This window comes from Cimex lectularius, unplaced genomic scaffold (assembly GCF_000648675.2).
Source record: "Cimex lectularius strain Harlan isolate CLEC.00 unplaced genomic scaffold, Clec_2.1 scaffold33, whole genome shotgun sequence".
NCBI lineage: Eukaryota > Metazoa > Arthropoda > Insecta > Hemiptera > Cimicidae > Cimex > Cimex lectularius.
The window spans coordinates 1,811,201-1,955,379 of NW_019392683.1; the positions used below are offsets into that span (position 1 = coordinate 1,811,201).

The 144,179-nt window shown below is 34.3% G+C and overlaps 4 protein-coding genes and 1 non-coding gene across 24 annotated transcripts in view; 1 reads left to right on the plus strand and 4 right to left on the minus strand.

Annotated features, from left to right (window-relative positions):
* The first annotated feature begins 2,551 nt into the window (after window positions 1–2,551).
* On the plus strand, window positions 2,552–7,135 carry LOC106662602 (uncharacterized F-box/LRR-repeat protein C02F5.7). Its single transcript, XM_014386800.2, has 10 exons — window positions 2,552–2,654; window positions 3,306–3,389; window positions 3,446–3,645; window positions 3,711–3,867; window positions 3,920–4,198; window positions 5,440–5,545; window positions 5,603–5,769; window positions 5,829–6,031; window positions 6,083–6,286; window positions 6,352–7,135. The coding sequence occupies exons 1-10, from the start codon at window positions 2,643–2,645 to the stop codon at window positions 6,485–6,487; spliced, it is 1,548 nt and encodes a 515-aa protein (XP_014242286.1). The 5' UTR covers window positions 2,552–2,642; the 3' UTR covers window positions 6,488–7,135.
* LOC106662603 (dual oxidase maturation factor 2) lies at window positions 6,651–110,118 on the minus strand. Of its 3 annotated transcripts, XM_024225695.1 has the most exons (11): window positions 110,017–110,118; window positions 109,882–109,955; window positions 78,746–78,849; window positions 14,684–14,850; window positions 13,002–13,059; window positions 12,797–12,931; window positions 12,536–12,740; window positions 11,101–11,312; window positions 10,851–11,043; window positions 10,603–10,797; window positions 6,651–7,233 (listed from the first exon to the last, which is right to left on the minus strand). In XM_024225695.1, exons 4-11 carry the CDS (start codon window positions 14,840–14,842, stop codon window positions 7,182–7,184), a joined length of 1,209 nt encoding a protein of 402 aa, XP_024081463.1. In that variant the 5' UTR covers window positions 14,843–14,850; window positions 78,746–78,849; window positions 109,882–109,955; window positions 110,017–110,118; the 3' UTR covers window positions 6,651–7,181. The 3 variants fall into 3 exon arrangements, with proteins under 3 accessions (XP_024081463.1, XP_014242288.1, XP_014242290.1); XM_014386802.2 differs by having other exon boundaries at window positions 109,882–110,045; XM_014386804.2 differs by lacking the exons at window positions 78,746–78,849; window positions 109,882–109,955; window positions 110,017–110,118 and adding an exon at window positions 59,632–59,833.
* On the minus strand, window positions 19,633–19,705 carry Trnan-guu. The gene has a single exon. It is a non-coding gene; the product is annotated as a tRNA-Asn (tRNA).
* A 12,956-nt stretch (window positions 110,119–123,074) lies between the features above and the next one.
* Window positions 123,075–131,761, minus strand: LOC106662623 (deoxynucleoside triphosphate triphosphohydrolase SAMHD1). Of its 14 annotated transcripts, XM_014386836.2 has the most exons (10): window positions 131,081–131,212; window positions 127,970–128,173; window positions 127,728–127,914; window positions 127,490–127,654; window positions 125,046–125,305; window positions 124,916–124,993; window positions 124,689–124,860; window positions 124,353–124,582; window positions 124,130–124,205; window positions 123,285–123,420 (listed from the first exon to the last, which is right to left on the minus strand). In XM_014386836.2, exons 1-10 carry the CDS (start codon window positions 131,122–131,124, stop codon window positions 123,379–123,381), a joined length of 1,458 nt encoding a protein of 485 aa, XP_014242322.1. In that variant the 5' UTR covers window positions 131,125–131,212; the 3' UTR covers window positions 123,285–123,378. The 14 variants fall into 14 exon arrangements, with proteins under 14 accessions (XP_014242324.1, XP_014242323.1, XP_024081468.1 ...); XM_014386838.2 differs by lacking the exons at window positions 124,130–124,205; window positions 131,081–131,212 and adding an exon at window positions 131,671–131,761 and having other exon boundaries at window positions 123,075–123,420; window positions 127,970–128,152; XM_014386837.2 differs by lacking the exons at window positions 124,130–124,205; window positions 131,081–131,212 and adding an exon at window positions 131,671–131,756 and having other exon boundaries at window positions 123,075–123,420.
* Window positions 131,762–139,141: 7,380 nt separating this feature from the next.
* LOC106662434 (prisilkin-39-like) overlaps window positions 139,142–144,179 on the minus strand; it is a 12,824-nt gene continuing 7,786 nt past the window's right edge. Inside the window, exons 2-6 of one of the 5 annotated variants that reach the window (XM_014386526.2) lie at window positions 143,935–144,034; window positions 139,832–140,006; window positions 139,542–139,757; window positions 139,435–139,485; window positions 139,142–139,267 (exon numbers count right to left, since the gene is read on the minus strand). In XM_014386526.2, the coding sequence (XP_014242012.1) occupies window positions 139,231–139,267; window positions 139,435–139,485; window positions 139,542–139,757; window positions 139,832–140,006; window positions 143,935–144,034 (579 nt within the window). In that variant the 3' untranslated portion in view covers window positions 139,142–139,230. Of the gene's footprint in view, window positions 139,292–139,434; window positions 139,496–139,541; window positions 139,767–139,831; window positions 140,007–143,934; window positions 144,035–144,179 lie in introns of all 5 variants that reach the window. The other 4 variants (XM_014386524.2, XM_014386525.2, XM_014386523.2 and 1 more) reach the window with 4 other exon arrangements.

A 144,179-nucleotide genomic window follows, 5' to 3' on the forward strand; every position in this document is an offset into this window, starting at 1 on the left:
GGTCATATAAACCCTCAGGGTGCCGGTGTTTTTGAAAAAAAAAAGAAGTCTATTTGTAAGTATGTCGGGTTCGAATGCAGGGCTGCTAGATTCGAACCCGGGACCTTCACCTTACAGTGATGAGCACCGTGTCAACGTCAACGCCTAAAACTTTGTGGCAAAAAAAAAAAATTAAACGGCGCATTTCCAAATGGTATTTTTTTAATGTGCCTACATAGTTTTTAAGCCTTTTTATGATAAATACCGCAACTGCATAAAAAATCATATTCGTCACTTGACAACAAAGTTCTAATTTGTGATTTTTTTAGGTTTTCCACTTAAAAAGAGCGATTGTGGCATATCTGACATTATGCACTTTATTAATTAATGATATTTACAATGCCTTAATGATATTTATAAAACCTTACTAACGAATATGCATATTAGTTACTATGTCATCCAAGGATTTTGTAGTCTTTATGTCATCTACAAAGTCTTTTGTGTGTGCTTGCCATTTTCCACAGGGAACAATCCAAAAATTTAACCTAGGCGATTTTTTTTTTAAATGAAAACCTAAAAAAAAATCACAAATTAGAACTTTTTTTTAAAGTGACAAATATAGTTTATTTATTTATCATAAAGAGGGTTAAAAACTGCATAGGAAAAATATTTTTTAAAAAGTTTTGGAAATGCGCTGAGTTTGAAAAGTACTTTTGTTCATATTTGATTGTTGGACATTGTAAGGAAGATATCAGATGACTTGCTTCAACCTCACACAAAATCACAAATTTTTTATTATTTCATTTCAATAAACTCCGAAATGGTTTTTGACCAAATACAATATAGTTTTCTTTTTTTCTTGTTGTCAAGTGATGAATATGGTTTTTTACTTATAATAAAAAGGATTAAAAAAAACCTTTAATTCTGATTCCAAACAGTGCATTTCCAAAACGTTTTTTTAAATTTTTCTGTCGTTTTTTTTTAATCCTTTTTATTATAAGTAAAAAACCATATTCATCACTTGACAACAAGAAAAAAAGAAAACTATATTGTATTTGGTCAAAAACCATTTCGGAGTTTATTGAAATGAAATAATAAAAAAATTGTGAGTTTGTGTGAGGTGGAAACAAGCCATCTGATATCTTCCTTATAATGTCCAACAATCAAATATGAACAAAAGTACTTTTCAAACTGAGCGCATTTCCAAAACTTTTGAAAAAATATTTTTCCTAAACAGTTTTTAACCCTTTTTATGATAAATAAATAAACTATATTTGTCACTTTACAAAAAAGTTCTAATTTGTGATTTTTTTAGGTTTTCCATTTAAAAAGAGCGAATGTGGCATATTTGACATTATGCATTGTATTAATTGTAAGCTTTAATGATATTTACAAAACCTAACTAATAAATATGTATAGTGGTTGTTATCTACTTTATGTTATCTTTTTTTTTGTGTGTAAATTGCTTAAAATTAAAAAAATTGTCCATGTTCGGGACAAAAAACCGAATGTGAATATTAGATACTTTGGCAGAGTAAAACATAGGAAAATGTTTATATTTGATACTTTAACAAAGCCATTTCCAGTGTTTTCTAAAGAGGCTAGAGATTCGTTGATTAGCCACAAGATGTATTGTGCCTAATACAATGCCAACGTATCGAATCTCAAAAAAACAAAAAAATTTTTTTCACATTCGATTGTTGGACATTGTAGGGACAATGTGTCTTTATAAGCACAGAGACTTTTGTAATTTGACCCTAGATCATCTTGGCCGGATTAGTCTGACGCGTTTCAGCATTTTGTCATCATCAGTGAGTCTGTGTGATTCTGTCAGATCTAGTCTCTTGTATAAGTTCATGGGGGTTGGGGTGCATTCATAAGTAACTGGTGACATCTGTAAATAATCAGTATTCCAAGTGTTATCTTTTTTTGCCGGTTTAACTTGTCTGGTTTTCAGGATTCCTTATCTAACTAGTCTTGCGTTCTTTTACTTTAATCTTAACCTGCAATTTTCTGTTCTAAATTTGTTGGTTTGATGATAGTTTACGAATATAACTACAATTTAATTAAATTCATTTCTTTCATTTTGGATTTTATTAAACTAAAAACAACTTGAAAGGATAGTCTGGCGCATCTTGAACATAATCGTATCCCACACATAAATGATCAAAAACTTTGAGTGCGCAAACAGCCAAACGAAAAAGCATGCCCATGGATGTTTGAGGAATAAAAAAAAAAAATTAAGCACTGTTAAATTTATGTAGTATAAGAAAAAAAGTCTGTGAAATATCATAATATTAATTATTATAATGAGAAAATTAGAAAATTTGGGCTAAATTGGTTTTAATAAATTGGTTTAAATTTTTTTTTAAAAGGTCTTTCTGTTAATCTACACATGTGGATGGTGCTAATTTGAACCCCTGGATGCTCTTCTGTGCATTAATAACAAATTTAAAAAAACATAATCATTAATTTATTTAATTATTAATGAGTACATTTGATGTTGGACGAGGGAACATGTTCTATTTAAAAATGTTCGGGCCTCTCAAACTCAATTCTATTTATAAATCCCAGTCGGGGCTTTGAATCAACCCCTGAACCTTCTTTTCTATAACAGCTTTTGAAATTTTTGGTTTAAATAATTAAAAAGCCGAGTGTCGATCATGTGTGATGATGTTAGTATTTATTGTATCGTTCTCATTTTTATTATCCGCTTCGTATTAAAAGTGCTCGAACGTTAAGCAAGTATAAGGGTTTTATTAGTTTATTTCTTGTACAACAAAACAGGAGTTTGTGTTTATTAAATATAAATTAATTTTAATTAATTAAAGTCAATTTCCAATTTTAATTAATTTTTAAGTGGTAAAAAATTTGTTTCAAAAATAATTAAACTGCTATAAAAAGAGATATCTGGAAGCAATGATCGTTTAAGTTTATTGTTAGAAAATTGAATTTGTTTCAATTATTTCCTCATTGATTTTATTTTTTTCAATCCTTTAATTACAATACGAGTTCAATTAAATACTACTATATAATAAAATACAAATTTAAAAAATTACTCCTTAGATGATAAGCTCTAAGATAAGATCTTTCATCAAATTTGACCCCTTAAATCATTACACAACTCCATTATAAAGATAACTTTAAATTTATTAATTAAAATATCATAAAGTAAAATGATATATTAAGAAAAAGACAAAAAAACCTTTAAATTGTAAGATATAAATGACAAATATACTGTTTTATCTGTCAAATATTTAAAAAAAATCTCTCTTACTTTTTTAAAATTTCTTTTACGAACATTTACAATTTTTTGGATGAAATAGGTTTGGGGACAGTTGGCAGTTGAGAGGTCTCAGGTCTACATCGATGATGGAACCGGAGTTCTCAGAAGCCCTTTCGCTGGGACGGTAAGTTTACAAATGATTCACACACAAACTCTATATTAATTTCTTCAAAATTTTAGACAGTGGAAAAGCTCCCAGATAAAGTTTTGCTTCACATATTCAGCTACTTGAGCCACAGGGAGGTCTGCTTGCTTGCAAGAGTTTGCAAAAAATGGAGAATAATCGCTTACGATACTCGCCTCTGGAAATGCGTTTCGCTCAGACCTGAGATATCTGGTCTTCATGTCGGTTCCCTAGAGTCTCTTCTTGCATTAATAAGGTAAAGCTACAATATAAATAAGGTTAATATTTTTCATTCAATTTTTTTGTAAATTTATTTTTTAGTATAAGGTTTGGACCAAGCTTGCGCTATATAGAGCTCCCGATTGAACTGATTACGCACACAGTGCTCCACGAGCTGGCTAACAAATGCCCAAATCTGACCCACATGCTTCTTGACTTCTCGACAGCCATGCAGCTTCACGATTTCAGTGAATTGCAGGTAAGATGAAGGTGTTTATTTGGTCTGGCTAACTGCAATAAATTGTTTACAGACGTTTCCAGCGAAGCTGCGTTACCTTTGCATCTGCCTTTCTGAAGTCATCTTCATGGAGGGCTTTATGAGAAAAATCTACAACTTCATCAACGGGCTTGAAATATTACACCTCATCGGCACGTATGAGAAGGTTGAGGAAGAGGAGGAAGAAATTTACGAAGTCATCAACGTGCACAAGATGAAATCAGCGACCCCTAATCTCCGAGTTATCAACCTTTACGGCATTAATTTTATTGATGACAGTCACATTGATGCTTTCAGTTCCAACTGCATCCAGGTAAAAAATTTAATTAAATTGGTAGAGAAAGTATTTCAAAGAGAAAGTCTATTTCCTTCATATAATCTTCTTATCTGTATGTATATTATTCAAACATCTCTAAAGCTAGTTTCATCCTTTTATTATGCATTCTGTGACCCATTTTTCCTAAATCCTTAGTTTCTCTAATTGTATATACCACCTTTTTATCTTTTGAAAAAGTTTAGTAAACATTTGATTGGTGAAACGCTTTTGTTTCATCATAATTGGGTTCTAGGTCCAAAAATAATACCTCTTATGGAAGATAATACCTTGTAGTCTGTTGGTGTGTGTTTTGTCAGCAACTTTTCAGAATCTGCACATAATGTTTTCATTGAAATGATAATTTTGTTTAGATGTCTATTTAATCTGCCTAGTCATACCTATAAAATATAATGATTCTACATATCTTCCTTGATTTTAGCTTATAAGGCCTGGATTTTCTAATGTTGGTATGTAAAGACTTATTGAATTCAAAATGTGCACATGTGGGTTCCTAATCTGCAGAAGAATTCAGGACATGGTGAACTTGTGGTAGATCCTTTGTTAAGGCGATCAAACCAGCAGAATCGAAATGGCTACTCTCTATCTCAAGGAAGGGAATTAGGAGGCTGATAAGTATTCTGACGGGCCACTGCCCACTGAGAAGACACCTCTTCATAATGGGTATCCTACCAGATCCCTTTTGCCGTTTCTGCGAAATAAAAGAAGAAACGTCAAGGCACTACCTCGCAGATAGGTATGCTAAGTCTAGATTTGAAATCTTTGAAGGAGCGGACATCACCAAATCACTCCTCGAGATAAAATGATCCAAAATCTTGGGGTTTGTGAACAAGTCCAAGAGATTTATGCAGGACACCTGAGACGACCAAGTCCTGGACCTTTTAGGGATGGGGTACGAGTCTACCCAGGCATTTAACCCCTCGAGTCTTGGTCGCCCACCCTACATAATATATAGGTGTGGTAGATCCTTTAATTTTGTCCATTAATAGCAATTTTTACAAAAATGTCTTGAGTCTGTAGTGCCCTGCTCAAAAGACATGCTAAAAATCTGTGTTTTTATTCTTTTGGATCCTCTGAAATTTACTTTTAAGAATTTGCAATATTTTTGACTTACCTGTTCCCAGTAGGGTAGTCTGTTGCACAGCAGAACTCAACCATTCTTATTTTCTGAAATGTTTGCTAGTTGTATGCTTTATAAGTAACATTTTTTTTGCTTATAGCTGGAATGCCTTGCAGTTAACTTCTGCAACAAAGTTACTGGTTCAACGATGAAAACTCTTTTTCAAAGAAGCAGACGCTTGACTTGTCTTTTGATGAATCAGACAAGTATGCATTTATTTTATAACTTTTTGTTTACAATAATTAGGTTTTTTTATTATTAAGGTCTGCAGAGTGAACATGTTATGGCAGTCGAATGGGAAAAATCGTCTGTCCAAGAACTGGACATAACTGCAACTGACCTGTCGACTGAATGTTTAATTGACATGCTGACAAGAATACCAAATTTGAGATTTCTCAGAGCCGGACAAATCAACGGTTTCAATGATTCAGTAAGGAAGTAATTCGTTTTTAAACTGCGGTCGAAAATTAATTAAAAATGGTGTGTAAGGTGTTGAAGGCATTTATGGAACAAGGCAACACTAGAAACTTGATCGCTCTGGACTTAGACAGCTCGGATAATTTAAGCGATGAAGGCTTACATAAATTTTTGAGCCGCCATGGCAACCAGCTCCTTGGGCTTAGCTTATCTGGAATGCCTCATATCACAGATCAACTATGGATGTCAATCCTGCCTATTCTTACAAACGCGAGGTAATTGATTGTGTATACTTTATATTTCAAATTTAATTTCTGGCTGTTAAGGATCTTGATAATGGGCACTCGAGAGAGGCTAGGGGTCAACATACACGTCGACCAGCTCATGGACGGCATCGCAAACAACTGCTCGATCCTGGAAAGGCTCGAGTTAAGGTGGGACCCGGATAATCTCAGATTCAGTGACAAATCTCAAAAAGCTATCGACATTCTCCGTGTCAAGTGTCTCAAATTAAGAAGCTTGGTGCTGAGGTAATTGGAACCTTGGTAAAAAAAAAAAAAAAAGAGTCATGATTCTAAAGGTCAAATTTTTTCAGCGATGGAAGGTATTATGAGATTGTGAAGGCAAATTTTGAAAGGGCGGACAGAATGACAGTGGTCAGGACTTCGACAGGATGCCGGACCTCTCTCTACTATCTGTTGCAAAATTATCGTGAACTCATTTTTAACTAATCCAGCAGATATTAAATTTACTTTTTATTGATATTAATAATGTAAGCTGGAAGAAAATGAACGGACTCAATTGAATGTTTATAAAGTTGAACCAATTTTAATTTATTAAAATTAACATAAGCTCAGAATAATGAAAAGGTCATTTTGGAAAGAAAATCAAATATATAGTAAGTCAGTATAATATAATTGTAATATCACATTTGGCATATCAAATGCAATGTTAATTCAGTTGACTCAATAACTATTTACAAAAAATTAATGTTATAAATTAAATAATCAAGTAAATTAATTATTTATTACACCACAAAAGGACAATTACATACCTTACATAATATATAAATACAGCCTATCTGAGGAATAAATCACTTTTTAAATGTTTAACAATAATTGTCTTCATATTGAGCAACATACGTATCGTAAAGTGAGACACTTTTGATTAAAAATTTCAGTTATCATGATTTTTTTGTAAATCATATTGGGTTGCTCAGTATATATTTTTTTATCGCTTGACCTATTCACAATTTGTTTTATAAATCAGGTACACATCCCAACATCACACTTAGCATATTTATGCAATAATATGAACAATTTAAAACACCCCTAAGACACACAAATGGCTTGAAGATATTTACAATATGTACCAGTTTTTTTAGATAGAAAATGGCACTGTTTCATCCTTCCCCTTTTGAGTCAATCACCACATGACTACTTCCTTTGGCTTTTCAGAGCTACTCGGTTGTCGAAAACTAAAAAAATAACAAAAAAAAATATTATTTTACATACGTACGCAAATTTTACAAGTTTTCAAAAAAAATTTTGTATAAATTGTTCTTCACGATGGCTTTATTAAAGACAAAAGGCAATACAAAAACACCCTAAAATGTTATCAAATATTTCTTAATACACATTAAAAAAAGCTTAATAATTGGATTCGATATATTCCAAATCCACTTATGTATATTACGTGTTTCTTATCTTCTTTTTTTATTATTATGACATGCTATTGATAATACTAAAAAGTACTCTTCACTTTACGCTTTATGTTTTGTTATTTCAATGAAATCCATCAGAAGAAAAGCAAAGACAAACTCTGCCGTTGCTTCATTTCTGACAAATACTCATTTCTGGCAATTTGGATTTTTCAAAACTCAATAGAAAATGTTGTGGTTATTGAGTAAGTAATGTCATATTTAAAAAAAACCTTAATGTTTTTATACATATAATATTTTATTCTTATATTGATATATTCGATAATATTACAAGCTTAGGATTTTTTTTTTTTTTTTTTTTTTTTTTTTTTTTTCCCGACCTTACTTTATGCATTGGCCAAAGAAATAATTATATGAAGCCCGATAGCTTAGGATTTTAATTTGCCATGGTCAATGTTTTATTTGGAAATCTTTGAAAGTTATAAAATTTGGAAGCTGATAACGATGATTATGCATCATTGTAAGCTGATACAGCAAAACGTGTATCTTGTTTCCGAATATTATTCAATCCAATCGAATAAAACCTGAATGAATCAATACTAGTCAAAAATACAAAATTTCCCAAGAAAAGGTACAATGACCTCAAAATTACATAAATCAAAAGATAAAAGAGTATTTGACTGAAGTACACTCGAGGAAAGTACCACTTTTAACACTGCAGTAAAAATTAAGAAAATTATTTATGCACAATTTAGTAGTTCAGATAAAATAAGCCTGCTTTGTTGTTTGAACAAAAATAGAAAATTAAAACTAAGAAATGCTTACTATTACATAAGACATTGATTTTATTCCCAAAGCTAGATTCCAAAGATATCTATAACTCGATCATCTCAAGACATATAAGTCATAAACCTTGATTTAATTATAATTAAAGCTATAACTAATTATTTTACAGCTTAATTCTGTTATAAATATATAATTGATCATTACCAATCATCAGCGTGACTAACCTAAGATGGTCAGTACACTGAAATTACAGGTTACAGGTTAATCCCACAGACAGGACAACAAAATTTTTAACAATTCTTAAATATATTCTTTTTTATGTATTTACTGTTTATTTCAATACAGCGATAGACTATTCAACATTACTCCATCATTTTATACAAATTAAATAACTAACCTACGTAAGCGTCATATTTCTGAATATTCTTCCATAAATACTCGCACTGTACATTCACGCTAATAAATACAGTTATTCGCACTAGGGTTTACCATGACAATATTGACTAACAAGTAAAACTTATACTTATGTGAGACATCAGATGTGGTACTCGAGTGAAGTATTCGGCCTGGAGTAGTAATTTATGATAATTTTTTGTATAGAAATAAAATATTTCTGGCTGAAATTTTCGAATTACCATTGTTAAATAACTCTAGGTAAGTGCTGATATGTTTACTCTTTCATCAAACCACTCACACTATACATTTACGCTAATAAATACAATCACTCTTATCAGGATTCATTATGATAATGTTGACTTAGGTAACACTATATGCAAGGAAGTTTTATTATGAAAATGGAAACAAGATACTCAGAAGCTCGCTGACGTGCCTAAAAACATAGGGTGACACTCCTACTTGCTCTTTATATGGCACCAAAACACGTTGTTCTTACATGATGGAAATATATATATAATAATATATAAATATTGGGTTGTCCGGAAAATAATGCAGGATTTTAAGTTTTCATTAAAAAAAATCTATATAAAATATTCTGTTTACGTTTACACACTTATTAATCCTCTTCCAAATGATATTGTTTGTTTACCTCTGTAGCATTCCGCTACTTGGAAATAATTCAGTCATCCTTATAATGTCAAAGCGAGAATTTCGTACGATTTTCTTTTACGAGTTTAAACTCGGCCGAAGCGGAGCCCAAACGGCTAGAAACATTAACCAAGTCTGGGGCGAGGGTTGTGTTAATGAGTGCACTGTGCAAAGGTGGTTTAAAAAATTTCGGGAGGGAGATTTCAGCCTTGAAGATGAAGAAGGTCGTGGAAGGCCTTCCTCTCTTAATGATGATGTTCTGCGATCAGTGGTGGAAGAAAACCCCAAAACAACTGTTCGAGAACTTGCAGAGCAACTCAAAGTCAGTAAAACGACCGTCGCTGACCACCTCAAGGCGATTGGAAAAGTGAAAAAACTCGAAAATTGGGTTCCACACTCATTAAACGATCGCCAAAAAATCAGCGCTTTGATGTTTGTGCATCACTTCTTTGTCGAAACAAAAATGACCCATTTCTGGCCAGAATTGTTACATGTGACGAAAAGTGGATTCTCTACGATAACACTAGACGTTCTGGACAGTGGCTCGACAAAGGAGAAGCTCCAAAGCCCCCAACTCATCAAAAAAAGGTAATGGTTACGGTATGGTGGGCTTCATTTGGTTTAATACACTACAGCTTCTTAAATCCTGGCGAAACCATCAATGCTGAATCATACTGTAACCAAATTAATACCATGCATCAGAAATTGGCAGTAATGAAGCCCTCTTTGGTCAATCGGAAAGGGCCCATTTTGTTGCATGACAACGCTCGACCACATGTGTCACGTGTAACGTCACAAAAATTATTGGAGCTTGGCTATGAAACTTTGCCTCACCCACCCTACTCTCCGGACCTCTCGCCTACTGACTACCATTTTTTTAGACACCTGGACCACTACTTACAACACATAATATTCAAAAATCAAACGGAACTGGAAAATGCATTTATTGACTTTATCAATTCTAAAAATTCTGAATTCTACTCAGACGGAATTAATAAGTTACCAACACGTTGGGAGAAATGTATTGAGAGTATGGGAAATTATTTTGATTAAAGAACATTGCTTTAAAGTAACTAGTTTCTTTTTTTTTGTTTAATACCAAAATCCTGCATTATTTTCCGGACAACCCGATAAATATATGAGCTGTGAATCGTAAAACGAACTTCTAAAAATAGTCGTGGTGCTTGTGTAAAGTAATATGCCTGGACTAGTGATTTATGATAATTTTTTCTCGCACTAACATATTTCTGGCTGAAATTTTTGAATGATCATTGATATTGAGTGGGTTCTGGATTTGGCATGATCTGCTAAATTGGTTTTATCGTTAATTATTAAACCAAACATTATCGTGATTACCTTTGAAATGGATATCCTACAGGGGGAGAATTAATGCTTGATGCGGCGCTTGATGCTGAGTCTTGCCGTCTGAAGGCGGCGTGCAGCGCCGGCCGATGAAGCGGATAGTTCCATGGCGATTTCGGTACGTCCATCTCGAAACCGGCATTGTTCTGACCTTCTAGATTCCTTTCCTCCTTCTTCGATGACAATCGCCTGAAACAGATTCGGTGACAGTTTGGCTCATGACGTTTCATTAAGAGTTTTACCTGAGAATCCTTCTTCCGAGGCCCGGCGGCTCTTCAAGACCTTTGCCGGTCCTCCTCTTATAATGGGATTCTTCTATGATCACATGCCTATCGTACGGCGTGTCGTAGTCTACTTCGAGTATCGTACTAAATCTGTTAGGGTATATGAGATCAATGATTATGATCACCGCACCGGCGAAGAAACAGAGCGCTCCTGCGAACAGATATCAAGTTGACTAATGCCTATTAGGAACCTGGCGGTTACGAATACCTGCGACGACGACGAGCCAGAAGCACCAGCCGAATTTGAACGAAAGCATCGAATGTTCGAATCGGACTTTAAGCGGGTTGACAGGCAGGAGACAGTGGTACGCGAATGCCGAGCCGAGCATCAAGGTACCAGTCAGCGACATGGCACAAGCACCGTATCGTGGTACCACGACGAGGAGGAGGTTCATCAAAAGCCAACATGCGAACGCCGCCCTTCAAAACGCAAATTTAGACAAAACAAGCCCTCCAAACCGGAGGATCAACTCAAAAATTGGTCAGTCATAGTGATCATGTTCCAGCTGCTTGGAAAAAGAACGTGAATTTTGTATATTTTAAAATTAAACTGTGTAGCAAGATTGTTAAACATGAAGTAACAAGAACAAAGCAACAAAATAAAGAAACTTCGAGAATACTACAAAGAAGAAAAAGGTTGAGAATCCTTCGATGAGAGAATAATATGAGAAGAGAGTTTACTAGAGATAGAGTTAGCGGTTTGTTCTTCAGTAGTTAAATTCTGTAAATAGTACTATTAATTAAGGTTTTTAGTTGAGATAAAAAAGTCAATGGCAGGAGCGGGATTCGAACCCACGATCTTCGGCTTGATACGCAGCTGCTCTACCACTTAAACGATCGTGACCTCGATCCACTCGGACACCAACTTCCTATCTCAACCGCACCTTTTGAGTTTTCCCTCCTTTTTGCCATTTTTCATCCCGCTCGTGCCAATGACTTTTTATCTCAACTAAAAACCTTAATTAATTGTAATATATTAATTGGTCAAGCGGACCACGAAATTAGTGAATTTAATGATTTAAAATGAAGTATACTTCACTAAAGCTCTCCGTGGCCATTTCATGTGTCGTCGAGAATCCAATCCGATTACACGACATTTGAAAAATGGCAAAAAGGAGGGATAATTCAAAAGGTGCGGTTGAGATGGGAAGTTGGTGTCCGAGTGGGTCGAGGTCACGATAGCTCAAGTGGTAGAGCAGCGGCGTATCAAGCGGAAGGTCGTGGGTTCGAATCCCGCTCCTGCCATTGACTTTTTTATCTCAACTAAAAACCTTAATTAATTGTAATATATTAATTGGTCAAGCGGACCACGAATTTAGTGAATTTGTGAATATTTTTTCTGTTTTGTATTGTGAAATGTATAGAAAAAGGGAGATAAGGCCAGTTTGTCAACAGTTTGTTCAACATTTAATCTCTGGTCCAATTATTCTCGCTATTAGGCGATGACTGGCTGAGATCTGGAGGAGATGAAATTTCTCTTGTTTTCATTCAAACGGCCAAACAACTTTAAAGTCATGAGGTCCACCACCACCATAATTAAAGGAATAGGAGCAGAGTTTTTTGTTTAAAACGTTGTGTCTTTTCAATGAGACATTCCCAACTTTCCGATTGTGATCCTCAGTCCTGAACAAACTACACATTACCAGAGGAAAATGGAGGCGTAGTATCCCGCGTGCCTGTAGTTTCCACCCCAGGTGAAACCCTCCTGGCCTAGGGTTAGATATTCTGCGACTGTCAGGATCGGGAAAGGAAGCCCCCTTTCCAGCCCTGCTTTGTAGCTCTCGCCCATCTCTCCGGAGCCCCTCCATGTAAATCTTTCGTTGAAGTCTATATCCGTGTTGTTGTCCCCTTGAAGAAAATATAATTTAACAATATATTTATCAATTTAAAAAAAATTGACATACCGAGTAACGTTATGTTAATATGAGCAAGGCCTATGTAAGCACCGAGCTCGGCTGCGAGCAACTCCTTGGAAAAGGCCCGATACGGACTTAAGATCTTCGTGTTAGCCACATGCCAACTCGATCCCATCCGACAGACTGAAAAAAAGAACCGAAATTTTTTCTCGACGTATAAACATACAATATACAGCTGGACGGATATTCTCACCCATTATGACATTTCCAACAAAAAGGCTTAGAGTCACTGTAGTAAAAGTCGTTAATCTCTGGAACAATGGAACGATAAGATCTTTAGCATAAGAATAATTTATGTCAATGTCAATTAATTGCAAAAATTGATTTTATGGCATTTTGTATTTCGAAAGCCCAACAACTCCGAAATAAGGACAGCACGTACCCCAAGTCTGCAAATCGTCCAGATTCGGCAATTTGTGCAAATTTCACTCGTTCGTGCAAATCGTCCTGGCCCGATTTCGATCCAATTTACAATTGGGGAATATTCGCTTTGTATTTGAAAACCGCAAAACCACCGGGCGACATTTCATATTATATTTTAACGAAGGAATGAAGAAAAAAAGAGCAAAATCAGACTTAAGCTTTCTATTCGGTTCCCATAAAAGTTCCACTTTCAAATTAAATATCCTTCCTTCAAGGCAGTTATGCTCTTGAGATCGGGCAAACTCTTTCTAGTTCATTGCACACGATTGTTCCTTAAGGACAATTAAATGTCCTAAATATGGTTGGATTTGTACCACATGGTCGCAAATGGACTAAGATTTTATAAATGGCATATAAAGCCATAAAACATCATAAACTACAAATTTCTACATCATGTCCAGTCTTTTTTTATGCCCAGTTATATACTCAATTTTTCAATTAGCCGAGGATAATAAGCACGAGTGAAAAGCAAGGCTGTTATACTATGTTACTAGTTATAATAAATTGATTATATACTTCATTTCTATAAATCTTAGTTGGTAGTTGGTTAATTAATAGTTAATTGAAAAAGAAAAGTTTGAGGACGTTAAGAGGCCTCGGGCCTGCGAAAATTCCTCAGGGGGTAAGGCCATCATCTTTGAGATGATGATGGTTCCAGGCGTTCAATTCCCACCCAGTCCTCCTTATTAAAAAAAAGTCTGGAAAACGACACTGGATTTCTGGTAAAAGTCACAGTTTCTTTTCTGCGGGCCTTGACATTTTCTCACCATCATTGTTTACCTTCTCTCCGCGTGAATTATATTATAAGGAGTGGGGTTTATGCGAAATTAACTCCCAAGGAATAGAATCCAATTTTACCTGTGGAATTGTTTTCTAATTTTGATGACGGCAAGTTTTTGTCGTTTTGTTTGCACAAATGGGGGAAAATAAAAAGGCAAAATAATTTGTATCATTTATCCAATGATGGAAAACAACTGGAAAGGTCGAACACGGATGTATCATAACAACAAAAGTAAACGAATATTTCAACTTTTACATTTTAATGTGTTTTTTTCTCTTCAAATCAAACAGTTATTGTTTATTTATGAGAGAATGTCATTCAAACAATTACATGAGAATTTTGTACATTCCAGCAATTTTGAAACGTTGAAAATCAAAGCAAATATGGTTCTTATTTTCTTCTAAGCTAAAGCTAATAAAGCTTAAAAAAATGTAGCTATTTTACTAGATTACTTTATATCAAACATTTAAGCAGAACTAAAACGATAATGCTCATAAATTGCTTAAATAGTTTGAATTAGGATTATTAGTAGTCAAGTACACGGAAACAGATAAGCTTATCTTCTTAATTTGCTGTCATTAAATGGGATTTTTCTCTGAGAAGAGCGGACTCGAAGTTGGCTCATGATTTTTCAACTTGATAATGCACGATGATAAGTGATGATGCGTTACCTCCTTCCTCACGCCGGGAAATATGATGAGGAATGCTATATAAAGGGTGACGAATGTGAGACAGGCCGCGATGCAGGAGACATCTCCAGTGACAGCTGTTCTGTTCGGGACTGTGTACAAAGTGGGGCCTCCGTTGTCGTCGTTCGACCACCAGCCCATCTCAGGATCTGGAAAAATTAAAAAAAAAAAATTATATAACTAATTTTTTCCCCAATTACATAAGACCGAATAACAAGCTATAAAACGTGTTTGGTAAAAATCGACGTTTTTTTTTAAAGGTGTAAAAGCGGTAAATTAACGCCGTGGTTAGCGATTCATGAATTTTAATGACAGTATATGTTGTAAAACGGCATGCCTCATTTTCATTTCTAAAATCGAATTTTGACCTTTACAGAACCGACTCAAAGGTATTCATTAACTGAATAACCGTGAAAATATATTGCGCATCACCAAAGAAGTACATTATGTCTTGTAGTATAGAAATGTTTAGATTTATTGACCGGCGGACAGAATGATAAGTAGACAGAAAGAGATACCTAGACAGACACGTTGATTGATTGGACTGCTGGCTGAATGATAGATAGAAAAAGAGGCAGGACTAGCATTAACATAAAAAACATTTACGAATACACGCATACATACATAAAAAAAGCTTACACATGTTCTACATTACTTATACGTATTATATTGTATTAAAAAGCTCATTACATACCAATATTAAATAAATACAAATTATGAATTGATTTAAGCAGACAAGAGTTATTTTAAATAAAACAAATGAAAATATCCACAGATCAAAGGCTAGTCATTCTAGTAAAGCTCAATGTTTGGTCAGAGTGACTAAATTACTAACAAGATACGTCAAATAAACAAAATAATCCAAACTGACCGAGGAAATTTGGTTATTATTAATAATGGTAAGTGTTCAATAGTTATTCATTTGTGTGGTCATTGTAAACAATCAGTCATTTACTTACTGGGTCGATCATTGTTCGAAGTAACTACATGTTTGACTTATTTGTGAAATGAAACGTAATTATCATATAAACTAAGGAAATTTTTTTTTTCGAAGGGCTGCTGGATTCGAACCCGGGACCTTTACCTTACAGTGATGAGCGCCGTGTCAAAGACTAAACCTTGCGGCCACCGACGCCCCCCGAAATTTGGTAATTGTTGGTAATGATCATCGTTCATCAGACATTATGACTCGGTAGGTCGGTGATTATAAAATACCATTCATTTTGAGTTCACTTGGGGGTCGATCATTGTTTAAAACATCTAAGTTTGATTAATTTTTGACATGAAATTATTATGTAAAGCAAGAAAAGTAGGTAATTATTCAAAATGATCATCGTTCATAAGTCATTATGAATAATGGCAACTCGGTAGGTCAGTGATTATAGAATGTCAGTCATTATCAGTTTACTTGGGGATCGATGATTGTTTAAAGCATCTAAGTTTGATTAATTTCTTATAATTATATTATTCTTTAATAATATAAGACAAAATAACCTAAGGCTTTTATAAAATGATACAAAATTTTCTATATAGACCTAGGACAGTATTGGAGAGTATGCAGATCATTATATGAAATGACCTACTAAAAATAAATCTTAATTTGATTATACGTAACCTAACGTTAATTTGTCTACCAATCGTCATTTAGCAAAATTTTCAGTTCTTGATCCTTCATTAAATGAAAAAAAACTAAGCTCTATGTAAAATGAATCAAAATTATCAGAAGAAATTTGGTTATTATTCATAATGGATATCGCTCCTCAGACATTATACATGCTTTCAACAATACAAAAGACCAATTAACCAAGTCCCATATGGCAAATGAATCAAAATTATCAATATAGGCCAAGCTCATTCCATCATTGTACATAATCCATTAGAGTTAATGGTCCGATTACCAAATAACTTCTTTCAATTAATTAAACTTTATGTAAGGTCTTGGTTGGGATGAAAAAGTTTGTGTCACGAGCGGGATTCGAACTCACGACCTTCGGCTAAATACGCCGCTGCTCTACCACTTGAGATATCATAACTTCCATCCACGGACACCAACCTTCCCATCTCAACCTCGAATTTTCCCTCTTTTTTGCCATTTTCCACTAAAGCTCTCCGTGGCCATTTCATTAGTCGCCGAGAATGGAATAGATTACACGACTTTTGAAAAACGGCAAAAAGGATGGAAAATTCGAAAGGTGGGTTGAGCTGAGAAGTTGGTGTCCGAGTAGATCGAAGTCACGATAGCTCAAGTGGTAGAGTAGGGGCGTATTTAGCCGAAGGTCGTGGGTTCGAATCCCGCTCGTGACGCTGACTTTTTTATCTCTCAATCAATACCTTACATAAATTTTAATTAATTGTACATAATGTTCACGTCTAATCAGTTAAGTACAATGTCTGTGGTGGGTCGATTTTGTTCGTACTATTTTACGTACAACCATATTGGAACTAAGTGAAAGTTATATATGTTATATGTTCTAAGGAAATTTGGTCATTGTACAAAATGACTAAAAATATGGCGATTTGTTATGAATCAAAGATGAATACGGACTAGTGAAATCTGGCTGATATTATGTTGCTCACCGCATAAGTTTCACCCGGTGGTTCGATCGTTTTACAAACCATCTTACGTTCAACGATAAGGGCATTAAACCAGAGATATCTATATATTCTTAGGAAATTTGGTCATTTTTCAAAATGACCATAAATCAGGTATTTTTAATGAATCAATCGTGTATACATACCAATGAAATTTGGCTTATATTACGTTGCTCAGCATAATGTCATCGTAATTATTTTACAAAATGACTATAATGTTTGACCTATATGTGAAATAAATCAAACATCAGTTTAGATCATGGAAATTTGGTTATTTTATGTTTATGCTTGTTGTTATTTTATACATTTTGTCTATCTATTACTTAAATTGTTTATGACCTCGTGATTTATATTCTTTGTAAAGGATCTTTGATCCGTTTGTATATATTAATAAAATGTGCATTGTATGATGTTTAGTGACCGTTAGTCAATGATTATTTGTAGATCGTGAGATGCTGTCAGGTGTGACGTAGGTTTTAGAAAAACATTTGCATTATCGTGCCGACGTTTCGATCTTTATTGAGATCACCTTCAGGGTTCAAAGTGTTTGTTTTCCGTGTAGATGTGTCATTTTTGTGTGTCGGCACTCTCAACACGACGGACAAGAATGACACATCTGCACAAAACAAACACTTTGAGCCCTGAAGATGATCTCAATAAAGATCGAAACGTTGGCATGATAAAGAAAACGTTTTTCTAAAACCTACGTCACACCAGACCGCATCTCACGATCTCGAAATAAAATGTTTATTGTTGATTAGTGACATCGTCCACACGAGGGGTGGCCAGTGTGAAATGTTCAATGGTTAGCAGGTTAACATAAAAATTTACTAACAAGCTCCACTTCATGAAAGATGAATAAAAATTTAAAAAAGCTCACTGCATCTGGCATTATGCACGTAAAATTAATTTGTTAAAATAAATGACCATATGTACTTTTACGTTGTTTAATAATTAATTTGCACAACGGTCGGTATAATTATAGTGACGGATGTTACCAAACGCCAATGTTCAAAATCTGGGACTTAGTAATTATTTACAAGTAGCTGGTAAAATTTAAAACTTCGTTATGTAAAGCCTGATAGGTTGATCGTAGACACACCCATAAATTGATAAGGAGTAGACTTTTTTAAAGGCATTTCCTAGTTTTTAGATTGTTTTAATTAAATAGATATTAGGTAATTGTTGTAAGCCTATTTTATACTGTGTGGTTATAAAGGTTTGTTTTTGTTTTTGATTGCAGATTAGAGGGTGCCAAGTGCAAAGGAAATTGTGAAAACAGAATAAAAATAGTCTAACGTGGAAGGAAGACGTTAATAAGGAGCATTTGGTGCTTCGGCCGGGTGAAAGCCGGAGGTTTAAAAGTGCTTAAAAGCTTTGAAAGTAAACTTTTCTCTTATTGTTAACCGTTTGTCCCCGTCCCTCCCTTTCTGAATATTAAACGAATTAGTGAAAGTCGTATTTCGGGCCGGGGGCCACTTCTATCAACCGGGTGATGGCTTATTATTGGAATATAAGCCGCCGTTTCTTTATTTGGACCGGTATTGTATCAGGACGTCCTTGCTGAGCGGATAGCATCCGTTTCTCGATGTCCACTCACGCCTATAAATAGAAACGGTTGTTCACCCGGATTAAGATCACCCACGCTACAAAAACGGAATACACTTTCGAATAGTCGAGTTTAAACGTTCATGGGATTTTATAAAGAAGAGATTTCTAAGACGGCTTTACGGACAGATGAAAACGGTCAATCAGATGATGACAATAAGACAGCCAGAAAGCCGTGGCTATGAGTTTGGAGGTTTTCGACGTTTTTCTCAGCCTTCACTTGACACAGAAATGCCTTTGAGTGAGACTTAAAAATCCTCTCCATTCGTTCCAATCATTTCGTCCCAATAAACAGAATTATCCCCGCGGGGCAGAAGGTCGCCGATGCTCAGGCGGAACTAATATTTAATTCACGAGGATATTTTAACTAGCTATTATCGGCTATAACAGGTTTGTGAAATGTTAATAAAAAAATTTATATAAAAAAATGCGTGAAACCTTTCGCTCGATATTATTTGAATGCAACCCGGATCGTAAATCGAAGATCAGAAAGTGTATATAAAGCTCCAAAGATTTTTTTATTTATTTACAGGAGAGATTCCCATAGAGTAATACATTTTTGTGACTATGACTAGCATAAAGCTTTATTTTCTCAATTATTTTGGTGTTTTTAATTTGATGTAAGATAGAAAAAAAAACAGTCAGTATTAAGTTCATTCCCTTCCAGCATTAGTCTGTTTGTCGCCATGTATTTCATATAATTATGGTTTTAGTTGAGGTAAAAAAGACAGAGTCACGAGCGGGATTCGAACCCACGACCTTCGGCTAAACACGCCGCTGCTCTACCACTTGAGCTATCATGACTTCGATCCACTCGGATCACCTCCCATCCCACCTTTCGAATTTTCCCTCCTTTTTGCCATTTTTCATTTGTCGATTTTTGGCGCTGAGAATCAAATAGATTTCACGACATTTGAAAAATGGCAAAAAGGAGGGAAAATTCGAAAGGTGGGGTTGAGATGGGTGTGTTGGTGTCCGAGTGGATCGAAGTCACGATAGCTCAAGTAGCGGCGTATTTAGCCTAAAGTCGTGGGTTCGAATCCCGCTCGTGGCACTGATTTTTTAATCTCAACCAAAACCTTAATTAAAGATTAATTAATTGAAAAGAGTTAATTTGGTCAATCGGACCACGAAACCTAAACCCTAATAGATGTAATTCATATATTCACTAGTTTTCGTGGTCCGCTTGATCAATTAATACTTTACAATTAATTAAGGTTTTTAGTTGAGATGAAAAAAAATAAAAATGGCAAAAGGAGGGAAAACTCATAAGGTGGGGTTGAGATGGGGAGTTGATGTCCGAGTGGATCGAGACACGATAGCTCAAGTGGTAGAGCAGCGGCGTATCTAGCCGAAGGTCGTGGGTTCGAATCCCTCTCGTGCCATTGGCTTATTTTCATCTCAACTAAAAACCTTAATTAATTGTAACATATTAAAGTTTTGGGCCTAACAATTCGTCAAAGTAGTACTCCCATACTATGTTAGTGTTGTTGTAGTGACACTTACGGCACAAAGCTTTGCGGTTTAAGCACACTTAACACGATTAGCATTCGTTGTAACGAAATAAATTATGTATTTTTACACAGTTTTGTGCCTATGAATTAGTATTAGTGGATTAGTGACACTTACGGCACAAAGCTTGTCAATTAATTGAAAAGAGTTAATTTGGTCAATCGGACCACGAAACCTAAAACCTAATAGATGTAATTCATATATTCAGTAGTTTTCGTGGTCCGCTTGACCAATTAATACTTTACAATTAATTAAGGTTTTTAGTTGAGATGAAAAAAAGTTAATGGCACGAGCGGGATTCGAACCCACGACCTTCGGCTAAATACGCCGTTGCTCTACCAATTGAGCTATCGTGACTTCGATCCAGTCGGACACTAACATCCCATCTCAACCACACCTTTTAAACCTTTGTAATTCATATAGTTGGTTTGACTACGAGTAGGACAAAAAGTCTTAATTATCCTCGAATTAAACTGAGGTACATGAATTCTTACACATTTAAGCAGCCTTGGACTATCCTCTTTAGAAGTAATGGAGGAAGAGCAAGTCGATGAGAAATTTTCTCTTTCAGAGAGAGGATACCCATTTTAAGACAAAAACGCTCAATACTTTAAAATAATTCTATCCTGGCATGTTAAATCGGAACATGTAACTGAAGCGATTTGGCAAAATATATATTTTATCGAAAAGAGAAATGAGGAAACGGAAAACACACCGACCAATTCTTGAGATCACAATGGGCTTCAATAATCTGGCATTACCTTGTAAAGCAAAGCCAAATCGATTTTTCCGCCATGATTAACCTTATAAAATCACCATCGCTTGTCCTTTGAATGGTGGAAAATTGTGGCCACGAAGCACCTATTAACATGTAAGTTATACCCATTCAACTAAGTGTTTTTACTTTACGATTCGCTAAACGGTCATAAATTATTAGTGGTTGTGGGCAATAAAATGTTGTTTTTCACTTATCTAATTTTCACATCGGCAAAACTAGTCGGAGTAAAGAGTTTTCTCCATCGTCATAATTACAGGATTGATGATTCAATAGCGATTTCACATTCTTTTAGTATGATTAGTTTCCACCTAGCATTTAAGGAATGAAAGAAACTATAACTTTTAGTTCTGTATAAAGGATTAACCAAAAAAGCTGATCCACAAACAACCAAGTTTAATAACAATTAATGAATCTTTTTACGTTAGGTCTTGAATGAAATGAAAAAGTGTCACGAGCGGGATTCGAACCCACGACCTTCGGCTAAATACGCCGATGCTCTACCACTTGAGCTATCGTGACCTACAACCTTTCGAATTTTCCCTCTTTTTTGCCATTTTTCAAATATCGTTTAATCAGGATTCGATTCTCGGCGATACATGAAGTGGCGCCATGGAGAGCTTTTAGTACGAATTCTTAGCCATAGTACGAATTATATATACGATATTATTATATTATATATACGAATATAATTATATAACGATATATATATGTATATATATAACGAATATAATTATATAATTATATTATATTATATATACGAATACGAAGCCACAATAATTAGCCATAGTACGAATTCTTGTGTGTTCAAATTGGGGGTTATCGGGAAAGAAGGGCCCAGAGGCGACGGTGGGAATCGAACCCACGACCGCGGCGTGAGAGTCTCTCATGCTAACCACTCGGCTACCGCGGTCCCCGGTTATACTTCGTTTTACTTATTAAATCCGTTATATTTAGTGGTCTGATTGACCAAATTACTTCTTTCAATTAATTAATCTTCTTAAATATACCGCTGCTCTATCACGTTGAAAAATGGCAAAAAGGAGGGAAAATTCGAAAGGTTGTAAGTTGAGATGGGGATTGGAATCCGAGTGGATCGAAGTCACGATAGTTCAAGTGGTTAAAGCAGCGGCGTATTGAGCCGAAGGTCGTGGGTTCGAATCCCGCTCGTGACACAACTTTTTCATCCCAACCAAGACCTTACAAGATTAATTAATTGAAAAAAGTAATTTGGTCAATCAGACCACTGAATAAAATGGATTTAATCACAATATTAACATGGATCAAATGAACTTTACCCAGATGTAATTCGTCTATTCAGAACTGACAGATCCACATACAATTTAACCCGGACGTCAGGACGTTCTTGTTGCTGTGATGAAACTATGTCGTCAGTTTTTATCACTTGCCCGCATGGTGATGTCAAATCTTGTCGGCTGCCTATTAAGATCGATAATTGCGACAAATTTGTGTTCGGAATATTTTATATCACCTGGCTCTTCGGGCAGATCTTTTCCAATTTTGAATTTTGCCCGAAGAGTTCTAAATTCCTTGCATGTTGCTGGTTATTTTAATCTTCCTTTTGCGAAAGACGCCACGGCTACGACTTTCTTGAGGAATACTCCTAGCTTCTTGGCTTCCAACATACCAATACAGTTAAAAACTTCGAACATAGGGTACTTGATGTTATTTTGGCCCCTTTATCATATCCGGAAATTCCATGACATAACACAGCTTTGTTTTAATTTACTGTTAATAATCAATAAAACTTTTATTTCAATAATTAATTTGATATTTTATATCAATTATTAGCCCTGACTCTAGGATGAAAGAACATTTGGGTCATAAATAATCTTACTAAAACCTAGTACATAGATTCACTAATTTCGTGGTCCGCTTGACCAATTAAACATTACAATTAATTAAGGTTTTTAGTTGAGATGAGATTGAAAAATGGCAAAAGGAGGGAAAACTCATAAGGTGGGGTTGAGATGGGGAGTTGATGCCCGAGTGGATCGAGGTCACGATAGCTCAGGTGGTAGAGCAGCGGCGTATCTAGCCGAAGGTCGTGGGTTCGAATCCCTCTCGTGCCATTAGCTTTTTTTCATCTCAACTAAAAACCTTAATTAATTCTAGTACATAGATATTTCTGCTCGTTTGTTAGGTTTGCTGTTACTATCACAAAAAAATTAATACCCTTACAGTCATTCATTGACCACCATTATCGCTCGAGCAAACTTAAAATACTCAATATATGCAAGAAAAATGTCACAACACAAAAAGGAGTGGTAGTACAGCTGGATTTTTAAAATTTTTTGCTTTCGCCACGAAAGACAATATAGATGGATCGTGACAGTTTTTATTGCCAACAACCGTAATGGCGTGTACTTAATATATAAGTAAAAAGATAAATAAACTTCCATTTGACTCTCCTGTGAAATTTTCTTTTGTTGAGTTGAGTCACTTTTCTTGTGGATGTGCGATACAGACAGATGACAAAGTTGGCATACCAATCGATGCCACTACCCCCAAATACAACTTAACCAATAAAAAGTTACTTTAGCAGAAAGGGATCAATGGGTCAAAGAAATACCTTTGAAGACCAATCCCTACTCAAAAACAGAGCTCGGGAGGAATCCGAATACTGAACTGACTTTAAATTTAGGTAGATACGCTACACAACCTAGCAATTGTGCCAGTTAAATAAAGAAACTAGGAATCATTCCAAGAAGATTTTCTCTGGCAGTCGGGTGGCACTTATGGCCTTAGTGTCAGCGAGGTAAAGACAAAAAGCGGAATTATATGGAACCTCTGGCTGAAGTCAGGCACGCCAATGACTTGACCGTGGCATGAGTCCTGAGCATTCGGGACATGGAGGTAATGAGAAAGAGGACATGGCCAAAAAAAGGAGTCAATATGTTTGCCGCCTAAGAAGGCATATACCGGATAGTACAGACAGAAGAAACACTGTGCAGATACTGCCAGGAAGAATACTGCAGAACACGTTTTGTGTTTTTGTGACGCTCTATGTAGGTATAGATTCTGGCAACAGGAGAGGAAAAGCCGCAATCAAGATCGTACACTAAAGAGCTGCTGGCAAGGCTATGGAGATTGACTAACAACCTAAAGCTGGCCAAATAGAGAAGCACAATGAGGTGCACCTACTCTCGTGAGGTGCGGAGGCTTTGTGGACACCTCATTTATCCCTATCCCTTCAGTTTTAATTATTATTATCAAATTCATTTCGGTGGTTTGTCTTTGTGTTATTTTGTCAAACGAGTCTTACAAGTTTATAACAAGGGCCACAATTAATCCCTCTTTCTCTCACACACTCTCTCTCTTTTCGCCGTCACTCTAACCTCTACCCTTCCATTTTATTCTCGTGTTTTGTTAATTTTCATGAATTTTTTGCTATTTATGCTTATTCGGATATCGTGAGATGCGGTCTGGTGTGACGTAGGTTTTAGAAAAACTTTTTTCTTTATAGTGCCAACGTTTCAATCTTTATTGAAATCATTTTCAGGGCCAAAAGTGTTTATTTTTTTGGGTAGATGTGTCATTCTTGTGTGTCGGATCTCTCAACACGACAGATCTCTCATTGAATTTATGATTTTAAAATTTATTTTTTCTAAAAAACCACGATTATTGAATAGTTGTTTTTCAACATGGAGTTCAAATATTTTTTCTTTAGAAGGTTTTCATTCGTTTAATTTTATTTACAATTATTTAATCGAGATTGTCGTTTCTGTTACTTAGGAAGTCAATAGCTCACGAATCCGATTATATTCGCCGTCGGTTTCGAAACCGAATGGCGAGCTGCAAAGGCCAAAGGAATTTCCTATTTCTCCGTCTACAGGTTCACGGCGACCGTCCACGCAATAGAGTCTCAAAAGGACAACAAAGCCGGTTGTTTGAGGTACGCGTACTTGGCCTTTGGCATCTTCATCCGCGATGGTATTAGGCGCAATTTGGTAGCAGGGCCCTCCTCGGTCCGTTGCATCACTCTCCGGAACCCTGACATCCTTGTCGGGGTGACAACGAGTCCCGATAAAGCACTTTTATCCCCCTCTCGGCCGGTTGTGAAAAGCCGCGTAGTGACGATGCAGTTTTGTGATAATTTAAAGAGGGATTAACCCCTTGGGCAATAGTCTCCGTTAAAAAAAGCGTCGGAATTTTTTCGTCTTATCTTCAAAATTGGGTCCTAGGTGACGATTACGTAAAGAAAGAAGTAAGTTCCCTTTTTATCGTATTGGGGTTCATGAAATCTCGAAGATTCTATCTTTATTTATTTACGCTAGTTAGAACATTAAGAAATTGTCCATGGTTACCGAGAATAATAGAAGACTGTCTTATGCAATGTCCTGCAGACGTGCTAATTTTTTTTCTCGCTCTGATCATCGATAAAAATTTACGAAACGTTAAGCAAACGCATGAATAGATTTTGATTTACGCCTCTTACGATTCATTAAATGTGATGACAAATTTATTAACTCTTGATATTATCAATGGCTGAGGGGGTTCTTTACAGACTTTCACTGCAAGCAGCCCATCCAAACTGTAGGCACACTCCATCATTTTGAAGGCCAGGGCTATCTGTTTAAAAAAAGTGATAATTCAAAACAAATCACGTACTTATTTGTTTAGAGAAGACTTTAAAGTTCAAACACTTTCTGAAAGAAAAAAAAATAAAAGACTACAAAACGCTACTACATACAAATTTGACATGTAGCCTTGAAAAAGAAAACCGTAGGAGGGATGTTTTACATTTCGTGTATCCTGCTCTGTAATCTGCTGCATAATCATTATGGATGGAATAGTGAACCGCATCAATTTTCACGAAATTTGACAAGGTTTTTATTTATAATGTTTGTTTTGCGCTTCTTTAAACTTTTTGCCTTCCTAGATTTCTTTTTCTTTTAACTTGAGATATTTTTCTTCTTACACTGTACATTTGTAGTTTGTACTGGCCGCTCTAGTAAGTTTAACCGTGGAAATAATTCTTTTTCTCACAAAGTTTGGTCCATAAAAAACTTAGCTAAATTCTCTTAACGCTAAGCTTACTTGAATTTAAAAAATAATAATTTGCAGTATATTACAACTTCCTTTAAATAGGTAACGTGTAACACGAGAAAGGAAATTTTTTTAATGGTGAGCATAAGAATCTTTGACCATATTGGAACTATTTCTTTTCTTATTTTTTCGTTCTTATTTTCATGTAAATCACACTGTACATTAGTAGTTTGTACTGGTCACTCTAGTAAGTTTAACCTTGGAAATAACTCTTTTTCTCACAAAGTTTTGTCCATAAAAAAAACTTAACCAAATTCTCTTAACGCTAAGTATGCCTCAATTTAGAAAAAAAATGTAGTATATTACAACTACCTTTATAAGTAACATGTAACATGAGAACGGAAATATATACAAAATTTAAAAAAATGGGTGGAGAAAATACACATTTGTAGTACTCATGATAGTAAAGTGTATATTAAAAATAACGTTGTATGATATCACGTTCGGTTCGTACAAAGAATCTGTTTATTTTTTTTTATTGCTCCTACGATGGGATATAATTTTGGTGGGCGGTATGTTCGCGCCAAAAATCGCGAATTATAATTGTTTATTTTGTTTCCGAAATGCCGCTAATCTAGAATTTATCCTAGCTCTGTTCCCTCCCCACAATCCTGTCCTGTTGCTGCCTAGTCCTGCTCTAGTCCTGTTCGCTTCCGTCTCGCTTCCATACAGACCACTATTAATTAGCCTCCAAGAGTGATTTTCTTTTAGTTTTCTTTCAGTTTTTCTCTTATTTTTAAGAAGCTTTTTTTCGTTTTGTTAATTATCGCGTTCAAAATAACGCGAGTGTCTCCTCCCGCATTCTTAATCCGACACATACAGGGTTCGGACGGAGCCCCGAAGGTAATTAATAGGCTAGGATTCTGTTTTACCTTTGGCCAGAGTTATTGCAGGTTCTGGCTATTAAACGGCTCTCCTCCCTGGTTGTCGAGAAAATCAAGCCACATTTGACAAGTTAGTATTTTATTTTATTTTTATTGCGACCGATCAGCGCGTGCACATAAAATTTGGTCCTCCGGGCCGAAGACAGCACTGTTCTATTTTTTTGTAAATGTATCTGAGTATATTTTTTGTCTTTCAGTCTTGCCCTCTACCTTTTGTAGGAAATCGATGTATCAAACTCAAGGTGTACTTGGATGTTGGAGGTTGCCCCAAGCAATCGACAATTCGGGTTAGAAGACAAAATTGGTCCTATGATCGTAGACGTTACAAACCACTACACGACAGATGATCCAAACTTCCACTAAACTTCCAAAGATTGATTACACCAAGGTTCTCAAACCTATCCTATCGAACTCGGGGGGGTCAACCAAGAATTCCAACTCCCAAAGCATCCAATCGAAAGTCCTAAGAAAAATTACATTACACTCCTTTTTATGCATCAAACCTCATCCTTCGCGGATACCTTAATATTATTAATATACAGGAGTAGAGAAAACCTATTAAACAAATTCCATCAATCTCTTTCCACACATCCCAATGCCTCGGTCCAACAGCTAAATTCTACTACTATCCCAGATAATACTCTCCGTCGACTGAAATGCCGATGTCCTATGTAGTATCGAAGAAAATTGGAAAAGTAAAGTCATTATTTATTTCTTCTTTAGAAGGCTCACCACTAGATGATCTCCTCACATGTTTTTTATGTCAATTTTGTTCTTATAGCACTGAATGTACAGTATGTACCAGTTTCTATTCAAGTCAAATACCTAGGACTATATCTCGATAGCACTGACGTGGAATCCCCACAAAAGACATAAAAAACAAAAATTTAGTTCAAGACTTGAACTACGTACAATACTTTACTAAGAGCAGTATGGACATACGGAGTGGAACTGTGGGGTACTACCAAGCCATCCAATATCCAGTGCATCCAGTCCTGCCAATTGAAAGTCCTTAGACAAATGGTCAAAGCACTTTATTATGTCACTAACCTCACTATCGGCAAAGACCTCAATATTCTTTTTGTCAACAAACTGATCTGTACATATGTTCCCACTGTCGCAATGTCATGTGACATTGAGGTTCTTTAGCGTGCGCACCTAGCCGCAGGCCTTATCACACGTTTAGATTCTCAAATTAGGAGCGACTCACCTCCGCTCTCAGAAAATCTGCTTCTTCTGTGAAGTTCGGTGTAGGCGCTCGCAAATCCTCAGACTAATCGACAGACACGCTGACTTCTCCCGCTTGCCCTTCCAGTGCCGCGCGTACAGGGATACCCAAAAAGTGGTCGAAATGCATCGTTCAAGTCTCCCACGCACTCCCTAGATAGAGACGACAACTATCCAACTATCTCCCTGGGTGTAGGGGCTCCGCCAGCGTCGAAACCACCGGATGCGCTCCGGCCGCGGTTTCGATTTTAGTGGGATCTTTAACCACCCCCTAGAGGGTGGTCTGTGATTCACTGATCTGTTCAAATTCCAAACCATCCTAACCATACTGCTCGAGCCCTCTCCTCATTCGCACCCTGACAACCCGCCTCAACCGACGGTCGCCTCGGGACCTCCTAGACACCTAATCATACACATTGAGTACCAGCAATGGGTGACTCATAAAAACTTGTGTTATACCGGTGCAGTGCTGGCATTAGTGCTGTGTTATACATTAATCATGTGTACATACTTGCATACAACCATTTATAGGTAACAAATAAATTTAATTTAAAAAAATTCTTCTTAGGAGGTTCACCACTGGATGAGTTCTCCTCACATGTTTTTTATGTCAATTTTGTTTTATATAAAAAACAATAAAAAAAGACCGTAGAATATGGTGAATGTGGTGTCCACGAGCAAAATATATTACCTAGATTTGCAATAAGTGACAAATATCAATACAATCTGTATGCCGACCGGCCAATTTTTATTCCCCACTAAGATCAGCCCATTTAAAGGCGAAGAAAGTGATTAATGGATGTTGATTTGGCTTCGGCCAAGATTGTTACCGGTAAACAAAATCCATTTTTCACCCGGCACTCATTAATCTTCGAGTAAATGTTGGACCTCCGAAAGCAAACAGAATGCACCTAGATGAAAGGGTACTCGAAAAGGAGCTGTGCGATATACGAGTTTCTGCAAAGGAGAAACCACAACTTTCATACGCGAGCATCTTCACTTTCGACATATCATGGATTTATTAATAAGTCTGTCGTCTACCTTCCTTATTTTAACTTTCAAGATAAAATAATATTTTTTCAGACTTAGAGAATAACTTTCACATCTAAACATCATCTAGAGAAAATTTTCTTTGTGCTTTGTACTAGTTCTTTTTTTTTATATTTCACTTCAACTGAAAAATTTATTTTCATGCAACCTGACTGAATTGTAACGTCATAATAATCGATAATAAAACGTGCTAATAAACTGATTCTTCACTTGACGTTTTGGATTTACAAACACTTTCGTTTCTCTTTTCTCACATTTAAAATAGATAAATTTCTCTCATAAAACTCATTGAAATAGAATGTGATTTAACACTGGGCATAACTTTATATAGTGGTCATCAACATTTCTAAGATTACATAAAGATCATATCTGTCTACTATGTTATTTGCTGAATAGCTTGTAATTTCTCTCTCTCTTTTTCAAATGTTGCAAGTGGGAAAGCCTTTATTCGAGTCGTTTAGATTTATATTGGAAATTTTATCGCTGATGTGAAAACGAGACGAACAATACTAGTGGAAGTAATGATATATTTTATAAAGGCAAATTAAAAAAAAACTATTTTCTCTTCTGTATATGGCATTTACATCACAATTATGTTTGCATCACATCTTTTGCATTTCATCATGGTAGAAAATATGTTTATGCAATGTGTATTCTGCCTTGTATTTTTTAAAAAGTAGGATTATCATGTTTTATCTGGACAAAGGTCGTTCCAAGATTAAACATGCGAATTTCTCAATGCTTTTTTGTTATAATTAATAATAAATATTGAATGGGGGCGTCGGTGGCCGCAAGGTTTAGTCTTTGACACGGCGCTCATCACTGTAAGGTAAAGGTCCCGGGTTCGAATCCAGCGGCCCTGCATTCGAACCCGACATACTTACAAATGGGCTTTTTTTCAAAAACACCGGCACCCTGAGGGTTTATATGACCTCTGCTGTTGCGAACCCTCGTAAAAAAATATAAAAAATAAAATAAAAAATAAATAAATATTGATAGGAAAAATAATAATTTAAGGCAAATTTAGCGTAAAATTACTTTCGATTTAAAATTATTGAATATTTCGATTCATATTCGATCAATAACAGTAATAATACAACATAATTTTCAATTGGTGGTTCAATTATCTGGCGTAGAGATCAATCATTTTTAAATCAATTCTGCGTCAATAAGTCAATAATGACGTTTTATAGCAAATGTTCTTCTCGAAAAAAAAGAAACTAGTAATGACAATTTACGAAGTTGAGCTTACAATAACGATATGTACTAAGTATTTGAAGTTTTTGTATGAGGGTATCAACGCAATGCCTGCCCGTGACTAGAATTATACTCAAAGGCGTCAAAACCGGACATTTTATTTAATTGTTTATTTTCCATAACAATTAGGTATAAATATGAAGTTGACTTTAAATTTAAACACAACAATTAATATCTTGTTGTTTTCGTCAATAGAATTTTACTAATCATTTTACAGATTAAAACAAAAGTAATTCTGATCAATTTCATCCTTTTAATCTGGTCAGTGTTTTTCTGTCAAAACACAGTGCCAAAACATCGTCATAGTGTATTGCGATCCATAATTTATTATGCAGCTCAAATTTTGGGCTATAATCGCTATGAGGTTAGGAAAGGTTTCAAGATGTTATTAAAAAAATATATTTTCTCTATTTACAAACACCCCTACTTATATGGTTAATTTCACTAATTTCGTGGTCCGCTTGACCAATATTAACCATATACAATTAATTAAGGTTTTTAGTTGAGATAAAAAAAAGGCAATGGCACGAGCGGGATTCGAACCCACGATCTTCGGCTTGATACGCCGCTGCTCTACCACTTGAGCTATCGTGACCTCGATCCACTCGGATACCAACTTCCCAACTCAACTGCACCTTTTGAATTTTCCCTACTTTTTGCAATTTTTCAAGATCGTGGGTTCGAATACCGCTCGTGCCATTGCCTTTTTTATTTCAACTAAAAACCTTAATTAATTGTATATGGTTAATATTGAATCCTCCGATGGATCAATTTTCATATATCACTAGGCCTGCTTTTTATGTTTTGTTTGATGTTGTTGTCGCTTCCAGGTCATCGATTGGTAAATGCTGTAGCCAGGGAGGTGGTAAGGCGTAGGACTCTCTGGTTTGGTTCCTGGGGTACCTTGGCTCACAAGTACTCTTCTGAGTTTGATCTTTCCACAGACAATATGTCTCAGTCGAAGACTCAGCTTTCCTTACTTTACTCGTAAAGCTCATTTTCTGCAGTGTACTGGGCTCCGTTGCTTATAGTACAATGTCATCTGCATAGAGCAAACAACAAACATTCAACCCATCAATATGCAATCCACCGCCTACAAAATCTCATAGATCATTGATATATAACGAAAATAAAAGTGGAGATAGCAATCAACCTTGCTTTAGCCCTATGTTTGTCTTAAAGGTATTTGAAACTCCCTCCACACACATACATTGAGTAAGTTCTTCTGGAAGCTGTGGCCCCGTTCGCTCCATTTATTGAGGACAACTTCGCGTTAAAGCGTGATAATGCACGACCGCATATAATTCGAGTGTCACCCATTGCTTGGAAACTTCGCAGTTCAACAGAAAAATCAAACCTTGAATTATCCTGAGACAATACGGGAAATATAAACTGACAAGGATATGTCCAATTTTTAAACATAAACTTTAATGCTCTATTTGTTTAATTTGTTTAAGCATTATTCCACTCATACACTTTCTGTCTCTTTCAAACTTCAATAAGGCTGAATAAATTTGTATAATTGTCGATTTTGACCTGTTTTTGACATGCGAGACTACCTCGCTCTAGACTTTGAGAGTAAAAATGCCTATGGATGCGCCCAATATTTTCCGGATATAGATTGTCAGAAATTTTTTTAGGGAAAGCTTAAAACAGTAGTTAACCTTAATCAAGGATACAAATGACAAAACATGAACTAATATTCCAAAATAAACAAAACAAAAATTAAAATGACTGAAGTAGGTGTGTATACAGTGTTACATGTATTTTACCATTATTTGTGCTATAATATGAAAATGTAAACTTTATAAATAAAAAAAATATTAGCCTAATATTTACTGTAATGGGTGGTGATTAGTGACCGTTAATCGATAATTATTCGGAAATCGTGAGATGCGGTCCGGTGTGATGTAGGTTTTAGAAAAACATTTTCTTTATCGTGCTAACGTTTCGATCCTTATTGAGATCATCTTCAGGGCCTGGGATTTACAAACATTGTTTACCTTTAACAAATACATTTAGGATGTGGAAAAGTGAATTTATACAATGCAAAATATATGAGTGAGTAGAAATACTTTGATTGGATATAAAAAATATATTTTGCATTGCTTGCAACTTTCATAGAAAGAATTTCATATTACCTCTAATTTCATATGTGTGTTGTTCCTTTTCAGACACTTTTTAATCAGTTTAAAAATCATGATTAATATTTTGAAAATGGGACAAGGCGTTCGCTGTTGATTTTAGACAAAAAAACTACTTAATGATGAAGTTAAAGAAACTGAATTTTCCCTTAAAAAAAGAAAGTCAGACAACCCAACTTATTAACCATAATCGGTATGTCGACACGTAAGACACTCGCATAGGAAAGAGTCTTCTAGACTGTGCACCTCGTTCATGTAACATCTGCGTTTCTGCTCGCTTTCAAAGAGACAAATGTTTTTGAGAGATTAATGCAAAGGAATGAAAAATGGATTTTTTGCGGTCTGGACACCTTGGTAGAGTCCATTAGTCATTTTCTTCAGGTTTATACGCAAAGCTTTTTGAAAGAAGAAATGCCTACAGTGGAACAGTAATAGAAAATAACCAAAGCTCGCTGATTCAATCTAGCAGATTGTCACTATTTTTAGTGGTTTCTATGTGATATTTTGTTAGTCCTGCCCTTTCGATAAGGTTTCAAACCTGTAGTACTCAGTAGACAAAATGACGCATGGATCAATCCCTGAAGGTGATGAGTTGGCAAAAAGCGCCAGGTAACGAAAACCAACGAGAAACTGAAAGCTGGAAACATATTAATGTGAAGAAAGGAATCAGTTTTTTTTGTTCTCGTCTTGTTTTGAATAATTTTGCTAGAAATTACTCAGCAGGTCATGGTGCATTATACTGCAAGAAATGATATTATCTGTCGATTATCGCCACTTTCAGTTATTGGTTTATGCTATTCAGTCAGTCTCCTTTTTAAATGATTTAAATATTATGTAAATCGATTGAAAAAATACCGCTAGGCTGACAGCGTTGATAGGCGGATCAGGATAATCAGACTAAACTACTGGCCACCCCCTCGGAGACTACAACAAAATATCTCTGTTGTTTTATGCTGAGACATTCTATTAAAGCTGTATCACGTTATAAACTGGCGATTATGCTATTTTGTCAGTCGTGTCTTTTCGATGTTTGAAACTTGTAGAAAAACTCGATTGACAAAATATCAGACAATGATCGGCTTAATTCGTCTGGAAACCAGAAGGTTGAGATGACCAGAGATGATCAGACATCAAGGCTACAACATTTTACAGCTAAGTTTGCAAAGAAAGAATAACGTTTTTTTGCTGTCATTTTGTTTTTTGACAAATTTTAAAAGGAATTTCTCAACAAGGTGAAGCTATATTTTATAGCAACAAATAGTTTTATCTGTCAGATGTTTACCGTTTTCAGTATTTGGTCTATGTTTAATAATGTCAGTCCAATAAAGTATCCTTTTTGGAAGACTTAAGCCGTTGACAAAATACAACTACTAGATCGACTAACAGCAATGATAGGCTGATCTTAGATCATCACCTCACAGAGTTCAATAAAGGACTATGTTGTTTTATGCTGATATGGTTTATAAACTGCATTACGCTATAAGCTAGCAATCAGATGACATACCTTCTTCTATTTCCTGAAAGACTGATAGTGATGATCAATGATAAATTCTTCTTTTCTAGTGAAACAATCAGTCCACTGAAAATGAGGTGTTACAAGGACACTATTGACTAATATAGTATAAGGAGACTAAAATATCGGAAACGATCGAACTACAAACTACTTGTGTGCCGAAGTTAACCTAAAAAAATAGACAATATAGCCTATCAACAGATCAAACTCTTAAAAGAAGTTGTATGATGATGATCATAAGAAAAATCATCATTCTTCAAACCTTATCCTTAGGTTCACGACTTAGGAGTGTTCAAAAAAATAGATATAATATAATATTGTTTTGTTTAATTTTGCAAGAACCATTTACGATTATGATTGCCCCGCAGCTTATTATTTATGATTTATGATTATTTCCATTCATTCATGACCATTTATGATTATTTCATCAAGTGAGATTCAGTGGGTAAAATCGGTAAGGAGTTCACGTGCCATTAGATGACCTTTGGCGGATTTCAATGTCCGATGCTCAATTTGGCTGAAAACAACTTCCGTTCTTATTGTCTTCCTGATCAATAATAATTCTAAAACATATGATTTTGATTACGTAGAGCTTATTATCTTCCACGTTGAAGTACATTTTCGCCCATTGTTGGCAAACGTTTAACCCAAAACTTGCGATACTCTGTCCGATGGTCCAATGCAGCCTCTTTACCTGCGAAACTGGCTTGACTACAAGTTATGATGTAGTTAGTATATCTGGGGCATAGCGATGATGAAAAAGGAAAAAAAGCACAACAAAACTGAAGGTGTAAAACTCAGCTTTAACTTAATAAAAAAGAAAAACACAAAAAGAAAGAAAAATTCAACGTAATAATCAAACAAAAAACATAAAAAAAGACGATAAACATAGTGAAAAACCAAATTAAGCTGATTTTTTGTTTTTTATTAGGTTAAAAATATATTTATAATATATGCAAAATATATTTTGCATTGTATAAATTCACTTTTCCACATCCAAAATATAATTGTTGTATGTAAACAATGTTTGTAAATCCCATGCCCTGAAGATGATCTCAATAAAGATCGAAACGTTGGCACGATAAAGAAAATGTTTTTCTGAAACCTACATCCACGATTTTTAAATAAATATCGATTAACGGACACTAATCACCACACATATTAGGTTAAAGTTTTTTAACTTCTGTATGGTTCTTTTTCTTCATATGTCTGTCTTTAGTGTAGTTATTTTGTCCAAGTTTTCTGCTTTGAATGTTCGCTATGTTTATTGTCTATTTTTTATGTTTTTTTATATTTTTCTTCCTTTTTGTCCTTTTTTATTAATTTGTGGTGTTTAGCGACCATTATTTGGAGATTGTGAGATGCGGTCTGGTGTGACGTAGTTTTAGAAAAACATTTTCTTTATCGTGCCAACGTTTCTATCTTTATGTTTATAAATCCCAGGCCCTGAAAATGATCTCAATAAAGATCGAAACATTGGCACGATAAAGAAAATGTTTTTCTAAAACTTACGTCACCTCAGACCGCATCTCACGATCTCCAAATAATCTTTTTTATTAAGTTAAAGTTGGGAAATAAATTTTGGCAAAGACAAAAAGTTGAATTACCAGATAAACCCATTCACCCTTTTTCACACCGTCACCATTTTTTCCCCATTTAGCGTACAATTTCTCCACTTTGGTTCAATGTAATTAAACAAACGGGGATATACCGTTAGAAAGGTTTTAAACGAAGTATTTTTAAGCTGCAATTTTAATTTTTCCAATGATGTTGCAAATGTCGTGTTTTTTAGAAATTTTAAATTTAGCAGTTTTTGAAAGATTTAGGTTTTTTAGCGAAAATTACATGGAATGTTCTAGTAGGGAGCCTTTTCAAAGGAAATTTATTGCTCTTTTTAATTTTTTTTTTTGATTTCCCAAAAAAATATGCCAAGAGCTACGAGCAGATTTATAACGAAAAACGTAGAACATAAAATTACAATTAATTAAGGTTGTTAGTTGAGATAAAAAAGTCAATGGCACAAGCGGGATTCGAACCCACGATCTTCGGCTAGATACGCCGCTGCTCTACCACTTGAGCTATCGTGTCTCGATCCACTCGGACACCAACTTCCCATCTCAACCGCACCTTTTGAATTTTCCCTCCTTTTTGCCATTTTTTCAGATCGTGGGTTCGAATCCCGCTCGTGCCATTGACTTTTTTATCTCAACTAAAAACCTTCATTAATTGTAATATATTAATTGGTCAAGCGGTCCACGAAATTAGTGAATTTAAAGAACATAAAATGTTGAATATGTGAGAAAGGGTTGAGAATCGGGCCATGGTTCTTACGAACATTTTGTTGCATTTGAGGTGTAGAAGCACCTGACGAACATTGTGTCGTTTGATTAGCGAATCATCCTGTCTAACCATCGGCTTATTCAGTTCGAACTATTCCGGTCCAATTTTTGATCTTTCCACTACTGTTAGAAGAATGCCTTTTTCTCTGGTTAAAACTAGGATTTCGACTTTATTTTTGCCCGAGTCTGAGTCGAATCGGGCCACGTACGTTGCGACATATGTGCCCGTTTTGCGAGAGGGCTGATGGTCTGGCGAGAATGGCGTCCGAGGAATGCGGAATGGTTTTAGACTCGGGAAGCCGCCCTGGGACCTTGGCACAGATACCAGGTTCCCCTCCTCGGCGACGTTCATCACACCGGAGCGAACGCCGTTTTTTCCCTCTTCTTCGGCTATTAATTGATAATGACTCAGACGACCTTTGCTTTTCTCTTCCCGCTCTCGTGAAAAATAAAACTCGAGCGGCATCCTAAAAGCCTCGCGGGGGGGAGGGCGACTTTCACAAAACGACCGGCCTTTACATAACGTGGTGACTTCTGTTGGAGAAAAAAAATTCTCCAGTTTCGTCCCCCCCTTGAAAAGGATAAACTCATTTTGAAAAGACGATTGCTGATTACCTCGACAATCTAGAATAACTTCAAATCTGGGAAACGTGAGGAGCGGCCGTCATATCTGGCCCGTTTTTGAGCAAATTTTACAAAAATATTTTCTGATTAAATTCGGCATTTCCTACTCTGCTACGGCCTTAGTAAAAAAAGTCACACGAGGTTTTTTTAATTCCGTACGAACGAAACACTCTCGTTTTCAAAATGTCTGCCCCAGTTTCTCAATCCAATACTTTCATTTCGTGCAAATATTTTCATAACCGCCATCCGAAATCCATTGTTGAAAAAAGAATGATCATGTGACTAGCACGTAAATCTTTCTCTCTTTTCTAAAAAAAGTTAATCGTTCAAACGCTTTCTAAATTGCTGGCACTTTCCTTATTTTATTATTTAAAAAATAATATTGATAAACAAAATCATAAAATATCAAACAATATTTTAAGACCAAAATATAAAAAGGAAATGTTTTCAACTAATTGTTAGCCACAAAAAGTATGTTATTTACTCCGTTATAATGAACGCTAATCGTGTTAAGTCCAGAACTTAGTGCTTCAACTATCACTACGATGGCTCTACCAGTATTTGAGAGTGCTATAGCATTTTCATTCATTGGAACATAACTGTATAAAAGCATGTAATATATTTCATTATAATATGCTATGCGTGTTAAGTGTGCTTAAATCGCCAAGCTTTGTGCAGTAAGTGTCACTATTCTACTAATACACTCCGTAACAGCATTTTCGACTAATTCATAGGCACAACATTCTATAAAAGTATGTTATTTATTTCATTATAATATGCTAAGCGTGTTAAGTGTGCTTAAATCGCGAAGCTTTGTGACGTAGTGTCACTACACCATTAATACAGTCGCTAACAGCATTTTCAACTAATTTATAGGCACAAAATTTTATAAAAGTATGTTATTTATTTCATTATACTATGTTAGTCGTGTTAAGTGTGCTTAAATCGACAAGCTTTGTGCCGTAAGTGTCACTAATCCACTAATACTAATTCATAGGCACAAAACTGTGTAAAAATACATAATTTATTTCGTTACAACGAATGCTAATCGTGTTAAGTGTGCTTAAACCGCAAAGCTTTGTGCCGTAAGTGTCACTACAACAACACTAACATAGTATGGGAGTACTACTTTGACGAATCGTTAGGCCCAAAACTTTAATATGTTACAATTCATTAAGGTTTTTAGTTGAGATGAAAAAAAGCCAATGGTACGAGAGGGATTCGAACCCACGACCTTCGGCTTGATACGCCGCTGCTCTACCACCTGAGCTATCGTGACCTCGATCCACTCGGACATCAACTCCCCATCTCAACTCCACCTTATGAGTTTTCCCTCCTTTTGCCATTTTTCAATCTCATCTCAACTAAAAACCTTAATTAATTGTAATGTTTAATTGGTCAAGCGGACCACGAAAGTAGTGATGTAATATGTTATTTATTTCATTATAACACTAACTAGTACTAACTAACACTAACTAGCTAATCACGTTAAGTCAAGATGCTTAGTGCTTTAACTTTCACTACGCCGACTCTAACCCCACGTGCAAGTACTAACAGCATTTTCAACGAATTGTTAGGAACAAAATTGTATGTTATTTATTTCATTAAGACGTTTGCTAATCGTGTTAAGTATGTTTAAGACGTGAAGCTTTGTGCCGTAAGTATCACTAATATCACTAAATACAGTCACTGACGGCACTTCCAACGAATTTTTAGGCGCAAAGTTCTATAAAAGTATGTTATTTATGCTATTAAAGCATGTGTGCACTTGAATCGTTAGGCACAAAACTTTAATATGCTATTATTTCATTACATCTAATGCTAATCGTGTTGAATCAAGAAGCTTTGTGCTGTAACTGTCACTACGACAACTTTTACTTTATATGTGAATGCTAATAGCATTTTGAACTAATTGTTAGGTACAAAACAGTATAAAAGTATGTCATTTATTTCATTATAACGTATGCTAATCGTGCTAAGTGTGCTTAAGTCGCGAAACTTTATGCCGTAAGCATCACTACTTTACTAATACAGTCGCTGACAGCACTTTCAACGAATTGTTAGGCTGAAAATTCTATAAAAGTGTGTTATTTATGCCATAAAAGTGTGCTAATCGTATTAATTGTACTTAATTCAAGATGTTTTATGGTGTAACTGTCACTACGACAACACGAACACCGTCTGGGAGGGCTAACATCATTTTGAACGTTACTAACAAGGACAAGAACACAAAGCACATTTTAAAAAACTTTCATAAACACATAAGAACATATAAACACAAGAAAACTTTATGGCATAATGTTTTTCTCTTGTATTAAATTACATTTATTTAAGAAAACTTGGCTTCTTTTAGATAAATTAATTTTATTCTTAGTGAAACTGGCAAAATACACATTTATAAAGAAAAATTGATTATTTTTATTAATAGGTCATCTTTAAAAATTATTTTCCTCGTTTGACCGTTTGTAAAACTACTGCAGTTTTCGGTTTTATAAGAAATATGATTATAAAAAAAAATCTATTGTTCAAACATTTTTTCATTGATCGGAACAGACGGCCTCATGAAGGTTGATGATGTGTCAGGTAGCACGTCCCAATCCCAATTTGTGCACCGTCACCGGCGAAGTATGAGGCCTTGCGAAGTCACGAAAGCTGCTTTTCCTTGATAGCTCCTTGATATTCTAGGGCTCGGAACATTATTTGATGGACGTTTCCTTCTCGGCAAGCTGTTTACCACAGTCAAATATTTCCGCCTGCCGGAGTACCCGAAGTCCTTCCGGTTCGTATAGCTTTCTCCAAACTGGCGAACTTGTTATACGTTCAATTTGTTTTCTAACGACTTAATCTTTATCTTGCGATATGCCTAGGCGATGAAAATTCTATAACAACAGTTTTACGATAAAAAATTGTATAATAATAGTTATTTATGGCCGGTCAGAAGATTGTTGGAGGCAAATAACTTCTGTCTGTGGAAACAGGTTTTACGAAGGTACAAATGTTGATTAAATTTCAATTTATTAATATGATTAGATCAATGAATTTTCAACCAATCTAACTAGGCAAAGGCATCGACGTGCATATGATCCCGACGGTGATGGCCACCGAATCTCAAGAACAGCCATCAGTAATGGTATCTGATAAGAGGTTTAATTCTAAAGGAGCCAAGAAAATATGTGTGACAGATAATGACAATCATAAGCAAAGATCTTCTTTTTGAACTATATTGAGAAGATCGCAAAAGATCCATCGGTATAAGGCCGAATTGACTCGACAAATTCGTGCCACTCCTCTGCTACCAGTGTTTGCAAAACTTTTGTTAAAAACAAAGACTATCAGGTTGTTTATTATTTATTCCGTCATAGTCATTATTTATTCTGTTCATCGAATAAGAAGAGTCATCAAACAAGCACTTGAAAAATTTTTGCTGCCTTTCAAGATGGACTAAGCAAGCAACGTACATAGCCTGAGATAAAGGTTTCAAAATAAGATGCATTCCACTATGCCGATCTTCAAACAACTAACTAAAAACTACTTCTGGCAAGTATTTCCTAATTAGGCAACGGACTTCATCCACAATGAAGTGTGATAAGACCAGTATGACAATATCAGAAAACGAGCATATGTAGATGTAGATGTAGTAGTTGTGTTAGTAAGTGTGTTGGTGTCTCTTCTGCTTCCTTGCAGAATCTACATGTGCCATCTTGGATAATTTCAATTTTCTTTAGATGTCCATTTAATCTACAGTGTCCTGTCAGGAATCCTGTTAGGATTCGTAGTCTATTCCTGCTTCCTTTGACACATTCTGTGATTTCTTTCTTGCCAAAATTGGTTAGAAGATTCTTGGATTGTCTATGTCCAATAAGTGAATTCCAAAGTTCACTCATTTTCTTTTTGTCCTTCTGTCTGAGATATTCGTTAATAGTGAGCCTGTGATAATCAAACACACTACAAAAAAAGCACAGGTGAACATCAAATTCCAGAAAGTAAATAATTTAATAAGGTATCTTGGGGAAAGCAATTTCTTTACCAACAAGTACTCAATCCCTCATGTACTGATGGTGTGGCATTCTGACTCTTGCATGGTGGAATAAAGTTACATAATAGCTAAAATACTATTTGAGATGCATCTCATTAGAAATGAGATCTCCAAAGCGATTTCAAGCTGGAGGAAAATATCTGCTCGATTTCGATCACCCTGTTAAGCTTTTTAACTTATTATTAGCACAGCAAACATGCTAACAATCGAAACACAATACCACTGTCTTACTCTGATAAGACAAGCTGGTTTTTAATATGATTCACAGTGTTTAATTTGAAATATACGGTTTATATTAAAAAAAATCTAAAATAGTATGACAGTGCCATGCCAGTAAATCCAGATGGCTATAACTTATACATAAAAAAACTTGACTTGTCAAAGAAACACGAGAAAAACCCTACTGGCAATAAAAGTGAACAAATAAAACCAACATACTTGGGAGGTATGGTTTCAACTGGCTGGTCCTGATGTGCCAAACGGGTCAATAAATCAATTGATACGTTTTTTTTCGCCTTGAGCTGTTATGAAATTACAAGCCTACACAACCTAGTGAGCTTTTTCAAACCTTTTATTCAATTGATCTAAATCATCTCCGGACCAAATTCGGAAAAAGGGTCCTTCATTGACAAAGAGACGTGTGGAAATAAAGTTGCTGCGAAATGATTGAAGGATAAAAAGGATCCACGCTTGATGAATGCCGGTTAACCATAATAACGTACTAAACCAAGGGAAAACTTAATTAAACGGTAATCGATTAAAGAGTTCAAAGGTACAACTTTTAATACTCAAGGACGATCAAAAGAGGAACGAAGCGTCGCGGTAATGATAATAATGAGGAGCGTTTCGGTCGGAAAGCTTCATCTGTGAAGGACGTTATGGATGAAGAGATTTAGGCAGGCCGGGTCGTGAGCAGACAAGGTTGAGGGGAAACAGATCGATAACATTGTTCCATATCTGGACAGTTTTCTTTGTTGTACCATGCTTTTCTTGAATCGACAATGTTACGTCGACATGAGAATATGCGATCACGAGGATTGATGCAGTGCAATTTTTAAAACAAGTCACAATGGTTAATAATCATCTGTGATTATCTTAGGAATGTCCTTAACACGGATTAATGAGGAAAGTGTAAATAACGTGACACGTCCTCCTAAATCCCGGTTGACAAAATGTGACGGTTAATAACTGACATTTACCGCTTCGCGGGACCTTCGGACTCGACGAGGATCATTCTTTTAAATCGGATTCCCATGGCAAAAAGGCAAATATCTTTTGAGGAGTAAACAAGTGAAAGGGCAAATTGTGCAAAACCCGGTTACGCTCCAGTAACCCCGCCGCGCGGGTGGAAACGTTCATTATCCAACCGAGATAATATAATGCCGACATTGTATTATGTATTTAAACCCGATTTATTGTCTCTTATCGCTAATACACTTCGCAACTACCGATAAAACTAAAACGTGACTGGCGGTGTAAAGTTCTCTGTGTGCATTTGTGAAAGTAATTGCCGTTTGGTGAAGTCAGTGAGGTTCCGTACTCACACTATGACTCATCCATGTGCTAAGAGAAATTCAGTTTTTGCAGTCTGAATTTTATGATCTACCACAAAAATGACGACAGAAGTGCAATTAAAAAAAACAACCCAAAATAAGGGGCAAAAACAATCTGATCTATCCATACAGATATGAGTTCCTTGACTCAGCTGGGTTATATAATATTTATAATTAACCCACTTTTTCTAAATTATTGGACTGAAATTCATACATTCCAGAGTCAGGGTCTCAACAGGCTTCTGTCAGATCAGACCAGATGGTTTGACCCTTTAAACGCGATGAATTTCTCCTGGGGGGGGGGGAATTTCTGATGACCGTTTAATGAAAACGACTCCGTCAAAAAAATTAACACGGCAAACCATATGTTTTGTAACTCACTACTTTATTGTTCACACGTTTCAACCCGGCCATGGAAAACCATCCGAAATCTTGCCTAAAAAGAACGGCACATATACCCAAATCCAGCCACAATAAGAATGGACCGGAGGTTTGGATGATTAAATTTAGCATCTGGGAGGTAAACCAGGCATGAGGCAAGCAAAAAACTTCTCGCAAAATGAGAGGAAGATGGAGTCATAAAAATACTCATCAAAAAGGAAAAAACTGGTATATTTAGACATGCTGACAATCTAGTGGACCAAAGCTCAAAGGAAAGTAGCTACTACAATCACTAGGCAGCATACGAAGACTAGGAAACCTATGTATCACATGGGCAATGCCAACCCCTACAGGTGCACTAGAAATTCTGCTAAACCTACCTCCACTGGAAACATTTATACAAGGAGAGGCTAAGAAAAGCTCATTTAGGCTCCGAAAACAATCAAATTTATTGGAACTAAACAATTCGGGCACACAACCATAATTAACAAAATCAGACACCCATTCGTAGAAATGGAGACAGACTATATGATCCTGGAAACATTCTTTACAACATTCTATAAAGTCTCAACGGACTATAAGTACAAGCCCATGGTATGAGCAATCAAATTCATTAGGGTAGTACACTTCGGTCTTTCAAGCAGAAATGCATGCCATCAAAGCTTGTGTCCTGGAAAATCTTAAAAGAGGTTACACTGGCAAATATATCCTCATAAGTTCTGATAGCCAAGCGGTTATTAAAGCATTAGCGTGAAAAAAAATCATCAATCAAAAAATTAGTCAGTGAATACATCGAAAATATCCAAAACCTGATGGTATCTTGGGTGTAGAGCACAGAGGAATTTTGGGTAATGAGAACGCAGACACACTGGCCAGGGGACGATCTATAAGACCATACATAGGCTCTGTACCTTTACTTGGGATAAAAAAACAAAACAAATATAGAATCCTCCATAGCAGAATGAATCCGAACAAAACAAAACGAGAAGTGGATAAACTCTAGCGGCGCTAGACACAGTAAACGTATGATGAAACAACCCTCACTAAGGCTGGCAAAAACACTGCTGCAATTGGAGAGGGCTAAACTCAGAGGAGTGATAGGTTACTAACCGGTCACTGGCATCTGAGAAAACATGTACATAACATGGGCATATTCAACTATGATGACATGTGCAGATTAAGCAGTGAGGAGAAGAAATAGCTACCCATATCATCTTCGAATGCCAAACGACAGCTTAATGGAGATTTAACCTAACATACGAATAAAATGAGGGAATAAAAAACCTGATACTTCTAAGAAGGATTGACTCGATTGCACTAAACTAAGGAACTAGGAAGGTACAATAAGCCAAAAGGCTGCAATGCCTGAGGAGCACAAACCCCGCTTCCTAGCATCCTCATTACCACCTTAAAAATGGCGCAGATATTGTGTGGTTATTCTGTGACTGAAAAAACCTCAGGGATTAAATTATTAAAACCAAATTAAAAAGCAAACAAAAACCAAATTAAAACCAAACCAGCTGGGCAAACACAAATGGGCAGTTGGAGAGGTATGTTCAGTAGTCTATGTCGCTTCTAGACATAATCGACATTGGCCATCTGATGATACTCACATTTTTTTAAAGTCCTGTAAACATTCCAGATAGTATTTTTTTTTTGCATTGACCGTTTGTCTTCAGCCATGTTTGTTATTGTTTTTTATAATTTGTTCGCTTTAAATTATTTATAAGTTGCAACGAGTTCGTTTGACAAAGTCGAAGTCTTCTGTATATATTAAGAATTTATAATTATAAGGTTTTGCTATTTCGCACTGGTCTATCGCACCGAATATAGTCTTCCTTTCTTCATCATATTTTCTGCAATACCATACTATATGTTCCGCATTATCTATTAGGTTGCATACGGTACACAGATCACTGTATTTCTTTCCTATCATGTGTAAGTATGCATTACAGTTTGACCGTAATCTGCCTATTGTAACAATGACTTGCTTTTCAAACGTTTCTTTGGTGAACCCAAGGAACGCATCCGACTTTCGGAAAGATGGATTTATACCATTGTCCAATGCTTGATGATCTATATCTATTCTGCCACTGGGCAATCGGTCTACTTTTGATAACATTGATGGCATCGTAATGGGATATTTTCAACACTTTTGTACTGATTTTTTTGTAGCTGACTTGGCCAATTCGTCGGTTTTCTCATTTCCTTTCAATGAACAGTGGCTTCTTACCCATAAGAATAGAATTTGCTTTCCTTTATACCGGAGATCATTTATTTTATTTATAATTTTAACGGTCAATTCTGTACCATAAATTGGTAAGATTTGGGGTCGTGACGCTGGATAAGGCACTCCTACAATCCGAACAAATTAATACCTGATTGTCTTCAATATATTCCGCGTATTCAAGAGCCAACAGAATTGCATACATTTCACAAGTAAACGAGGAGGACTCATTTGGTAACCGGTACGATGCATATTTATTATTGAGAGAGTCATAGTATGCCCCACCCGATTTTCCATCCATTTTAGAACCGTCTGTGAATATGATAGTCGCGTTGGGCCACTTTTGGTGGATGGGTTCGCGGATCTTAGGTTTACTTCAGTGGGTGGGAATTTGGAAAAATCTGGTAGAATAATTAAACGGGATCTTTGCATTGTTGAGAAGAATTCGAGATTGAATAAGGGTAGTTCACTTGAATTGATTGGAATAACCTGGGGCATTTCCACCCTAAGATGTTAATTAATGGCTGTTTTTTAAATTTAATAAGGAGATGTTAGAACTTCGATCATCAAATTGTGAATTTTTTGGTAGAGTTGGTGGTGTAAGGAATAGGTTTTGAGGACATATTTTTCTGCTAGCCATTGTCTTCTGATTGATAGCGGGGGTTCATTAGCTTCCCTGTGCAGGACATCGACTGGGGTAGAGTTTAGCGCCCCAACAAGATAGACTTTTTAATTTCCTTCTGTTGAATACAATTTCTTCTTTCTACATTGGGTTGTTTTGGCGCGTAGTCCGGTTGCTTGCCTCATTCCTGGCATTCCCAGTATGTATTGTATTTTTAGTACCCAAGAATTCTTTTTAGCTAGTCTACTCCCTCGTCGCATGAAATTACCTCATGACCTGCGACCCACCTTAGCGTTAACCTACAATTTATACAAACCAGCTTTTCATGTAGTTCCAAACAGGTTTTGAGTTGTTTTTGTAACTAATTCCAATGTTCGCAATAAAAGTCCTCCCAAAGGTTGCAGAACCGTGTGACAGTAGGTGAATCCATATTGATAACCGATCACAAAAGAGTCTAACAAATAAAGTGAAAATACAAAATTTGTGTGGTGATTAGTGACCGTTAATAGATAATTATTCAGAAATCGTGAGATGCGATCTGGTGTGCTGTAGGTTTCAGAAAAACATTTTCTTTATCGTGCCCAGGCACTCTCAACACAACACGCAAGAATGGCACAATTACACAGAAGACAAACACTTTGAGCCCTGAAGATGATATCAATAAAGATCGAAACGTTGGCACGTTAAAGAAAATGTTTTTCTGAAACCTACATCACACCAGACCGCATCTCACGATTTCTGAATAAATACAAAATTATATCATGGTCTTCGACAAACCAGGTTACTTTGAATGACACTTTTTGAAAAAATTTTTCATAAGGCAGATGGTTTTATGTAATTCCCTGGCTTCTTTTTGCTAAAGATAAAGGTGGCCAAAACAGTACGTTGTTTCTGCTAAGAGCTGTGCATCGTGATGTTGATGATGATGTGCGTAACACGGTCTAAATTGAACCTGCACTGGTCACTAACTGGGTTCACCATCCGAACAGTGGCAACAAGTGAGGAACGGGTTTGCAAGTCATAAAACCCGAGAGTGTAGACGGACCCAATGCCGGTTCAACAAGCATTTACCGATTCGCAAACCAACATCCACCATCCAATTTAATGTCTAAATTAGTTCTGTTATCGGTAATAATGCAGCTATGTTATAAATATAAATGAATCTTATCCCCTGTTCATTTTGATACCTCAATCTTTCCGACATTGGTGGACGTGTGGCATGTAGCTTGGTCATGATCTTTAGAGTAACTCCAACCAAAATTACCAAAATACATGTTTCATCGTCTTCAGTAATATTTTGTTCCATTGGAAAGTTTAATATATTGTATTACGTGGTCCGATTGACCAAATAATTTCTTTCAATTAATTAGTCGTTATGTAAGGTATAGGTTGAAATGAAAAGTAAGAGTAACGAGCGGGATTCGAACCTCCGACCTTTGGCTAAATACACCGCTACCACTTGAGCTATCGTCACTTCGATCCATTCGGACACCAACTCTCCATCTCAACACACCTTTCGAATTTTCCTCCTTTTTGCCATTTTTCGAATGTCGTGTAATCAGGATTCGATTCTCGGCGACAGGTTCGAATCCCGCTCGTGACACTAACTTTCTCATTTCAACCAATACGTTACATATAGATTAATTAATTGAAATGTTATAAAAAGTTCGCGTCTGACTGAAAATCACAAAGACAAACCACAGAAATTATGAAAATTTGACAGATACAATCATCATGCCTACTGAGTATTTTTTCCTGAACATGCGAAAAAGCTAATCCGAATATCTGTCTAATCCGAACATGTTTCGATCAGGGTAGAAAATATTTTTGAATAATAATGGTCAGTTATTTTAACTTTGCCCACTAAAACTAAACTAACTAAAACGTACGACTACTGCCAGCAAAATACTAGTACTTTTAGTATACGGAAAATATCTATCTGGCTAAAGCAGTATAGATAGTTGCACATTGAACATAAAAGCTATGATAATGATCAACTCAAAAAGTTTTTTTTTTCATTAAATGCTTGCATTATATTTCCTCATCAGATTAGACAAATTCTTAAACAAATGAATTCGAAATCTTCTAATTTGATGAGGAAATCTAAAGCAAGCATTTATTGAAAAAAGCTAAAATTTCTGTCGATCTTTATTTTTTTTTTTCATTAAATGCTTGCATTATATTTCCTCATCAGATTAGACAAATTCTTAAGCAAATGAATTCGAAATCTTCTAATTTGATGAGGAAATCTAAAGGAAGCATTTATTGAAAAAGCTAAAATTTCTGTCGATCTTTTTTTTTTCATTAAATGCTTCCATTATATTTCCTCATCAGATTAGACAAATTCTTAAGCAAATGAATTCGAAATCTTCTAATTTGATGAGGAAATCTAAAGCAAGCATTTATTGAAAAAGCTAAAATTTCTGTCGATCTTTATTTTTTTTTCATTAAATGCTTGCATTATATTTCCTCATCAGATTAGACAAATTCTTAAGCAAATGAATTCGAAATCTTCTAATTTGATGAGAAAATCTAAAGCAAGCATTTGTTGAAAAAGCTAAAATTTCTGTGTCGATCTTTACCATAGCTTTTTTGTTAAAGTAATTGCACGCTATTTCAATGATCATCAGAGTGGAAGAGGAGGTTGCCGAAATGACAATATGACCGACGTAGATTAGTACCGAGTGTTGATTTTGGACCATTAAATTTGACCCTTTTCCCACCTTTCTACTTTATCCTTCGCTTGTTATCCACTTCGGGATGAAAAGGATAGCAGGAGTTTCCATGACCCGTTTATCTTTTGTCAAAGGAAAAAACACGAAGGGTACTCTCACAAAAGGATTTTGTTTAATCTCTTAATGCGAAAACATTCAACGGAGTGCAAACGTATAGTTTATTATTATTTATATATTTTCGCCGAAATTGATGCGCGGCCGGAATCACCAAGGCCGGGTCGACAATGTTTCTGTATTATTATTCTCAGCGTCCCCTCTGACATTGAACAGTTGGGTTTCTCAAGTAAACTATAGTTCGCCGGTTATTTTTAACCTTCACGATTTTAAAAATAGCCATGTCCTTCTCTGGTCTATATACATCCATGGACAAATCTATCACAATTGGAGAAATAAAGATTCATTATAAGATGACCGGAGGGGTCGAAACCATCTGTTTCATGATCACATTATACGCCTTCTGTCCAGACAAGAAATATTATCCAGAACAAATGAAAATCTTATTTGACACCCTGTAGGTGGCCAGTTTCTTTCTAATATCCTATTCTATCTAAAAGGTTCAGCGACAAGATTTAAGATCATTGATTGATATTCATCATGTTCATTATATACGTTGAACATTACATTGAAGTATTCAATCTTCAGATGTACCTTCTTTCAAAATAAATATCCGGCTTAACGGTAAACCGCAATTGGACGGTCGTTACACCCACATATCCCAATTATTTTCATCGCCGTTAGAGCTGGCCTGACCGCAAAACCGTCGAGGGGAAAATCATTCCGGGAGTCCTTGTCGCGAAACGTCTCGGATCGAATTCACAATGGACAAGGAAAGGGAAGTTCTAACCAGTTCAAGGGGAAAAAAAGGCGAGGAACTATTATTTAAGAAAGAGGGTGCATATTATTTCCATCCTGTCTTGGATTTGACCTTTTTACTCTTTTAAGGTGTATTCTCAAAAATGGAAAGGATCTTTTTTTTGACGTTGTCACGAGGAGAGCTCCTTTTGGACACGACTTACACGATTTGAGGGTCCTTTGAAGGCGTTTTTCCATTGCCATCTCATTGTTTGATTGACCATGATCTGTAGAATATTCGCCAGAGGGTTCGTCTGATAATACAGAGACCAAAATACTGAAAATGGTAAAAATCTGACAGATAAACCTCGTTCTTGTCATACGATCTAGGTCGATTCAATTGAGTAACTAACAATGTACACGACGAACAGAATAACGCACTGACGAAAAAAATTAAATAATCTTTTTTACTTCTTTAATTTGCATCTACAACTGTACATGTATTATATAAACCAAGCAAATTGGATTTCAATTTATGATTGTAACATTACGGGCATTATAACTCATCGGCAGCCGCTCTTGCTAAATAAAACGATATTAATCATTTAAGAGGTCTCTTATCCATATTTTTCAGACATTTACGTGATAATTGTAGGGAATTTGTGTGTTAGTGTGATTTTTTAATTCCCTATGTAAACGTCTGTAAAATGTTTTGATGGATGAAAAAACAATTGGCCATTGAAGATCCCTGTGAAATGTGTGTTTACGTGAAAAGGGGCAGAAGCTATTAGTCTTAAAATTTTGGATTGAAAATGGTAATCTTTGAATAATGGTATATTTGGCCGATCCATAAACTTGGCATTCGTACATCCATGTTTGAGTAGGTATGTGTATGTCGAAAGTTTTGATTTTAATGGTAATTTTAATTGTCGGTTGAGTAGGTAATAAATCATTTTAAATCGTTTGTTGAGTGTTTGTTTTTTAAATTTAATTTTCTATCAAATTTTAAGTCCTAAATAGTTAACTTTGTCGGATTGAAGAACGGTATCATTGTATAAATCTCACGACGGAGTGTAAAGGCGATATGTTGTGACTATGAGGGGTTAAACTTTATTTTCCTAAGATTACTCCATTTTTCAATTGTTGATATGTGGTTTTGTAACATAAGTGAAACTTGTCTAGAAGAGGAACGACTTGTACGTGATGTCTAATAAAGCGGCGTTATCTGCGTATGTGGCGTGCATTCTCATTTTTGGGCAGAAGTAAAAATTGTGTACCGAAGGAAGGATGAATCGACGTCAGGATATCACTAAGTAAGTTGGAGATCAGGAATGCGGTAATCAAAAATTGTTTTAATTTTTTTTTTGATGACTGCATCCCTAATCTCCTGATCTCCTGATCAATACTATTGAAAAATTGTGTACAACAGCGGAGCGAGTATTGACCCTTGTGACACACCCCTGCAAGCACTTCTTCTAACTCAGAAGTCTCCGGCCCTGTTTTACTGCGAAAAATCTCTCCTTAAGGTGTGATTGCAGAATCAGATAATAGGCCCGGGCTAAAAATAATTTTAATTTGTATAACAATCCGCCATGCCATATTTAGTCGAAGGCCAGACATACATCAAGAAACACTCCAGTCGCGTACGGTTTCTGCTTGGGACCCAAAGTAATGAAATCTGAAGCTCTGTGAAGTTGATGAGTAGTGGAATGATGGGTTCTAAACCCAAACTGATGGTCTGGTAAGATGTAGTTTGAAGTAGCAAAAGAGATAATTCTTTTGTAAATTAAATTTTCGAATAATTTAGAAGGAACGGGTAACAAACTAATAGGACGATAAGTTTAAATTTTTATGGTGCTTTGGGATCATTTTAATGTAAGAAAGTTTCCATTGTATGGGAAAGTGTATAGTTCTCAAAATTGCATTAAATAAAGGAGCCAGAAAGCTTTTTTGGGAAGTTCTTGAAGAACTTAATTTAAAATTTAAAAATTAACAGCTGTTAGTGTACATGGGGGGGCCATGATTGAGTAATTGCTGCGAAAAAAAGCAAAATGTAAGAGTGGGATTTTGAAAAACGCTGACAAAATACCTACCGATAAAAGAATAAAATGCTTATACCATTAAAAATACTAATCTTCCTAATATCGGCTATTTTAACTGTCAAATTTTCGCCATTTTCAAAACATGTTCTGCACTGTACTTGCTAACAAGATCCTTATGTATAAACCTTGTAATGGGACGGATAAAATATGGCACAGATTAACTTCTGGCGATGGTGAAAATCTGACTGATAAAAACAACCCATTCTCTATGATGAATCATGATTTGTTGAGTATTCGCTGCCAAAATAAGCAAAATAAATAAATTAATTAAAAAATAATAAATTTTGAACTTGAATAGACGTAATAAATACCGCATTCCTTTCTTAAGAATAACACGATTATAGCTTGCTCATCTCCAATCATCCTGGTATGCCTAATCTCGCTTTTATCTTAGATTTTTGTCAGTTTGAATGCTTGCCCTGTTGTAAAGGTTTTAAATCTATTAGTGAAACTTAAAACAGTACTGTGTAGAGATTAGTGACCGTTAATCGATAGTTATTCAGATATCGTGAGATGCGGTCGGGTGTGATGTAGGTTTCAGAAAAACATTTTCTTTATCGTACCAATGTTTCGATCTTTTATTGAGATCATCTTCAGGGCTGAAGATGATCTCAATAAAAGATCGAAACGTTGGCACGATAAAGAAAATGTTTTTCTGAAACCTACATCACACCCGACCGCATCTCACGATATCTGAATAATTAAAACAGCACAATTATCTAAAAAAGAAGACGTTGGCAAATCAACATACTGAAAATGGCGCCAATATTAATATTAAAAACTTTTCTTTCCATATGATGACCTCTTTAATAAACCAAAATTCAAATTTTCGCCAATTTCAATTTTTGGCCTCTGGGTTATTTTTCGATTGGCCTAACTTGACACTTATAAGTAATAATATTTGAATCTTTAACCGCTTCAATAAATACTGCTTTATTGTCTTAACAATAAAGTATTTATAGCTTATGTCATACACGCACGACTTACTACTGAAAATGGCGCAAATATGCCAGTTAAAACTAGTTTTCTGTATAATAATTTGTCGAATATTTGCATCACAAATTAGCCAAATCTAAAATAACAGTTGGGTTTTAAAAAATTCTTAAGAACTTATAAACAGGTATTTTCTTAAGAAGAAAATGTTTATAACATGGTCTTCTCCAGTCTTCCAGGTCTGCCAAATCTGGCTATTTGGCCGGTGTTATTTTCTGCCTCATTAAAATTAATTAAACTTTGGCCGCAACGGTTTAGGCGTTGATAAGGTAAAGGTCCCGGGTTCGAATCATCGAACATACTTACAAAAGGGCTTTTTGTACCCGAGGTTTCAAATAACCTCGTACTTGAAATACCCTTAAAAAAATTTAAAAAACTGATTGATTTTATCTACCAAATTTTCATAATTTTCAGTGATTAGTCTATATGTCATTCAGTCAGTCGTGAACTTATTACAATATATAATATTTTTTTAAAGACTTTTTAAAGACAAATAAAAGGAAAATAAGAGTTCAGTTGACAACAGTACAGTAGTTGGTCTGTGTGATATTTTGTCAATCGAGTCCTTAAAACCAATTAAATATTGTAATAATGACTGAATTACACATATATTGTACTAATCACAGAAAATTATGAACATTTGGTAAATAAAATCAATTCCTGCTGTATGATGTTCCCGATCATGACCTATTGAGTAATTCCTGCCTAAATGGGTAAAAAATGCTAATCCAAACATTTTTCGGTCGTCGTAGAGGATTTCTTTTTTAAATTAGAAATTTTGTATAGTATTATTACAGTAATTAAATAATATTAACTTTAATAATTTAATTGTATAGTAATAGCATAACCCAAACTTTACAATCGTCAGTGGACTTTTATCCAAAATTGTGACACTTATGGTTTGACCTTTTACGAACGTTTTGGTCTGTCATTGTTATTTTCGATGGTCTGACGCATTTCGACTCTCTGCCGTCTTCAGTGGTAGGTTTTAACTAAAATTATTATTTAAAAATGAAGATGGCGCCAAGGCAAAATTTCGAGGATAGGCAGGCTAACGTGACCGAACGTCCTATCCGATTTCTTTCTCCCATCTTCAGTCCAGGGGTTTTCAATTTTTTTTTTTTTGACCTTTGAAAACCTTTTCCTAAAGCCTGGCTGAATAAAACCACTGAAAACAGCCAATTTAATACATATAAAACCAGTTATCGCTGTATGATGACCTTGGCGTAGAATCTTGGCCTCAAATCAAAGAAGACAATCGAACCTTCAGTAGGCCATCATCAGTGGTTATTCCGTGTGTTATTTTGACAAACGAGATTTTCCATTTAAGAAAATATATGAGTGTCTGAATAGCACACAGACCAACCAGTAGAAAAAGATTGAAACTCTTCTGATAATTATTATTACAGACCTTTACTTTAAATCATAAAATCTTCATGTTAAAGTTTTGCTCATTTTTATGTATATAAACAAGAGTTCTTATTTTGTTCTTTGATTTTATTTACGGTGATTATTTATATAAATTGGTTTAAAAGACCTAATATGACAGCTATTAACTTAGGAGATTAACACAGTCCGCTAATTCTCGCTTTATAGCTGACACAACAGCTACTCAGATCAAAGCTCGGCTTAATTTCAGAATTTATACGCCATTTCTGTAAAAACGTTCTAGACGCCTTGTCGTAAATAAACGTCTAAACGGATCAAGATTGCAAAACGCTGTTAACAACGAAATCTTTCACCCCGGAGCATTTTTCTTTTTAAACAAAGATGTTGAAAACAGTGAACGCCGGCTGGAAATGCAATAAAATAGGCATTTTTATAACTTCGGCCGAGGCGTGCAAGGCCTCTCGTGTAAGACGCACGGTGCAACCATAATATACAAAGCCCAATGTCAAGAAATATGAATTAGGTGCCGTCGTCCTGGGGACTTTATTGAAATTCCTCCGGCGTTCAACCTTTGTTTTACTTCTAGAAAGGCGCTCGCAAACTCGGGGGATCCTTTTACGTAGGCGTTGACGGACACAAAGAGGAAAGTCTTGAACAAAAACCCCGTTCTGGTAAACCTTTTGGCATTTTTACAGGGTCGACGATTTTTAATAAAAAAAACCTGATTTAAAGATGATAAATTTACAAAAATAGACTTCGTAGATCAGCTTGTGATACGTGAAAATCATACTGGATTATTACATCCAAAAAATCTCTTTGCTTGATTTGACCACGATATGTTGAATTTTGCCAAATGGTTGGACTGACTAGATAACACACAGACCAAAATAATGAAAATAGTAAAAATATGCAACATAAAACTTAATTGCTTTACGTGCTACTTCGATGTAGTTTGATTATATTTGGTGAATAGCAATAAACACGATAGACAAAATAGGACAGAAACCGACTGAAAATGATTAAAAAACTTACAAATAAAACAAGTGATGTACGATCGTGAAATTTTAAGTATTTACTGCCAAAATAATAATTATTATAACAAAAACCAAAAGAATAAAGCTCCAATTTCGAAAAGCCAAATTGCGAAGATGGGCAGATCAACGTAATTATTAATAAAATTAATAATTTAAGTTAATAATTTAAGTGATAGCACAACCCAAACTTTACAATCGTCAGGGGACTTTTATCCAAAAATGTGAAACTTACGGTTTGATCTTTTACGAACTTTTGGTCATCCTGTAATTGTTATTTTGGATGGTCTGGCGCATTTCGACTCGCTGCCATCTTCATTGGTGGGTTTAAACCAAAAATATTATTTAAAACTGAAGATGGCGAGAAGACAAAACGTACCTGCCAAGCCACAATTGCTAGGATAGGCAGGCTAACGTACCGAAATATCATATCGCCTGCTCCCTCGTGTTTTTGAAACAACTTCATTTCCGGATTTTCCATCTTCAGTTCAGGGGTTTTCTCAATTTTTTTTCGACCTTTTCAAACCTTCGACTGAAGCCTGACTGATAAAGCCACTTGAAAACTACCAATTTATGACGGATAAAACCGGTTATCGCTGCATGATGATTTGTAGAATAATTTCTACCGAAAAAATATGCCACATAAAACTTACTTGCTTTGCGATGTAGTTTGATTATATTTGATAATTAACAAAAAACACGATTGATAAAATAGGACAGAAATCGACTGACAATGACAAAAAACACTGACAGATTAAGCATTTGCTGCCAAAATTTGAATAATTATAACAAAAACCAAAATAATAAGTCTCCAATTTTAAAAAGCCCTAATAAATACCAGATTCCTTTCTTAAGAATAAAAACTCAATAGCTTGACCTTCTCCCGCCATCGAGGTCTGCCAAATTTCACTGGTTTTATGTGCTTCATTTTTCAATGTTGACCTGAGACCTCTTTCGTTAATAGTAGTTAAAATATTAAACCTGATATAAAGCACTGACGAAATATCGCTCAGACTAACTTTAGGCAAAGGTGAACATCTGACTGATAAAAACAGCCCATACCCTATGATGTAACGTCATCATGTTCTGCTGAGTCTTTTCTGCCCAAATAAGCAAAATAAATTAATTAATTAAAAAATAAATGTCGAACTTGAACATCCTCAATAAATACCGGATTCCTTCGTTAATAATTATAGCTTGGTCATCTCCAATCATCCTGGTATGCCTAAACTCGCTAGATTTTTCTGTTAGATTTTCCTAGTTTGAATGCTTGATCAGCTTTCAGTATAATAGTCAAATTTTTAAAACTTACAATTATATCAAAAAGAACATAGCTGGAAAAAAGACACGCTGAAAATGGCGCGATTATTAAAGGCAAAAATATTTCTTTACTCAAAATCTCTAAAAGTATAAGAAATCTACAAAAATACACTTCGTATATCAGCTTGTGATACGTGAAAATTATATTTTTTTTAATTACACCCAAAGAAATATTAATAAATATGATCAGTAATACAGTACACAACTGCATAACTGATAGATAAATTGAGAAGAAATCATGTAAAATATGTATCTAACGCATCCTTTCAAATAAAATTAAACTCAGATTTAATTTTTTTTAAATCCACTTTTTAAAATAAATAGTATCTGTTCTAACCTAGGACATAAAGGAAGAAAATCTTTTTAAAAACCTATCTGTCGAACCTTTTGGAATTTTTACAGAGTCGACGATTTTTGACAAAAGTATTCACTTATTTAAAGTCTTCAAGGGTATAAAAAATCTAAAAGAATATTTTTATCTAAAAGAATATTTTAAAAAGAATATTCTATCTTTTAAAAGAACGTATCAAACGCTGATATACAAAATTTATTCTTTTAGTACATTACAATTAATTAAGATTTTTTAGTTGAGATAAAAAAGTCAATGGCACGAGCGGGATTCGAACCCACGATCTTCGGCTAGATACGCCGCTGCTCTACCACTTGAGCTATCGTGACCTCGACCACTCGGACACCAACTTCCCATCTCCACCGCACCTTTTGAATTTTCCCTCCTTTTCGCCATTTTTCTTTTCCTTAATTAATTGTAATATATTAATTGGTCAAGCGGACCACGAAATTAATGAATTTAAATGCTTTAATCAAAGTTGCAGTCGTGTTGATAGATAAGTAACAATTGTACAATTTCTGTTTCTAACCCGAATTAAAAAACGTTTCTAAATTTATTCAAAATTTCCTTATATTTTTCTTTTTTTTCTTTCCACCTTACCAATCCCTCAAATACGGCTTTTTTCTTTCCTTCATCAATTGCTTCATTTTTGAAAAAAGCAATTACACAATTAAAAAGGATATAAAATGGTGTACGTTTTCTGAAATTTGCTGGTGTCTAGGTTTGGCAATAGTAGTTTAGAATCACCATAGTACGTTTTTCAATTAAAAAAAAAAAAATTCAAAGTTCATGCTACTAAAACCCCTTACTTCACCAACGTTTACAAATTTACTATTGATCACATCTTATTCGAAATTTAACGAAGTTTTCAATGGTATCAATGGATTTGTCGAAATCCTTTTAGTTTTGGAGTTATCATCGTTTATTTGAAGCAAGGTCGTGAAATCTTAAAAACTCAGATAAAGGGAAAATAACTCCGCAACTGTTGAGATTCGGACCATAGTTTTTGGTTCCGTTTTAAATTAGAATCTAATGGTAAAGTTTGCAACACGAGTAGCCGACACCCTGTATTTAATACATACCGACTCATTAGTAATTATGATCATTAATGTACCAACTTACCAATATGAAAGAAAAGAAAAACTCAGTTTCTTCATCAAGCTTTCAATGAACAATCTCCTCTATCAGGACTTTGAAACTATTATTAATAAGCCCTAATTTTATCCTTGCAAAATATTAACAATTGTTTCAATGTCCTCAAACAATTGTACCTGGTCGACAAATTAACTAAGTGTTTTCTTTTCTTTCAAATTGGCCTTAACCCTATTTTTTAATACAAAATTAATAATTTTTTATGAGGTACGTGTAATTAATTTAAAGTCGGGTGTCAAACGGTTTATAAATCTTCGAGAAAATTTCCCACCAAATATTAATTTAATTACAGCAATAATTAATTTTATAAATCGAATATTTAATTAAGTATTAGACAAAACACCGTTGAAATGAGATTTTATATAATAAAATACTTGGTTTTACCTTTTTGAAACTTTCGTTTTATTTAGAAATATTGTTTTCAAACATTAGCATCGTTCAACAAACAGAGAGCATCGACAGAAAAAATAAATGGAAAATATACAGATTTCTGTCCAGTAACTATTCACATAAAGAAACCTATACTTGGTCAAAATTATTTTATTTATTATGTATTTAATAATATCAAAAACATTACATGATACATGATAGGCCGGTGTATAATAAATTCATTTATACCTATACATGCAGTTATCATTTACTAATAATTCACTACTTTCGTGGTCCGCTTGACCAATTAATACATGACAATTAATTAAGGTTTTTAGTTGAGATGGGGAGTTGATGTCCGAGTGGATCGAGGTCACGATAGCTCAGGTGGTAGAGCAGCGGCGTATCTAGCCGAAGGTCGTGGGTTCGAATCCCTCTCGTGCCATTAGCTTTTTTTCATCTTAACTAAAAACCTTAATTAATTGTCATAATTTACTATGTTGGTATCTTCAGTGGCAGTACATTTTGACCTTTTTTTCATCATAAATAACAGCACGCAATATGTTTATTGGTAGTTTTAAAGAATAAACTGGAAATATTTATTATCACTCCATTATTAGAAACAAGGTGAAGAATTTATCAAGATGTACGTATTTAATAAATTGGAGATAATTTTTACTATTGTAGTATCAACATTTTCTCTTAATTTAAACTTTTCTTATTAATTTTTGCCCAGGGGTTTTCAAGTTAAAAAGTGCATACAGACTATTCAATTTATTTATTTTTAAAAATATTGGTTTAGTTTTATCCTTACTCATTTTGTTCTGGTCCATTTGAACTCCTACATGCAGGTATAAATCATAAAATACAATGAATAAATTAAATTATTTTCATTGTATGGACAATAAATTGTGTCTAAAGAGATAAGAAGAGATTGCGGCGTGATTTATGACGGGCCGACGTACCGTTTATTAAATCCAGAATTATTGTTATTGTGAAATGTTTCGTTTGGCCGGACCGAATATAGTTGTGTGTTATCGTTGTCAAAAGATTCAAAGATGTCTAGGTTTTTGTAGGTAATAGTTTTTATTTGAAAATTTTTAAAAACACAAATTTGTTTTGGTTGAATAGAAGGATTTTCCTGAGCATTGCAAGAAAGGTGGAAATAATTCGATGGTATACCACTTCTTGGAACATGCATTGTCTTTCGCGTGTTCGAGGTAGTTAAATTGAGTTGTATTTAATTTATTCTAAGATGAAAAAAAACCATGAAAGATTACTCACGTGAAATTTATCCGTCTCGGGAATACACCACCACCTCACTGAATCACAAAACCACAACGGAAATATAAAAAATAAAATTAAAAAACCGGGGGAAAACGAACAGATTCGATATACAAAAATAAAAAATCAAGAGTTGGCCGTCTTTATCGGATGTCGGTACCTGACTAACGTTGAATCCGAATCCGAAGAAGGTTGTCTTCTGTTCTCGGCTGGGAGTCAAGGGCTCCATGGTCCTTGAGGTCCTCGCTTCCGCTCTCCCACTCCGAGGGACGGCCCGAGAACGGAGGAGATCTCAAGGCAAGGACGCCCTTTCCAACCGCGACAGTCCTGCCGGGAGACAGGTGTCGTCCGCGATCCCGACAGCCGAGTACATTTCACTTTGCGGACAAAAGGGCCCTTCAGATGGAGTGGAGGACGCCTAATTCCAACGGCGGAGTCAATTAAGACTCACAACCGCTATATATTTAAATATATACAGTAAATAGATTTAATTAACTAACTATCCCTTTAAAAACTCATTATTTAAAGTATTTTGATTATTTAACACATATTAAACCCACATTCAACAGTTTAGTAAAAATTCCCTAAAAACGTAGAAAAATATCGTGTCCTTTTTTAAATAAAATGAACAAATCAGCCTTCTTGACCCGGAAATTTTCTTAACAAAATCATATAAAGTCTCAACAGATAACAAAGGAGAGGAAGAACTCATGAGAGCATCAGATACAATGATATGGTATACAGATAGCTCCAAAACAAACGAAGGAACCGGATCGGGCATTTTTTTGTACAAACTCATTAGGGAAGTGCACTTCCATCTTTCAAGCAGAAATACATGCCATCAACGTGCCCTAGAAAATCTTAAAAGAAATCCCACTGGCAGAAAAATCCGCATAAGATTTGATAGCCAAACAGCTATTAAAGCATTAGCTTGTAAAAATATCACATCAAAATTAGTCAATGCATCCAACCTAGGGAAACACAATAACCAGATGATATCTTGGGTGCCAGGGAACAGAGGAATTTTGGGTAATGAGAAACAGGCAAACTGGCCAGGGGACGATCTGTAAGACCATACATAGGCCCCGAACCTATACCTTGGGATAACGAAAACAAATATAGAATCGTCCATCGCAGAATGGATTCAAACAAAACAGAAGGAGATGTGGATAAACTCTAGCGGCGCTAGACACAGTAAATTTATCATGAAGGAACCCTCACCAAGAATGGCAAACTCACTACTGCAATTGGAGAGGGCTAGACTCAGAGCAGGGATGGGACGCGGTCACTGGCATCTCAAAAAACACATAGAACGATGATCCCATCTGCAGGTTATGCAGTGAGGAGGAGGAAACAGCCACCTATATCATCTTCGAATGCGAAGCAACGGCTCAATGGAGCGCTAGGTACACAGTAAACTTATGATGAAACAACCTCACCAAAACCGGCAAATTCACTGCTGCAAATGGACAGGGCTGGCCTCAGATGAGTGATAGGACTACCACCGGTCAATGGCATGTGAGAAAACATTTACACAAAAATGGTGGAGTGAGTGTGTTGTTCGATCTTTTTCAAAAGATAGTTCCTACTCATAGTAAGTTGTTTTCAGCGATCAGTATTTCGAACCTACAGCTCATTATCAGGTTGTAGAGCTCCTTCAACCTGATGATGAGCTGTAGGCTCGAAATCCGCATCGTTGAAAACAACTTACTGTGAGTAGGAACTATCTTTTTGAAAACATATACACAACACTGGCATTGTACATGCTGAAAGATGATTCCATCTGCAGATTATGAAATGAGGAGGAGGAAACAGCTACTCATATCATCTTCGAATGAAGATTTAACCTAGCATACAGAAAAACCTAGGAATGAAATTGTAGCAACAACAGTCAATGACCTGCTACTTCTAAGAAGAAGTATTGAGTCGATTGCACGGAACTAAGGAACTAGGAAGGTACAATAAGCCTGAAGGCTGCTGTGCCTGAGGAGGACAAACCCCGTTTCATAGTATGCTCATTACCATTGTCTTCTTGAAATAATGTAATTAAAGTGTGTTTTTTAGTGACTGGTTGTTAAATAATTTGTTGGATTCGTGAAGAGTGGAATGGGGTAGTTTAGAAAAACACCTTTTTAATTTTTTTGACGACGTTTCGACCTTCTTCGGGTCATCTTCAGGGCGTGGGTGAATTACAAGGCATATTTGATTGAAAAAAGTACAATACAAAGGTATTTGAACCAAATATTTCATATTCATAAGGTTTGGTACTATTCTTATGGTGGCCATTGGTGTTGTGTGGAATTGTTGTGAAATGGAATTAGTATTCTGCTGTTTTTATATAATTGGGACAGAGTGGCGGGCGGTAATCTGGGAATTTATTTTTATCATAGGCGGTTTTATTTAACTCAAAGGAAGTCGAGAATGGGGATTTTCTGAGTTGGCATTGTTATTCATTATTAGGGTGAATAGTTACTTTAGAAACAAACTGAAAAGGCACAACTGGCACGTCTGATCATGATGATCGATCTAGTGCCAATACCTTTAATTTAAACCTACTGTTTGGAAGTCTGCATACCTTAAAATTTTGACGATTGCTTTTGTTGCTTAATTACTTTCCACTTTGATAATCTCTTCCTTTATTTTGGATTAAGAAAATGATGATATAATCGACAGACAGTGACCATCATGATTAACACTAACATATACATACAGCTTATACATAGTTCGAAAAACTGCATGGCTTAGTATTTTTTTAATAATTAATAGCTAATTTGATATTTTATTTCTTCTTATTTCGTATTGCAACAAATCGAAAAAGTATAATCGATATACAGTGATCGTTGTGCAAACTGTTACCAATGGCTCTATTTGCACAGTTTTGAAGACAATTTCTGGCTTTGTGGGGTTTAACATAAGACAGACTGAATACTATGATCAATCCACTTCAGATGTTAATTCTTTTAAAAGATAGCTAGAAAACTGTATTGTTTGCACTACTGCTGAGCTATTGCAGATCATTTTTCGCCAATTACAACCTAAAATGAAGCGATACAATCGACAGGCTGATCATTATGATCGACCTAGTGATATCATTCCTTTCAACGCTCAGCTTGCAATACTGCATACTTTTAGAATTTGGACATCAATTGTTTTTCTTGCTTAATTGATTGGCAAATTGATAAAACCTCGCTTTTCTGTGTTGCAACAAGACGAAGAGGCATAATCGACAGACAGCGATCATTACGGTCGAACTACTACACATGGTTTTATGTACACCGGAAAGAAAAACTGATTTTTTTTTTGTAAATATACAGACGTATTTTACAAAGTATGCAATCAATTTTCAATTTCATAAAGAGGTCTAATCAAAATTGGTAAGTTTTGGCCGTGTATAAACCAAAATAAAAAGCGAGGATCGGACAATGATCGTTATGATAGAACCATTTCTGTGGATATTCCTCTATAAATATACCTTGAAAAATGTGAGATTTTACCACTTTCAACCCAATCGTCTTTTGGTAAATAAATCATAAAGACCAACATTCGCCACATCTGGGCAATTGATAGCCAAAATGAACAGTCAAATCCGAAAGGCAATCATTATGATCAACCGACTAGCAATATCATAACTTGAAATACACAGTTTGAAGGTCTGTGTATTTTACTATTTTACTAATTAAAACAAAGTTATTTCTGGCCATGAATTAATGTGACAGGCCGATAATTATGATTGGCCTAGTGCTAATATCATTTCTATGTATACATTGAAAGACTGGATATTTTACTATTTTCAATTTAATTTTTAATTTGGTTATGTAGTTAAATACTTACACACCCGACCGCATCTCACGATATCTGAATAACTATCGATTAACGGTCACTAATCTCTACACATTTCTACACGAGAAGAACGAAAAAAACACCCGACCGCATCTCACGATATCTGAATAACTGTTAAATACTTAATTGATTATATACAACATAATTAACGGAAAGGAATCATTACGATGAAACTACTAAGTACGTTGTTCTTTTAGAAATACGACTAGAAAAAAAAGTAAACTGTAAAATTTTGTAGACAATCCTTGACAGCTTAAGCAGTCATCCAAATTGGTCATTTTTGGCTATTTTGTATTCCAACCAAGTGTAGAGACATAACAGTAAAACTATTATCGATGTTAATTCTTCAAAGAGATAAATATTGGGTTGTCCGGAAAATAATGCAGGATTTTAAGTTTTCATTAAAAAAAATCTATATAAAATATTCTGTTTACGTTTACAGGATTACTCATTTGTATGAATNATGGGAAATTATTTTGATTAAAGAACATTGCTTTAAAGTAACTAGTTTCTTTTTTTTTGTTTAATACCAAAATCCTGCATTATTTTCCGGACAACCCAATAGAAGATTGTAACGTTTGTAGTATGAAAAGCCCGAAGAAACGGCAAGTCACTACATCGGAGAGTGTGATAATATGCTAGGTCTAGATTTGAAATCTTTGAAGGAGCGGATATCACCAAATCACTCCTCGAGATAAAATGGTCCAAAATCTTGGGGTTTGTGAACAAGTCCAAGATATTTATGCAGGACACCTGAGCCGACCAAGTCCTGGACCTTTTAGGGATGGGGTACGAGCCTACCAGGCATTTAACCCCTCGGATCTTGGTCGCCCACCCTGCGTAATATATATAACTGTTGAAAGTTTAAAGATTTCCGCTAATTATGATCTAGAATGAAGCCGTATTTCATAATGTCATAGGGTTCAACTTACTTAAACATAACATGCCTTTAATATAGTTTAATTTTTTTGTAATACTTCGAAATCAGATTTAGATGGCTTAAAGTTGTGTGATCTGAACTGATCATTTCCGACAGATCACGAAGTGCAATACTCATCATGGTAGGCTGGTTAATATGTAGTTGAGGAAGAGAGAGAAGTAATCCTGGTTCGCATTTTCTCCTCACTTGTGCCCTGATTTGACCAGAAATTGTCTTCCTTTTAATTTGACTTTCACAACGTCTTTGATAAGGATGAGCGCCACTTATGACATCACTGATTACCGATCACATCGATAAGACCGTAATCTAAGTACCACAATAATTGTTGAATCTTGCAAAGTGAGTATTATTGACATTTTCTATTAGACAATTATTTTATATTAGTGATTCTGTTGTTTCTAGTTATTTACGAGCGTCCCTGCCTAGTACAATCTAACGAATAAGATTTTAACTGGAGACAGTAGTTTAATCCTGGTCGGCATATCCTTATTATTGTCTTTTTTTGAAACATTTAAAAATAGTTGCTTGAATTTTTCAAATGTTCAAAGTGGTAGTTTGGCCAGGGTAAAAGAACTAGTTACGGTTTGAGCGAATCTAGACGGGCAGAATGTCCCAAGGAGTCTTGGGCGTCTGGAGCGTCGATCACTCTTATCCAACCGATGGCCAAGCCTGCGATTATCCTGAATTACCCAATTTTAGCCGGGGGTGATCACACGATGCAAAAACACCGGGGTACAAGTCTCCTATGAAATTTTCTGTTCGTGTGGTAATTTCAAAAATTAAGTTTTATGATAATTTCCCAAGGTCGTTAACATGCCAAGCCAAGGGACTTTCTTGGCGTTCGGCTCAAGCCTTAACCGTGATTCATGTTGTGAGAGGGGCGGGAAACGACCACTTCCTTTATATGGTAGTTATCGCTTGTGTTTCTGGTCTACCGCGACCATCTCTGTTCTCCTATTTTGAAAATCGCCTAAATCTCACATATAAAAAAATAAAGCGTATAATTATTCAGAAATCGTGAGATGCGGTCTGGTGTGACGTAGGTTTTAGAAAAACATTTTCTTTATCGTGCCAACGTTTCGATCTTTATTGAGATCATCTTCAGGGCCTCGGATTTACAAACATTGTTTACATTTAACAAGTACATGTAGGATGTGGAAAAGTGAATTTATACAATGCATAAATTTTTTATACTCAATCAAAGTATTTATACTCTCAACACGACACGCAAGAATGGCACAATTACACAGAAGACAAACACTTTGAGTGAGTAGAAATACTTTGATCGAATATATAAAAAATATATTTTGCGTTGTATAAATTCACTTTTCCACATCCTAAATGCATTTGTTAATTGTAAACAATGTTTGTAAATCCCAGGCCCTGAAGATGATCTCAATAAAGATCGAAACGTTGGCACAATAAAGAAAATGTTTTTCTGAAACCTACATCACACCAGACCGCATCTCACGATTTCTGAATAATTATCGATTAACGGTCGCTAATCACCACACATAAAGCATATATTTAGAAAAATTATGAATTGAAATAAACAACATGAAATTAAGTAATTCAACAAAGTAGAAGTTCTTAATTTTCTATCCGACTGATTTCCCTGTCTCGACTAGTTTCTATCTACTATGCTTAATTGATATTCGTTTTATATTATTTATTAAGCGAGTGGATCGAAGTCAAGATAGCTCAAGTGGTAGAGCAGCGTATTTAGCCGAAAGTCGTGGGTTCGAATCCCGCTCGCGAAGCTGACTTTTTTTATCTTAACCAAAACCTTACAAAAAAGGTGAATTAATTGTAAGAAGGAATTTGGTCAATAGACCACTAAATATAATGGATTGAATAAGTAACACTAAGTATAACTTTCCTAACAGCTCCCCGTGGCCAATTCAAATGTCGCAAAGAATCGAATCCTGATTACACATTTGAAAAATGGTAAAAAGGAGGGAAGATTGGAAAGGTTGTAGGTTGAGATGGGGAGTTGGTGTCCGGGAGGATCGAAGTCCTGATAACTTAAGGCTGCTCGTCCATTGGAACCGAACTACGACGGCCGTTCGACAGCCGAACTATTTGACCAAACGGACGACCGGCAATATAGCCGAACGCCGTCGTCCACTGTAGCCGATTTTCAGTTGTCAGTTTACGATGTTGAAGCCCAAATGAATGTTGAAGATTTGTTGCTGCTCGAAAATTCTTAGTTTACATACAAATGGAATGAAAGAAATAAACAAAAATATTGGACGTTCTAAAGCTTTCTAGATTTCTAAAGCTATCCTTGACCACAGCTTCCGCTGGACATCTCTCCGGTGAAAGAGTGGATCACGCATGTCCCAAGAGCCTGCTCTTCAATCGCACTGATCAATTTTTCGCAATCCATCGAAATGAAAACGAAATGAAAAGGTAAGCAAAAAGCAAAGAACAGCGTTAAACAATGGTGAGCGTTTGATGTCACGTGGTTGACAGTTGAAGTCGAAGTAAGTTAGCAACCATTCGGCCGAATAGGACTGGAAAATACAACTTTATTTGGATCGGAAAGTGCTTCGGCCGTACACTGCCCAACACGACCGAATGAATTTGTTCTAATGGACGCGTGCTCAGTCGTTTCTTCGCTTTTGGATCATCCGGCCCCATTCGGAGCAAGTTAGGCTGAAAACAGCTCCATTGTACGGCCTACCTAAGTGGTTAGACCAACGGCGTATTTAGCCGAAGGTCGTGGGTTCGAATCCCGCTTGTGGCACTAGCTTTTTCATTTCAACCAAAACCTTATATAAAATGATTAATTAATTGAAAGAAGTAATATGTCCAATAGACCACTAAATCTAATGTATTATTTATTAATATAAGTATAAATTAAAAAAAAAACTTGTGAAGTAAAAAATGCATGGTAAACCTAGTAACTCAGTAGCTCATGATTAAAGGTTGAGAGTGAAAGTTATATTAAAATGATGATGGGTTTAAATATATTTTTTTCTTTCCAAAACGTAGATCGGGGATGAGGCCAGGAAGACAGAAACAACATCTATTTTCTTGTCGAGCTTTCGGCAGAATATATCGCCTTCATCAGGACTTCGAAAAAAATCGTTGTACTATATGAACAGGTACAAGTGTGGATAACGGATAGCCGAAAGTTCGACAAGAAAATAGATGTTGTTTCTGTCTTCCTGGCCTCATCCTCGATCTACCTTTTGGAAAAAAAAATAATTTAAACTGAGAAGGCTGATCAATCACCAAAGAAAAGATGATGGGTTTGTTGATCAAGAACATGTGATGGAAGGCCCTACGATTTTACTGTCTCGCTAAAGCTAAATCGTTAATTTACAAGAGATACATTTTTTAATCTACATTTTAAACTAAATAAATTGTCGAAGTGTATCTTTAAAGAGACTGACTGAATTATTTATTATTAAGCTTAATTTTTGTATCAGTTTATCAATTGTCTTTGGTTATGGGCTATTTCGGTAGAAAGAAATAACTAACGTGACAATGATATTTAAGACGCTCTCAGAACAAATGACTGAAGGGAAAAGGCCCGATTGACCTTAGGGAAATTGCAAAATTTCCCAGGGGATACGAAAGATTTTTAATTTATTCATTTTTCCACGGCCGAATGGAATGAGATCGGGATGTTCCGACTCGAAACTCCATTAGGCATCCCGCTCTCCTCTTGTGCAATCTCTTCCTCCAGGAAAGACACGGCTGTTCACCCCAGGATAAACGGATTTTCACAAGCCCGAGTACTACTGATTTACATCTGTAAAAAAAATAATTGAACGATGTTGTTTCCGTTCGTTTAATATTTCAACAGAGACGAAATATAGAAAAGACCCGCCGAAAAACCGAGACATCCACAAGGTTGATAGGCTGAGCAGGTTTGAAGGAAAATGAGTCATATTGGTCAAGAACGACGTCAAGATCTTCGGAGACAAGGAGCACCACTATAATCAATTGTACTACTTACTTAGATATAAAGTTTTTCTTTTTCTGCACTATCTCCACAAAGGTCAATATTCCTAAGTTTTCCTTCAAATCCCTACAGAACTGAAGGTTCATTGCTTTTGAATAAAAGTCTGGCTTTGTGACCGGAAGATGAAGTCAGCAAGGTTGAACGTAACCAGATGACAATGAAACTAATGATTGATTTTTTAACGATATATTCCGTTAATAATAAACTTAATTATGAAATATTACCCTGACTTTAGTACATAATAAAACATCTAAATCTTGTCTAGTGTTCAGCTGTATGTATCACCCTTGACTAAATTTTAGTTACTGATAATTAATTTCTTTTATGTATTTTGAGTTTTCCTTTCAGACAAAACCTTCGGTTTAATGATAATGTATTTTTTTAAATCCTTATCTATACTGGGATTAATAATGTTCCTATATACTTGTTTCTCTATTTCATCGAATAGGCCGGTGTCGAAACAGCCCTTCACATTATTTTCATGATTATTATTTTAAGGTCATAGATTGATTTCTTTTATAGAGAATTCTTTTCGAAATAAAATATCGGCCAGATCCTTTCTTTTAATTCGAAGGTGGCGTTAATCCCGACGGATTTTACAGCCGGGGCAAGGTTGCGATCTCCATCGTGGTTTCTCTGTAACAAGATAACCTGACATTTTGCTTTACGATCCGGCCGAAAGTTGTTGTGGAGCGAGGACAGCCGGAAGTCGGTGCCACGAGGAAGTCTTCGCCTACTTGAATGCTTTATCTTTCACTCACCGTAGGCATTGGATACCGGATTTCCGAGAAGTAACTTCGGACGGCTTGCAACGTTCTCTGATTCGAAGATATCCTTATCAAAGATTACAACAAGGAAAACGTATCTTGCCAAATCCATTCCGCTATACAGTGTCCTTTTTTAGATGGCCCAGCTGAATTTCTCTTGAACCAAAGACGCTATAAAAAAGAACGTCTTTAATATTTTTTAGTCTAGTTGCAAATTTTTACCTTTTTTGGAGAAAAACTATACAGGGTATATCAGGCCCAGTTCAACTCCAAAATCTATAATTATTGAGAAATCGTGAGATGCGGTCTGGTGTGATGTAGGTTTCAGAAAAACATTTTCTTTATCGTGCCAACGTCTTTTCTATACCGTCTTCCTTCCCCATCCCTTCAAAATCCAACATATATAACCACAAAACCAATATTTCACTGGTACTCTCAACAGGACACGCAAGAATGGCACAATTACACAGAAGAAAAACACTTTGAGTGAGTAGAAATACTTTGATTGAATATTAAAAAAATATATATATTTTTCATTGTATAACTTCCCTTTTTTTCACATTCTACATGTATTTGTTAAATGTAAACAATGTTTGTAAATCCCAAGCCCTGAAGATGATCTCAATAAAGATCGAAACGTTGAAACGAAAAAGAAAATGTTTTTCTCAAACATACATCATACCAGACCGCATCTCACGATTTCTGAATAATTATCGATTAACGGTCACTAACTACCACACATTCAAAATCTATTTTCTGTGGGGCCATTTAAAAACCAGTGTCTACGCCAATTGTAACCCAGCAACCTCAGTTGAAGAACGTAGGCAAAGAATTGTCAATCCATCTCCTCTGGCTCTGTCGCTCTGAGCACCGATGAAAAAGAATAAATCTCTGCATCTTTACGCAAGGCAGGCAGTTTGAACATGAATATGATTGATGAATAGTTTGCCACTGAATGTTTGTCCCCAAACCCTTTACGATAATTTTGTAATTTTAGGCCAATTTAAAATCCGATTGCACCGTTGTTTTCAGCGTAAAAAATCCTTTAAAATGATGTGTCAGGATGAATAGGATCGTATTTGAAATTTTGGAGTTGATCTGGGCCTGAAACTAGACTAAAAAATATTAAATACTTTTTTTTATATAGCGTCATTGGTTCATGAGAAATTCAGTCGGGCCATCTAAAAAGGACATCCTGTATATAATTTTAATGTAATTATATGACTATAATTGACCAATTTCGATTAGATTTCTTCGTGAAATTGAAAAATGACTTCTAAATTTGTCAGTAAATCTGTATTTACAACAATTTCTCTCGTAGGGTTAATTAAACAACGTGTAACAGTTTGACCATCAGTCAAATTTGACCGTTCATTTTGATTATCAATTGACCAGAAAGGGGTCACTGTTGCTCATACTTTATTCGTCAAAGTACGATTGCCTTCAAAATGGTATAATCATATATATTTGAAGGAATATCTTTATAGAACATCCATCCGCAATGATTTTATCACAATGATTATTGTCATTCGACACGGGCTATTTATTTTTGGTCGTATTATATGATATAATTGACCAATTTCGATTAGATCACTTTGTAAAGTTGAAAATCGACTTTCAAATAAGTCGGTTAATTTATATTTAAATCAATTTCTCTCCTAGGGTTAATAAAACAACGTGTAACAGTTTGATCATCAGTAGAATTTGACCGTTCATTTTGATTATCAATTGACCAGAAAGGGGTCAACGTTGATCATACTTGATTCGTCAATGTACGATTGACTTCAAAATGGTGAAACTTCATACTTTTCAAACAATGTCTTTATAGAATATCAATCCGCAATGGTTTTATCACAATGATTATTGTCATTCGACACGGGCTATTTATTTTTGGTCGTATTATATGATATAATTGACCAATTTCGATTAGATCACTTTGTAAAGTTGAAAATCGACTTTCAAATAAGTCAGTTTATATTTAAAACAATTTCTCTCGTAGGGTTAATTAAACAAAAGTTTGAGTTTGACCATCAGTCGAATTTCACAGTTCATTTTGTTTATCAATTGACCAGAAAGGGATGTTGATCACAGTATATTCACAAATGTAAGATTGATTTCAAAATGGTAACACCTAATACGTTTCAAATAATGTCTTTATAGAATATCCATCCGCAATGGCTTTATCACACATTGTCATTCGACACTGGCTATTTATTTTTGGTCATATTATATGATATAATTGACCAATTTCGTTTACATCTCTTTGTGACGTTGAAAATTGACTTCCAAATAAGTAAGTGAATTTATATTTAGAACATTTTCTCTCGTTGAGTTATTAACACAAGGTGTAACAGTTTGTTTAACAGTCGAATGAATTGTCGAATGTATTGTATAAATATTTCAGAAATCGTGAGATGCGGTCTAGTGTGATGTAGGTTTCAGAAAAACATTTTCTTTATCGTGCCAACATTTCGATCTTTATTGAGATCATCTTCAGGGCCTCGGATTTACAAACAGTGTTTACATTTAACAAATACATTTAGGATGTGAAAAAGTGAATTTATACAATGCAAAATATATATACATATATTTTTTTATATTCAATCAAAGTTTTCTATTCACTCAAAGTTTTGTCTTCTGTGTAATTGTGCCATTCTTACGTGTCGTGTCGAGAGTGCCAGTGAGATTTTGCTGTTTTATGTTTATATATGTTGGATTTTGGAGGAGCGGGAAAGGCAGTCGGTATAGAAAAGACATTTTTGTATAAGGCCTCGGCTTCTTTGAGGTGAAAAGTGCGGACGAAGGGAAAAATGTGTTGGTAATGGTTCGGCCAGATTATCCTTTCAGGATTATATAGAAAGGGATAAATAGGAAAAGGAAAGCTAAATTGTTGGACTATGTGAAACATATTTGATGTGTGGAATGTAATGTAATCATACATGTATGTTATCTATATTGAATTTGATTAATGATATTGGCGTAGCTGCGACTGAGTTTACATGTATCTGTTCTGTAAATGATGCTGTGTTTATCTCTGTTGATATAAACCATTTCTAAAAAATTACGTTTATGTTTGTTTTGTTCTGTGTGTAATATTTTGGGATTTTTGAAGTCGAAATTGTGTTTGTGTTCAAAATGGTGGGTAGCGAGTGCTGTAGGATTTTTCTTGGGTTTTTTGCAAACATAGATATGTTGCTTTACTCTCTTGTCCAGATATTGGGATGTAAGACCGATGTAAGTTGCCGGACAGTTTGAACAGTTGATCTTGTAAATTACGTCAGATTTATTTGTTATTGGTGTGGGATCTTTAATTTTGGAAAAAAGTGTTTGAATTGTTTTATAATTTTTGAAAGCTATTTTGAAGTTATCGGACGAGAGAAATGTGTCTAATTTATGTGATAGGCCTTGAATAAATGGCATGGAAATGTGTGCTGGTTTGGTTGTATTCGATAGACTTAATGTAGTATTATTAGTAATAGTGGATGGTGTTAGTGTTTAGTTATGGTTGTTGATTATTCTGTTAATTGTTTAGGGTAGAGATTTTTATGGAGGATCTGTTTGTATATCTTTATGCTCTTGTGATGAAATGATTCATGGCTCAGGGTAATCATTCTGTGAAGTAACCCTTTGGCCGTGTTTATTATTGTATGAAGAGGATGGTGAGATGAAGTTGAGGTAGTGATCTGTGTTTCTTGGTATTTGATACCAATCTGTGATTAATGTGCCATCTGGTTGTTTTATTACGAGTGTACCTAAAAATGGTATTTTTTGTTGTTTTCGATTTCACGTGTAAATTGTAGGCGTGGGTGAAAGCTATTAAATGTATCTAATGTAGTTAGAATTTGTTCTGTGGGAACTGTTGTCAATATATCATCTACGTATTTAGTGAGGAAGGGTAATGTGAAAGGAAATTGTGGTATGACTGTATTTAATAGATGTGTAATAATTATGTCTGCAGTATCGGGCCTAGGTTGCTACCCATATGTGTATTGTATAAATCTTAATAATTATTTATATTTCAGCATGATGTCTTTCAATAGGATCCACTTCGTTTGTTTTATTAATCTTTTTAGAGATATTGTTTTGCCTGAGAATGTTTTTATATCTCACCACCTACCATTGTAGGATTTCTTCTATTTTTTATTTGATTCTTCATCCAGACTTGGAAAAGAGATGAGATGTGATCAGTTACTGACTACTGTAGTAATAATCGGCTCAAACTCTCGACCTACGGTAATGTTGCACGTCTGCGAACATGATTACATGCTAACTGCTGTGTCGACGATCCGACCACAACCCAGGGTAATTTTAAAAACGTCGACCTTTCGTTTTATCGGGTTGTCCGGAAAATAATGCAGGATTTTAAGTTTTCATTAAAAAAAATCTATATAAAATATTCTGTTTACGTTTACAGGATTACTCATTTGTTAATCCTCTTCCAAATGATATTGTTTGTTTACCTCTGTAGCATTCCGCTACTTGGAAATAATTCAGTCATCCTTATAATGTCAAAGCGAGAATTTCGTACGATTTTCTTTTACGAGTTTAAACTCGGCCGAAGCGGAGCCCAAACGGCTAGAAACATTAACCAAGTCTGGGGCGAGGGTTGTGTTAATGAGTGCACTGTGCAAAGGTGGTTTAAAAAATTTCGGGAGGGAGATTTCAGCCTTGAAGATGAAGAAGGTCGTGGAAGGCCTTCCTCTCTTAATGATGATGTTCTGCGATCAGTGGTGGAAGAAAACCCCAAAACAACCGTTCGAGAACTTGCAGAGCAACTCAAAGTCAGTAAAACGACCGTCGCTGACCACCTCAAGGCGATTGGAAAAGTGAAAAAACTCGAAAATTGGGTTCCACACTCATTAAACGATCGCCAAAAAAATCAGCGCTTTGATGTTTGTGCATCACTTCTTTGTCGAAACAAAAATGACCCATTTCTGGCCAGAATTGTTACATGTGACGAAAAGTGGATTCTCTACGATAACACTAGACGTTCTGGACAGTGGCTCGACAAAGGAGAAGCTCCAATACATTTTCCAAAGCCCCCAACTCATCAAAAAAAGGTAATGGTTACGGTATGGTGGGCTTCATTTGGTTTAATACACTACAGCTTCTTAAATCCTGGCGAAACCATCAATGCTGAATCATACTGTAACCAAATTAATACCATGCATCAGAAATTGGCAGTAATGAAGCCCTCTTTGGTCAATCGGAAAGGGCCCATTTTGTTGCATGACAACGCTCGACCACATGTGTCACGTGTAACGTCACAAAAATTATTGGAGCTTGGCTATGAAACTTTGCCTCACCCACCCTACTCTCCGGACCTCTCGCCTACTGACTACCATTTTTTTAGACACCTGGACCACTACTTACAACACATAATATTCAAAAATCAAACGGAACTGGAAAATGCATTTATTGACTTTATCAATTCTAAAAATTCTGAATTCTACTCAGACGGAATTAATAAGTTACCAACACGTTGGGAGAAATGTATTGAGAGTATGGGAAATTATTTTGATTAAAGAACATTGCTTTAAAGTAACTAGTTTCTTTTTTTTTGTTTAATACCAAAATCCTGCATTATTTTCCGGACAACCCAATAAAATGACCAAGTAAAGGAATTTTGTCACAAATCTGCATGGAAAGCGGTTTGAAAACGATTTCCTTGGATAATCAGGCCGATCATATTCGGATTTGAGAGTACGAAATAGCATAAAATAAAAACCCATCTCCTTATAAAAGCCGAATAATTGTCTTTTATACGGACTACAACGGGCTGTAAATCATATTTCGTTATTTGCAAACCAGTTTGTAAAACAAGTTCACGACTCTAAACTTTAAGCTTTATGATTTAAGCGTTTATATTACCGTCAAACGGCCTCTTTTAATAATATTTACAGATTAAATCCTTGGCATTTCGGGGCCTCGCCAATTTTTCTACAGTTGGGCCGATCAAAAATTGAACAGCCGTTTTAAAAATAGCCGGAGAGAACTTAATATGACCCGATGGGGATGAGCGTCAAAGGTCAAAAGCCAAACGTGACTTGTGAATCTGCTATAGAGAGAAAATTGACTGTCTTAAGCTGGGATTGGTCTGTTTAGCTTTCTGTGCAGCGTGTGCCATTTGTCTCAATAAATCATAAAAAAATGAAGAGTCATATAACAATTTATATGAAAATGCAGTGCTAATATTTGTTAGTAAGGTGTGACGCCTGCTTAACGAAATTTACAAACTGTAAATAGGACATTGCCTAAATTTTATTCATAAACTTTTTTTTGTCAATAGTCTGTTTTTTTTAAAGAACCACTTCATTTCTTAAGCAAATATTCATAAAATTTACATCATATTTAACAAGAAACAATTATCCTTCAATAGAACAGTTTGAGGAAAGGGAATAGTTCTAAAGAAGATTTATTTATTATTATTCGAATTAATTGTTTACCAGCCTTGAAATTAATGCCGTTGTTGTAGGTTGTTAGTTGCCAACGGCACTAACTGAGAATCGATTAGAACATTTCTTGAACTCCATTTATTATCTTTTGCAACGTTGATCGTTTTACCCCCGAAGGCTGAAAGTGGTGGTGGCCTGAAAAAAGCGAGGCGTTTGAAATGGAGCAATTTGTGACTTTTTCCAGCATTTCGGAAAGTTTCGTATCCGGCGGATAATGACCGGTGCGATTACAAAGCGGAAAGAAAAATCGAGTTGATTTATGACTGCTGGTCTTCGGCGAATCGTGCTTGATGCGGTATGTCGCAGCTCATAGGCGGCGGCTCACATCCGGCCAGTTGGATAGTCGAAAGGTGAACCTTGTTCCCTTTCGATTCTCCTATCACCACCTTCAAATTTATGAACCTGGTTGGGTGGCCTAAGAGTGAAAGAAGCCTTATTTACAGCACATATCAGTTTTCTGCCGTTTATAGGTGTGCTATTATTATCCTAGCGTGAAAAACCGAAAAACAAATGAGAACCAACAAAAAAGAAATAGACGGAGTATAAAAATCAGTTTAAATTCTCAACAATTTATAATTTAAAAAGTAATAATAAGGAAAAAATACTTTTTAATTGATCCTTCTCCTTCAGATGGGCACTCTCAACAGGACACGCACAATCAATGGCACACTTACACAGAAGACAAAAGAGCCCTGAAGATGATCTCAATAAAGATCGAAACGTTGGCACGATAAAGAAAATGTTTTTATGAAACCTACATCACACCAGACCGCATCTCCCGATTTCTGAATAATTTTTTAATTGACTTGGTGTAGTTGGAAAGTAATTCGTATAATTGGCAAACAAAGACGATATGACCTTGCTTTTCATAGTGAGTTATATACATATAAAACCAGAAGTCATCAATTTTGTCTAAACTGACAAGACTTTGTAATTGCTTAATCATAATGGTCTTAGTTTGTTGATTATGGCTTTTCATTGTTAGGAGCGATTAACCATACCCATAAGTGTCCGATTGTCAAGGCAAAAGGTTTACATATTGACCAGTTTGATCATTAGGACCAATGATGCGTATTTGTAGTGGGTGACAAATGATCAATTTTTATCAGATTAATTAAAACTAAATAATTGACGGAGTACTTACATGCTAAATCATTGGCTAGAGTGACTTATTAGCTGAGCAAAAGGACTTTGAAAGTACACTTTGAACATGATCATAATGATAGCCAACCGGTCACTATTTATAATAAAGCATTTGTGGCCAGAAGTGAATCTTTTTTATCGGACTGCCTAAGGGGAATTAAACAATTATTGACCTCGTAATGATTTGATCATAATGACCATTATAGCTTTTCATTCTTCAATGAGAGCGATTGGCCAGAAGTGCCTGTTTGGCTAGAAAAAGGTATACATTTTGACCAGTTTGATCACAATCATCAATGCCAGCCGATCCTGGGTATTTATAGTGTATATAGTATGCCCAGGTGTGATCAGTTTTTATCGGACTACTTAAAACTAAATAATTGACTTCGTAATCGTTAGATCCTAATCTGTCGATTATAATTCCTCATTTTGCGGAGTGATTGGTCGAAAGTGCCCGATTAGCTGGATAAAAGTTATACATTTTGAATAGTTTGATCGTAATATCACTGCCTGCCAATCCTGTCTATATATGACCAATTCAACCCTTGAATAGTCATATAACATATTCAAGGGACTAAAAAATTGACTTCGTAATAATTTTCTCATAATGATCATTGTCTATCGATTATGGGATTTCATATTGAGCGATTGGTCAGAAGTGTCTGATTGGCTTGAAAAAAGGATGAAATTTGTATCGGTTTGCTAGTAATGATCAATGCAACCAAATTTAGGTATTTATAGTGGGTATGCCTAGGAATAATTAATTATTATTATTATATTTATAATTAATTATTATTATAATTATTATTAATTAATAATTATTCATATTGGTCACTTTTTGTCGATTATGGTTCTTAATTTTGAGCAGCGTTTGGCAAGAAGTTCTTGAATCTGGGCAAAAGATACATTTTGAACAGTTCACTGCTATCCTGTTAATTTCTAATAAGGCCAGTGTGTAGCCAGATGTGATCCATTTTTATCGAACTTCTTAAAGAAATAAAACATTGAATATGTTACAGTTTGATCAATGAGATAATAGTTTGTCGATTATGGCTCTTAATTTTGCAATAAGTGCTTGAAGCTGGGCAAAAGATACATTTTGAACTGTTTGATCATAACGATCACTGCTATCCTGTTAATTTCTAATAAGGCCAGTGTGTAGCCAGATGTGATCCATTTTTATCGAACTTCTTAAAGAAATAAAACATTGAATATGTTACAGTTTGATCAATGTGATCATCGTTTGTCGATTGTGGCTCTTAATTTTGAGCAGCGTTTGGCACGAAGTGCTTGAAGCTAGGCAAGAGATACATTTTGAACAGTTTGATCATAATGATCACTGCTGTTAATTTCTAATAAGGTCAGTGTATAGCCGGATGTGATCCATTTTTATCAAACTTCTTAAAGAAATAAAACATTGAATATGGTACAGTTTGATCAATATAATCGTCGTTTGTCGATTATGGCTGTTTCAAGTTGAACTGACTTACGAGAAGTTCCCAATTGACTGGATAAAAGCCAGTTTTTATTATTGAACAATCAAAAATCAAACTTCCAGCAATTCTTGGTATTTTTTTAAATTATTTATGGCCAGAAATGATCAATTTTGATCAAAATGGTCTAAGCGTTAGAAATAGACTTTGAATTGGTAAAGACAGATTAGTAAAAGTCACTTTTTTTTTGTGGTGTTTTAACCGAACTTTGTAATAGTTTAATGTTCTATACAGTTTGATCCTCATAAGTTGACAATCAACAATGATTATTTTCGGCCGATCCTGTGTCTTTGTATTGAGGTATATGGCCAGAACTGATCAACATGGAATAGTTATAGATAATAAAAAAGTTCCCAGTCCTTGTAAAATTAATTGCGCTTTTGCCACACTGGCTGACGTGTGAAATAGCACATGCACTACGGTGAGAAATCACGATCGCATTTCACTCTAGTTACACCCTTTGTTTCAAATAAATATTGAATAGAAGAACTGCAACTTACCTTGAGTGAATTTTCGTTCGCCTTCCTGTTTCGGTATGGCATTCCTTCTTCATTTTTCGATAAGGCGGAGCGAACTTCCTCAGCTTTCCAGCAAACGAAAGTAGCTGAAATAGGAACAAACATAAAAGATAATTAAAAGGTAGTGGTAACGTTCGATCGAACGTATTGTTAAAGTTTAACTGGATAAGTTACGCACAAAGCTCTGATGTAAAGTGCACTTTTCCAAATAGAAAGCAAATATTTACAATAGTCGAGAATTTGATCGGAAATTACTTTTTAAAATAATAACAGGTGTGAGAGTTGATTGTAACAGACATTTCCCTCTCTCTAAAGCCTACAGCCTGGACTTGGCTCCCTTCAGATTATCACCTCTTCCCGGATTTGACCTAATTGCATTTTTCCTTTCGAAAATCGAGTTGTGACGCCACGAAGTCAAAGTGAAATTTGACAACAGGATGCTAGAAGTTGACAACAGATTAAAAATTAAAAAGTAGTTTTGTATTAATGTATCCCACAAAAACCCAATAGTGAAAAAAGGGCCAAGTTCCAGACCCCCTCCAAAAAAATTAGCTTATCAATGTAATGACATCTACACTATGGCCAAGCCCGTTCTTTGTTTAATAAGAAATAACCTGAGAGAACTCAAAAGAAAAGATAAAAGTTTCAACTCCCTCCCAAAAAAGTGTACCTATCGAAGTAGTGATATTTACATTGCGGCCAACCTCACATCACTCCTACTTTTATGAGCAACACTGTTCTTTTATATCACTACTATGTTAGGCTGACGTTTTTTGGGAGGTTCTGGAACTTTTATCTTTTCTTTTGAGTTCTCCCAGGTTATGGAGTGAAAGAATGGAGTTGACCACAGTTTAGATATCATTACATCGATAGACTTTTTTTTTGGGGGGGGGGTTTGAATCTTGGCCCTTTTTTCACGGTTAGGTTTTTGTTGGGATATAATATTTTTTGTTCGGTTCAGCATCGTGGACGTCTTCTTGGTTTTTATCGAGGCACAAGAGCGATTATGCATGTCGTCGATTTTCTCCTGTAAGAAGAGAAAATTGCAATTTTAAGATTCTTACCTTGACTTATAAGTCCTAAATTTTTACCAAATACCATATTTCTATTCATACAGGAAGTGTCTTATAATTTTGATGATAAGACACCTTTAAAGCAACATGAATTTTGGGAAAATTGCAATTTTCAGATTCTTTCAATTTTTTACAATATAAGACTTACCTTTGTACCAAATTTCATGTTTCTCCCTATTTGGGGAGTGCCTTATAATTTTGTTGGTGAGACTACACCCTCATCCCCTAAAGTACATGAATTTTGGGAAAATTGCAATTTTCAGATTATTTCCATTTTTTACAGTATAAGACCCACCTATGTACCAAATTTCATGTTTTTACCTATCCAGGAAGTACTTTATAATTTTGATGGTGAGACTACACCCTCATACTCTAAAGCAACATGAATTTTGGGAAAATTGCAATTTTCAGATTCTTTCCATTTTTTACAATATAAAGCATACATTAAATTTTTATGTTTCTACCAATACAGGAAGAGCCTTATAATTTTGATGGTGACTACCCTATAAAGCAACCTGGATTTTTAGAAAATTTAAATTTTTAGATTCTTTCCATTTTTTTTTACAATATAAGGCCTAGCTTTATACCAAATCTTTATGTTTCTACAGACAAGGAAGTACATTATAATTTTGATAGTGAGACTACACACACCCTCATCCCCTAAAGCAACCTGAATATTGGGAAAATTACAATTTTCAGATTATATCCATTTTTTATTCCATCAGATAAAAGTATAAAAAAAATTATAAAGGAGTAGGTATTTATTTGGCGTATAGATTGGGACTTACTATTTTCCTTATAGCTTCGTTAATTTTTCCCACACTACGAATCTATCCAAATATAATTTATACCCCATTTTTTCCAATTGAGGACGTTAAGAATCGGGCTGAGAATAATGGATCAATTTCATGTCCATTGACGGAACCTGCGAATCTTGTTGAATGACGACACAATGGATTCGCGTGTCGAAAGAGAAGCAAGAGAGGTAATTGTGACGGAGCTTTGCAACAGACAAAGGCTAGACCAGAAGTTTCCAGGATGTTCTAACACACATTTTCTAATGCTAATAGTTATCTCGCCGCAATCGCCTCTCGATTATATCCACATCCAGCCTTCCGAATGATAGCCGATTAGATGCTGGAACGCTTGTCGGTTGTGTCATGGAATAAACCATAGATGAACGTGGCCGCCAGCTTAGCCCATCATTTAAATCCTTGGCTTAACCTAATAGATTACAAAACTTTACATTTGGCTAACACTATTATGTACTGCTTCCTTAAATCGGTCAAAGTCAAAAATATTTATCATCATTTTCAATTTCAACGAAAGCTGATTTTATAACATTTTATGACTTTGAGGGTGGTGAGGCAAAATTTATTTGCGTTTAATCTGGTATAATTTTTTTTTAATTACTTGATGAACTGAAATCGTCCAAAAGTCATCCTAAGCATTTGGAGGAATTTATTGCAAAAAGTTTTATTAGAACTGCTCTAAATTGATTTTATCCAAATCTCACGTGCAAATTTGAAAGTGCCAAAACAATATTTTCATGTTTCAGGGCAAACGGCCAATTTCACCGTTGAAACTTCAAATTTGGAACAATGACGGAAAAACCGAATTATGATGTCAAAATTCATAAATAAAACAACCAAATAAGGGTGCCATATTTTTAGGATAATTGGCGAATTTTTCCATTGGGACTTCTCATTTAGCTCGCTCAATGACGCAGAAACCAAATTATGATTTCAAATTTCTATAAAATTTTATTTAAACTGTATTTTTTGTCATTTGAACCTAAAATTGGGCATAATAATTGATCTGGTGCATTCTATAAAAAAATCTATTTAAACGAACTATGGAAATCAGTTAACAACCAGGCTAAGCATTTGGAGGGACTTAACTGGAAACGGTTTTTTTCTAACTGCCCAAATTAAACCAATTATATTTTTAATGTATAAAACTACTAAATAATGGTGCCATATTTTTAGGATAAATGACCAACTTCAGATATTGGAACTTCTCCTTTCGTAGGAACAATGACACACAAACCGAATCTTGACGTCAAATTACCAAAAAAACCTGATGTATTAAGAGACTATATTTTTTATTTGATTCTAAGGTTTGGCATGTAAATAAGCCAAATTACCAATAATTGATCTGGTACTTTATTTACGAAAATCTGCTAAAGTGAATAGCGAAAATCAACCAAAATCAGGTTAAACATTTGGAGAGAGATTTTTTTTTAACTGCACGAAATCTGGTCATCTATATTTATCTAGACGTATCGACCACCGGAAACTTAAAAGTATAAAGTACTTTTGTCATATTTTCAGGGGAAACGGCCAACTTGACCGTTGGAACTTGACATTTGGCAGGGACAATGACACTAAAACCGAATCCTGCTTTCAAATTTCCACGAAACTTGATATACTGGGGACAGTATTTTTTGCCACGCTTGTAAAATTTTGCAATTGAATAGGTCAAATTAATTATGCTTGACCTAGTGCTTTCTTATAAGAATGTACGTAAACTGTTGAAATAAGTTAGCAATTAGGCTAAATATTTGGAGGGACTTAACACTTAACGGTTTCTTTCTAGCTGCACCAAATTCAGCCAACTGTAAGATGTATCGATCATTGCAAAATGTTAGGGCAAAACAATTTTTGTCAAGTTTTCAGGCCAATTTCATCGTGTATTTTTGTGAACCGTTTCTTGAAATGTGTCAACGATAAAAAAAAAGCTCTATCAGCTTTCAAATATTTATAAAACTCGAGTTACTAGTGGGGACTACTTGTTTCACATTCGATTTGAAATTTTTTGCGATTGGTAAAAGGCCAGAAATTAAATATACTCGACTTGTTTTTTTTTTACAAGAATTTACTTAAACGAACAGTCGAAATCAATCAAGAATCACCCTAATCATTCGGAGTAAACATTTTTTTATTGCCCCAAGTTAAGCTAACTGTATTTAAGAATTATTGCACAATTTTAAGAAAAAACTTTTTTTTTTTAATTTTTTTTTATTTATTTTTTTTTTTTTAATTGGCCTTATGATCTTGCATATTAGCCATAGTACGATTTCTTGTGTGTTCAAATTGGAGGTTATCGGGTAAAAAGGGCCAGAGGCGACGGTGGGAATCGAACCCACGACCGCGGCGTGAGAGTCTCTCATGCTAACCACTCGGCTACCGCTGTAGCTAGCTTTCAAATTTCTACAAAACTCGAAATATTAGTAAGTACTGTTTAACATTCGATTTGAAATTTTTTTCGATTGGTAAAAGGCCAGAAATTAAATATATTCGACTTGTTTTTTTACAAGAATTTACTTAAACGAACAGTAGAAATCAATCAAGAATCACCCTAATCATTCGGAGTAAACATTATTTTATTGTCCCAAATTAAGCTAACTGTATTTAAGAATTATTGCACAATTTTAAGAGAAAACTATGTCTAATGCTCCCTGAAAAGTGTCAACGAAAAAAATACTGTAGCTAACTTTCAAATTTCTACAAAACTCGAAATATTAGTAAGTACTGTTTAATATTCGATCTAATTTTTTTGCGATTGGTAAAAGGCCAGAAATTAAATATACTCGACATGTTTTTTTTATAAGAATTTACTTAAACGAACAGTAGAAATCAACCAAGAATCACCCTAATCATTCGGAGTAACGTTTTTTTATTGCCCCAAGTTAAGTTAACTGTATTTAAGAATTATTGCATAATTTTAAGAGAAAATTATGTTTTTTAAGTTTTCAGGTAAACTTCGTCGTTGTAGCTTTTGTCTAATGCTACCTGAAAAGTGTCAACGAAAAAAATACTGTAGCTAGCTTTCAAATTGCTACAAAACTTGAGGTATTAGCTTCCATTACTTTTTTTTTAATATTTGATTTGAAATATTTGGCAATTGTGAAGAAGCCAAATTATTTATACCTGGTCTTATGATTTTTACCCTGACCTTTTCAACTGAACGATCAAAACCACCCAATAAAACAGCATTCCCTGGTACCTAATTACAAGCCCAAAATTATTATTTTAAGGAAATATATATTTCTAAAATACTCAATATATATTAATGTTTGACATTATCAGACTACGAAGGAAACACCACATGAGAAGTTGCAATAAATCGAGTTGTCCACACTTGTTATAAAAACGAAAAAAAATTTAAATTATTTAAAAAATGTTAATTATCAAATACCACCTTTTGAAAGCAGTTTCTTTCTAACTTCAGCAAATTAAGTCATCTAGATTTATAATAAAAACGAAAAAATCTTTTGAAACTATTTGCAGAATGTTAATTATCAAACGTAGTATGTAGGCTACCGTAACATTTCAAAAGGTTGTCTCTGTGAGTTGTTATTAGGATGTAAAATGTTTTATTCAAATTATTTAAAATAAATTAAAGAAAATAATACGTTCATTGACTTATTAATGTTTTTTTAGAATTGTTGGATATTTCTTGTTAAAAGTGAACAAGACGTTTTTCACTCAACATAGTTTTATGAAAGTTATGAAGAGTTTTCCCTATTTGGATCTTTTAGAGCAAATGGTTTTACAAAATGATTTATTCATAAATGCACAGTTGGACGAGGTATAATAAATACATTTTATTGCAGTCTTTACAAGCTGGGGGGCAATAAATCACTTTGAGCTGATGAAAGAAATAAAAATTGCAATGACAGTAAGAACGTCAGAAAGTTTGTATTAGTCAATGCAAGACAAAACTGAAAAAAAATTGACCCTAAATTGTGATCCTTTCTAATGACACTAATATAATAATAATCCGATATTACAAATGGAAAATGTATACGTATACAAAAATCTATTTAGATTGTTACGTTAACTTTTTTAACACGTTTTCTAATGTAGTAAAAGCACCTAATAATATTGTGAACTATGTTGGTCCTATTTGGAAGGAGATGAGGAGTTTGTGCAGGAGGAAAGAGAGAAAGAGAGAGAGAGAGTGAGCGAGAGTATGTGAGAGTGAAAGAAAAAGTGAGTGAAAATGATAGAGAAAGACAAAGTTGGAGGGAAAAGAGAGAGTGAGAGTGAGAGAGAGAGAGGGAAAGGGAGAAGAAGTCACCATGCAGATTTGGCCATTTATTACTAAAATTTATAGAAGGCATAATTTCATTTATAGAATCGAACATTAAATATGCAATTATTTCTAGTATTGACACTGGGAAAACAAAAAGATATACCAGAAAGAAGATCAGGACCATCTATTATTCTAGTTAGAAAATCTTAATTCAAGAGAGCATCATATCATCTTCTACTATGAGAACAACTTAGCAACATTGTTAGCCTCATATCTGGCAACCGTAACATAAATTGAACGACATATCGAGTTCAGTGTATTTATTTCAGGCGAATCAGGACCACTTCCTGTTTCATCAATTATTTTAAAGGAGCGCGTAGAGAAATTTTCACATAGATTATGTAAGTTCTTATAATAAATAATTAACTGCAGAACCAGGTAGATCTCGATTGTGCCAGTTGCGACGACAACGGTTTGAAAGGTTGTGGCTGGTCGTAAATTAAACGAAAATATTTATAACGAAATTCTTGAATTATTGCACTTTTTGTTGATGTTTTTTTTTCCCGTGATGTAAGCGGTTAATTTGCGAACTGTTTGAGACCATTCGCAATTGATTTTTTCTTGTTAGTAGCCGGGAAAAAGCGTTGAAGAGCCCGTGGGACTGGTGGAAAATATCCGGGAGGAGGAAAGGTTTCTGGGCCGGTGCGGCGGAGGCGTGAAAGCTGCCATCAAACAAAAGTGAAATTGTTATCCGGGACGAAAGAAACTAAAAGTCGACCTTGAATCTTGATGCTTTTCCTTTCCTTTCATCTACGTTTCCGTTACGTTCCGTCTTCGAGGATGCCGGCGATGTCCGCGATGTCCCTAACCATCCCAAAACCGACCGCGTGTACCAGAGATAGCGGATGCAGAAAAACGATGCGAATCTCTTGTTAAATCTCAATTCAAATCTGGCCCGTTTCTATGTCATTAATTTTCAACCAATTATTTACTCTGATGCACTTAAAACCATTCTTTGTCTTGAAACCAAAGATTTAGCAAAATAAACAGTTCTGTTTATTTACGTTCCATACCCAATTAAATATATAACATAAAGACCATCCTAACATGTGTATATGAAGTTCTCTCTTTTATTTAAATATAGATTAAAAGATAAAGAAATAAAAGAACACACTTCTTAGTATTTAGTACTTTCATCTCTGCCACCAATCACGTCCGTTGCAGTGTCCTCGCGACCTGTTTGGCAATGAGACGTAGTCACTACTAGAAGGGTCACCACTGGGCGATTTTTTGCACCTTAATTGCTAGATCGTTTAATTTAAATTAACAATATTTATACATATCAATAAATATGTTTTATTTCTTTTCCTATCCACTTGTTTTCGCTCCCCCTCTCATCTCTTTTTCTTTTCTCTCTCTTAACTCTCTCTTACCTTTCTCTCTTATCTTCCTTTTTTTCCCTCTTCCCTTACATTATTTCTCTCCCAATCTCTTTCTCACTCTCTCTCACACACACACTCTCTCTCTCTTACTTTCTTTCTCTCTTCTTTTTCTCTCTTCTCCTTCTTTCTTTTCCTTTTCTCATAAACTATTTCTCTCTCTCTCTCTGTCTCTCCCCCTCTCTCTCTCTCTTTCTCTCTCTCTCTTCTTTCCTTCTTCTCTTATACTCTTTCACTCTCTCTCTCTCTCTCTCTCTCTCTCTCTCTTCTTTCCTTTTTCTCTTATACTCTTTCACTCTCTCTCTCTTCTTTCCTTCTTCTCTTATACTATTTCTCTCTCTTTCTCTCCTTCTATCTCCCTCTTTCTTTCTCTCCTCTTACTCTCTCTCTCTCTCTCTCTCTCTCTCTCTCTTCTTTCCTTTTTCTCTTATACTCTTTCACTCTCTCTCTCTTCTTTCCTTCTTCTCTTATACTATTTCTCTCTCTTTCTCTCCTTCTATCTCCCTCTTTCTTTCTCTCCTCTTTCTCTTTCTTACGGTATCTCTCTCTCTCTCTCTCTAACTCTTACTCTCTCCCTCTCTCTCTCTCTCTCTCATACACTCTCTCTCTTCCTTTCTCTCTCTCTTACTTTCTCTCTCTCTCTTCTTTTTCTCTCATCTCCTTCTTTCTTTTCCTTTTCTCATAAACTATTTCGCTCTCTCTGTCTCTCCCACTCTCTCTCTTTCTCTCTCTATTATTTCCTTCTTCTCTTATACTCTTTCTCTCTCTCTCTCTCTCTCTCTTCTTTCCTTTTTCTCTTTTACTATTTCTTTCTCTCTCTCTTTTTTCCTTCTTCTCTTATACTATTTTTCTCTCTCTTTCTCTCCCTCTATCTCCCTCTTTCTTTCTCTCCTCTTTCTCTTTCTTACGCGGTCTCTTTCTCTCTCTCTCTCTATCTCTATCTCTCTCTCTCTTGCTAACACTCTCTCTCTCTTCCAAACAAACTCACTCTTTCTCTCTTCTCTAGCACACTCTTTCTATCTCACATACTCTCTCTTTATTCTATACCTCTTTCTTACTCTCTTCCCCTCTCTCTCGTTCTCTCTTTCTCATACACACTCTCATTCCCTTCTTCTTTTCATCTGTTTTCTAATCTTACCTTCTCCTTCTTTCTTTCTCTCTCCCTCTCCCTCTCTCTCTCTCTATCTCTCTCTCTTTCTCTCTCTGACTCTATCTCTTTCTCTCGCGCTCTCTTTCCCACCTCATCTTTCACTCTCTTTCTCTCTATCTATCTATGTCCCCCTATATCTCCCTCTCTTTTCACTACGTAAATCGATTTCTGCTCTGATTATAAATTTATCTCTATTATAAGTCTCATAAAACCTCTCAATATACTTCTCATTAAATAAGACATACACATAAATGCATACATTACAAACAATGGGTAAAACCAGATAAAAACGATTAATGAACTAATTTCAATTTTTCTTAAGGTTTAGGCTCTTTGGCCTTCTCTAATGTTAATCTAAATCGAAGTGATAACAGTTTTGTGAATAGCTCCGAAAGGGTCGAGATAACGATATTTTTCTCAGAATATTAACAGAAATAGTTTCTACAGAATAGTTTTTGCAATAATCTTTCATGTTTCGTTGAGTCACCTTTTGATTTCAAAAAATTGGTTAATAAACCCAAGTATATACACACCAGAATGCACTTTAAGTGCAAAGACATAAAATCGTTTCATTAAATTAGTTATTTTAAGGTTTTCACGTTTCTGGTTTTTTTTTTTTTTTTTTTTTTTTTTTATGTTGAGTGGTTTTAGACAAATCAAGAGTAAATGGATAATTTTATGTTTATCAGTCATGAATTTTAATCATGTATGTCCTGCATCATTTTTTATCTTGGATTGCATGTCGATTTTTGACATTTACAGATTCAATCAACATTTTAGTGAACAAGCATAAAATAGCGCATATCATCATAAAAGCACTTGTCTTGTACTACAAATTTATTTAGATTTATTCATCGAAAGATGCAATGATAAGTTTGCCTGGACAGATATGATTGATTGAATTCCTGGCTGAATGATAGATAGAAAGATAAATACACGTACGAGTAAATTGACAAAAAGAGTGGTGATAAGTCAAAACGACTAAAATTAAAAACCCAAATGTTAAAAAATTTTCTTTACTTTTTTACCTATTGTTTTTACTTTTTACATAATTATAATCAATTATTAACTAAATGATTCTTTATGCTGAAGTCAATTCGTTTAAATAGTTTTCTTTGTTAAATTAAATTGCAGGCCAGCAAAAGTGCTGAACAACAATGTTCGATCCTTAATCTGAAGGTTAGATTAAATTAACGTGTTATTGTTTCATTTCATTAGCTAATGATTTATCATAATCCTGATGATTTCATCAGTCATTAACGAGTTAAATGCTATTGATTTAATTCAGTGCGCCCTATTTAAGCAACGACCAGTTGGTAAGAAACTTTTGCAATTGTTAACAAGATTCTTTCGTTCGTTTTACTCGGACAATGAGTTTGGTTTATTGCTTTGAAGATTTCGAAGAGTCATACATCGCAACAAGACATTGAAGTTGTATTGTTTCCTCCGTGTCGCAACAGCATAATATTTAAATCCCGGCGATTATTTCTCCTCTCTTCAATTCCTTTCGATCTGATAAAGTTGGCCGGGGAGATCCGGCGAGATATTTCTAACAAAGTTCTCTTTCGTAATTTCTGGGTCAAGGTCGGCAGATAAAAGCCCTAGATATAGAAATAAACACAGTCTTTGGAGAAAAACGAGATACAACAAGAAAGACCTAAAGGGCAACTCTTTTAGCCTCCCCAACGGTATAACCTTTAAACACGGCGTCAATCTAATAATCTTGGATCCAGAATGAAATTACAATCGGTCAAAGTTCGACCGGTTTTTAATGTCAGAAACAATTTTTATTCTCTCTCACTTATACCTTTTTAAGCGTTACATCATCATTAGTACCGACAGAAAACAATCTTGGCTGTCCATTGTCAAAAGTAGTTCTAATAAACCAATAAACAAATTATTTAGATAAATTTTTCTTTGGAATGCCATCGCAAGTTCAATTATCATCTTAATTATTTAAATCCCAGTTAATATAATAACGAGAATTTATATACTGAATTAAGTTTAGAACCTTTCAAACCAGATTGGTGCCATTTAACTAATTTCGTAATCTAAAAGATGCAAAACATATGTTTGCGGTTTGTCCTACATCAAAGCCATACAGGTCATAATATAACCTCCCATCATCTGCACTGTAAAACATGTTTTAATTATGTATTTAATTATTTTTTGTATTAGAAACTACAATTTTTATTTTCTTCAAATTTAAAACAACAATTAAATTAGTCAAATAACAGGAAAGAAATGTTTACACCTTCCAAATAGACAGAGAAACCTTCTTTTCTTAAATTCTTTCCTTAAAACAAGAAAAATATTCAAACAGACCGAACTCAACCATTTCGTAAAGAGAAAATTTCTCTGGCTTATGTGGAAATTGAGCAATTATTTAAACGCGTGAAAGTGCTAAGGCTTGATAAAAATAAAATCAAAAACCAATCTTTTTCTTCTGCATACTCTACTAACCTTACAACACTATGAAATATATAAAATATATATGAAAAACAACTCTGCTGTATAGGAAATATTTACCTTGGAAACAGATACAATCGTGAAACGATTTTCCCCTTTTCAAAACAATAAATTACAATTAATAAGCAACTTAAGCAAAGAAAATTTCCTGTGTTTGTATGAAACTTAGAAATTATTTAAATGTCTAAAGTGGTAAGAGTAAAAAAAAAATAATAAAGGACTTGAAAGTTCTTTTTTTTATGCTAAACGTTTCCTTTTGTTTTCATTTGTTCGAGTTTGTATTATTATAAAGTCGTGGTTTATTTAGCCTTTTATAGGCAATTCCTGTGTAATTATTTAAACGTCAAAAGTACAAAGAGATAGCAAGAAAATTAAGAATTTCTCAATTTACATAAATTTCAATTTATTTATTTTATTTTTTATATAAACGCTCGAGGTGTCGGTGTTTTAGAAAAAAGCCCATTCGTAGGTCCGGTTCGAATGAGGGACCGCTGGATTCGAACCCGAGACCTTTACCTTACAGTAGGGGCCGTGCCAACGCCTTAATTGATGCCATCGACGCCCCCTGAATTAATTTTATTTTAAGTAGACATTTCTGTTTCTTTTCGTTCTGCGTACCGAAAGAGCTTTGCTATTCTTACAAAACTAGATTTTTTATATGTATTTAAGATATGTCATCTTCCTTTTTCAAAAACAATGAACTACTCGGCTGTACACCTTAGTAGAATCGTGAAAAAATCTCGACTTTGCTAAGCAAAACGTTTGAAGTAGACAATCGAATTACCTAAATTGTAAGGAAAATGAACTTTTATTTTCCCTCTTCGTTTTTTGCCATCCTTACAAAACTGAAATTAATTTTGCTTTTCTGCGTTTTTTTTGCGTGTATGTGTGTTTTCGTCTGCATGAAATCCATATTAAAAGTTCGAACAACCATTTTCTTCCTTTTTTTCGATTTAAAACCAACAAATTATAAATGAATAACGTATAAACGACTCCGTTGTACACGAAATATTTCCCCCCTTTACATTTTAAATTGCAATTAATAAATAACAGAAAAGTTTCTATGTTTGTATTAAATTTAGCAATTATTTCGTTATGTCTAAAGTGCTAAGAGATAAAAAGAAAAAGGACTTGAAATTACATTTTCATACTAAAGGCACGTATACTTTTCTTTCCATTTGTTCCAGTTCGTTTTATATTCTTATAAAGTCGTGATTTACTTCGCCTTTTTGCAAGCAACACCCTCTGCAATTATTTAAACGTCAAAAGTGCTAAGGATCAAAATAAAACACAAAATCTCTCAATTTACATAAATTTAATTTTATGTTGAGTAAATATTTCTGTTTCTTTTCTTTGACATCCTTCCAAATTGTAGAACTTCATTGATTACGATATTGCTACTGCGCAAGGTTGAAAACTATTATTATTATTATTATTAATGTGAGTACAGTTAATATTAAAAGTAAGTGTATATTTCCTTTTTTTGTAAAACAATGTAAGCAACTCTCCTGTACAAGAAATGGTTTCACATCAAAACATCATCATCATCATCAATCATTACTATCAAACTATCTAAATACAAGAAATGTTTTCTACGTGGAAAGAGATACTACAATTGTGAACCCATTCCTCTAGCAAAACAATAATTTTAAAACTGGCAGATTGACTTGAATTCAGCAATTTGTTAATGCTAGATTGTTTTAGAGGTAATGATAATTGGTTTAATTAAAACTTGTTAATTATTTAAATGTCAAGTGCCAATAAATGAAAATAAAGTAGGACTCGATTTATGTTAAGTAAAGTTTAATTTTTTTGTCATTCAAAGTGTATTCTCATGAAGCTGTGGTTTATTTTGTCTTTTCTACTGTTTAATTTGTATGAAATCGATTTTAAACCACGTCGAAAATCCATACTTTTTTTAATTTAAAACAAAAATTATAAAGAAAAACAACAAAAGCAACTCTGCTGTATAAAAAAAGTTTTCTCATTTGAAATAGTTATACTAGTGAATCCATCCCCCTTTTACAACCCAATGAATTTAAATTAATGAAAAATATAGATTCACTTGAATCTAGAAATTTTTTAAACATCCTCAAATTTAAGTATCGATAGATTCATCTAAAGTTGAAGAAAAAAAATGTATACTCTCAAATTCTTACATATCGCTTTTGCGTTTGATTTTTAATCTGATAGATATAGATATCAAGAGCATGTCCGACAACAATATTCTTCCTTATTTTTCGATTTAAAATGAAGAATTATAAAGAAAAACGATGAAAACTCTGCTGTACGAGAAATATTCTCTCCTTGGAAGCAGATGCAATCGTGAAGACAATTCCCTCATTTACATCAAAATAAATTTGAAATTTTAAAACGGAAAAATTCCCTTGAACTCCGCAATTTTGTAAGCTAAGAAAATGCTTTTCTCGTGTTTTTATAAAACTTAGCAAATAGTTACAAGTCAGTAGACTTTATAAAGCTGGAGTTTATTTTGCATTTTCTGGTCCTTTAATATAATTTGCATGAAATCAATATTAATAATACGTGGAAATTCTTCCTTTTCTTTTGATTTAAAACAAACATTATTAAGGAAAACAATACAAGTACTTCTGCTATAAAAAAATGTTTTCCCTTTGTAAATCGTTATAATCGTGAAGTCAGTTATTTAGAAATAGTCAGTAATGTTAAAAAGCTTCTTTTTGATTAGTTTCCATGTTAATTTTTGCTTTATAAATCAGAAGTAAACAAAAATTAAACGATAGAAAAGGTTAATCAAATCTCAAGTTTTTTAAGGTTAGCTGAGAAGCCAGAATAAAAAAAGACATTTCTTTAGAATAAAAATGTATATATATTCCTTTATAATTTGTTGGTTTTAAATCGAAAAAAAAGGAAGAAAATGGTTGTCCGAACTTTTAATATGGATTTCATGCAGACGAAAACACACATACACGCAAAAAAACACAGAAAAGGCAAAATTAATTTCAGTTTTGTAAGGATGGCAAAAAACGAAGAGGGAAAATAAAAGTTCATTTTCCGTACAATTTAGGTAATTCGATTGTCTACTTCAAACGTATTGCTTAGCAAAGTTGAGACTTTTTTCACGATTCTACTAAGGTGAAAAATTTCTTGTACAGCCGAGTAGTTCATTGTTTTCGAAAAAGGAAGATGTCGACATATCTTTAATATATACAAAAAATCTAGTTTTGTAAGAATAGCAAAGCTCTTTCGGTACGCAGAAAGAAAAGAAACAGAAATGTCTACTTAAAATAAAATTAATTCAGGGGGCGTCGGTGGCATCAATTAAGGCGTTGGCACGGCCCTACATTTTTATTCTAAGGAAATGTCTCTTTTTATTCTGGCTTCTCAGCTAACCTTAAAAAACTTGAGATTTGGTTAACCTTTTCTCTCGCTTAATTTTTGTTTACTTCTGATTTATAAAGCAAAAATTAACATGGTAAATATTATAAGCAAATATCCTGAAGAAAAAATGTTTTCTCTTTATAAACGGTCGCATTTGCACTATTTTGATGTTTTTAATCAATGAATTATACAAAAACAAACAATGATCTGGCTTGATTTAATTTAAAAGCGTAATGAAAGGAGATCCACATATAATATAGCCCGTTATCGTTGTCACGTTTTTATGATTTATCCTAGAAAATTGTTTTACATTGAGTCTATCACCCCCTCGATTCATGAATTCTAGGATCTGAAATTGATAACTTTTCATGTTGTCCTACTTAATTTAATTCCGAGAAATCTATCACTCCAACAACTAAATAGAAAATATTTATATTTCTATAAAGTATATTTGCTCTGGTTTAGGATAATGCCATCCTGACGAATAAAACAATTTATAGTAATTCTCGATTTTAGGAACAAACGTTGAACAGAAATAATTCATAATTATGATCATGATTTACTCCATTTGATATGCTTTTTAGTGGTACTATTGATACTGATTGCTTTTAATTACTTTTTCAAAAATGAAGAAATTGATGAAGGAAAGAAAAAAATCGTGGTTGACGGATTGGTAAGGTGGAAAGATTAATAATAATAAAAAATAAAAAAACCTGAAGGAAATTTTAAATCAATGAACTAAAAACGTTTGAATCTTAAAATTCTTTTATTCCGAGGAACAATAATATAATAATACAATAATCTTTTAATCAAAGTTGAACCCGTGTTGATAAATAAGTAAACAATTGCACAATTTCTGATTCTAACCCGAATTAAAAAAAGTTTATTAAATTCATTCAAAATTTCCTTATATTTTCTTGTTTTTTCTTCCACCTTACCAATCCCTCAAATACGGTTTTTGCCTTTCCTTCATCAATTTCTTCATTTTTGAAAAAATCAATTACACCACTAAAAAGGATACAAAATGGAGTACGTTTTCTGAAATTTGCTGATCTCTAGGTTTGGAAATACTAGTTTCGAATCACCATAGTTCAAAAACTTAATTTAAAAAAAAATTTTTTTTCAACTTTCTGGCTACTAAAACGCTTATTTCACCATTGTTTACAAGTTTAGTTTTGATGACATCTTATTGAATATTTAACGTAGTTTTCAATGGTATCAACGGATTTGTCCAAAACATTTTAATTTTGGAGTTATCATTGTTTGTTCGAAGCAGGCCGTGAAATCTTAAAAAATCAGAAAAAGTGGAATAAATCCAGTGCTGAGTTTCGGACCATAGTCAATTAGGACTTTTTGGTTCCATTTTTTCATTTGAATGTATAATCTACTGGCAAAGTTTGTATCACGAGTGGCCGAACACCCTGTATAATAACTGAAATTCCATGCACAAAAATGACAGAAAACAGTATTTTACAAAAATGTATTTTAACAACATTTCTCGGCTCCTGGGGCCCATTGATAAATATCGTAATTCTACCTTCTGGGTCTTATGTTTTTTGACCTAATAGCACCAAAATGTTTTCATGAAATCGTAATCACACGTCCTCCCTTTATCTCGCATCTTAAGAAAATGTTGCATGCATTATAAGAGAATATTGACTTTGCATATTTTTATTATTACAAAGCAACTGTACTGAGGAAATTACAGTTCCAAATCCTAGTTGGGAAACTGTTATTATATATTACTTTTGTAAGACAGTTATTTTTATTTTCAAGGACTTCCAACCCGAAGGTTTTACCACGCTGATACTTTTCCTCTTGGTCCGACTCGGAAGGGATATGCGGATGTTTATTGATCGGTAAAAAAATTTTAAATGACTCAACGTCGGAGACGTAAAAAACAATCCCCTGCGGCGTGTGCGAACCTTGCAAGGCAGGATTGTATTCCTGATCTGCCGATGGTATTTAAAGAGAAAAGGAAAGTTTCCTTGATAAGGACTCGTGTACCGGAGGTTAAATCTGATCCATTTCATATCTATTCGTCTCGAAAAGAAAACAATAAGAAGTTCTTACATCAAGACTATTATAAGAACATATTTTAAAGTACAAAATCTCTCCAGATAATTTGAAACAGAAAGTTAAACAGTGGTCTCCTGTACGTTTGACTATTATTTAAGAGAGAAGGAGAAATCGATGCCTTTTTTTATAGACCTTGTTTTGTGCCGAATTTGTCCAAAATTGTAAGTATTCGTGTGTGTATATATTTTGTAAATATGAACAAAGATGTTTTATCGTGAAAATTTATTAAGTGACATCTTCCTGTTTTTACTCAAAGTTGAAAACAAGGATTTGACCAATACCACTGTATTTTGTTTTTAAAAAAATTAAGAACCACCTTGTAATTAAAGTAAATTATGCCTACTTTGCTACAAAAAATGTCCAGATTTCATACACATTTATTAAATTCACTAGTTTTTGAGGTCCGCTTGACCAAATAATATCTTTCAACTAATTAATCTGTATTTAAGGTATCGGTTGAGATAAAATAGTCAGCGTCACAAGCAGGATTCGAACCCACGACCTTTGGCTAAATACGTCGCTGCTCTACCATTTTGTGCTATCGTGACTTCGATCCACTCGGACACTAACTTTCCATCTTATCCTCACCTTTTCAATTTTCCCTCCTTTCTGCCATTTTTCAAGTGTCGTATGAAAAATGGCAAAAAGGAGGGAAAATTCAAAAAGTGAGGTTGAGATGGGAAGTTGGTGTCCGAGTGGATCGAAGTCAGGATAGCTCAAGTGGTAGAGCAGCGGCTTATTTAGCCGAAGGTCGCGGGTTCGAATCCCGCTTGTGACGCTGACTTTTTTATCTCAACCAATACCTTTAATACAGATTAACTAATTGAAATACACATTTATGTTGGCCGTTTAGAACATCAACAACAACAAAAATAGAAAAAGGTAACCTGTTTTACGCTATCGTGCAATACCGATTGACGAGAAAGTCGTTGAGAGAAAGTGAAACTGAAAAGAAAGGAAGAAGGGCCCGCCTTTCCGAGTATGCAGTCGTTGATGATCCGGGCGAGAGGGATCGAATGTGACATCATTGGAAGAAAGTAGCATGCCCCACCAATTCAGCAATCGTGGCGTAATTCTTCAAAATTCTGACGCGAAGAAACTTTCGATTAATAAATCCACGTGCGACGTGACACCCGGCAAAGACGTTGTACCAAATGTCCCTCATAGAAAATAGAAAATGAATGTTTGTCTTTTTTTTTAAATTCTGACCAATGTTTGTTTTCTGGTGACCTTTCTGTCAGAAATTCTTTTTGCCATTCTATATTTATTGGATAAAATAAGTCTGTTAATCAAGCCATTTATGATTTTTTTTTCACTCAAAGGGTAATTTGTTCTCAACCCTACTCAAAAAGCTTTCAAGGTGAAAGTAAAATGAAATTAATTAACCGATAGCAGTGGAAATCAACCAGAAACCAGCTAAACGATTGGTAGGACAACTGTAAATAGTTTTGTTCTAACGGAGCCAATAAAGCTATCCAATTTTCAGACGGATCAATGCAAAATTAACAAAAAGCCTTCATTAAAGGTAATATGTTTATATTTGAAACAAATGAAGCAGGTCAGTAAAAATTGTATTCATTTACAAAGCTCTGACGGTCTTTTCCTCGCACTTTCGCAAAGAACATGTCTTACAAACAAAAAATAATAAAAATGAATAAAAGAAATCAATAACAGAAGAACAAGGTAAACTATAATTTTTTTTAGACCTCTAAAATGCTGTGGCAGTCTTCTTCTTTTTCGGACAATTTGTGCTAGCGCTTTCCGCCAAACATAGCTTTTTTTAGCAAAGGAAAAGCCTTAAAAACAAAAATTACTTAAATAAAAAAGAAACAAGACAAATCAAGAGCTGAAAAAAGGCAGAACTATAAACTTTTTTAGACCTCTAAAAAGCTGTGACAGTCTTCTTTTTTGGAGACAATATGGCCTAGCTCTTTCGGATAAATATAGCTTTTTTTAGCCAAGAAGAAATCTTAAAAACGAAAAAATTGCTTAAATAAAAAAGGGACAAGACAAATGAAGAGCTGAAAAAAGGCAGAACTATAAAAATAGTTCAGCTTTACAAAGCTGTGATGGTATACCTCTTTCCGGTATGCCTAATTTCAATCATTTGGCTAAATATAGCTTTGTGAGTAAACAACAAGCCTCAAAAATAAAAATAATTAAACAAACCAAGAGTCGAACACACAAAAAAAGAGGAAAAAAAAAAGAACTATAAAAATTGTACACCTCTACAAAGTCGTGACGGTCTTCCATTCCTGTCAATCTCTTCTAGCGCTTTTAGTTCCATACAGTTTTCTTAAGCAAAGAACAAGCCTTAAAATCGAAAAAAAGGAAAAAATGAATAAAGCAAATCAAGAGCAGAAGAAAAAGGCAGAAATGTAAAAATTATGCATCACTACTTTCTGGTCAATCTGGTCTACATCTTCTGGTTGAATAAGCTTTTTTTAGCAAAACAACAACATTTTTCCCGATAACCTCCAATTTGAACACACAAGAATTCGTACTATGGCTAATATGCAAGATCATAAGGCCAATAAAAAAAAAAATAAATATAAAAAAAATGCCTTAAAAACAAAAACTAACCAAATAAAAAAAGAACATAAACTTATCAAACAAATGAATAATAGAAAAAAATGATAGTATACTACTTTAAATTCAACGGAGAAATACGCAGTAATATATATTTGAATATATTTAAATGAACTGAAAAAATGAACTAACAATCATCTCAAGCACTTCGCTGGATTTAAATGTGAAAGCAGTTTTATATTTAAAATTAAGCACAAAATTAAGCCGTAGAAAAACAAGATTGATCCAGTTTACAAATTTTAAATGTTAGAAGGCGGTGTATTTTTTTGTCATTGGATTTTAATGATTTTGCAAGTGAGGAAACCTAATTGTTGTACTGATTCTGGTACGTGCTTTATTCACCCGAACGTACTTGAAGGACGAGTGGCAATCATCCAAGAAAACATTCTAAGCATTTGATGGGAAACTGTGATCAGTTTCATTCTTATTACACCAAATTAGCCTATCTAAAATTAGAAGGAAAAAAAAACTGGGTCAATTAGGGTAGAAAGTTCACTTTTGACATGGACTTATATGTATTGCGTCCTGTATATAGTTAATGATAAAAAATCGAATCCTGTTTCAAAATTTCCAAGAATCTTGATACATGTGTGTTTTTTGTAAGTTAATCTAATTTCTGAAGGTTTTGTTGGCAAAGAGGCCAAACAATTTGGAAATTTTTGTAAAATGTAAGAATTTTGTGGGTATTAACATTGTACAGTTTCATTCTAACCTGAAACCGGGTGGTCCTTTTTTATACAGTAATTTCAGCCTTACACATGGCTAAGTTTGTGAAATATTTTCTACCAATTTAATTAATACAATATAAAACATTCTACAACTGATAACTAGGATATCAACCATCTAGCACACCTACCAAATAAGTTAACTAATCAGAAGAAAATTTATGACTCATCGAGGTGGCCGGTGTGACCGAAAAAAAGCGAAAAGCTATATCTGACCGCAAAAGTTAACCGCAACAGAACCAGGATTCTGGTTGGACTCCTGTCAAAGCACTACCTCTAAGAAGGTACTTGAACTGGAGAGAAGTACTGACAGAAGAAACACCAGAAGAAATTTTTGATGGGGCGTCGGTGGCCGCAACGGTTTAGGCGTTGACACGGCGCTCATCACTGTAAGGGAAAGGTCCCGGGTTCGAATCCAGCGGCCCAGCATCGAGCCCGACACACTTACAAATGGGCTTTTTTTTTTTAAAACACCGGCACCATGAGGGTTTCCTCTCCTGAGGCGAAACGTCGTAAAATAAATAATAAAAGCTACTAGAGATATTGTTGTAAGGATAGATTTGCTGACTTATTTAGAAGTCAATTTTCAACTTCACAAAGAGATTTAATCGAAATTGGTCGATTATATACCAATTTAAGGTATATATGACCAAACCTAAATAGCCAGTATCGACTGACGATGATCATTATCATAAAACCATTTCCGATGGATATTCTATAAAAACATTATTTGAAACGTATTAGGTGTTACCATTTTGAAATCAATCTTACATTTGTGAATAAACTGTGATCAACATTGACCTGGTCAATTGATAATCAAAATGAACTGTGAAATTCGACTAATGGTCAAACTCTTACACGTTATTTTATTAACCCTACGAGAGAAATTGTTTTAAATATAAACTGACTTATTAGAAAGTCGATTTTCAACTTCACAAAGTGATCTAATCGAAATTGGTCAATTATGATCATATAATATGACCAAAAATAAATACTCAGTGTCGAATTACAATGATCATTATGATAAAACCATAAATAAATAAATAAAATTAATTTTTGACATCACAAAATGGCATTGTAGACCAAACCATTTTACTAAACGTTAATTACTTTTAATTTTCACAATTATTCAGAAATTATTGTACATTTATTGAAAAAAAATCCCACCCTCAATGGATTGCAGTTATGAACATATCATTTTTAAATATAAATTAATTACTGTTCTCTTTTCCCCATTCTGATTTTTCTGGGAAAAGGTGTTTCAAAAATTGTTTATTCATGTATTTATTATTTGGCACAGGCTTAATTAATCATTTTTATGAGGGCCATTTCAAGGTGTTTCGACGAAGCACGGGCGATAAATCATTTTGATCCAATGGACGAAGTAAAAAAAAAACTTAATTGCAAGCCGATTAATCAATCAAAAATCGAAAAACACATTAACTAAAGGTTGGATGAAATAGCCAGAGAGATGGAATTAAGCCCCATAAAATTTAATTTATTTTATAGATTACTACAATAATTGGACAAATAAGATAGTAAAACAAGCCATTCTAACTTTTAAAAAAATACAAAACCGAAAACATTAGTTTGAAAATTTGAATTTGAATTCGGCCAAAACCTACACGACCATCACATTTGTCATCATCAGGAAGACTTAATCAAGACGGGAGTGGGTTGTTGATTCCAATCAATCCATATTGATAAAACGTTGAAAAATGTTATTAGCATTTTAAATTATCATGTTTAGAATTATTCCTATTGCCCATTTATGCTAGTTAATCAACATGCAACTATTTGAAAATATGATTAAACCTTTAAAAAATTGGTTTGTGAATTTGGTGATATTGATGTTTTTTTTACGAGGGTTAGCAACAGCAGAGGTCATATAAACCCTCAGGGTGCCGGTGTTTTAAAAAAAACGCCCATTTGTAAGTATGCCGCTGGATTCGAACCCGGGACCTTTACCTTACAGTGATGAGCGCCGCGTCAACGCCGAAACCTTTGCTGCCATCGACGTCCTTAATTAAAATTAAATCAGTCCACTTTGCACTTCTGATGTAATTGTATATTAAAACTTGGAACGAAACCCTTCAACTCTTGAGGAATCTCCTTCAAATTCATTTAATCCCATTATTAACCTGTAATTAATCAATCCCCATATGTTTATCCTATGCAATGTACCAATTCACCCTAAATTTAGTTGCCGTTTCTATTGTTCCTGCAGTATGTAAAATAATTGTTGTTCCCATACTTATTTTTTATAGAGTACTATTTATTTAAACTTAATTGCAGCAATTGTTTATCGATAAATGTGATATAGGGGGAGTAAATCATTTTGAAGAGGACCCAGGTGGCAGCTTATTTATATAGCCTGAGGGTTGGACGATTTTTATTCACGAGAATTTTCGCTTGTTTTGTTTGCGAAACGAGATAAAAGTCGAGCAAGAATGCGACGTATTTCAACAAAAAATTAATTGTTAGCAGGTCATTTCGTTTCAAATTGGTTCAAAATCGGCTCGGATCGCATGGGAATTTTCCCCCTTTTCAAGTCGGGCTTGTGCAATTCACTTTTCCATTGTTCCCTTGTCCATAAGGGCTCTCACAGTCATTTGTCTAGTGTGCTAATTAAAAAGTAAGTTTCACATAAAAAAAAGCATTCAAACTGTCGGTTTTAGCGTTTCCCCGTTGAAAAAGCGTATTTTTTAAACTATAATCATCCTTTCATCAGGCTAAGTGATGTAATTAATCAATCGTAAATAGCCTACTCATTCAACCATCATATCATGATGGTAGTTTGAATCGTAACATTGTAGAGAAACGTAAATGTCGTAGAAATAAATGATTCATTTAAAAAAAAAGGTCGTTCCGTCATTAACTATTTATCTTTCACCAAGCCTACTGGCTAACATTTGAAAGAAAGGTTTTAAAATAGTTTCAATTAATTAATCTTTATGTAAGGTATTGGTTAAGATAAAAAAGTCAGTGTCACGAGCGGGATTCGAACCCACGACCCTCGGTTAAATATGCTGCTGCTCTACCACTTAAGCTATCATGACTTCTGATCCACTCGGACACTAAGTTCCCATCTCACCCCACCTTTCGAATTTTTACGATATCTCAAGTGGCAGAGCAGCGGTGTATTTAGCCGAGGGTCGTGGGTTCGAATCCAATCTCAACCAATATCTTACATAAAGATTAATTAATTGAAATACGTTACTTGGTCAATCGGACCACGAAATCATATGGTTTTAAAATAGTGTTCAAAGATATTGTGACAACTTGTATTATTTAATTATAATTGTAATTATAACATTACAATCTATCTATAGTATAAATATGTAAAAGTTCTAAAAATTTAGATTCTAAGATAAAAACAAAACTTAAGCCTAGTAGGTTAAGTTTTAAACACTCCTACGGCAGTTGTCGCACTTATTTCATACCCAGCTTCACGTGGTGATTTCCAATTAAATTCGAACTGAAAAATTAAAAAGAAACCATTGTTAGAAGAGTTTTATGATCGCACACCTTGGCTGTTCAAGGGGTCAAAGTTTAAACGATATTCAACCACCCCAAAGTTTACAATGATGATTCAACATGGATGAGGTGTAGGAGAAGGTCAATTGGGCATGTTTCTCACGATTCGCACCTACAAGGAGCCAAGTGCTGTTTATTTTTGTACATTGGGTGGTCGTTACCATTATCGACGTTATTTTATTTAGAAAAATATATTCCATTTATATTTATTAAATATGTTTTTCAAATATTATTCGCGTAAATGATTTTATACCATTTGCAATTTTTTCCAGTCGCATTATTATAAAATTAAATTGATCTATTTAATTTGGATTGTATATTAAAATCAAGGCAGAATCCACGCAATTCCTTGGTTGACCTTTCAAAGAATTACCTTCTAATTAAATTTATAGTGAACGTGATAAAACAACATGAACCTCATCTTGTTATCAATAATAACCCATTTATCCTAAATTTACCAAATTAATTTCTTCAAATTTGTGCAATTTATATTGAAAAATGTTATTAGCCTTTTAAATGATCATTTTTAGAATTTTTCTCTCTGCCCATAAACCCTATACAGTAATTAAATCAGCATATAGCAAATTTGTTTAAAACTAGGAAAAAATGGTTCAGTAAAGTTATATATGTAAGATAAAATTCGATCCCAGGACCCTAAGAGACAAATAAGAGATCCTGACGACCTTAGCACCACTTCTTATTTAAAAGGTAAATTGATCTACTTAATCTAATATAATTGTATATTAAGAATCAGGAAGAAATCCCTCTGTTCCTTGGCAGAGCTTATTAATTTCTTCAAATAAGTTCAATTTATATTAAAAAAATATTATTAGCCTTTTAAATTATCATTTTTTAGAATTTTTCTCCCTGTCCATACACTCTATATAGTAATTAATCAGCAAATAAACGTTTGCAAATTGGCATTAAACTAAGAAAAAATGGCTCGGTAAAGTTGTACATGTAATAAATTGCAACGACGGTAGGATTCGACCACAGGACCCTTAAGAGACAAATAAGAGATCCTGACGACCTTAGCACCACTTCTTATTTAAAAGGTAAATTGATCTATTTAATCTAATATAATTGTATATTAAGAATCAGGAAGAAATCCCTCTGTTCCTTGGCAGCGCTTATTAATTTCTTCAAATATGTTCAATTTATATTAAAAAAATGTTATTAGCCTTTTAAATTATCATTTTTTAACAATTTTCTCCCTGCCCATAACCCTAAATAGTAATTAATCAGCATATAAACGTTTGCAAATTGGCATTAAACTAAGAAAAAATGGCTGGGTAAAGTTGTACATGTAATAAATTGCAACGACGGTAGGATTCGACCCCAGGATCCCTAAGAGACAAGATACTGATGACCTCAGCACCACTTCTTATTTAAAAGTTAAATTGATCTACTTAATCTAATTGTATATTAAAAATCAAGGAAGAAATCTCTCACTTCCTTGGCAGAGTTTTCGAGAATTAAATTAAAAGTTGAGCTTAAACAAATATACTTTCCATCCTATTATCCTGTATAGCTTCCTATTTATCGTAAATTTACTATATTAATGTTGAAATTAATTACCATGAAATTTTGAAAAGTGTTATAAGTTTTTTCATTTACAATTTTCTCCCTATCCATGTCCTGCTATCTGGTAATTAAATCATCAAGCAAATGTTTGAAAATTGGTTTTAATTTAACAAAACCAATAGAAGCTCTGGCGTCCCCCAAGGGAATATTCTTGGTGACATTCTTTATACCATTTAACACGCTGAATTTCCTGACCATCATTACCACCTACGCGGATAACACCACAATTTTTGTCTTCTAATCCGAATCCTATCCAAGCTCACCTTGAACTTCCCAGCAAAATAAGTGGAGGACAAGACTTAATGGTGAAAAATGTGTACATTTACATTGATAAAACTGTCTTACTATACAACAACAACAAAGAGCTTAAGACTATACCTAGACTGCAGAATAACGTGGGATCCCTACGTAAGACTTGAGATAAGAATTTATGAGCAAATTTAGGTAACTGCAAAGTCTGTCAGGACCACAATATGTTTCAACCGTCAAACTCAATATACTTAATATAAATAGGGAGCTGACTGTGGAGTTCCAAGTCATTCGATATCCGGATCACCCAATCTTCAGACAAATCGTCGTCAATGTCTACAACGATCACATTATTCCGTGTACAACTGATCCGACGGCATTTCCAAAAATCCCAAGCTTTCCATCCATACTCTACTGCCTAAGCTCTCTCTACACTTTCCCATCCCGGGGAACCAACCACGTTTCCTTAAATGACGACAGCCTTGAAACCTCGCCCCTTCATTCTTCATATTAAGTGCCCGCGTGAACTAGTTTCTGATGACACGTGTCCCACGAGTGCAGTATCGTAAAGCATATTTGTAAAATTTATTTTGTTTGTACAGTCTACGTTTTCAATAATTCCTAAGGTATTTCTATTAGGTTTTCACAATGGCTCGGTCAGAACAGGGTGAATAGAAATTACAATTGGTCTGAAAATTCCAAGGGCGAAGCTGGTTTCGAACCCTGGACCTCTAATTGAAAATGACAAATGAAGAGACCCTGGCGTTCTAATCACCCTCTGCGGCCTTTGTATTGTTAAAATTAAATTATTCTTTTAACCCTATCGATATCAAAGGTTGTCCCATGTTACAAAAACAACAAAACCCGATTGATTAAAAATGAAAGTGCAATGGTCCTACAAAGTCAGGCCTCGCGTTAACCCGAGAGAATTTCGATGTTTTTGTCTCCGGGTGACCGTTCAGGACGGCCAAGTCGCTCACGAACTTTTGTTATGCACGAATTAACTCGGAGTTAAGTAAGCCGCGGATAATTTTCGTGTCGGTGTAGATCGTTCTGTCGGGGTCGGACGAAGGCCTTTACGAATGGTGCAACGGCGACAGACTCACTTTTAGTTTTGTTAATTGTGAACTCCTTTTCAAAATGGCGCCAGTTATAATTGCTCAAGTTTTGCTGTTATTTGGTAAATCGTCGTCGTTAACGATTCCTGGCGGAGGTTGAGACTGTAAATTCTAACTAATCAGCGATAACGTTGATTTTTGGATTAAGATTAAAAATATATATAACGTCAACTATATCAAGCCGGATCGTTTCTGGTTCACTTGTTCTCGCTCTTGCGGCTAAATATAGCTTTTTATAGAACAACATGCCCTATATAGGAAAAACATAACCAAATACAAAAGGAACAAAAATTAATAAAACTAATCAACAGCCGAAGAAAATGTCAGGACAGTAAAAATTGGACACATCTGCAAAACTGTGATAGCTTTCTGTTTGGTCGGTTCTAGCACTTTTACCGAACACCAAATTTAAAAGCAAAAATAAAATAACCTAAAAAAATAATAAAACTAATCCAGAGCAGGAGAAAAAGGCATAATGTTAAAAATTGTTCATCTCTACAAAGCTTTGACGGTTTGGTACTTTCCGGGTCAATATGGTTTTTTTCGTAAATATAACTGTTTTTAGGAAGCAACATACTATAACAATGAAAAAAAAAACTTGGATAGAGAAATATAAATTATGTGCCAAAAAAATTAATTTTGTCTCTATCACAAAACCTTTTCTACTTTACTATTAGACCAATAAATCTTTGGTACAGCTTATAACAATGAAAAAAAATCTTGGATAGAGAAATATAAATTATGTGTCAAAAAATTTAATTTTGTCTCTATCACAAAACCTTTTCTATTTTACTATTAGACCAATAAATCTTTGGTACAGCTTATAACAATGAAAAAAAAATCTTCGATAGAGAAATATAAATTAAATCATTGGTACAGCTTTTCCTCTCATTTTTCCAGTAGGCCTGTTTTCCCGTTTCCGTTTGAGTTACTGGATAGTTTCGGACCGTCTACAACATTGTGGGTAAAATTGGATAAAAAGTATTCCTGTCTTACAGGAGGTTGAGGTGAAGGTTAAAAGGAGACTCTACTTTACGGACCATGAGAACTATTGGTCAATTGGTCTAATATCCATTATTTTCTAATGCTCTTCGTTAAACTTAAGGCTTTTTATCAGATCCAAAATTAAGAGCTCACTCAACCTTCAGACCTATGCATTTCTTTTCCAAGGAGTAGTTTGTCAGCCTCCATAGGTCATCACCAACAAAGGACATGCTCCGCTGTCTCTTCCTCTTCCTTGGACTTTGCACACGCTTGTTTCTGCTGTTCGGAGATCTACGTATATGCCTCCGAAGTCTGTGGTGTCAAGTAGCAGACCGACTTTAATTCTACTTATAGGTTTAGTAGTTCTTCCATTAGTTTCTGAGATGTTCCTTCGATGAACTTATTCGCATGCCTCTGTCCTGGTATAAAAAAAATTGAACCGGGGACTTATTCTTAATTCACTGTCTTTTCAATTAATTCATTTAGTATGTCTAAAAAAAGGGTATTTTTGTTCATTTTTATCGTCCAACGTTTGCTCCATTCGGCTATTCGTTGGACGTGTGCATAGTGTTCATTCGAGGAATTTACAAGATTGGAAGATTGGGATCAGAGGAAAGCACGGCTTTTTCATCTTCAAAGGATGCAAGAGGGTTGAGGGTGCAGTTGGGATGTCTGAGGTGTACAGGAGGTACAGGAATGGCTCGAGGACACTGCTCTGTGACACTCCCGCCCCCACAAGGCTGTAGTCGGACCTTAGCAAACTCGAAAGAATCGTCCTGTGAGGTAGGAACGAAGTATCGAGTAAAAAAGTGTTTGGAAAAATGGTTTTAATTTGTATTGGTGATCCTCGTGCTACATGCTGTCGAACGCTTGTTACACATCTACCAAAACGTCACCAAATTGGTGGTCTGGGAGACGATTGAAAGAATTAAGTGAAGAGATCAATCGTTTTTCCGAAATTAGCTGAGATTATTTTCATTCTGAAAATAGTTTTACATTTACTAGCCTGAAAAATGGAGCTACAGAAGTTACAAACTTTGGTCTCTATTTAATATGGATTTCGTGAGTTTATCAATTTTTTTCAATTTCATCTTTTTACAAAGCTAAATAATTGAGTGAAGAATGCCAAATATTTACATGCGTTTGCATTTTTATTTTTTGAATCCATTCCTTTAAATGTACTGAACAACAAACTAAAGATTTATCAAAGATCAATCACCCAAAGAATTTTCAACGTTTTTATCCTCTCCTATAATTCTTGTCTGCTCATTCGCGGTAGTTTTACCTGTCAGAGGTGCCGATTAAATTCGAAAACATTACCCAAAAGGACACGGTTAACACAATAACATTCCAACGACTGAAAATGTCGAAAGTCTGACAAAGAAGACAACCGAGAATAGGCCGGGGTCAACTACGCAAAGCTGGATGTTTATCGTATTTGGTTCATCACGTCCCGTATCTCAACAAAAATAACACAAAAAACTAAATTTCACTAACATACTTTTCACGTTTTCAAAGCACGATCTTCGTTTATTTTCCCTCTGCACAGTTTGACATTGCGAGACCGAATATCCCAGGCACTTCACAACAATGTTTTGTTGATTAAGCGGGAAAAGATTATTTTGACATTTGGAAGTACGAAACCAAGGGAGCCTATTGGGAAAGAAACGAAGAGCTAAGCTGGAAGCGTAGGAGAGAGAGAGAGAGAGAGAGAGAGAGAGAGAGAGAGAAGAGAGAATGAGAGAGAGAGAGAGAGAATGATAGGGGGTCAACAACGGAGGTTTATCGCTTTTGCACTTTCACCTACAACGGAAAGCCTCGGTGCATGGAGGCGCCCGTTTTACGATTACGAACACGAAGCATGTGGTACTTCAGACCACCACCATAAAATTCTCTGGAAGAAGTTTGTAAAAGAAAGCCCAGGCTGATGATTGCTGCCCAATCCGCAAGAAAATCATTAATGATCTAAATATCTGGGGGGAGGGAATACTCTCTAAGCTTGAAAGATGGTTGTATACAAATCTTGCATTTAAGCCTAATATACTTCTATACAAAATAAATAAATGTAATAAAATACATCATTAAGTAGCAGGTGAATCAGACGAAAATGTTCAATTTTTGCCTAAGAAAGTTTTAAATATTTTTTCTATAAATATTTTTTTCTGATAAAAAAGGATAACTTATAAACAAGACATGCTAACCAATCCGCAAGAAATCATTAATGATCAGGATGTCAAGGAGAAAATTACTAAGCATGAAAACGAACTGTTTGTGTACATATCTTGCATTTAAACCTGATACAGTTGTATAGAAAATAAATGTAAATAAATACATCGTTAAGTAGCCGTGAATAAAACGAAAATGTTCTATATTTGCCTAAGAAAGTTTGAAATATTTTTTATTGTATTGCATTTATTTTTTTAAAATATTTTTATAAAGTATTGATTATTTTCTATTTGTTATATAATAAGAATTAATAAACCAGTTTTGTTTACCTATGCAATCCTGAGCAAATTGACTTCGAATTGGTCAATTTAAAAAAAATCCTTATTGTTCAAGTGCGATAAACCGTAAAGTACGAACGTAAATGGTTTAAAATTACTAGCAGGATAAAGAATAAATTAATTTGAAAAACGTGAGAAAGAAAAAATATATACAAGGATTTGTATACAAATCTTGCATTTAAACCTGATACAGTTGTATAGAAAATAAATGTAAATAAATACATCGTTAAGTAGCCGTGAATAAAACGAAAATGTTCTATATTTGCCTAAGAAAGTTTGAAATATTTTTTATTGTATTGCATTTATTTTTTTAAAATATTTTTATAAAGTATTGATTATTTTCTATTTGTTATATAATAAGAATTAATAAACCAGTTTTGTTTACCTATGCAATCCTGAGCAAATTGACTTTGAATTGGTCAATTTAAAAAAAAATCTTTATTGTTCAAGTTGCGATAAAACGTAAAGTACAAACATAAATGGTTTAAAATTACTAGCAGGATAAAGAATAAATTAATTTTAAAAACGTTAGAAAGGAAAAATATATATAAACGTATAATAATACTGTAAAAAAATAGAAACGAAACAATTTCAAATAAAACAGTTTATTTTTAAAAAATGATCTTTTTGATCTCCTCCAAGGAAAAAAATTAAACGATCTCTGTTATTATCATAATAATTTTATTATAGATTTATAGCTTGTTTTACTTTGTACTTTGACTTTTCACTAAACCAACAATCATCAGCTTTGGTAAGATTTTATCTATCAACTACACAAACGTCCAAGTTTGAATTTGGCGAGCATAAATTATTTATATAATTCTACTACGCTTAAACCGTTTTTTAAGCCTGTTTTCGTTGTGAAAGTTTCAATTTTTAATTAATTAATCTGTCAGAATAATAAGCGATTTGTTTATGTCTGACATGACTTAAGTATGTTTACACTTTTTTTTTGGGGGGGGGGGTTAAAATAACTTTAGTTTATTACTGTAAGGTCCTGCATGTTGTTGTTTGTTTTTGACTTTTAAAAGTACAAAATTATTACGACTCCTATATTAATGTGATTATAATTAACTGAAATTGTGAAATCTAAAAAATCATTTAATACAAGTTTTTGTACAAAATTTATTTTAAAAGATAATTTTCTAGTTGATTAGGCGAGATTTTCCACGGGAGAACTGAAGACGCACGAAAATGGAAAAACAAAACACAAATTACCTTATAAGAACGTGAATCCGGGACATTTTCCTCTTTCCTAGTTTCTCCTTGACCCGACTGCCTCTTGTATCTGTCTGTTATCGTGTATTTTTATTTACTTTTATATTTTTTTAAAAATTTTATAAATTCACTCACAGCACTCGCACTCCAACTGACTGTCGGATTGGAGAAAGTGAAGAGAACTCCCCACCTCCGTGTTCTCGACTTCTCTCGTTCCCCGGCTCCCTTCCAGAACGAGGCTTTGGAAAAAGAGAAAATTGCCAAATTCTAGGCATTTTTCTTTCGGCATTTCCTCAATAGCGCTTGACACGTTTACAAATCCGTCAACAAGGGAAATCCGACGTTTTTTTTCCAAGCACAAATGAGACAATGGAATGATAACATGCTCACTAGTCGCAATGAGAATCTTAAGAAATAAACTAAATAAATAAAAAAAATAATAGAGAAGAGTTTAACGCTTAACTATCTGCTGGATGTCGCGGTCAGGAGTCAAACCAATTAAATATATAATCATTTTTCAGTTTAAATATTACATATGGTTTTTCTTTTTGAATGTTATCATTTATCAAAATGTTAAATTTTTAAACATTTGGCAACAGCGAAGAGACCGATAACGTTAATTTATAAGACACCTCGTGCTTATTTTGTACATAACATTGTTTGCGCTAGACTTATATATAGAAGATAAACATGTCCCGTTGGTCTCTTAAATAAAATTTTACAATCGTATCTAAGATAGTCGTCACCTATGGAGGGTACTACGAGGCTTCGGAAAAATTTCAGGTCCACAGTTTATTAAAAATCACTACCGCAGAAGTAATAAAAAAACACTTGTATTTCTCAAGTTGGAAAACTAAAAATGTGTAAAAAAAAATATAGCAGGATTGTAGGACGTTTCAGCCATAGATACTGGCAACCCTTTTAGTTTTTTTCTATTAATTAAATTTATTTATTAAAACTGGTCTTATTAGAGCAACCATTAATTTTACAATAATATTATAGAATAAATAAATGTTTACATTCTTATAAACCCATTGGTACAGAAAGATTTACATTTCACTATTCACTATTCATTTTTAACTACACAATTTCATATGGCTTTGTTCTTTGTAATCTTTTGACCATGTTTCGGTTATGTAAGAGTTTGGTCGCTTCCACATTCTCGTGCCTGGTGTTTGGCGGCAAATTTTTGTATTTCCGCCGTGATTTCAGGGATCTTCAGGTGGCCATTCACGATCGCTCCAAGCAGTCCAAACGGAGCGACGCCGTTCCAAAAACCACGTCAATGGCAAAACTGAACTGGCGTGCCCGGCTGTGCCGAATATTGAGCGGTCCAAACTCCATCGCGCCACTCCAAAAATCTACGGCGCGACGACGGCATGGCGCGTTCGTGAATGGAAAAACCTGGCGTGGAGGGTGTGGATTTTGGCGCGCTGGCCTGGTCGTGAATGGGAAAACTCTCGTTTTTTTGGCGCAGTCTCCGTCTTTCTGTCACTGAGCAAACATCTCCGTCGTACATTCTCAAAAAGTCAAAAACGTTTATTCTTTATTGGTAATGACATCCAATCGAGATTATATTGTTGAGGTGATTGAATTGTATGAAAGTGTACCATGTTTATGAAAGTGGTGGACAATGATTATATTACCACGATAGAAATAAAAGAAATTCATTCTCAACCAGTTGGTCGACGTTTTCAAAACAAAGGATACAAATGCAATGAGAGATGCGGTATTGATAACCCCTAACAATGATCAAAAATCGTAGTAGAGAACTTAAGTTCTTTTTGGTTCATCCCTGTAGCGAGAAATCGTAATGTGGTTGCCAACCTTTCATGTAGTGATGATTTCTCTCATGACTGTCTTTTGTTTTCAAGCTGTGTAACAAGCTGGAGTAAATGTAAATAAGTTAATCTTTTTTTGTAAGGTTTTGGTTGAAATGAAAAAATAGTGTCACGAGGGGATTCGAATCCACGACATTCGGCTAAATACGCCTTTGCGCTAACCACTTGAGCTATACTGACTTCGATAGTTCCATCCACTCGGGCACCAACTCCCCATCTCAACCTACAACCTTTCGACTTTTCTCTCTTTTTGCCATTTTTTGGTGTCGGAGAGGATCGAAGTCACGATAGCTCAAGTGGTAGAGCAGTGGGGTATTTACCCGAAGGCCATGGATTCAGATTCCGCTCGTGGCACTAGCTTTTTCATTTCAACCAAAACCTTACAAAAAAGATTAAATAATTGAAAGAAGTAATTTGGTCAATAGAACACTAAATATAATGAATAAATAAGACGTTTCATCCATCCTTAAATAGTTCCTCTAATCAGCGGGTTCAAGGTAAAGTTCTTTCATCAAATTGATGTGGGTATTACGGCTTCTGTTCAGGAGCCACTTCTTACACCATTTTCTCTTCGATTTTTTGCTTTTAATATGTAAATAAACAGAAGAGTAGCACAAGAGATCGTCATCCATTTTGAGAAGGTAATTCACTGGTTGACGTTCGGAGCGACTGGCTGTGGAGCGGTCGTGAATGCCCCTCAAATTTCAGGCACTCCAAATGGGGCTGTACTGCTTGGCGCGGTTCCATTTGGAGTGATCGTGAATGGCCACCTTTAAGATCCCTATGTAAGTCCTTATTCCTTATGTACTGCTGTATCGCTTTATGGTATAGTAGTTCCCTTTTAGTGAAGAAGGAATATATCCAAAGTTTTTCTTTGGAAAAGTTTCAAAAGCCTACCACATTTGTATTTTTAAAGTTGGAAGACCATAAGTGTAACAAAAAATTAGAAGCATGGGGGGATGAATTTTGTTGCATAACAAACTGCCAAAAACCTAGATACATTATCAATGGAATAAGAATAAGCCCTCAGTTCAGTGGGATCGTATACCAGAATAGAAGCATGCTAAAAAAATTCATCGAAAGACCATGTCAGAAACTAACGGCAGAACTACTAAACCAAGGATGTGTTAGGATTAGAATGATATTCACTAATTTCGTGGTCCGCTTGACCAATTAATACATTACAATTAATTAAGGTTTTTAGTTGAGATGAAAAAAAGCTAATGGCACGAGAGGGATTCGAACCCACGACCTTCGGCTAGATACGCCGCTGCTCTACCACCTGAGCTATCGTGACCTCGATTCACTCGGACATCAACTCCCTATCTCAACCCCACCTTATGAGTTTGAGTTGAAAAATGGCAAAAGGAGGGAAAACTCATAAGGTGGGGTTGAGATGGGGAGTTGATGTCCGAGTGGATCGAGGTCACGATAGCTCAAATGGTAGAGCAGCGGCGTTTCTAGCCGAAGGTCGTGGGTTCGAATCCCTCTCGTGCCATTAGCTTTTTTTCATCTCAACTAAAAACCTTAATTAATTGTAATTAGAATGATAGTTGAGCTGATGACTGGGCGCTGAAAATTCAGTGGCATGTGTATAGACTTGAATAGCAGGAACAAGCCGGTGTAAGGTGCTGTGAAGACCTAGGTAGGAAGGATATAGTTGGGAGCTTTTAATAAAGCTTTAGGATCTGATAAAAAAATGTTTAACGAACAGCTTTAGATAGTAATGGAAACTGCACCATAGACGAATATTTATCATGCACCGTAAGGCAGTAAAGTCTAACTTTTACCTTAACCTCCTGTATGTCTTACTGCATTAGAGCTTGAGATGCCCAGAGTTTGAGTTTGAGTTTATTTATTAGATACTTTTACTTTTACATACATTTTGTACAAAGTGACTACAAGGGGAAATGTCTAAGACATTATACATCCTTGTGGCAGAGGGCTTAAGTATATTTACAATATTTGTTGATTTGGCCTAGAAAAATAAGAACAGTGGTGAAAATTATACTAAAAACCACTTGCAGAAAGAATACATTAATAAATAGGGAAGTTACAAATAATTAAATATATTATAAATTATAAATCATAAGTCATTGACTACATATGTAATAAACAACACATTTCTTTAATATTAGCTAATTTCATAAATAAGTTAATAAATAAACAAGTTAATAAATAATTACTAATTATTATGAGTTAAAATCATTGAATAGACTTGTACAATACATAGTCTGATATTTACTAATTTGGTAAATAAATAAATGCATATATAAACAGTAAAATTAACAATTTAATAAATAATATCACAGTGAATAAATATACAAAGCAGTCATACTAAAATGTATTTGATCCTCCTGTGTTTCCAATTTTTGTTGAGGTTGTAGTTTCCTACATTCTTTACTGTCATATTTGTACTCTCAGCGCTACGTTCATAAAACGAGCTAGTTATCCTTTTGATATGCCCAGAGAAATGTGACAGCAAGGCTAAGAACGTCACAAAGTGTGGTAATTCGCGCCTGAAGACGTTACGAGAATAGTGATTTCTTCGGAAAGACACCTAGAGGAGGACGTCAATCATCAATAACCGTTGAAAATATGATATTTAATTCTCCGGAATTAAATTAATTGTTTCAACAGTTACCGAAGCGAGCTGAAGATTTGTTTTCTGCTTCTAATTATGTACGTTGGCCTTCATACTGTTAGAAGAAGATTGATACAGCTTGGATTGCATCGGCGGAGACCAATGTTTTTTTTTCCAAATTATGAAATTATCAGACTTCAATTTGCTCCAATGCAAATCTCAAAAACTTATGAAGACTGTCATAATTCACTTTTCACAAATGAATCCAAATGTATGAAGCATCATAATTCGACAGTTATCGGAAGATCAGGGGAACGTTACAATCCTCCGGTTTACCCATTCGGAAGGATTCAATTATATTATGGGGTATTTTCTAGCTTTATAAAGTAATTCCTTCAAACAGAGGTTGAGGTGTTGCGAAATGAGGCTATGACAACACAGTCTTACCAGGACAGGGTATTATCACCAATAGTGGAGTCTATCGCAAAAGCAATTGGTCCAGATTCGTTCTGGTAGATCGTAGACCTAGAGCTAGACTTATAAATAATTCCTGCAAAATCGAGAAATCCGATCTCACCATACTTAAATCCCATATAACATTTATGGGATCAACTATAAAGAAGGATTTTAGGATGGAACATCCTTCCAGAGCCTCTAGATGAACTACAGTCGTCATTCTCCAGAGGAGGCGATCCCACGAGATAACATAAGTACACCTCGTCGCCTTTATCAGCAATTTATGTTGGAGGTAGTCCAAAAAACTATTAGAAATGTGACAAAAAAGTAAATTTTTTAATCTATGTTTACTTTTTTTTAAACAAAACTTCTGCATTTATTACTTATATAGAAAAAGCTTTTGCCTGGTATCAATTCATTTATTTAAAAATAATTGGCAAATGGAAAATTCGTGGTAGATAAGTGGCTGCAAATCTCTAAGAAAGAAAAGAATTGGAGTTGCTCAAGGATCTGTTCTTGGTCCAACCCTTTTCAATATCTTTATAAATAATCTTTCAAAGGTAAATAATACATTAGATACTACTCTTTGATTAATACAATCACCAGGGAAGGAGAAAAAGTGCTTTTAATATTTTTTCTTTTTCGTGCCAACGTTTCGATCTTTATTGAGATCATCTTCAGGACCTGGGATTTATAAACATTGTTTACATTTTACAAATAAATGTAGGATGTGAAAAAATGAATTTATACAATGCTAAAAAAATTTAGATTCAAAAAAATGAATTTATACAATGCTAGAAAATTTTAGATTAAAAAAAAAATTTATAATGCTAGAAAATTTTAGACTAAAAAATTGATTTATACATTGCTAGAAAATTGTAGATTAAAAAAAATAAATTTATACAATGCTAGAAAATTTTAGATTAAAAAAATTGATTTATACAATGCTAGAAAATTTTAGATTTAAAAAAATGAATTTATACAATGCTAGTAAATTGTAGATTAAAAAAAATAAATTTATACAATGCTAGAAAATTTTAGATTAAAAAAATGAATTTATACAATGCTAGTAAATTTTAGATTTAAAAAAATAAATTTATACAATGCTAGAAAATTTTAGATTAAAAAAATTGATTTATACAATGCTAGAACATTTTAGAATTAAAAAAAATGAATTTATACAATGCTAGAAAATTTTAGATTAAAAAAATGAATTTATACAATACTAGACAATTTTAGATTTTAAAAAATTGATATATACAATGCTAGAATCAATTGTTTCAATCTAAAATTTCTTGTATTGTATAAATACATTTTTTCCGCATGCTACATGTATTTGTAGTTTATACAATGTTTATAAATCCCAGGCCCTGAAGATGATCTCAATAAAGATCGAAACGTTGGCACGATAAAGAAAATGTTTTTCTAAAACCAACATCACCCCAGACCGCATCTCACGATCTCCGAATAATCATTGACTAACGGACACTAAACACCACATATTAAAAATATATAAAAAAATTTGTGAACTACATATAAGTATTAACCATACTTAGCATAAATCGGCGAGCCTTGTAGGATTTATTTTCCTTTTTCCTCTAAATGTACATCTTTGTCGTCGGTTTTAATTAGCTGCGTAATTAGTTTTTAAATTCAATTCCCATAAATAGTTCTGAAATCGCGATTTTATCAAAGAAGGCGAAGGCTTTACCTTTTCCTTCATAATCTGTTCTTTCGTTGTTCAATTTCTTCCCACAGGTCTCATTAACGAGGTAATACTTAAAAAGTGCGCAATGGGTTACTAATTACTTTTTGAAAATTTTGTTTCTGCCAGTTTCCTTTCATCCTCCTCCTATAAAATTCTGCCGGATGTACCAAGTGTCTCCTGAGATTATGGCGTCAACAACTTGTTAATGTAAGAAACTATATTTTTATTTTAAAATTTTGCTTTTTTTAAACAAAAGTCGAGGACAACGATCAATTTCTTAGGAAGAGATTCTAAAAATTCGGAATTCATTCACGTCACTTTTAACCTCAAAAAGATCAAGTCCGGTCGGAGAATCCTTTACTGTGTACTTTTCAGGCTGTCCTGTTAACCCGATTTTTGGTTAAATAGTGTAGATTATATTATTATTTGAAATTTTTGAAAGGCCAAAATAATTCCTTACTTGGACGTACAAAAATAAAAACTGTTGAACCAAAAATTGGACGTACCATTAGAGACCACCTGATTATTGTCTGATTAGCATGCAATGCCGGGACAGTGAAATTATGAAAAAAATTAAGGAGAATGTGATCCGCTTAACTATAATCCGTATAGGGGGGAAAATTGGATGGAGCAAGAGCCGGCTAGAGGAGAGCCAACGGAGCGAATCAGGTCCAAGGACAGGAAGGGATCTGGAGACTCAATTTCCACAAGTTCTATTTTAATTAACGCAAACTGGGGGCAACCGAATGAAGCAATAAAAGTATCCATATAAGTCCAAGCAGAAGGAGAAAAAAATATAATAAAAGTTCCAAGGATTAAAATGTAGGAAATGTTAAACATTGCAGAATATTCGAATAAACTTCCGCTTTAGTTAAGAAAAGTTACAAAACTCCGATCATATTTGCATTGTAAAGTTGAAAAACTGGTGGTGTGGGGGTGTTACATTATTTGGGTTATCCGGCCGTAGATTCTGTTAATACATACTTGCACTGAAGAAATATATCCAGAATTTATTTCAGAAAACAAAAAAAAATCATCCATTTGTATTTATAAATCCATTTATGTTTAGTGTTTAATTGGCCATATTAATTATTTCAATTAATTATTCTCTTTATGCAAAGTTTAGGTTGAGATGAAAAAGTCAGTGTCACGAGCGAGATTCGAACCCACGACCTTCGGCTGTATTTATAAAGTTGGAAAACTAAAGATGGCCAAACAAAATTTACCAGGACTGGAGGCCGTTTTACTATTTCGAAGATGTACTGCCTTAGATACTGACGTACATATTCCCATTGTAAAATGAAGTAACTAGAGATTTTTTTCAGAAAAGTTAATGTCCATTCCATTAGTGTTTCTAAAGTTGCGGTGCTACATTTTTTTGGGTTATTCGCCGAAGATTCTGACATAAATTCATACTTACAATAAAGAAATATATCCAGAATTTTACTTCAGAAAAAGAGTTTTTTTTCCATTAAAATTAACACAGTACAGCCTTAGATACGAGTACGTATGTCCAATGAAGAGGAAAGTTTGTAGAGATTTTTTTCAGAAAAGGTAAAACGTCCATCCCATTAGTATTTCTAAAGTTGGAAAATTACAAATGGACCAAAAAAATATAGCAGGACTGGAGGGCGTTTTGTTATTTTGAAGATGTTCAGCCTTAGATACTGACGTACATATTTCCACTGTAAAATAAAGGACCTAGAGATTTTTTTCAGAAAAGTTAAAAAGTCCATCCCATTAGTATTTCTAAAGTTGGGGGTTACATTATTTGGGTTGTTCGCCGAAGATTCTGACATAAATTTATACTTACAATAAAGAAATATATCCAGAATTTTACTTCAGAAAAGCTAAAAAGAGTCATCCCATTTTCATTTCTACAGTTGAAAAATTAAAAATGTGCCAAAAAAAGTATCAGGATGGGAGGGCGTTATAAGTCGGAAAACTACAATTTTATTGTGTGTTTTCATTGTTTGGGTTATCCGGCTGTAGATTCTGACATAAATACATACTCTGAAGAAGTACATCCAAAATTGTATTTCAGAAAACTTAAAAAAAGTCATCCCATTTGTATTTCTAGGTATATCCAGAAATATACTTCAGAAAAGCTCATCCCATTTGTATTTCTAAAGATGGACAATTAAAAATGTGCCAAAAAAATCTAGCGGAACGAGGGCATTTTATTATTTCGAAGAAGTACAGCCTTAGATACTGACGTAAGTATGTCTACATCTATAGATTTTTTCAAAAAAGTTAAAAAAAAGTCCACCCCATTTGGATTTCTAATGTTGGAAAACTATAATTGTATTGGGTGTTTCATTATTTGGAAATTATTCGGCCGTAGAATGTGACATAAATACGTACTTGCACTGAAAACATATACCCAGAATTTTACGTCAGAAAAACTAAAAAGGTCATCATAAAGTTAGATACTTTTTTTCCTTTGAAGAAGAAATTAACACAGTTTTAATTTAAAAAAGTAACAAAACTCTAGTACATCTTTATTTCTACAGTTGGAAAAATAAAAGTGTCAAAAAAGTAAAACAGGTTTGGAGGACGTTCTATTATTTGGAAATTGCTTGGTCATAGATACTGACATACATATTTCTACAGAAAAAAATGTAAGCAGAGTTTTTGCAGCACAGTTATAAAACTTCATCTTTTTAAAATTGGAAAACTGAAAAAGTATTTAGAAAATATAGCAGGATTGAAGAGTGATCCATTCTTCGGAAGGGATTTGGCTTTAGATTTTGATATACACACAGAAGAAACCGGTCTGAAATTTTAGTTTAAAAAATCCTTCTTAAACAAAAATTTCATTATAATTAATTTAATAATACATCAAAACAATATAAAATAATTGTGTGGTGCCCGTAAAATTAAATTTAAAAAATAATAAAGCTATAGAATAAAATAAAATATTGTTATAATCGTCCTTACAGAATTCAGAATTTAATCTATCATTTACTAATCAATAAAAAAATAAAACCTTAATGAAAATTAAAAAAAGGAAGGCAACTTATTTTTATTTTTTAAAACTTTTTATTTATAATTTTTTGGAATTTTTTTTCCTGCTGTATTAATATTGTTTCTAAATTTATCATTATGTTTTCAAATTTGTGACAACATTAAACAGAAATTTTACACATATAAACAATTGACACTCTGTACCAGAGGGTCTCAGCAATACGGTGGTGGTCGTCAGGCTCTGAACATTTTTTTGTAGTAGAAATGACTTTGTATGATTTTAGCCCACACAGAGTTTACCCTTTTGAGGGCTGGACCAAAACGAAAACTTATAATTAGTACTACTTTGTTCTAGAGGGTAAAAAAATGTGGATGAGTCAGCTAAGCTAGTCAGCTGGTCGTTCCAGTCTCAGGACTTAGCCACTACGATAAAGTTAAGAAAAGTACGATACAAATACTAAAAATGCTATCAAAAACACGATTAAAAGGAAATGACCAGAATAGCGGAAAAGCTCTCATATTTGAAAAGCTTAGGTTGATAGGTTGCCTTCAGAGGTTCTGAATTGAAGAATCACCCTACAAAGAATAGGTCAGTGGAAGTTGACACGTGAACACTTTCTTTTGGGTCAAAGCCAGCATATGTACAAAAGGTTACTCGATGTTCCACATATTGAAAGGTCCACTTAGACAGCGAGTAGGAATGCCATCATCTAACATAAGAACAGTGTTTGAGCATAAAAGCATGTATTTTCCCGGTTCAAATTTTTGGACGAAACAGGGATGATTTTTGGTATATAGTCGTACTTTCTATACAAACCTCGTTTTCCTCGGTTTCTTTTTTTTTAATATATATATTGAGAGTGGATGTATTTATTAGTATGAATGTAAGCGTGAAAGCGCCAATGACAGAATATTGTGTATCCCAACAAAACTCAATTAGATTATACATAGTATGCTTGAGTGATAGAAGAAAATGGAATACGCAGCCGTCCTAATTGAGTGAATGGTATAAATTGAAGAACGAGTAATTGTGTGAGTGCACCTAGATTTAAAAACTGCGTGCATTAAGTTCGATGGCAGGATGGATAAGGCCCAAGTCTGACCCGCACTGGTAAAATCGAAAGAAGCTCTCTCAGCTTGCCATGAGAAGTCGTAAGTTGGATCATATGAGTGCAAAGTTGAGATTAAATAAAAAATATAAACAATTTAGCTATGCAATTTTCTTCACTAGCCTCACCACAATGTTTTATTATATATGTACAACCGAGTGACAAAATTATAGACATATTAAAAAATCACAATTTCAACAGTGAAAAATTATTTATTTTGCCATTAGATTATTGTTCATGATATTAAAAGAAAATTAACTCTGGAAATGGCTTGATCTGATAATCTTATACAAATGTACATCTCAATAAACAGTATTGTTTTGATTTAGCGTCGACAGAATTATAGAAACATCTTTTGTTTACGTTTATTTTATAACTTCAAAGGTTTATTCTGTATTCACTGTACTGTGCCTTAGTAAAGTGATTACTGTGAGTTCATTTGAAACAATTCAAAATTATTTTAAAATGCCCAAAGGAAGAAGATTTTCTGATGAGGAGCGCCGGTTGCAATGAAGATGGAAAGAGCTGCCGAGAATCGCCAGACGCATAAAACAAAGTTTTTCATCGGTATCGAAGATAATACGACTAGGTGAAAACTACGGAAGAGGGCATAGCTCTGGAAGACCTCCTTCCTTGACCAGAAGAGACAAATCGCACATCCTGCGCGTTGCTTCAAATAGCTTTTCGACTGCAAAAGCCATCGCAGAGAAGGCAGGTGTTGATGTTTCTGTTCGAACTGTTCAGAGATTCCTTTAAAAAACTGAAAACACATTCCGAAGAAAACTGAAACGCAAACCAGCTCTGAAACCCCACCACAAACTAGCCTGTGTCAAATTTGCTGAAAACCACATTTTGAAAAATGAAGATTATTGGCGAAAAGTTATTTTTTCTGATGAAAAAAAATTCAATTTGGACTGCCCGGACGGATACGCATACTACTTTCATGATCTAACTAAAGAAGAAAAATTTTTGTCACGGCGCCAAATGGTGGATCTTTGATGATTTGGAGGTGTATTGGGTGTAATAAAAAAGGGAATCTTTGGTTTCTTCCAAAAAAAGTCAATTTTGAATATTACAAGAAATTACTGGACAAAGAAAAAACTAGTTTCAGCGATTTATGCAAAGGGACTCCAATATTCCAGCAGGACAACGCACCCATACACAATCCAAAAATGGTTTTCACAGAACAGCATTGAAAAACTTGAATGGCTTGCACTCTCACTGGACTTGAACATTATAGAAAATGTATGAGGAAAATTATCGAGGATGGTATATCAAGACTGTAAGCAGTACTACTCTGTCAGCAAACTTAAAACAGTGTCACCATACATTTGGACACATGTATACATACCATACCACTGGAATAATTTGCCTCAAGATTTTATTCAAAATGTGTACAAAACCATTCCAGAAAGATTACTGGAAATAATAAAACTGAGTGGTAATGCCACAAAATATTATAACCTGATTTTATCCCATGTGTTTATAATTTTGTCGCAGACAAAATCGTTTAATTTTAGTATTTTAATAATTTTTTCTCTTATTTACTGAAAAATTAAAGTTTAATGAAGAAAAATATTTATTTCATGTTTTGAATAAATATTTGTAGTACAAAGCCATTACATTAAAAAAATCATAACAATTAGGGGTGTGTCTATAATTTTGTCACTCGGTTGTATTTCCATATTTATAGAAATAAATTGGGTAGATCAATTAAATTTGTAAACATATTTTCTTACAGTAAATATGAATGCATTTATTTCAATAATATAACAATATCAAGCAAATTAATATAGTTACTACAGTAATATAAAAATATAATCATGTTATAAATATAAATGATATATCTACCTACATCATCAAATATCATATAATATGGATGAATAAATAAATTAATATAGTTTTATTTAAAAAATTCTCAATGCACATAGACAGGTATAGGTTTATACTTAAAGGTTTATACTATTTATCTAAGTTCATAGATAAATATGAAAATAGTGTAAATATAAATCATATATCTTACATCATCATCAAACAGTAGAACCTATATATTCAGCATAAATTGGTTCCGGTGCAATTATTTAATTAAAACAAATTTATTGGTAAACCCTGAAAGAAATTAATTTCAATTTTTCCAATGTGTTAACAATTGAATTTTGTCAAACAAAAAAACATTCTGTGTTAAAATAAATAAATGAAATAACAAAACTTACTAATCCAGCGGCCCTCCATTTGAACCCCATATATCTACAATTTAGCTTTTTTTTCAAAAACCCTGACAACCCCAGTCATTTTGTGACATGTGTGTAGGCGAACCCTCGTAAAACATTTTAAAAAATTAATAATAATATAAAAAATAACAATTTTATGTTTTAAAATTTTATGTTGAGAAATGAAAATGTATTAGATATTATTTGATGGATTTCATTTATTAACACATTAACAATGCAAAATTGGAATTAAATTCATTTCAATGAAAAATTTGTTTTAACTAGAAAATAAGAAAATTGCACCGGAGACCATTAATCATGTGATGCATTGATTTACTTTGGTGCATTGAAATGTATATCCATCTTTTAATATAAAATAATTGTCATAAATTGAACGATCGATAGAATTTAATTAAAACAACATGGCATTCTGCTAGATTTGGTTAAGTTACAATTATATATATTTACAGCATTCATTATATAATAAAATATATATTATTTGGTTGATGAAATGAAAGAATTTACGTGTGATTTCCTTTGGAAAGTCTTGTCAAATTCTTCGCGGCATTGTTTTTTAATTGCTTGAATTGTGTCATCACTGGGTTTTTGTGTCCCTCCAAAATCACAGAAGATGAAGCATACCTTGCTTACAAAATTTGAATCCCTAAAGCAAATGTATTTGTAAATATTTATTTATTATTTTTATTGACATGCTTCTCTGATTTAAATAACTGCAGCATGAAAAAGCACTTTTTTTAATAAAAATAAATAAATTAACATGAACAGTTAATTTTTATTCCAAAGAAAAAGGCAGTAAATTAAGTATTAATTGTTTAGTACTTTATTTAATTATATGTTGGTTTCTATTTTTAAACCAAATTTTTAATGTTATTATATTTTTGTATTAGTTACAATTTATAAATGAATTATGATAATGAAAATCAGTAGTAACTGCTGAATGTGGTGCTACAGCATTATGTTTGCAGCCTAAAGCTTTAAGCTAGATTTCAAAAATCTTCTCAGCTTAACAAATATTTTTCCTATTTTTTTATATTATTTTCTTATTAAATGCTCGTAACATTGATGTATCTTCACTATTCTCTAGTTTATATGGTTGGTGCATAATTTTTTGATTGGGATACATTTTAATTGTGGTTTTATTAAAATAATTATGGTTGAAAAAATAAAAAAATAAAGGATACTTTTCATAGTACACACATTATAGACATTAAGTAAAATATTTTTACTCTTTAGTTGGTTTTAATTTTTCCACCAACCATATTAAAAACATCATTTCACTAATATCACTGGTATTTATGATATTCAAGAATATCATTGAACTTTTCCTTGCACTCTTTTTCTATTAACTTAACTGTTTCTAAACTGGGCTTGTGCGTTCCCGCAAAGTCACAGAAGATGTGGCATATCATGTTTCCAAAAGTCGATTTGCTGAGGCAAAGAGAAATTTTTAGTCAAGAAAATGTAGATTAATATACAAGCAAGCATACATCTGGGAATGCTTAACATTTATTGTCTGATTTTGTAATTTTATGAATTTTGCAATACAATATAATAATAAAATGTACATATACTAACTTAGAATAAAATCTTGCATCGAGATAATTGTCTTGGTGAGTAATTTCATTATGCTTGTTGTAAAAATGAATGTTCTTAAGAGGATTATCCGACGTTCCACCCATATTGATCACAACAATTTTACAATGGAATTCATATTGGCCGTTATACTTGTTGTTCAATTCCTTCAATAAAGAATTTTCTACAATAGTCTTAAGTTTATTATAATTCATATCAGTAAAATTCATTTCCTGAAAAAGATTATTAAATATTAATGTAACATCTTGAGTAGATAAAATACATTATTTTTAATTAAAAAATTATTAAACATGAAAATAAAACTTAAGTTCACCACACCTTAGTTATGTTTTCCTTCAGTACTAGCACATAAATATTCCTGTGTAATATTCTTTTCAAAATGTGTCTAGCTTCATGTAAGGAGTCACTCAATGAGTTATAAATATTCATAAAAATATCATCAGTCAACTTTATATACTCGTTCAGATGGTTGTGACATTCGTCAATTTTTCTGAAATGTAATAACATTCAGTGGATGCATTCTGAACAGAGCTGAGCTTACAAACCTTCTTTTGACTTGGCCATTTTCTTTATAATCGATTCCAAAATCATTGTCAGCAGCTTGTTTTAAAGCGCCTGAAAACCTGAAATAACTCGTTACAATGTAAAAAATACTTATGGTGCAGTCGGCCTTACATAAGCTCGATAGCCAAAGTGACTGGATGTTGGTAGCACCTGTGGTGCATTTCAGCTCTGTTCAAAAACATGCCTAATAGATTGTAAGTTGTCTTCTCCCTATAAGCTATGGTAGTCGTTCCATCTGGCAATTTGATTATTTTTGCAGTGCTCAATAGGTAATCAATTGCCACAAAACAATTCATGCCAAACTGGTGTGAGTCCCTTTGTAAATATTCCAATTTATCAACATCAACTCCGCTAATTTTATTTGACACTATCTAAAATAGCAACATGTTTACTGTTAATATTGGGTGAATGCAATCGTTTCTGATCACTCTGTCCTGCCTATTCTCACAGGTTTGGATGCAGGCCTCGAGAATCACCAACCCAGGTTGTTGGGAATCCGGGGGCAGACCTCTGTCTTATCCGTATAACTGAACTTTGATTAATTAAGTACATTCATTATAAACAACCTAGAAGGGGCAATTTTATGTAAGTGCCATATCTGTCAGTATTTACATACCCAAGGAAATCATAGTTAAACGTTAGACATTAACTGTGGAAGTTTGTAAAAATTTATCTTTTGAGTTATTTTGTATTTTGTAAAGGAAAAGTAAAAACATAAGGAAAATATTTATTTATTTCATTTGCAAATATTAAATGGAAAAGTTTAAATGAAAATGAAAAAAGTGTAATATTAAATGGTAAATTTTCAATTGAAATGGAAAAAGTAAAAAATTCAATCGAAAATTCAAATGGAAGACGAATATTACAATAAATAGAAAATTCCAAATTGAAATAGAAAACGGCTTATATTAAACGGAAAATTCGAAATTAAAATGGAAATGAAAAAAGCAGATATTAAAAAAAAAGAAGAAAATAATCGAATATTAAAAGAAAAATCGCATTAAAATGGAAAATTCGAAAATGAAATGAAAAAGGTGGAATATTAAATGAAAAAACAAATAGAAAAAGTCGAATATTAAATTATATTAAATGGAACCAGGACCTTACATAAAAAGAATAATTCATTGAAAGAAGTATCTTGGTCAATTGACTACTAAAACATAACTGGATTAAATGGAAAATTTGACATAAAAATTGGAAAAAATCAAATATTAAATGAAAAATTCCAATTATAAATGGAAAAAGCCGAATATTACATGAAAAAATCGAAATTAAAATGGAAATGAAAAAGATCGAATATTAAATGAAAAAAGTCGAATATTAAATGAAAAAATCGATTTAAAATGGAAAATTCGAAATTGAAATCAAAAAGGTGGAATATTAAATGAAAAAAAAGAAAATAAATATTAAATGAAAAATCGAATTAAAACAGAAAATTCGAAATTGACATGAAAAAGGTCGAATATTAAATGAAAAATCGATTTAAAATGGAAAAGTCGAAATTGAAATGAAAAAGGTCGAATATTAAATGAAAAAAGAGAATAGTCAAATATTAAATGAAAAAATCGATTTACCTATAGAATAGAAAAGTCGAAATTGAAATAAAAAAGGTCGAATATTAAATGAAAAAAAGAGAAAATAGTCAAATATTAAATGAAAAAATCGATTTAAAACGGAAAATACGAAATCGTAATGAAAAAGTTTGAATATTAAATGAAAAAAAGAGAATAGTCAAATATTAAATGAAAAAATCGATTTAAAATGGAAAAGTCGAAATTGAAATAAAAAAGGTCGACTATTAAATGAAAAAAAAAGAAAATAGTCAAATATTAAATGAAAAAATCGATTTAAAATGGAAAATACGAAATCGTAATGAAAAAGTTGGAATATTAAATGAAAAAAGAGAATAGTCAAATATTAAATGAAAAAATCGATTTAAAATGGAAAAGTCGAAATTGAAATAAAAAAGGTCGACTATTAAATGAAAAAATCTATTTAAAATGGAAAATTCGAAATTGAATTCACTAATTTCGTGGTCCGCTTGACCAATTAATCGAAATTGAAATGAAAAAGATCGAATATTAAATGAAAAAACAAGAAAATAGTCAAATATTAAATGAAAAATCGAATTAAAATGGAAAATTCGAAATTTAAATGAAAAAGGTCGAACATTAAAAGAAAAAAACAAATAGAAAAAGCCGTATATTAAATGAAAAATTCGAAATAAAAATGGAAAAAGTCAAATATTAAATGAAAAATTCTAATTTTAAATGGAAAAAGCCAAATATTACTCGAAAAAGCCGAAATTAAAATGAACAAAAAAATCGAATATTCGAAATTAAAATGGAAAAAGTTGAAAATAAATAAAAGAAAAATAATGGAAAACATTTAAATTCAAAATTTAAATTTAAATTTTTAAATGTATTTGGAATAGGTTAAGGTATTGCTATAAGACTGGTTGTTCAGTTCACGTAAAAAGCAAAGTAAAACAAATTAGATGAAATTATGCAGATTAAATTTAAATAAATGATATGAGTAAAAACACTTTCACAAACCTCATATAAATAATTTTTGGTCTTGTCTTCAGGAAGAACACCTCTAATCATCCTTTTGGCAATTTCCAGCTCCTCCCTTCCAAGATTGTGCTTTTTGAAAACATTTCTTACTTTCTCGTGATTTTCGTAAATCCTGTCTAACAATTTCTCAGACATTTCTTCATGCTGTCAAAAAATAAAAAGTAAATAACACATTTGCCTTGGTAAAAATTACATTAACACAAATTATCCAGCGTACAATGAATGTTTTATCAAATTTCTCTTTCAAAAAGTGCTCCCAGAAATGGGAAAACGGGCCGTGGCCCAAGTCGTGGCAGAGGGCGGCGATTTGGACGCAGAGTTTATCCTCCTTGGTGATCACGACGACGTCGTCATCGAGGTTTTTTTCCAGGCAGTCCAGGATCAATTTAGCCATGTGGCAGACTCTGTCAGTAAGAGGTATGTTGAGTCAAAGCATAAACAACACTTACATTAATTTACCCTAGGCTGTGCTCGAATCTCGTGTGATTTGCAGTCGGGAAAACGAACTTGCCAAATCCGCATTGCGCGATGAATCTCAGCCTCTGGAACTCTTCAGTGTCCACAATTGCCTTGCACACTTCGTGGATCTCGACCTGACCGATGACAGCGTCTCGGATTCCCGTGTACTGGGCACCGGCCATTCTACAGCAAGCAATATCAGATCTAGATTTACAAAAGATAAAACCTATCTTTTACAAAATTCTTATTGAAAATGGAGCTTTGTACAAAAACATTCAAGATATTTTATTCTTCATGTTTAACTACTACAAACGAAGCAGTGAAACAGCTGAAAAAAATGTACATAATGCAAGATCATGATGACCGACGCAGCAAACAACCAAACAAAAAGTATAGACACTAGGAAAGACCGTAATATTCTTGAATAAATAATATAAAAAAATATAAGCGTCCTATAATGAAAGCCTTCTGACATTTTTTCTTAGGGATAATGATAAATTATTGCTAAGTCAAACTTTATTGTCTCTTAATTGTTTATTGTCTGAGTCAATGATAGAAGTATTTATTGGAAATTGATCAATTGAACATCAAAAATATTTTCTTAACTGCCATCTTTATTTGCAAAAGGCTTTGTATGTTTAATAAGTTCTTCCTTTAGGCAAAATGGACCTAACGGCTAAATCAACAATTACCTAACAGCTAATTTTTAAAAATCCAATTTTCTCTGTCATATTTGTATTGTTGTTTATATATTGCAGTTTCGCAGAAAATAGTTACCCGTACTCTACTGTGGTCGACATTATCACATCTGTCTTCTTACGTTATCTAATTTTAGGGTCTGTTGAAGATACTTCAGGCTATCAGTATAAAATAAATATGTACAGAAGAAACTATTCGTTTGTTCTATAACAGAAGCAACTATTTAGCTAGTAGTAATAAAACGCCAAGAAAACCCATAGTGAGTCATGAGTTGTTCAATTGTTGGCGAAACATTTGCAGCAGGGCCACCGTTCAGCACGAATCTTAAATCAAATTGGAAAAAAATGAAAAAAAGGCAGTAGTCTTACTGAACTAGCATGGATTCAGGCCACATCTTATTTTAGACTAAGCCTGAAAATGAATGCGGTATTTATATTACGGCGACATCTGCTGATTCAAGACGCGTGGTTAAAATCTTGACTAGCTTGATTTCGCTGACGCTCTCTCTTGATATAATGCCCGGATAGTGCTTTTTCTTCTTCTTTTTTTAATTATAAAAGGCGATCAATCGCTTTGGGTCATTTTCCGCCTTAAAAAACTTCCAAGCTGGGTGGTGAGTGGGCCACAGCTCAGGAATAGGATAGCGGAAACCAAGGCCTGTGTTATGTATCGGTTCAATCATGGACAATGTTCTGTCACTAACCGGCTACTGGCTAGTCCTTTATTAATACCGAGGTAAAGTCGAACATAGTAAATCGACTTCACATACACGCTTATTCAATCAATCTTTCTGTTTTTTTAAAAAGACTCGAAAAAATATGTATATAGGTCTATCGTACCACAACAGAAAAACATCGATGATTTATTAATACCAAATAGCAACAGAAAAACAAGTATTAAAACATCGTTGATTCGATGCTATCGACATCAAAAGCAAAGCATCTATTTTTCAATAATGTAGAACATCGAAAGCAAAACATCGATAAGTCGATATTATCGACCTAGTACATTTATCTATCTATATTTATTTATTTATATTCTATATCTATTATGATTATTTATTATCTTTATTATTATCATATCTAATTATTATTATCTTATTATCTTTATTCTATCTGATCTAGTATATATAGAGAAGGGCAAATAGTGTAGCTCCTATTTTGTCGAATAGATTTGCTGATTTGAGAAAATTAAACAAATTACGTATACTATGGTGGTTGTCGCCTAGCATTTCTTGGATGCTTATAGGCAAGAAGTGCAGAAGTCTACGGGCTGTATATAATGTGCATGACGTAAGTATATGTTTGATTGTGACGATCAGATTGCACATTCCGCAAATTGGAGGTGACTCTTGCCCCATCATATGACCCTTAGTGGCTCTACAGTGTCCAATCCTCAACCGTGCAAGAACTACTTCTTCCCTTCTACAATTTCTGAATGAAGTAGGCCATGCATCTACAGAGTCCTTTATTTTCCGTAGTTTGTTTTCAGATATATTAGTCCAGACCTGTTTCGATTGACCCTTAACTTTTGACTTGTAAACTACAGTCATATCACCCTTTGGAACGTCCCTGTGATTTGAAGGCCTGTAGTGGCTGCTTTTTTTGCAGATTCATCTGCCAAATGGTTTCTTTTAATATTTACATGTACAGGAACCCAGATGAAATAAACGCTCCTTCCCTGCTGTTGGGGGCTCCCCAGGACGTCAGTACCTCCTGCACAATAGGGGTGTTCCAAGGCATGTAAGGCCGATTCTGAATCAGAGCAAATCACGTAGCTACTATTGTTATCGGAACATATGAAATTTAGAGACTTCCGTATTGCTAGTAGCTCAGCGCTATAGTTGCTACAGAAATGATGCAGAGAGAAAAGAAATTTGCTAAGGCCACATATAGACGCAGCTTCCACGGTCCTGGAGCTCCTTGATCCGTCCGTATAGATAAATGCCGCTTGTGGAAGTGCGTTTATTTTCAAAAACTCCTGTTGGTATACATGAAAAGGTGTAATGGCTTTGCGATATTTTGCAAGTGGATACAAAATTTTCGTTTTGGGAAATGTCCAGGGAGGGATGGGAACCACTGATTCTTTTTGTACTGGAGGTATGGGTATTTGTAATTCGTGCAAGAGTGTGTATGTAGGGAGCGTGAAGGTTTTTCGTACAGAATCACGTGATAAGCAGTCAGATATCAGACTAGTCCCTGGAAATAGACGATTTAGTGGGTGTGACTTAGAGGAAGGGATTTTAGCAAAAAACTTCAAATCAAGAAAGTCACGTCTGAAACTTAAAGGCATTTCTCCAGCATCTGCAAGAAGGCTGTATGAGGGACACCTACGGAAAGCAGCCTAAGTCCCGATTCTGTATTGTGTCGAACAGACCGATTGTATTTTTAGTAGCGGAATTGTATACATTACAGCCATAGTCCAGACGTGTTCTTATTCGGACGGAAGACGGACATAGATGAGTTTCTACACCAGCTACTTAAGTGATCTTAAGAGTTGACACCCAGCTTGGAAGTTTTTTAATGCGGAAAATGACACCCCCCCCCCAAAAAAAAAAAAAAATAATACCAGCACCGTACAGTCAGACCAGCACCATCGCACCGAACACCTATGAACAATGACTTCATGGAAACCCGTACAAGCCGGTCAGTCAACATTACGGTGTGATTTCGCGATGTCATTGAGGACGCTGGTAGTGTCTAATGAGAATAGAATTATTCTCTTTATGATTCTATTCTCACCGGTAGTGGCAGTAGTATGGTAGTATGGTAGTGGCAGTGGCAACCCACAAAGTTTACCGCCAGGGTAGTGAAGAAAAAGGAAGGTTTTAATGAGCCAGCTGAACAAAAACATCCAAAAGATGTCTTGCCTCAGAGACATTTGTTCATCATTATTAATGTTTTAATTGCGGTTTTTTTGTGTATACTAGTTTTTAAATAAAATATTGAAGTGTAGTTGTTTGTTCTTCTATTTAATGGTATTTACATTTTAAATAAACTTACTTGTATTTTTCTGACGTGTGTCTCCTTTAAGATGTCCTGGAAGACTGAAAAGTGTGATAAAAGTATGTCACTGAAGCTTGACAAGATTGGAAATGGAGATTGTAATTCCCTTCTAACAAATAAACTATTAATAAATGCAAATAGTGGGACAACCCAAATGAGTAACGACATTCGCAACACGTGGTTGTGACAAACTAACTCAAATTATCAATGAATAAGCTCACATTATTATAAAAATGAATTATTTAAAAACTGGTTATCTTGGTTTTTCCTTTGGGTTGTAGTTGTCTTATCCTTTATTACTAAAATACTCCAAAACAACGATAGGAGCCGTAACTTTGAGCATTTCGCAATTCCACCATGCTATATGATAAAACCTACCAGTCGTCGCCGTAGGCATATAATGAAACTGTTGCACTCTTCAAAATAACAAAAGCTCATAGGACAGCTTCGCTCACGCCTTCCAAACTAAAAATGTAAGCAGATAACTCCAAGAAGAAAAAGGACCTGCATTGATTCTGACAATTGGACTGACAACTTGATGCAAAAAAGAAGGGAAAAATGTACAGGCCAACCTATGAGTTTCTGCTGATCATGGTTTTCATTTCTACTTAACTGACATTGACCTAGCTGCAAAGCCGCAATCGGTCATGGCAGGCTTGACAAAACAACAGCAAGGGGACTGAGGTTCGTTGGCGTATAATGAAAGAACTACTCCACAGTAACAAAAGCTTATAGGACAGCCCCACACACCTTCCAAGCTAAAAATGTAAGCATATAGCTACAAGAAGAAAAAGGGCCTGCATTGATAATGACACAAATTGGACCGAAAGCTTGTTGCAAAAAAGATGGGGCAAATGTACAAATGGAGGCGACCTATTTGTTTCTGCCCATCTTGGTCTTCATTTCTACTTCACTGACATTGACCTCCAAGCTGCAAAGCCGCAATTGATAAAGGCAGACTCAACAAAACGACAGTGAGGGGACAGAGCTTTGTCAACGTATATTGAAGGAATTGCTCTCCACAGTAACAAAAGTTTATAGGACAGACCCACTCACACTTTCCAAACTAAAAATGTAACCAACAGCTACAAGAAGAAAAAGGACCAGTATCGATTCCGATACAAATTGGACTGACAGCTTGATGAAAAAGGACAGGACAAATGAACAAAGGGAGGCCAACCTACGAGTTTCTGCCCATCTTGGTCTTCATTTCTACTTCACCTGACCTCCAAAATGTAAAGTTGCAATCAGTAAAAGCAGACTTGACAAGGAGCCATGGATTTGAGGATTTTGCAATTCTAATGTAATCTACACCTGATAAAATCACTAATTCATCAGCATATAGTGAAACACAAGAAGTAGAAAGAAGGCTAACTCATGAGTTTCTGTCCATCTGTCTTTGATAATTCTTCACTGATTAACATTGTCCAAAATTGCAACCTGACAGATAAAAGAACATAACTATTGATTTACCTCAAATGCTTTGAATATAAACTGGTTTCAGAGATTTCAACACAAATTAGACCAAAGGTTGAAAGCGGTGGCAATTCTTTCACCAAGTGAATAAAGAGACTGGGAGTGTACCTTGGCAAATTAAATAGCTTTTTTGTAAATATTGTCTTCACTCCATCCACTGATGATCAAAGCACCAGATCTGAACACAAGGATTACAAAATATACCTCAGCCTTTCTTTAAAATTGTTTAGAGAAAGACAACATTGGGGTCAGTGTTGATCTTTCTGATGCAAGAGGTCTACTTCCTTTTTGAAATGGCATTATTTTATACATTGTCATGTTCACACCAAGGCCCCATATAAGAAATACTTTTATTTGCTTTTGTAATTCCTTCGGGTTATCTGACATCACTAGGTGGTCAGTATATAAAGAGGCTCTCCTTTCTCCTTAGAACAAAAGCTTATAAGACAGCCCCCACACATGCCTTCTAAACTAAAATTGAAACCCAGCAACTAAAAAAAGAAAAATTTCATCACAACTTGAACCAGCTTGTTGCAAGAAAGACTGTACATAAGTACAAAGGGATAACCTTTTAGTTTCTGCTCATCACGGAGAGTTAGCATCAGATACAAACATGATTTCTGATTCATCAAAAAAATAACAGTGGCATGAACAATTTAAAGCCTATTACACCTGCTTCATAGAGCCAACAGTTCATTGTACGTGACTGCATAGTCGACGACTATCACAGATAATTATATTTCGATGAAAGCACAAAGGGACTTTACTGCCAGATCTGGTCACTGATCATAAACATCAAATAGATAAGCACCTTTGAGACCCTCAAGTCATTTATCCAAGTAAGATTAAAATGTTTTAATTACGTTACTTTCAGTTATTAGTTCTGATATATTGGTTTATTTATTTTTAAATATGTTACTTAATAACCTAACTCTCCCAGCTTTTTTTTTTTGTCCCAACGACAGTAACCCTGACATTGGGGATTTTATTTTCCACCTCTTCCCTTATTTAAACTACAGGTGTTTACATAAATTAGTACAACATTTAGATCATAAAGATAATAAATACATAATAATAATGTTTGAATTTAAGATGGACCATAATTTACATGCATTTGATTCTATAATTGATTTTTTATTTATTTTACTTTGAAACTATAACTTTGAAAAGTCTAAAGTACTTTATAATCAACAAAATATTTATAATGAAATTTAAAAAGATTTCTCTTTTCAGCTGGCCCTGTTCTTCCTTGTTTTCGCAAAAGGGTTCCTTGTTCTCTTTCATTCATTTTTTAATCATAGATAACATGTCTCCATGTCTGTTCATCTCCCTCGCATGAACAGTCAGAATCATTGATGATCCTAAATTGTGCCAAATATGTCTGGTTTTTTTTTCCATGTCCAGTTAAAGCCATAGTCGTTTTTTAACTATGGATCATGCCAATTGTCATTCTTTCTTTTATGTCTGGATGTATGCTTTAGTTATTCTTCCATGGTTTGTTTCGGTCCAGATGCTTTGCCACTGTCCGATGCTCCTCTTCTTTAATATACCTTTTATGTGTGTAATTGGGTTTTTGTAAATGTGACAGCAATTGTTTCTTTTGTTGCCCGTTATTCCACTGTGAGCCTTCACCCATTGAAGTGTAACACTACAATTTCTCAAGTAGGCCCTCAGGATTCAAATATACGCTCTGATATCTTCAGTCATTTGGGTTATGGTATCTGTGATGTTTTATAATTTACATTGAAACACGACTGTTGGTGTCGATCCTTGCAGATTTGACATTATGGTTCAATTCTGTCAACCATAGAAGCATGTTTTTGATGGCTACAAGCTCCACCTGGTTGTTAGAACACCATGACTTCAACCTGTTCTGCAAGATTTTGACAGTATACAAATTATAGCCGCCTTTATAAATTATAGCTGTGCATCCTACTTTGTCATTTATTTGACTTCCATCCGTGTAAATATCTAACTCAGTGTCTTCCATTTCATCACCAAGATGGTTGTTAATCTCTACATGGTGAGTCCACGTCCAGCTCAAAGTAATGATTGTTGTCTGTCCTAATTTCTTGATATATTTCAGTCAGTTCCTTTAATTTTATTTCTGTTGAAGTAATTCCAGCTATAACCACTGCTGCGTGAAAAGAAATTGTGCCGCATTCTCTGATGATTTGTAGAGCAATTTGTCATGGCTTTATTCCAGATAGTAGCAGCATAACTAATATTGGCAATATCACACTCTTGTAACTCATATCTAGGGCTTATCTATGTAATCCCCAATGAACTTTGGCAGATTTTGCAAGTACATACAAAAAGTCAGGAGGCTTTTTCACTTATATTATTGATGTGGGTGTTCTATGTCCATTTATTGTCCATCCATACTGCCAACACTCTGAGTTCTTTTACCACCTTGGGTATCCGTATTAAGTAAACTTCAATGGGTTCCCTATTTCTTTTAGTTGAAACATGCTCTGAGATCTGTGAGATCCCATCATGGTGAACATAGGCTATCAATGGGTGATAATTTGTTTGTCCAATCAAACAGGAGATAATTTCTCTTTTAGAAAGGTTGCACATTCCAAAGTTATATTGAATACTTACCCAAATAAACTGTTGCTAATTGAGGACATAATGCTAAAAAAATATATATAGAACTTGTTTGTGTTGCAAAGCTAAAATGTTTTGCAATTAGGCTCTTCATTAACCCAAAATCTAAAATTAAAATGTAACAATTCTCCTCTCATATTTAAAAGCAATAAAATAATCAATAATATAATATAAATAATACATTATAATAATAAATCAATTTTTTTGCTTAACGTTTCCGCATTAGCCACCAGACTTTTAAGTTTTTAAGTTAAATGTGGAGGGTCGCCATTTAGGGGGTACCAAGAGGGCCACAAACCCGGATGCAGCCAACCAGCCTGGCCATTTTGGCGTTCTTCTTTAGGAATATTCTTTCTCTGTAATGAGGGTCTTAGTGGAACTGTGGATAAAAACCATTAACATGGAAATAATGTGGAAAGGGAGGGGCCACGGTAGCCGAGTGGTTGAGGCATCAGACTCTTGGCTAGTAGATCCCGCGGTCGTGGGTTCGATCCCCACCGTCGCCTCTGGACTTTTTCTAATGCCTAAGGGGACCGGTGGCCGCAATTGAAACAAAAATTGACACGGCACTCATCAATGGAAGGGGCGGGATCGGATCTCAGCGACCCTGAATTTGGTCCCAACCCCCTTCAAAAATGAGTTTCTTCGATGGAAGAACACCGGTACAATGGGGGCTCATGTTCACATTTGTGTTGCGAGCCCTCCCCCAAAATATGGAGCCAGGGATAAAGTATAATAAGCTGTACAGCTCAGCTGCAGTGCTCAGGAGGGAATTCCTCCAGTCCCTGGTATCCATTATAAAAAAAAAAACCCGGAGCAAACTTCGTTCTGGAGGCCCCCTTCTCAACCAAGCAAGAAAGCAGCAACCAGAAAGCCCCCCCCATTTTTTATAGTCATCACACAGACTGGAATAAATAAATAAACTAACAAACAAATAAATAAATAACAACATCAATTAGTTAATATTCAATTTTCATTTGGTTAAAGCACGCTTATATATCAATTTTTACAAGCATAAGTAGATGCCTTTATTTTTGGAGGCTAATAAAGTTTTGTAATTGATAGGCTTTTCGATATATTTCATCGCATACATTTTTACAAGTCACCATTCTCTTTGTAGCGCATACTTTTTGCAGATCGTTATTGTGTGTTCAAGATCATCTTTCACAAAACAAGTCAAAGTTAATTAAATTTTAAATCTAAAATGATTGATACTACTCTATGATCCCTTAATAAGACAGTATAACTGAAATCTTTCAAAGAAAGGTAAACAAGATAGATTCCTCCCAATGAGCAGTACTTTCTATTTCTACATAATTCACTTACCAAAATCTCGCTCAGGAATAAATCATTAGTTTTATAAAAATGTTTGATTGTAAACGCTTCAAAAACCTATGCCATGTCCTTCTACCAAGGCTCTAAAAAATTCTGATCCTCTTATAATATTGATAATAATATTGTTTTAAATGTCAATTATATTAAAGACCTATGAGTCATGCTTCAGCCCAATATGTTTTTGTCACTATATATTTCATCGTTAGTAGATAATTTTTTTCAAATTGCTAGGCTTCATATCTCGCAATACTCATAATTTCAATAATTATAGCCTTTAATGCTCTTTTGTCTGTTCTAATTTTGAATTCTCTTCTCCTGCCTGGTCTCCTTATCTTCTCTGTCATAAGCCTTCTTTAGAACAAGTTCAAAATAAATTAGTCAAATTCATCTCTTTCAAATTGAATATTCTTTATAGTTCACACAATGTTCCTTATGACCAATCTACTTTTCATATATCTTCATTAGAAACTCATCGCGTTTATTTTGATTTTGTGTTTACTTATAAATTAATAAATAATAGAATTGATGTCTTTTATTACTTTCTCAGTTAAATTTCCAATTTCTACTCCATAATCAAGACTCTTTTATATTCATCATTTCTTCCTCAAATATTTGACAAAATTATAATGAAACAAATTAGTTAAAATAAACAAGGAGGGAGAGGGAGGGGGCGAAAGATTGAGGGGGAGAGGGATGGTGAGAGGGGGCGAGTGAGAGAGGGAGGGGGAGAGAGAGGAGAGAGTGATAAAGAGAAAGTGAGAAAAACTGAGAAACGGATGGTGTGAGTTTTATTCATTCACAAATGTGTATCCTTCTGTAGCCATAACAATGATAGTTTACTCACCTCCATATTAATACATAATTTAATAGTTTTCATTGATGGGTGAATGTATTTTGTTTGCTTTACATTTCTTAACGTTCGTATATACGTTAAATATGAACGTATATTATTTGTGCTTGTGTGTTTGTTTATCTTATGATATGAGGTTTATGTAATTTTAGGATTTTTTGTTTTATTCACGACGCTTGTAAAACAGTGGACACGCCGATATCATGTTTGGGGTTACACTGGAGGCAACACTGATTACAGGAAGAGGGGTTGAATGAATGCGTTTTATGAATGTAAAATAAAATCTATGAAACCTGATTTTGTTTAAACGAAAAACATCACATTTGTTGATAAACTATTATATGCAATTATTGTTTATTTTAATAATGACTAATAAATTTCGTTTAGGACAAAATCTCTAGTTATTTACGTGTTTTGTCCATTTATTACTCATTATTATTTTTTTCTTTATTATTATTAATATTAATTAACCAATTTACAGTTATTTTTAAGACAGTATATTATATGAAAAATATACTTTCCAAAAATGTTGATTTCGTGAATCTTTTCCAGACGCCACCAGGGGGTTCTGGAAAAGATTTGAGTTTGCATTGATTTAGGAAGTGCAGTAAACCAAAATGTGGTTTTAAAATTTAAACATTTTACTTATGCCAGTTGTGTTATCCTATACGTTAAAACTTAGTAAAATTATTTCCAACATGCTAGTCATGTTCCGACATATAGGATTCTTTGAAATTTTCCCGAATACCTTAAATATATGAGTTATATGGTTATATAGTTATATTAGTTATTGGTGTAGTCACCAACATTAATAATTATGATGAATAGAATGACTTACGATATATGATGTTATTATGTAGAAATAAGAAACAGGCAAACAAACAGTACTAGAATATTGATCATAAATGACCGAAGAGAGAACACTCTGCTGGCAACTACGACAAAAGTTTCGTTACCTGTTTAGCGAAGTCGGGTGGCGGTCAATAAACTCGATAGACTCCTCGACCAAGTTCATACAATATACAAAATATCATACAATCAATAACGAAATAAAAATAACAAAGAGTGTGATCTATTTGAACGGATTTAACAAAGTCATTTTGTGAAAATCTAATTCAAGAAAACACGTTAAGTAGATGATAGTAGTGGCAAATTGACGATGATGTGGTGAATAAAAAATATATAACAAACGTACGCAAATTATATTTAAATTAAAATGACATAGGAATCTCATGTATATAAATTTTTTAGAAATTAATTTACAAATTTATCTTGTTGTATCTTCTTTAGATCCTTTTGTCATAGTACCTCGTCTCGGGGTTCCTATAGTAATCATAATAATTGTACCTGTCAATAAAACAACAAAATTCTTTGTTAAACAAAATGGAAAACTGGGAACAAACTGTGCGAATGGTAAAGAAAAAACTTGGTGCATTCTGTGCAGAGTTTGCTCTGAGTTACCAATTGTTTGAATTTAGTTGAGACATTACCTGTTGAAACGATCGTACCCAACCCTGTTGTACGTGTCGTACCTGTTGTACCTACAATTTTCTTTTTAATTTCCAAAGTCTTTTGATCTCAATTATTATCAAATTACCTGTCTCCTCTATAGTATGAATCGTAGTATGGGTCATATCTTCCTTTGTAGTTATCGTATCCTCCCCTGTAGCCGGTGGGCCCGCCGCTGTAGTACCCGTCCGGCCTGTAGCCGTACCCGTTGTACCCTCTGTCGTAATAACCCCTGTCTACTCCTCTGTCGTACCCGTAGCCCCGGTCATACCCGCTGGAAGGATACCTGTCGTATCCGTAACCTCTGTTGCATCTTCAAACGTTTAGTATCAGTTTTGCAGATATTAGTTCTACTTCTGGAAATAATGTCAAATTTACCTGTCATAACCTCCGGGGTAGTTGTTACTGTAGTATCCACCACCGTTGTACCCAGTACTTCCGGTGTAGCCTCCTCCGCCACCACTATATCCACTACCTCCGTAGTATCCTCCATACCCGCTGTATCCACCATATCCTCCACTGTACGGATATCTATCATAGGTGCTCGTGTAATCTGAAAAGTGAATTGATTAAAAAATGTAAAGCAAGGGTAATTTTTATTAGGATTAGGGTGGACAGAGAGCTTCGTGTGGAACTTTTGGAAACGGGATTTGATCAGTTCATTGTAGATAGTGAGGAGGGTGAAGTAATAAGAAGCTTTGACAATTTGTCTGAGGACTGATTGGAAAGGTTGGATGCCCTGGATATTTGATGACAGTGCCCGACAGTTCCACTCCGACTGTACAAATTGGTCGCAGTAATATCTTCTTTGGTGTTAGCTGAGTTTTCACGGTCAAAACACATTTCCGTACTAATAGTAGTTGCCTATTTGTTCAATTAAGTAATCTCTTTAGTTTTGGATGGGGATTCCATGTCAGTGTGCAATCTAGGTTCTAAGTATCTAACTTGATTTTAGTTCTTTGTTGTTGAGGTGCAATGGAGTGCAATGTAAACAACAGGGCCACATTTTTCTTCATTCAATCTTTGATAAACGTAAGATGTCTTTGGATGTTGGAGACTGCTTGTATAAGATTCGGTTAGAAGATAAAATGGCGGTATCATCCGCTTAGGTTTTAATGAAGGCGTTGGGACATAAAGGAAAGTCAGGAGAGTAGATGGTACACAGGATAGGTCCATGAATGCACCCTTGTGGCACGGCGACTGGCGGATTTTTGAGTGCATCGCATTTAAGACCCTATCAAAAGCCTGGGCCACGTCCAGGAACGTGTCCTACCAATACTCTTTGGCGGAGAGTCAAGAGGAACGTTTTTCCTCTTTTAGTCTTGTTTGTTTATCGCATCAGTGTCTGACAAAAATGTGCTTGGATAGGATTCGGATTAGAAGAAAAAATTGCGGTCATCCACATAGTGGTTATAATAGAGCTGGGATTGAAAAGACAAAATGGTATACAGGATGGGGCCCAGAATGCTCCCTTGTGGAACACCGGCTTGAACTGGCTTTGCTAAATTTTTTATTGTTTTATTACTACCTTTATTAATAAAACATACATCTCGTAATTTGAGGATATTTACATATTTACATTTATAAACTATAAATCATGTCTTGAGGGGACTCGCCAACCATTGTGGGTCTCCTATTTGCTAAATTAAAACAAATTTTCAAACATTTACCTTAAAGCTAATTTAATTACCAGATAGCCGGAAATTGGTAGAGTAAATAATTCTGAAAATTATAATTTAAAAGGCTAATAAATTTCATCAATATACTTATTGGAATAACATTAATATGATAAATTTAAGATAAACGGGTAGATTTATTGGCTACACTAGATAAGATGCAGGTTTTGTTGTTTGTTCACTGTTAATTTAATTCGAAAGGGATTCCTAGAAATTCGGCCATGAAACTGGGTGGTTTCTTCCCTAATTTTTAATAAAATTATATTTGACTAAGCAGATTTATAATGTAATTATAACAATAATGAGAACGTGGTGGTTGATAAAGTCTTAATATCTTTTATTTGGTACTTAGAGGTCCTAGGTTCGAATCCTATCTTCGCTGGAATTTTCTATAAATAACTTTACTGGATCATTTTCCCTACGTTTAAGCATATTTCCAAGCATTTATATTTGTATTAGCAGGTAGCATAAAATGGTTAGAGTAAAATTTTCTAAAAGTGTATAATTTAAAAGGCTAATAACATTTTTCAACATTTCGTCAATATAAATTGAACATATTGGAAGAAAATTGATGGGCACTGTATAGAATAACATGATGGACTTTATATTGTGTTTGATCTAATTTAATGTAAATTTAATTCAAAGGGGATTCAAGTAAAGCTCGGCCAAGGAACTAAACGGTTTCGTCCTGATTTTTAATATACACTATTGGATTAAGTAGATTAGATAGGGCGTTAAGGTCGTCAAATAGCAGATAATCAGTTAATTTTAGAATTAATTAAGGTTTTCAGTTGAGATAAAAAAGTCAATGGCACGAGCGGGATTCGAACCCACGATCTTCCGCTTAATACGCCGCTGCTCTACCACTTGAGCTATCGTGACTCGGACACCAACCTCCCATCTCAACCACACCTTTCGAATTTTCCCTCCTTTTTGCCATTTTTCAATGGTCAATTGGACCACGAAACTAGTGAAGTTAATTTTAGATTGTGATTTTTTTTTTTAGAATCTTACGATTTTTCATTAAGGCAATCTGAAATAAATTAAGAAAGCGAACTCCAAATAGTATTTTGAGACAGACACACCCTGAAAATCTAATTTATCTTTAAAATAAAGACAATCATACACATAGGAAAAATTCTGGAGGAAAAAATACTGACTATAACAGCAAGTTTTGCTTTTTCCATATTGTTCGTACAAAGAATCCCTAGCTATTCAATTTGTTTTTTTAAATCGTTCCTACGGGAAGTGAATAGCAAAAGGTGAACGTTTTCCGCGCTCGTTATGAATAATTGCGTAGCTAGTTTCGTTGGACAATGATTAAAAACGGAAGCGGTAGGGAAGTGGAATGGACGGGAAAGGCGGATGACTGTCGTCCATCCAGTTTTATCAAACATGTTCAAAAAAATCCAAGTTGAATGAAATAATTTTTGGCCAAATCCGCCATCGTGTCATTGAATTTACAGTCGAATTAAAAATATTCTATTCGAAACGTAAAAACAATATAAAATCGGATGATTCATTTTTATACAAAGATTTTCAGTTAGGTTATGACGAATTAATGAATTACAAGGTCACATGGCTGGTTTGCTTGTATGTGCATTTCTATTTGTACATGTATGCAATGTATCCAACGAATGTATGAACGAATTTTAGTGTGTTTTTCTCTACGAGTATGTTTAAGTACTTTCGCTGTCTTGTATTTATATGTGCGACTTTTATGCCTGTGTTTTGTGACTTTTTGGTGTTTGTGTATTTGCGTGTGTCTGTTTAAAAATGCATGACATTATTATGTCATCTATGACAGTTCCAACAGATTATCACATTTTCTTTACTTCTCTGTCCTGCCTGTTCTTCAGATTCGGATTTCTATATATAGACTTTATCCCTCTGCACGTGGTTTTTTTAACATAAATTTTCCCCCACAAATTATTATGGAATTTCTCATAACTCTTTGTATATAAAAATGATTAGTTGTTGTAAATACTAGGAAACCATAGTGAAACATCACTTTCTCTTAATTCTAAAATTATTGTATATCTTTCAATTAATTAACCATTTTATGTAAGGTTTTGGTTGAAATGAAAAAGTTAGTGTCACGAGCGGGATTCGAACTCACGACCTTCGGCCCAATAAGCCGCTGCTATAACCACTTGACCAAGGTTAGAGTAGCGGCGCATTGAGCCGTCGTGAGTTCGAATCCCGCTCGTGATACTAACTTTTTCTTTTCAACCAAAACCTTACATAAAAAGATTAATAATTGAAATAAATAATTTGCTCAATGAGACCACTAAATACTATTACTAGAGTATTGTATATTATATTGCACAAGTACAAATAAAAATTTATTCTATTCTGTTCTTCAGATTAATTAATTTGTTAATTAATTAGTTATTAATGTTTGATCAGTTTACGGATAATCTGACATAAATGAACTTAAACGAAAATCATCACCCATGGGCATCCCGATGACAGGGATTTTCCGTAAGCAGTGGATTCGAGAAGGCGCAATTAAGTTCAACTGGCATATGAGTCGTTGGGAAATTAAAAAAGTCATTTAAGTAGTTACTTAATCTTTCCGGACATTTCTTCGTATACATGTTAAAACACTTAAAAGTGATTAGCAAAATAGCAGATGAGATCTTGCATAAAAAATTCAAACCGTGTGAACCAAAGGGTCGACAATAGGATGATATCAACAGTTACAAGGTGATTCGCAGGCCTATTTCAACGTTATCTTTTCCTATCCAACTTCCTTAGTTGAAAATCTTTGAAAATAAAGTAAATTTTTTTACACAAACTTACACCTGTTTGTTGAGTCGGTCTTAAGGTCTTCACCAGCAGGCTTCCCCTTGGGGCCTTCTTCGGCGAAGGCGGCAGCGAAGAGCAACGCAAAAGCGAAAATCTGTGGGAAAAAAAAATCCAAACGGAATTATGAAAATTAATTGGGACGAATGACCCCAGGTAATTGACATACAACGCGAAGCGCGGAAAGAGCGAAGGACGCGGTAGAAAAATTAAAGACCTATCACTGTCGGTGATCTGGACAA

Excerpts from the sequence above, each read along its gene's own strand:
- LOC106662602 (XM_014386800.2), top strand. Across the intron at positions 3,390-3,445 it reads GAAGCCCTTTCGCTGGGACG|ACAGTGGAAAAGCTCCCAGA; the intron begins GTAAGTTTACAA and ends TCAAAATTTTAG. Across the intron at positions 5,546-5,602 it reads TCTTTTGATGAATCAGACAA|GTCTGCAGAGTGAACATGTT; the intron begins GTATGCATTTAT and ends TTTATTATTAAG.
- LOC106662603 (XM_024225695.1), bottom strand. The coding sequence starts at position 14,842 with ATGGGCTGGTGGTCGAACGACGACAACGGAGGCCCCACTTTGTACACA. Across the intron at positions 13,060-14,683 it reads TTCCCGGCGTGAGGAAGGAG|AGATTAACGACTTTTACTAC; the intron begins GTAACGCATCAT and ends CCATTGTTCCAG. Across the intron at positions 12,741-12,796 it reads TATTAACATAACGTTACTCG|GGGACAACAACACGGATATA; the intron begins GTATGTCAATTT and ends ATTTTCTTCAAG.
- LOC106662623 (XM_014386828.2), bottom strand. The coding sequence starts at position 131,124 with ATGTCCGTCTTCCGTCCGAATAAGAACACGTCTGGACTATGGCT. Across the intron at positions 125,306-127,489 it reads CCAAAAATTATTTATATGAG|ATAGTGTCAAATAAAATTAG; the intron begins GTTTGTGAAAGT and ends TTGCTATTTTAG. Across the intron at positions 123,421-124,352 it reads GATGCAAGATTTTATTCTAA|GGATTCAAATTTTGTAAGCA; the intron begins GTTAGTATATGT and ends CATTTGCTTTAG.